At 37.6% G+C, this 144,179-nt stretch overlaps 1 protein-coding gene across 1 annotated transcript; it reads left to right on the top strand.

Moving 5' to 3' along the window:
* Positions 1 to 75,215: 75,215 nt before the first annotated feature.
* VIPR2 (vasoactive intestinal peptide receptor 2) lies at positions 75,216 to 133,666 on the top strand (the record flags this gene model as incomplete). Its single annotated transcript, XM_084306617.1, has 13 exons — positions 75,216 to 75,263; positions 78,100 to 78,202; positions 91,973 to 92,080; positions 95,630 to 95,727; positions 114,296 to 114,393; positions 118,807 to 118,948; positions 121,170 to 121,320; positions 122,279 to 122,339; positions 123,700 to 123,769; positions 129,049 to 129,140; positions 132,345 to 132,474; positions 132,556 to 132,597; positions 133,493 to 133,666. The coding sequence occupies 13 exons, from the start codon at positions 75,216 to 75,218 to the stop codon at positions 133,664 to 133,666; spliced, it is 1,317 nt and encodes a 438-aa protein (XP_084162743.1).
* Between the last annotated feature and the right edge of the window lie 10,513 nt (positions 133,667 to 144,179).

Raw genomic sequence — 144,179 nt, 5'->3', positions numbered from 1 at the left:
CATCTATCTTCTGACCTAGTGATTTAGGGCTCTATGGAAGAAGTGGGTTCAGATGTCCTGTCAGAGAAGTGTTCCTTCACCTCCCACCCTGCAGTATGGACACTCCTTCCCCACAGCTGAGTATTGCACGAGTCCAGCTGGGTTGGGGTTTTTACAGCAGGACTTCCAGATCAGACCTCAGGAGGGATCTGGGATATTTTCAAGGCTTTGTGATCAGCTAAACGCCTAATTGCTCAGCACTTGAGACATATTGTTCTGGGCATGGACAAAGCACATATGGGCTTTCTGGCCATGCAGGTTTTGGAAACTAGGGAATTTAGTTCCAAAAATTTCCTTGGTTATAACTAGGAAACTTAAGGGTTATGTTGTCTCAAAGAGGATGTAGCATCTGAACTGAGACATAGACGTATTCCGTTTTAGCAAGGGGACTGGTCCTTTATATAGACCTGTCTGAGAGGCTTCTGTATGGCATTTTAATTTAAATTGTGTGTAGGGCTTGCAAATAACAGTAAGTCCCTCCTGGAAATGCCCTGCCACACTGCCTCTGGCACAGGTGAAGTGAGCCACACCGTGAAATAATTTGGTTGAGCTGTATACACGGAGAGAAGCCAGGTCTTCTTCTCTTTCTCTCTCTTACCCTATTTTGCCTCTGCTCTCTCATTTTGTCATTCATGACTGATAAATCTGGCAGACAGGGAAGAAACTGAATTTTTGTTATTATCAGCTTGAAAGAATATAAACTTTCGCAATTCTCTTGTGTAAATGCTGTGCAGCTGTTTGACGGTCTGACTGTCAAGGACCAAAAAGATATTTTAAAGCTTGGACTTTTGCAAACAATGTACTTCTGATTGCTTTTCAGTCAGCTCAGAGGCAGACTGGTTGTGGAGATGGGCTGACTCTGCCATTCAGGCTGCTTTAAACAGAGAAGCAATGATCAGAGCAAAATGGAAGCCAGTGTTCAGTGAAAAACCCAAGTGCAAGGAGAGGATGCAGAAGCACCTCAAGGTTTACCTCCATGCTGTGGGATGCTAGAAAGCAAGTAGGACAATGGAGTAACACTTTTCAGAGTCTGTACTTTGGTAGTTTAGTCGTTCTATAGGGTTGGAGACTTCTAAATTCATATATAACAGATAAATGTTGTTGAAGCCTTTTTTATATAAAATATGGTGACACTGTGAAAAGAGATGAATGGGGAAGAAAATCAGGTACTCCAGTCTGGAATAGCAAGGGAGAGAAAAGTCACACCTCACTGGGATAAGAAGCACATCTTAAATAGGTTTATCAGGCTTTAATATGGAGTTAGAGGAACTTCAGGAAATGATCCTGGATGAAATTACCCAGATCCTTTTTCATCCTTCATGAATACGCTGGTAGGCTTTGCTACCCTTGTGTTTCCTAGCTGGTACTCCGGGGCTTTCCCTGTCCTAAGACTGAGCCAGGTAGGCAGCCCTTGCCTGATTCCCACCCAAACAATCTGAAGAGTCCAATTCATGTTTCCGCAAGGAACCTTTCTCTCAGATCATAGAGCAATTGTCTGCTTTCCCACTCGTACTGCTGATCTCAGCATCAGCTGAAGAGTTTTTGGAGTGCTAGAGAAAGTGCTGATAAGCAAATGGGGGCATGTTGATGTGAGTAGAGAGAATGACATTTGTTTTAAGAGGATATGATTTGTTTAAGTGGATTTACCTCTTGAGGTCATCTGTCAGATTTTAAAAATACCATTTGCAAATTCTTCAAATGATACTTTTAAAGCATAAATACTGTTGCACTGAGTTTATGACCACTGTGCTGGGAATTAAACAAGCCCTTTGATTTCCATCAGTTTGGCTGGCCTGATCTTTCTCTAAACCCTTTCCCTGACACAGAGAGAAATGCTGAAATTCTTACATTAAAAATTAAACAAAAATCCTATTATATTTTATTTATTTTGAATTGGAGGTGAGAGGATGGGGACTATTGCATATTACGGTTCATGCTTCCAGTGTCAGAAAAATTATGTCACTTTTCAGCAAAGCAGAATTCTTTGGCTTCAAAATGCCAGTTGTAATTAGACCTTTCCTTTTAAAAGAAATTCCCAGTGTGTGTGTAGGCAAGATCAGCTGCTTTCTTTGTGTGAATTCTCAGATTGCAGAGCCACTTTCCCTCTGTCTGATTTCCTTTGAAAAGGCCTATTTCTTTAGACTGAATTCATCCATTTCCATTGTAAATGTGGTACAAAACATAATTACTTTATAAGAGCTGGAAACTTGGAATGGCTATATTTAGAAGGCAGAAGCCTTAGGATCATTGTCAGCTTGTGAAAGGTTATGACTATGTTACTGTGATGTCAGACAAACACAAAGGAATATTGTCATGTACTTTAAAAAACAACTGTGAGTCTAATCCTGCATTACGGTAGCACTCGTGGGTCCCAAATTAAATCAGTAAAAGTGGCTTAATATTTTCCTCTTCATTTTCAAAAGTTAGAAAGATACTTAAAAGGTTTCTATCTATCAGTTCTCAGTTGTGGAGCATAATCTGATGCAGATGAGGTAAAAAGAGTTTTTTGTTTGTTGGTTTGAATTAGCAGGAATGGCAAGAAAAGATGATAGAAATAGCAGTGGGGACTCTTGAAAGAGAAGAAAGAAGAGAAATCAGAGGGTGGTCTGAGGGACTAGAGGCACAGGGGAAAACACAGGCACAGCAGTGAGAAGAAAATTGGGGATGCAGCCTGAGAGGTGGAATATAATTAGAGGCAAAGAATTAGGGACTTTCGTAAGCTGTCACAACAGATAGAAAAGCATTAAAATATTTGGAAAAGGGGGGAGAAAAATGTAAATCAAAATGGGAAGGAGGTAAATCAGAGGGGTAATGGGGGGATCCCGCAGAGAGCAAACAGTTTTGTCAGTGGAAGGGACCTGAGCCTGCTGGCAGAAAAGCTGCAAAGGTGAGAGCAGCTGCATGGGAGCCAGAATAAAAGGAGGAATGCTGGGAGCTGAATACAGAGCTGAGCGATGGCTGGCGTGGGCTTGGCAAGAAAAAATAATGTCAGACCTTTCAAACTTCCTTCTGCAGCTCTGTGAATGAGTGAGAAGCAGAAGATTCCCTGTCTGTGCCTGTAATAATGCTTTTGACAATGCTTTATAGAACATTTTCACAAGCATGCTTTGAAAATAAGTTTCTAAATAGAACTTCGATAGGCTGAGGTGTAAAACAGTCTGAGAATAAGTACTCTGCACTGATAATCAAGGGAGATGCTTCAGAGCCTGTCCTTGTTAGCTGTGGAAGGATGGAAAGCAAGAATACTAATTAAACATACAGAGGATGTGAAGCTGTGAGGAGCTACCAGGAGGTTATGTAATATGATCCGAATTATGGAAGAAGAAAGGAGAGAAAAAAACATCCTAGGAAAAAAAAAAGCCCCCAAATTAGGACACGTTTTAATGAGAATAAATCCTGGTGCACACATTTTAGGTAGGTATAATGAGCTACCATGCAGGAAAGACCAGATCTAGAGATCTAGAGATTCGGCCGGTTTTCTTCTCTCCTTTTCTTCAAATTGACTTTTACTCCTTGATTTTTCCCAGCACTGATTGAGCATGATGGTTTCACCATCCATTGATGTGACCTGATATCACTGTCTTCCCCTTACAGTACTAGAGGTAGAAGGTCTAAAAGTCAGTTTCAACCATTTTCTCTTGCAAAATTCACTTCCTCTGAAAAACAAGGCAATGAAAGAATCACTAGAAATCCCAGAAGCAAAGTCAGAATTGTGAAGCATCACTAAGCATACTCTTACGAACATGCATTTAATAGTCTAAGTTTTTTGGTAAATCAATCTGACAGCTTTACTCAGCAGTGCAGTTTTTCTGAAAAGTTGAGTTACAGTTTTTGAGTCTTTGTTTCTATGTAAAAGTTCAATTGTTCTAATGATCAGAAGATACCTCACCCTCTTTCACCTAACAGAGATTAGCAATGCCCCTCTAACACCTCTTCAAGTCCTGCTGATGTGGGTTGAAAAAATGTGTTTGCCTGGTGGCAGTTTAACTGAAATTCAGGTGTAAGGAACTCTCCAAGGACAAGATTTCTCTTTAGATGCTATCCTTCCGCAGAAAATCTCTGTGCCTAGAGGCCCTGAGAAGCACTGCAGATTCCTCCCAAGGCAGCTCAGTCCCCAGGATTTCTCATCTTGCTGCCAAGATAAGGTTTGACTGGGATTGAAAATGACCTCATGCCACTAACCTCATGCAGTCTTGACAAGGTTTTATATGCCAACCTGAATGGGGATCCAGGTGCCAGAGCCAGATCCCATCCTGATAGGTATTTGCATTGAAGAACAACAAAATCAAATCATTTTAAACCACCGAAAATCATAAAGTTCTGCACATAACAAACCCATGCACATGACATCCCTCTGCAGTGCTTTTGCCATCTCTAGAAATCATTTTTCTGAAATTTAATACCTAATCCTTTAAGCGTGAATCTTAATTATTGTACCCTATGCCCAGAGGACAATTGTCTCCAAAGTCCATCCACTGCCTGCTGCTTGTCTTTAACCTACAAGCTTTGCCTTGGGCTCCTGGGAAGTTTCTGAACATTTTCCTATAGGCCAATGAAGGGTGTAAGTAAATTAGTATTTCCCTGACAGTTGGTTATACCACCAAAAACAACAACAAAATCAATAAAATAAAATAAAATAAAATAAAATAAAATAAAATAAAATAAAATAAAATAAAATAAAATAAAATAAAAAGAAGAAACCAATAATTAAGTGGCTTGGGTTTTTATGCAAGCTTTTGGCATTTGTCTCTGGAAGAGACAGGAGAGTGTCTATGAACCACTACTCTTAGTTGATAGATATTATTAGCTCTTATGTATCCTTTTCTCCATGAATGGAACCAGGGAACAAAGATTGAAATACAAAACAAACAAACAAACAAACAAAACACAGGGAATAAAGCACTTGACACTGACAGGACACCTTCCTACTGACAGGTCTGCAAAACCACTGATCTGTGTTGTTTTTTTTTTCTTTTCTTTTTTTTTTTTTTTTTTTATCTTGAATGTTGACAGACAGGTCTAGTTATCTTTTAAATAAAACTTAAAAATAGATGTGTTAATGTATACACTCAGAAATGCAAATTTCATTAGGAAAATGGAAGTATGAATTCTTCAAATAATCTACTTATTTATTTGTAAAAACTTTTGCATGCTGTGTTCCCCTTAATGACTGCTAAAGAAGTTTTTTTTTGTTTGTTTGTTTTTTTTTAAGCAAAAACAGTAGGGGAAGGTGGATGAGCTCCCATATGTAGATTGCACATTCCTCATATGGGCAATTTACAGTTTACAAAGAAGAGTGCAAAAAGCACCACTGGGTACAGATGCATGTGTATTAAATCCAAATTCTATGTTAACAAAATGACTATTTAAAGCCCTTTATTTCTGCTGGGCTTTTACCAAGCAAAAAGCAGTTGACAACTGTGGACAAAAGCCCTGAGCGCTTTGTGTTTGTCTAACTGCCTCTTTAGTGGATGTATTAGGAAATCAGAAGCACAAGAAAAATTCAAGTTGCTTCAGGCTTTTGTGTTGAAAATTCTTTAACCAGAGACCTTATCCGACCTTCACAACACATGCATCTTTCATTAACCTGATAATAATACTGTCAGGTTTGTTTTAGGACAAAGAAACAATAAGAGGAAGGACTTAAGAGCAAGTAACTCATTAAGACTCATCCCTTATTAGACCCCTCATCTCCACAGGCAACATTTAACAGGTTCTGTAGTGACTCATCCCCAATATTTTCACAATTGTGAAGAGATATTCTCTGCTTAACTTTATTTTAGCATCTGTATAGATTACTTTTTTCTTCTGATTGTTCTTTATTTTCTCATAGTCCATTATCTTTATTAGTTAAACTTAAAATAATTGCTTTATTGATATCATATGTAGGGGTAAGTCAATAGTACCAACAGCTGAATTCCAGGTTACTGTTGAAGTCTGTAAGTGAAATGGATGTGATTGAAAAATCTGTAGTGAATAACCCCTTTCCTATTTATTCTTTGGGAATTCACTTGTCATTCATAACAGTCACAGATGGCTCTTGGACTAGAGTCAATGGTCTAAATAAGATGTGTTGGAAAGAAAAATTAATAGGTAAAAGAAAAGCACTTCACTAAACAAATTAATTGTGCATTAGCGATGAAATCTGTTTTTTTTTTTCAGCTCCTGCAGAAAAAAATAAGCCTCTTAATTTGGATGATGATCTCCAGGTTATGATGAACCAAGAATCTAGAAATGTTAGTTCATTTTTCCCCTGTATGAATGAGAGTTGGAGGAGTGAACAGATGCTGACCTCTACTCCTCCCTCCATTGTCAGGAGACATTTTTAACCAAATATCTTTAATGTTACAGGTGAGAGGTGGAAAGTTCATAGTCAGCCTTGAGAAAGACAAGTACTAAGACAATAGTAAATTACATATGATACTGGACTATGAATAATATTGTATGATACAGATGTTATGCACTACATATAAACTGAAAAGTTCTCTTGTTTGATCTAAAGAACTTACATTGTTTTTCATCATACAAATGAATGAATGTATGGAAAACAAGAGTTTTCCGTTATGAATGAATGGTTTTCCATACATTGTTCCAACCTATTTTTTTCCATAGGTAGGTGTGAACAAAAGCCTTATAATTAGTGGATTTTAAAGGGAAACCTTAAAGCTTTTAGAAAAACTACAAATCAAGAAGGGATGTTACTGCAGTTTTTGTCTTCTTCAGGTTCATTCCTGAGAATTTGCAGCTGTTGAGGTGTTTTGTCATTTGAGCTCTAGTTTTTACATGTGGATATTCCCTGCCTGAAAAGGCAGGGAAATGTGAGGATTATGTTCAGATCTGTGGAATGGTCCCAGTGTAAGAAAAAAAGTAAAAGAACTGGGGCTAGTCAGTATGGAAAAACATTTCTAAAAAAGCATATGAAATCAGGAAGGGCATGTAGATAAATAGGAAATTGGTTTTTAGTTGCATTAATGCCCCTTAATTCATGTACTATGAGATGACAGATTCAGCATGTACAAAGAAGTGCTGTGGATTTTTTTTTCTACATAATATGACTCTGTCACAAAGCTACAAATGCCTAAAGAGCAAAAATCAGTGAGACAAATGTCTCAAATGCAAGCCATGCCTTTTGATGGCACAGAAAAATCTGAGTCAACAAGTTCCAAAACTGCAACATGTTTTGAAGGCAGGAGAGCACAACACTAGAGCATGCACTTTATGCCTGCCCCTGTTCCCATAGTCATTCCTTGGCATGTGCTGTCAATAGCAATTGGCCTCAAGGTGCTGAGCTAGATGAGTCATGGAGGCATTATAGAATCATAGAATATCATAAGGATATCATGAGGATATCAAGTCCAACTCCTGGCACCACACAGGTCTAACCAAAAATTCTCATGTTCTTACTGTGTGCATTGTGTGACATATAATTTACATCTGCATCCTAAGATGTATGAATCCAGACTATAGATACCTTCTGTTCTGAAGTTGGTAAGGCATGTCTGGAGCATACACAGATTTCCAGAGAAAAACCTCAAATCTCAGCAAACTGTAGAGCCCAAAGAAGTGGAGTCTCTGCCCCATAAGGGTGACAGGCAGTTCCCTCTGTCCCCTTTCCTTTCTCCTTTCCTTTCAAGTTGATTTCAAGACTTTAGAAGGATCACAGAGACTGAAGAAGTAAACTATTTTCTGAGCCATTACTGGAGCTTTGCAGTAAATCACATTCTCCATGACAGAACTTTTAATGTCAGGATTTATTAACTTGGAGGTCTTTTACCTGACACACAGATCATCCAGTGTCAGGAGCTCTTGAAGAAGGTCATTAGTTGTAAATAATAAGTTATTTTATTGAGATGCCACAAAAACACCTCAGTTAAAGTATGTTTTAAGTTAATTAACATTTAAAATCTAAAATAGAATAAAGTATCCAGCTTCTCATGCAGGCCGTGTGGGAATGGCAACAAAGGCAGCTGTCTGAGCTCTGGACCAGAGGAAGAGAACATGAACATCCACAGCATTGCTCTGTACCATCCTGTGGCAATTTCCAAACCAGCACCGGCTGAGGCTGAGAAGAAAGGCATCCAGCATTCGCCTCTTGCAGTGTGACTGCCTTTCACATGGGGCCTTGAAAGGAACAGGAAGGCTGTGTTCCAAAGCAGAGCCCTTCCTACAAGGCAGATGGCTAGAGGGATCACATGCATTTGTATTGTCCCTGTTGGTTGCTTAGTTCTGTGCCTAGAGCAAGTTAGTTTCAAGGAAAAAAAAAAAAAAAAGAAAAAAATATAGAAAGAAAGTGACCTGGTGGTTACCTGTCTTGGGGCTTCTCTCAGCCTCCTGGCAGCTACCAGCTACTAGAGCATGTAGCACTATATTCTGTGATATAGTCCTGGTTATAATAGAGCTGTATTCTTCTTGAAAACCATTATTTACCATAATTTAAAACACAACTGAAAGTCCAACAAAAACATTTCTGTAGAATGAAGATAAACAAGCAATCTCCTTTTTCAAGGCTGCATCTTAAACTTTTTGTCCATCTATTTTCTCTTTAAACAGCTGCATGTGGCCTGAAGGAAACCCTGCTCATCTGGGGTGGCTGCACCTGTGGTGGAGAAAGCAAAGCACCTCCAGGACAAGCTGGGCTGGGGGCTGCAGTGCTGAAACCAAAGACTGCCTCTCTGCTTTGTGAGATGAGGGCAGAGAGCAGACAGAGAGTAGAGAGATGCTGCCAAATGGTGAGGAGCATCCCACATAGCCAAGGCAGTCTCCATCACCACCTCACAGCTCTTAGAGACAGCCTCGTTGGGGTGCTTTGGTGAGAAGCACGCTGGTGTAAATGAAGGACTACACATACTTCCTCAGCTAGTTTTTTAGAACCATCTTGTATCAGGATGTTGGTACCTGAGGGTGGGTCATCCCAAGCACGTGCAGAGATACCTTGGGGCTGGCTCCCTTTAATGCCATGCCTCTCCTGAGGCAGCAGCCCTGATGCAGCCCTCTCCTCCTGGAACCCCATCCAGATATCCTTGGTGTGGGGATGGACTCACAGGTGCTCCTGGGAGGGAAGAGGGGGCTGCTGCAGCTTTGCAGATGCCTCTTTGTTTTTTAGGATTAACAGAGTCGAAAAATAGTATAACAGATCATGAAAACCATTACAGGAATATTAATCTTTTTCCTCTCTATCACAGATGTAATCATGTAAAGTGCCATCTATCTAGATTAAATTAACCAAAAAAAAACCCCTGTGCTTTTAAAATGCAGCAATTTCCCCAGTTGCTATATCCTAAAATCAACTCCTTCAGATAGGGCGGGCACTTAACATTGGGAGCTGTGTTACCTCTCCTCACAGCAAACTCCTCCAAGTTCTGCTTTCTTCTAGGAGGGTTCCCAGCACAACAGATGATTTCTTCGTGTGCTTCACACAGGTTTGAATCATGGTAAAAACAGCAAAATGGTCAGATTACACTTACCAGGTGGTTTATAATGTATGTCTTTTGCTACTCTGTGGGATTGCATTTTGCTTTTTTTGTGCTCATAAGGGAAAGAGTGGAAAAGAAAAAGGGAAGTTGTGATTTCTCTGGAGGTTTTTGTCATTTTTTTTTCCCCCCCAAAAAATAAAGTTAATAGTGTTATCATTAGGTGGCATTTGGCAGGGGTACTGTACAAACCTTGTTTCAGAAGTTAGATGACTGAACAATTTACAGCATCCTTACCATGGGTCCAAGATGCTGAATTCCTCATGCAAGGTGCCACATTGGACAGCTCATGATTGCAGGGATTTCTTGGCAGCGCCTCTCAGAAATAACCCCTCTCATTCTTCCAGTCCCTCATCTCCTGCGACACAAATGCTCTTGGAAAGTAACTCCAGCAGCCTGCTACAGTTGTGATACAGCATTATGTATGGCGCTCTGGGTTTTGACAGCAGAAAAGATCTCCTTTAACAGAAACCAGACGTGCCAGTATCAGTCCACAGATGTAACACAAATATGATTATCTGAGGATTCCCACAGTACTGAAAAGTGACTGCTTCCCATGCTACCCCAGAAAAGACTTCCTTACTTTCCATGCTGACAAAATCCTGGAAACCAACGCCTACTCTGCTGAGATAAGCAATCAAATGAATTTGCTCTGATAATTAAGTTATACAGCAACTCCTAAGCATGATCTTGTGCCTAGTGTAAAATTTATGGGCTTGTTACATCTCTTGTAAACTCAAATATTCCATATAAAATATATGCTAATTTATACTTCTATTTATTAAAGTCATGCTCATCTTTTTAGATAATGAAAGTTTAAGACCAGCTATTTAATTTAGCCTTGGAGGAAGTTTTTTGTGGATCAGACAGGAATATTCAACCTCCTTGTAAAGGGTTTTCCATGTGGGTATTTGTATAATTTTACTGAAAAAGTACGTATTTTTCAGGATTCTCTAAACCAAAGGCGTGTGTGACTTAAGGAAGCATTTCTGACTGCAGTGGGGTTGTGACCACTTACCATGGCAAGGGGCTGGTCCTCAGTCCCCAGGCTGGAGTCAGAACCCTTGTGAAGATTCCAGCAGAGGCAGTTTAGTAATGGGGGGGGGTTGAGAATAATGTTGGGCATAGCTCCTATAGTTACAGCCTGCATCCTGATCTAAGGGACACTCCATTTTCTCTTTTTCAGGATGCATATTTTTGTGATGCTATCAGAACAGCGGATAAGCCACACCTCTTTTACCTGCTGGAAAACAACCCACAAGAAATAGATATCACCTCTATGCAAACTCGCACCAGGTTTTCTGTTGTAATTCTTAAAGGAAGCCAAATCTTCATTGCCAGACTTATTTCTGCATAGCTGACAAATGAAAATAGAATGCAAGGAAACCACAATCTGTATGATATCTGCTTTTTATCAACCTCTCTTCCCTTTAGCTCCTTTTCTGAATGGGAAACAGCAGAATGGAAATCAAATGTAAAAGAAAATACATAAATGCAACATGGGAAAAATATCTTTTACAAATATTTAGAATAGTGTTTATTTTATGGCTTCAATTCTTGGTAAAAATAGCCCCCAAAACTGAGTGCATGTGGAAAAAATGCAAACTGTGCTCTGTGTCTTCAAAATATAATTGTGTTAATGCCACATACAAAGTCAAAGCAGCACACTTTGATGGGAAAAAAAAAAAAAAAAAAAAGGATTTCCTGGTGGAAATAGAATGGGTAGCACAAGCCTAAAACAGAGTAAATGCTTTCAAGTCAGGTCCCATTTTCACACAGTCCTGATACCACAACAGGTTCAACAGTTGCCTATCATATTTGCCTACTGATACTGTTTTCACAATTGCAGATTGCTTGCCACTTCTGCAAACACCAGGTTAACGTATTTTGTGAAATCTGCCCTAGATGCTCCATCAAGGCCTCCATGAAGAGGCAAGCACCCACTTAGCTGGTTTCAGTCTCTCAGGACATGGGGGGATGCGCTGCACGTTCAGCCTCTGGCTGTAATGAGAGCAGTGGTTGTCTGTCACTCCGGTAGGAAATACCCTTTTTCTCTTTGGTTGACATAATTCTGAATGCACAAAGAAGTCCTCAGAAATGAAAAAAGCTATCTTCAAATCCATTTGCAAAATAAATACATCTGTGTATAGTGGGGAGGGGGTGCCCTCAGGAGGGTGGGCTCTCCCCAGCACATCCTGCTTGCTTGTCCTAAGATATGCAACAATTGACACACAAAACATTTTCAAAACATGCCACTGCTTACTGAAATATTGGTTATGTTCTGTTTAATCCTTTCAGCATTCTTTTTTTGGCCTTTCTTTTTTTCCTTTGCTGCCTTTCCATGGAAACATAACACAGCCTATTGTTTTGTTTAATTTTTGTCATTTGCTTTTCTTCTATTGACCTCCTCTAATATGTGTCTGATTCTATTTTTTTTCAGACAAGCTAATGATTCAGGAAGAGGAAAGACATTTTCAGGGCGGCTCGAATATAAATGATAAACTGTAAGTCACATTTGTTTGCACATGGATAGTATTTGTGGTTTCACACTGTTCCAAAGCAGGGGCTCTGCTTCCAAGATCTGGCTGGGTAGTTGGCCTGTTATTTATCAATGTCCCAAGCACATGATTTCTGGATGATTTACAGGGCCGTCATCACACTCTTACATGCAGGCCGAACTGATCCTGCTGCTTGTGAAATACTTAAAGTTGTTAGAAATAAATAAATAAGACTAGAAATTTTCATCAAATAAAACTGTTGTTAAATGCCTTTCAATGTTAGCCGTAAATTGTCTGTAATTAAAGCCCAGACTAATTTTCCCAGCCTTCCCATTCTACATGGTTTGCATGCAGCTGCAATCCCAACCTGTCCTCAAATCACAGTGAGGTGATTACTCCAATGATTGTCGACTTCTCAAAGTGAGAAAGGATCTGCAGAGATAATAACATCTTCCAAGGTGTATGGGACAGCTTAACTTCATTATTCCAATGGGATTAATCCAGACGGTAGCCTAAACTCCAAAATATTCCAGGAGCCTATTCCTCCTTTAGTTTAGAAACTAGGTTAGCAGAGCCCCAAGGTAGGGATGACACTACCAGGGAAGAGCTTTCTGTATCTCAGGAAGCATCTCCAGGGTTCTCCTCTTTGGTTTATGGAAGTGAATGGCCTAATTTGATGCTGTGCTTGGAAACAGAAATTGATCCTAAAAACCACAGAGCTGTCTGCCTTCTTACTTCACGTGCTTAAAAAATCCAAATTGCATCTCTGTAGTATGGTGGGGAAGTTATCTGTGGTCTATTTAGGAACATTTTATGATTAAAGGATAGGAAATGATTATTTTTACTTCGATCAGTTAAACCGCTCACATTGCACTGCGGTCACAAAGTCTGTGACCTGAGAAAGTTTGCCAAGTTCCATGACACATCTTTCAGTACAACCAAATCATATATAAACCAGTCTTGGGTTACTTTATTTTCCTTTTCTGAGCTGTGGGAAGCTAAAAGAGAATCTGTGAGTGTTATTATTACTGCTACATTTACTTATTTCATTCACTGAGCCTGGGCATCAGCCCTGTGTTAACAAGAGTCAATAAATATTCTTTAAATCCCTTGCCAGGGTTTCTAAGCTGTATTTACTGCTATATTTGCTGTTTATTTATGTGATTAATTTATATAGATATTTCAAAGAGGATTCAATCCTAGAATATGTGGAGAAGTACGTTCAAATATATTTGTTGGTAAAGATGAAGTGGAAACATGGTGGATTATTCAAAAGCAAATAAGCTGCTTTTCTACCAATTTCTTCATGGCTTTTATTGTCTGTAAGTAATGTAGGTGTTATCTGAAGGGAGCATGGTAAAGAAAAAAGGTCTAATTTTACTAAGAGGTGAACTGGCCAAGGTCAGCCATCTGCCCCTGCGTAGGGGGCTTTTGTCAAGCTGAAAATTGCTCCTTTTATCTATGTCTTTGAATATCTCATATGCAGTCATCAACACAAAACAGAGGAAAAAAAGCCTGTTTTTCTCAATGAAGACAATTCTTTTTGACTCTTGATTACATTTGAAACCTAGTTCTTTCAGTAAATTATTGAATCTAGTTTTTGATAAACAGAAAACTAAAACCAGTAATCTCCTCTTTCTTTACCTAAATATAGCAGTAGCTTAAAAAATGTAGGGAATGAAACTTCATTGTACTTCTTCTGTGATACATCCAGATGGAGTGCTATGTTGATTCAATTTTCAGAAGGACAAGACTCCTAACCAGACCTGCCGCATTTTTTTTTCCTTTCTTGCTCTGTTTTCCAGATGCTATATTCTACCCTGGCAGTATGGCCATTTCCTGTCAGACAAGCACAGCAAAAGGAGGAAAACAAATGCAAAATTTCCTATTGAATGATTCAATTCACCTGGAATAACATTTGAAATAACAAGAGCAGTCTTCCATTAACAAAGTCCTGTGCACACTATTTAAAATGTGTGCTGTGGAATTGCAGCCCTGTCTGCTTGGAAAGGTAAATGAAAACTTTCCAGAAAAAAAATGGTTATCCTGCCTAGAGGGCACTGAATTAAAAAAGAAAAAAGAAAAAAGGAAAAAGAAAAAAGGAAAAAGAAAAAAGAAAAAAAAAAGCTCATTAAAATACCCCAGGGACTTATAGCAGTCATATCTAATATCAAAAAGGACTAATTTACAAGTTATTTACCACAAAACAAACAAATGAACAAACAAAAACAGCAATTGTTTCAGTGCCCACTGTTACTGCATTATGCAGTGTCCTGTTTCCCAGGGTCCTGTCAGCTATGTCTAGAGGATGATAAACGTTGATTCTTTCGTAAAGTTGCATTGAATTCTGTGCTTTCCATTTGTTTGAAAATTTCTGAGAAAAAGAATAAATCAGATAAGTTCTGGTATTAAGCTCTTAAAAATAAATGTCCTGAATCAGGTCTCACTGAATATTCTGTTTCTGACTGAAACACTGATTCATGTTAAAAAAAATTGATCATTAAAGAGCACATTATTTGGTCAAATGCTACAAGGTCAAACTGTTATATGTGCTATTACTGCCTGTCTAAAAGGTAGCAAAGAAGGTGGATACGCATTCATTCCTTTTGGTGTTTTTTGTTTGTTTTATTGTTGTCTGTTTATTTTCCTGTAAATGGTCTCAAATAGTCATTTTCATAGGTTTAGTTCAGCCAATACTCCCATTGTAACCACTGCAATAACTGGTTTAATATGGGTATGTATAGGGGTGTGTGAGCAACCAAACATACTGAACCATACCTCTTGTATTCCCTACGATTTCCACTTTACTTTTTTAACATAAATAATGGCAAACATGTCCCATGAGGCCTAAAGAAGGGACTCAGCACAGCAAGCCAAATAATGACACATCTTTTTTTTTTTTTTTTTTTAATGAAAACTGGGCAGTGTTTTTCTGGCCATGAAGTCTGACTGAAATAGATGATATGTTTCTGGATTCACATATAATCTGCTACGACCGTGGGGTGCCAACTCGGGCTCTACTCAGAGGCTAATTACAAATGTGTTTGTAAAAAGAAACACCCCCATTAAATACAGGATGACTATAGATAAGAACAATTGAATGAATGAGGCACAACAAACCAAGACTTGCCACCTGCCTCATCTTATTGCTGTAGTTTGGTGTATTCTTATAGTTTTGGCATCTGCTTTTGCATGGTGGGAAGGTTTCCAGTGCTTGGATCTGGGACTGGGGACTTGAAAATCATCATTTAATCCAGGCCCAATTTTTTCTGGTTCCTTGCTTCAGTGATGGTATATCATGCAAAGGAGCTTAGGTGCAATTCAGGTGTCTATGAGTTCCTGAGAGGTCTACCAAGAAACCACCTAACTCTTGAGATTTTTTGGTTCCTGAAGGCATCCTCAAGTTTTGCCCAGTGGAGCCCTCACATGTAAAAGTGTTTTTGCCACTGGAGAGATAAATGGACTTGTAGGTCTTTCCTTGCTACATGTTGGTCTAATATTTATTCAATTGGCACATAACATCCAAGCACCAGAGGGCTTTTGTAGATAGCTCCCTAGCTGAAATTAATGTGAACTCAGTCCTGACCTGCAGGAATAAGCCATTAATGATTCAAAACAGAATTGGGGCTCAAGCTCAAATTCAAATCCCTTCAATCTCCTGGGCACTATTTTTTCCAAGGGGTTGCAGTGCTGATACACAAGAGAAGAAACAGTAATCACCAAGCAGCATTTCTGAAGGAGGTTAAAATTATCTAAGGTGTATTTTCTCTTCATAACTGATGTCCTCAGGTTACTGCTACGCTAGGAGGTTCTTCACAGTACCTCCATGTAGCCACTTAAGGACATTTCCCCAGCTAACCTGGCAGCTCAACTCAGTGTTGGGCTAATTTCTCTGGATTCAAACTGGTTCTCAGCATCCAGGGAACTTAATCAGATTTCAATACCTGTACATGAACAATTAGATCAACAAAAAGTATAACAAGATTATGGTATAGTAATTACACTATAAAAATTACATTTAATCTTAGCTTTTTTTTTTTTTTTTTTTTTTTTTTTCTGAGCTACTAGATTCACAAGGTTGTTTTCAATTTCAAATAATCATAATTGATTTCCCTCTTTGAAAATTATTGTTTGTCTTTTCTTATCAGAACCAAATTAACCTTTAAATTCTTTGACATTATGCACATTTTTACACCTCTTAAAGCACTGATATTCACATTATTACCCACACCCACTGAATATAATGCTAAATTTGAGAACGTGGAGTTTGTATTTGTGATTAAAAGACATCATCAACAACAACAACAACAACAAAAGGAGAAAAAACATCAAAACAACAACAACAATAAAAACACCAAACCTTTGTAGAATCCTAGAATCCTAGAATGGTTTAAGTTGGAAAGAACCTTTAAGCCCATCCAGTTCCAACCCCCTTGCCATGGGCAGGGACACCTCCCACTAGACCAAGATGCCCAAAGCCCCATTCAGCCTGGCCTTGGGCACTGCCAGGGGTGGGGCAGCCACAGCTCCTCTGGGCAGCCTGTGTCAGTGTACTGATAGTAAACTCTTTACTCATAGTAAAGAGTTTCTTAAAGCTAACCTAAACCTACTCTCTTTCAGTTTAAAGTCTTCGCTCCTTGTCCTATCACCACACCCCCCTGACACAGAGTCTCTCCCCAGCTTTTCCTGTAGGCCTCTTTAGGCCCTGTCAGGCCACTGTGAGGTCTCCCCAGAGCCTTCTCTTCTCCAGGTTGAACAACCCCAGCTCCCTCAGCCTGTCTTTGTAGGAGAAGCCTCCAGACACCTGACGATCCTCATGGACCTCCCTTGGACTTGCTCCAAGTGCATGTCCTTCTTGTGTTGGGATCCCCGGAGCTGAACACAGCACTCTAGGTTATCATTACTTACCTCCACTTAAGGGCTCAGAAAGGTTACTGTAAGGAAAAATCTAAACAAGTTAAATCTGAAAATGGCATACAATGTACTAGGGCAACTGTAAACCTACTCTACCATGAAAACATGTAATGGCCCTATTACCATGACAGGAGCATTTTATTATTCTTACTTTTTAGCTTATGTATTTCAGAAGAAGTGGATATTTCCTCTTTGTGAGTTTCCTTCCAGGCAAACATATGGTTATTTTAGTTCTATATTTTTCTGCCTTACATTTGTTGCCTTAATATGTTTCAGTTTCTTTTAAAATTAATTTTATTTAATTTCTTCTTTATAGCAGCCTTCATCTTACAACCACTTCAGTTTATCATCTCTGCTTCATTTGTAGAGGAGAACAGGACACCTCATTGTTTTGAATTCATCTTGTTTTCAAGAGTAAGTCTTGAGAAAAAGTGGAAATAACAAGGTTGAAAGCATCATTACACCTGTATGCATTGCAGAACTAAAGGAAAGATAAATAACTAAAGGAAAGAGAAATACTACTTGGTAATCAGACCTTTCCAAGTAGCACAGGTGGAGAAATAAAACAGATTTAGCAAGGCATAGAAATTTTGAAGTAGACAGAGGGAGGAGTGTTCTTGAGCACTCAGTCTAAGTCTTACTCTGTCTTTTTCCTTTTACTCTCTTACTAATCTTTTTTGATTAGTTGAACTAGCACTTGGAACAGTTGGAGCTAGCTAAGATTTATTTTTTTTTCCATCATTCAGTTCACCTTCAATTAGCTCATTTTACTATCCGTGTTCAGCTTTTGTTCACCACGGAAGTAGCACCTTAATGATTGTGTGTGAGGATCACTTTATATTCTTCAGAACCTGCTGCTGCCCAGAATTTGTAACACAAGAGGGAATTGAAACTCCAGCTCCCCCAGCTAAGGTTGGATGACAGCTTTTGCACAGATTTTACGAAATAACACTTAGAGTCTCTACTGTGTAACAAAGGCCATTTGTCCACTTAAGAAACGCTTTAAAAGCATCTGTCACTACCTTTGTTTTGCCTCAATGCACTATGTACTAAAAGCTTTATTTCCACAAGGGAAATTATTTTAGAAAATCCACCTGCAAAATGTCCTTATACCTCCAAGATAACTGGAGAATATTCACAGGAGCTTTTTGTTGTTATTAGATTTGGTTAATTAAGAATGCAATATAAAGCCAAGTAAAAATAATTAAATAAACAAGTGGGGTTTCCTTTCCTTCCCTTGTGCCGGACAGTCATAATAATACATAAATATCCTTTCCCTTGTTGCCTATTGTCTTACAACAAATCATTTATACTTTTAAAACTGTTCTGTAAATTGACAGTCTCTTATGCTCTGCAAGGGCAAGTTGTTTTCTGCTGGGAAAAAAATTAAGTATAAATAAATCAATTATGGCATAATATAGATGCTTCATGAGCATGTTGGTCAAAATCCTCATGTCTGATGGATATTTCTAGTAGAAAAATTCTCTGCAATCTGACATATTTGCTGAGCTGGAGGAGCTAATGTGGTCTACTAGAATGCACATGCTGGGACTGATGTTGTAGGCTCTGTACAGGAAAAAAAAAAAAAAAAAAAAAAAAGATCAGAAACATGGTTAAAGCCCTGAAAACTTGGAATCTAACCAAGAGGCAGCAGATCAATAAAATTCAGATAAGTACATGACAACAAGGGTTAGGATGGTGATTCCATAAAATTACCAAAATAACCAAAGGGCTGTTGAATCATAGTGGAAAAGGAAAGTTTAGGAAAGAGTTTGAAGATAAATTGGTAAGTTTTGCACATATTTGTAAGAGGCTGCTCTCAAACATAAGCTGCAGCTGGAAAGAAAGCACAAAGCTGCTATTTGAAAATCTGGCCAGGTACAGGCTAGCTACATCCTCTGAACAAGGAGGCAAATCAGAGAAAAAAAAAAAAGATGACTGCAAAGGTCCTCAAATGCCTTTCTTAGATATGATAGAGACAAGGAACTTCAGAGAGAGACAGAAAGAGACTAGTGGCATTGATAAACAGACTCGAAAAATTACCCTTGCAAAGGTGTTCTGGGTATATGTTCTGGGTATAAGACAAGGGACTTATTCAGGCACAAGAAAAGCATGTTGTATTCATGAGATAAGAACCTGATGACAATCACAGAATTATCACAGATTATCACAGAATCATAGAATGGCTTGGGTTGGAAGGGATCTCAAATATCATCTAGTTCCAATTACCCTGCCGTAGGCAGGGATGCCACCCACTAGGTCAGGTTTTTCAGGGCCTCATCTTACCTGGTCTTGAACACCTTCAGGGATGGGCATCCACAGCTTCTCTGGGCAACCTGTGCCAGTGCCTCACCACTCTCTGAGTGAAAAATTTACTCTTAAAATCTAGTCTAAATCTCCTCTCTTTGAGTTTAAAACAGATCCGCCTCATCCTGTCATTATCTGATTAAGCTAAGAGTTGCTCCCGATCTTTTTTATAAGTCCCCTTCAAGTACTGAAATATTAGCTGAGTGAATGAATCGGAAATGGTGTATTTAGAGATGGCAGACAGAAAGACACTGTAAGACTTAGACTGAGTGCTCAAGAACACGAAGGTAAGGCTATGGTCTTGTGTAACCAAATGCTTGATATGTCTGTCCACAAGAACAAGCAGAAAAATACTGGGGAGAATATTAGTTTTAAATTAGCTATGTTGAACCTAAGCATCTACAAAGTGTTAGAGATAGACTAGGATTTTAGTTTGGAAAAAAAGAGTAAATTTAATCTCACCTACATTTATATAGCTACAATGCAGATATTACCCTTTACAGTAAACAAAAACAAGAACATTTAGGATATCATTCAGGTGTCTTGTCTTAGAGATGCTTTTTAGCAGTAGGATGATGTGAATACTACAGGTCTTTGAATATTATTGGCTTGATTTTCAGACTACACAGAGAGCCTGCGTTTGTTGATTCAGAAATATCTACATTTATAGATATGAATCCCATCTATAGGGACAGAATACAGGTGTAGAAGTGAGGCATAGGAACAAGGGAAGAATTTATGTTTGTAGATGACATTTACTTAGATAAGATGTACACAGAAAATACAGCTGTAGGGAATCCCCAGAAGGGGATGGAAAAGGACAAGGATTCACAGAAGAACTTAACTGAATGAACAGTTAGAAAGGTAGGAGGGTTTATTTACTGAAGTCAGTAACTAGAGGACACAGGAAAGAGGACAAGATGTGGTGAGATGAGCATAAAGGGAAAAACATATCAGAATTTGTCAGCTTTCTCTTGGAATATATGAATGAGGATAAGGAAGCATAAGGAAGATTTGAGGAATGAGTCAAGTTTCTGAGCAAATTCTTTAGGTTTTCCAGAGCTCAGTCTCCATACCTGTAAAATGGGACCACAGCAAATACTGTATCCTGAATCATATTGCAGAGCATGGAGATACTCTTCCTGGAGGCGACAGACAACAGCAGCCAGAGCCATTCTGGGTCCTTAGCAGAACTTTCTAATTCGTTTTGCTTCTCATTGCCCTGCCCCAGCTGCTCTGTCACGATGAACCAATGTACTCTGTTTCCTCCAAGGCCACATTTTGTAGCGTGCGATGCTTCTTGATGAAGTATAATATGGCAAGGCAAAATTTGATTCATTCACTTTATGCCATAGTTCACATATGGTGCACATGAGCAATCATGTTTCCATGAAGGTTCTCCTCATTTTGTTTCTTTTCCATCCTTCCTGTCTTTCATGTCTTCTATCTCTGCCTTTAGGGCAACAGCCTAAAAAGGAAAAATTGCTTAACTGTTCACTGGATGGAGTTAAAAAAGCCTGAAAAGGATGAGCTGGATGATATTACAGATACACAAGGAATAAAACCGGTTAGGGCAAATTGTTGCCCATATATTACTATTCTGGAACGTAGACGTCACAAGCAATGAGGAAAGATTTTCCAGTAGGAAAAACTAAGCTACTGAGCTTGAAACAAGCAGCGCAGATTAGGAATCAGGATTCTCTTCTTTTCAGCATAATTGATATATTGAAATGAGGTTTTATAGCAATGACAGTTGCTGTTTCAAATGTGTATCCCACCATTCATTTCTGAATTTCCTGGGTGGGAGGCATTGATGGTTTTGTTCCATTTTTAACACACAGCACTAGTATTTAGTAACAGTGTCACTCTCACTGCAAGATGATAAAAACTTTCAGTTTCAGTCTGATCCAGGCACTTAAGCAAACAGTTCTTTCTGTATTATGGGAGGAATGAAAAATTCAGAGCAAAACTACAGGTATGCCTCAAATTTGTGAAATCTCAGACTTTAAGCAGAAGTCTGATGTTGGTTCTTCTCTGCTAAAAATAACATGCTGTTGGCTGTAAGCCTGCTTGGCAGGGGACCTTTGAGGGCCTTCAGTTTTGAAACTCTCTTCAGGTGTTGATCATCACCTTCTACCCTTTTGGCAAAAAATATGCAGGGAAATTGAAGTTTAGGCTAAAAAGATTCAAAGAATTTCAGTAAGTTTATTCATATATGCAGCTTCATTAAAACTTCAGAAAACAATTTAAAAGACTCCTTGTAACTTCAGGGGTTACATTTGCAGTGTATTTTAATTCCAACAAGGTTCATGAGTCTCTTAAAATAGAAATCCTTGTTTTCCTTCTTTAGTTCAACAGTGAAAGTTCTGGTTGGATTACGGCTGGTAACATAGGCACTGATAAGAGAGTTTTCAGGCAATGTTAAGACTCAGAGGTTTAGATTTTCTCCTAAAATGGACTAGTCAGGATACAAATACTTCCAAGCTTTTTGAAAATGTCAGTGAAAACAATAATATTTTTTGAAATTAAACCTGTTTCTGCCATGCTGGATACACATACCTCAAAGAATCACACAAATGCATGAGAACTACAGACTGACCTACATCAATTTGTGCTCTAAGATGAGGGCATAATTTGCTTTGAAAGCCAAAATGCATTTCTTTTCATACTCACAACTACTCATGCCATAAAGGAAGCTAATTTCAAAACATTTTCCTAATTATAAAGCAACATCACAATAGCACTTTCCTCCAGATTTTTTCTGTATTATATTATAAAACACTAGATTATTTATATTTCTACATAAAATATCCAAACACCTTTGAATCCAGGGGTGTGGAAATGGAATGCTAATATTTAGTACATCTAACTTTTTTTTTTCCCTAATACTTTATAGTTCATTTACATTAATGCACCTTTGTGAGATTATAAATAAACGATGTTATTACACACACATTGTTATTGTATGTACAATAATGTGTGGCATAGGAGGATAAAATACCACAATAAACTACACTTTGCTATAAATAAGATTCCTTTCTTTTGTGTAGCCTTTGCCTTCAGTCTTCTTTGGATTTTTGTGTAGGTTGGTTGCAGTGGTCCTGAGGTTTTTAACTGCTCTTTCAGTGCAGAAGTAGCAAGTTTGGGAGCAGAGCTGAACGTGCACTGTAGAGGGATAATATGGATAATAAAAACCAGTTCACTGGCTATTGTTTATCTCCTCTTTGCACTGCAATAAAAAGAAATCTGTCTGAATTAGTTGATTATAGAATGACTTTGATCTGTTGTTACTGTGCACCCATCAGAAATGAAAGGCAGTGGTAGGATTGCTGTATGCTGTGTACTTTCTTTAGAGACAGAGTAGCTTTAATGACATTGTGCAGGTTGTGGCTGCTGGAGTATTGCATGCAAATCTGCCCCCCTATGTACTGGCATCAAACCCTATGAGATTGATTCAGTGCATTTAAAGCTTCAGAGCTACTAGGAAAAACAAACCCCTTCTTCATGCAAGGTGGGTTTGGAGGAGCGTGTACTGAGCAGCATGCTCCTTGCCCACTTGCCTGCAGTAGAGAGATGGATGGGCCCCTGTCCTCCAGGAGACAGGGGCTTAATGCAGAGGCTGTGCATTGGGTAGCTCTGTGTCCTGATAACCGACTCACCTCCCAGATTTAATTTGAAATAGATTTTGTTTGCATCATTCAGTTCCTTAACTTATTTGATCTCAGGGGAATCAACTATTGATTCATATTTAAAATATCTCCAAGAAATGGATTATTGAGCAGCAGGGTAATAACTCAATAATATTCTCATTAAGATGGCAGTTTTAATTCACAAATATAAATTTTGTCTTCGGCCTAAGGTTCTATAGGTCAATTTGTGGGAGAACCTGGTCTTAGCACAGCCAGTCTGGTTTCATAACAACAACAATGAAAAAAGTTATTGCCAAATAAAATGTAACTTGAAAGCTCTGAGTATCTTATAAATAGTATAGATGGGTTTTGCATCTAAGAAAGATCATAATACTAGATATATTAAGTCTCTAGGTTCACTAATACCTGTGATTAGATGCAAATATCTACTTATAATTGGATCTAACTGGAAAGAGTGGAAAGAGTGTTTTTCCAGATGCACAACAGTTTAAATAATTCAAGGACAGAGGAAGATGCAGTTACGTGAATAATAGATAAATCAGCAGACTATGAGGAAAAGATCTAAAATAAAACTGACTATCTGGAAAACCCTGTTCAGTGACAGGGGAGACAATTTTGATGACTCAGAGGTTGCCTATCTTAAAAAATTAAGTGAAATAGCTGTTTAAGAAAATAGTGCTTTGTGGGTTTACATTGAAATAGCTATTCTGACTATTCCACCACATTTTCAAATATAAACAAGTCTTGACTCCTGAAGTATTTATACGTTTGGCTGCTGGTGCTTATTTTAAGTTGATGTTTGCAAAAGTTGGATGACTTCAATGATTAATAATAGTGTAAGAGTCTGGAAAACTATAGCCATCCCAAATATTTCTGTGTAGTACATTTACCTTATTAGCACTGTGCTCTCTGCAGTAAAGGTGTCAGTACAGGAGATCAGACAATAACAATACTCTTGTTATTAAGAAGGTAAAATAAAATAATTACTTTTTATGTTATAGACATTCCTAGCAAGAGTCTAGCTTAATCATGCATATTCACACCTACGAATAACGTTGCTGTTACGTACTAAGATACCTGATAATAGAGAAGAGGTTTGTGTGTTCTGTAACGTTGCTGGATACCAGCTTGGGGACCTACAGTGCTGGCCTACTGTTATTCTGCTACTCAATATGGTTGATATTGAAGGAAATGCTGGGAAATGTAGGTATGAATATGAGAAAAATGTGAGTGAAGGATTTTTTTGATTCTCCATCCAATAAAACTAAAGCTCAGTTCTTTGAACTATTATCCCAATTCTGCTGGAAGGAGCCATGTAAAATAAGGCTTACCTGCATAAAGGTTGCACTGGCAGGCAAAAGCCCAAAGTGTTTGGGTTGGAAAGGCCGGAAAATTTGGTCATACATTTTCATCAGTCTCGCCCAAACACACACTACTCACAGCAATTAGTATGGTGATTCATATTAGTTAGTCACTACTTTAGTGAATCAGTCCAAATTGTTCTCTCCTCTAAGTGTGTCTTGGAAAACTCCTTATTCTTTATGCAGTTTTGTAGGTATATTTATCCAGACATCATTCAGGTAGCCGAATACCGATTCTTGTGGGACATTACCAGCCAATTTCTCTCTCCTTAATGAATTATTTATAGTTTTCCATTGTCAATAGCTCACAAACCAGTTTCTGATTGGGCTAATTGTGCTGTTGTCTAAGCCAAATTGATTTAATTTTCTCCCTAGACTATCATATGCTAACTTATCGAATGCTTGTTTGAAATCCAAGTATATCCATGGCACTACCTCACTTTGGTTTTCTGCCTAAGAAACTATCAAGCTTGTCTGGCCAGCTTTATTTTTAGTGTTTCCATGTAGTTTTATTTCCATAACAAATGTCCCATCTATGGACTAGATAGTGAGTGTCACACAGGGCCTACAAGGGCTCTGGGACACCTTGTTATGTTACCAAGCTTTGCTTAGACGTTCACCCAGGCCATGAGAGGGGGTGTAAGGACTGCTCTCCTGAAAGTCCTCTGAAAGGGAAGGACAAAGAATAAAGAAAAAGCAGGGCTGGCTATGGTCCATACTCAAGCTAGCAAACCTAAATAGACAATAAATGATTCTATAGAAACAGGAACAGAAAACCATTCCCACTGCACAATGGGAAAGCAGCAAGAAAATTAGGATTGAGAATATCAGAGGCACACCAAACCGTTACAGGGTATGGTGGTTATGATACACTGCCAATTGCTGTGAATGAAGACATCATTCAAGACAGGATCTATTCCTCTTGTTTCCAAAATTCACAACACCAAACAATTTCAGCTGGCTGGCACACCAGAGGGGCGGGCAGCATTTGCATCCATCCAGACAAGCTTCCCACTCTGCACACTCACAGTCACTGATATAGATCCTGGTGGCACACCACTGCCAGCAGGAGCTGCAGGATCCCCTGGAGACTGGACACCACCCCTGGCAAGGCAGGTTGTATTAGCTCTGCTGTGGTCCAAGCCCACATGATGTGATGTTTACTTCAAGATAACCTGAAACTTCAACTGAACCAAGAATGAATGCTGAGGCTGGATGGCTTCAACTTGGTCTATCAAACAATTCAGGTTTCACTTGAGGTAAAGCAAAGGTTTCCTTCATGAAACGTTATGCTTTTGGAAAAAATAGTATATACACAGTGACTTTTGCTACTATGAGTGCACAATACAATAAACTGGCACTCTAAAGTAAGGGAGGGTTTTGTTATCAAATCAGTAGAAAGTAATTTAAAACTGTATTCCAGTACAATCCTGGGTTCCATATCTGACTAAGTCTTTCTGACAAAGCCTTTTAAATAGGAAACAAACACCACACGAATTATGTTCAAAGAATGCTTTGTGTATTGAAGAATGTTACAGTTGTCATAGATCATAGAATCGCAGAACGGTTTGGGTTGGAAAGGACTATAAAGATCATCTAATCCCACACCCCCGCAATGGGCAGGGACCCGTCCCACCAGCCCAGGCTTCCCATAGCCCCATCCAGCCTGGCCTTGGGCACTGCCAGGAATGGGGCATCCACAGCTTCTCTGGGCAGCCTGGGCCCGGACTTTACCACACGCATTGTAAAGAGTTTCTTCCTTAAGTCTAACCTAAACCTACCCTCTTTTAGTTTAATGCCATCACTCCTTATCCTATCACTACACCCCCTGACAAAGAGTCCCTCCTCAACTTTCCTGGCCCCCTTTACGTAGTGGAGGGCTGCCATCAGGTGAGGGTCTGTCTTACAAGAAAGGATCACTGGGCCTGTTCAGCCTGGAGAAGAGGAGGCTGAGGGGAGACCTCATCACAGTCTACAACTTCCTCGTAAGGGGGTGTCGAGAGGCAGGAGACCTTTTCTCCATTAACACCAGTGACAGGACCCGCGGGAACGGGGTTAAGCTGAGGCAGGGGAAATTTAGGCTTGACATCAGGAGGGGGTTCTTCACAGAGAGGGTGGTTGCACACTGGAACAGGCTCCCCAGGGAAGTGGTCACTGCACCAAGCCTGTCTGAATTTAAGAAGAGATTGGACTGTGCACTTAGGCACATGGTCTGAACTTTTGGGTAGACCTGTGCGGTGTCAAGAGTTGGACTTGATGATCCTTAAGGGTCCCTTCCAACTCAGGATATTCTATGATTCTATGATCTGAATAAATACAGGTGGTTAACTGCAGGAGACAGGTCCCAGTTGGGAATCCCAAGGTAGCTGTTGGGGATCACACTGTTGGGGAACAGCAAAAAGTTAACTGCTCCACATGAATTTCATGTGTTATGAAAGGGATCCTGAATTTTGAATTCCTCTAGAGTTGGGGTCCTTTCCAGCTTAATTCTCTTTCATTTTTTTTCCATAGCTGAATAGTGGATAAACAAACAAAATTGGTTATGTTACCTGCATGTTATAACTTGCCATATACTTCCACATTGTTGTTTGTACCACTCTACTTCATCATCTTTACATTTTAGAAGTCAATGTTTGTACTGAAAAAGATATGCTGTGATTATGTCTAAGCAGTAACATTTGAACGTTCTTACGTGACTACCAGTAGAATGCTTCAACCGGACAACTGTTTTCTGCTGCCTTCCAAGGATGTACTCTCTTAATGTTTCAGCTACCCCATAATTTTTTCCCATAGTTGTAATACTTGAGCAGAGACAAAGGTGAATCACAATTTTCAGACACAGAAACACCTGTGTGACACCTCAGACATTTATGTAAATGAAAATTTCAATGTGCAGAATTATCTAGCAGGAGTTAACATCTATGGTATGCTTACAAGAACTATTTCAAGTGAAGAGTAATCAAGCATGGTTTTGTAATCCTCCTCTAACTTAGCTTCTGTTTAACAAATTTGTACTGTCCAAGCTGTGCCTTTATATCTGTACTTTCTGTTATTAGCTCTTCTTGCTATGACTTCTACCTTTTATTATGTTTGAAAGCTACTTTTTTCAGACTGCTAGTGAGAAGCCATGGGTCAGACACATTTATATACAAAAGCACCACGTGTGGGATGGATAACGGCAATGAAATTAGCATGAAAATCGTTTAGTCTGAAAGAGTAAAATTACATCTATTGTGCTCTCAAGGAGACAATGCATGAAGTACTAAGGGAAGGGTTATAATCAGATACTTTGATTAGGCTTGTGAAGAGAAATACAAAATGCCTCTATTATGAGTACCCATTCTCACAGTCATAGGCAATTTTCATATTTAAGTTTTCAAACAAACAAACAAAACAAAATAACAACTCCTCCCCACCTTCCTCTTCTAGATTATGAGAACAAGTAGTACCAACTCAGGTCATGCTTTTTTTCCAATACTTGTAGTGAGCTAAGGAACATTTTGGCAGTAAATTTTGGCTTAGACTAAACATGCAAAATCTTGGTGCCTTTACTGGAATTCTTCAGTCTTTAAAGCAGATCTGGAAAGACTAAAAGGTAGAACATGAATGTAAATTTTTTTTCAGATATGCAATTCTATCTGTCTGTAGTCAAGCTGAGAATTTAGATATGTCAAATAAATTTATGCAATTATTTGGCTATCCATTCCTTTGCCCCTCCCCCCCCCCCCCCTTTTTTTTTTTTTATTTTGACATGAAAGACCTTTCTATTCCCAACCTGCCCTGAAGTACCACTGAGTTATTTCAAAAACAAAACCCCTTTTTCCGGAAAACTACTTTCCCTCAAAATGTATGAAGCTATCTCTTGGGTCCATTAAATCTCTTTCTGGGTGAAAGCTCAGCAACTAACTCAGGACAGACTCTGCATTTTTTCAACATGTCCAGAGGCTGACTACAACTTGAAGGTTCCAGTGAAAGTGACAGTACTCAATTCTGGAGCACTACTGGCTCTCTTCTGAACATTGCAGAACGTGGAAAACCATTGCTTTGCAAAGAAAAATCAAATTTACCTTGAAATTGAAAAGTTGGAGCTAAGCAGCCATGACCAAATTGGGAGTTATATTCTGAATTTTCTAGTTTTAAGACTCATTAGAAATGCTTATTACAAACGGATTGCATTTCCCTTCTAAATAATACTTTGGTGTCCGACTGCTAAATAAAAATCTGTGTAATTTCTCTGATAATCCACTCTTAAAATACCCCCTAGTTTGGAAAATTCAAGTCCTCCAGGTCTTGAATATCTTGAAGATAAAATGAGAAAATACAAGCTTTCTAGTAACTTCTAATATTGTATTTTTCATGCTTTTTTTTTATTATTATTTTTTTTATAAGTCAGAAAAATGAATTTTTCTTGTTTTGTGCTGTATAGAATAAAACCATTTGCCAGTTTATTGCAGGGCTGATTCAAACATAATCTATAATTAGGATTATTATTTTTTTTTAACTTTATTTCTTCTGTGAATAATACCCAGCTGATCCAGGCTTGCCAGGTAATTCAAATAAAAAGTAGTGCCCCTTGTTCTGCCATTTAGAAGAATGAAACTACCTAAGCGACTGTTAGGTATAATTGCATTGAACAGCTTGATTGCAAAGAATGTTAGTCCACTGCTTCCTGTTTTGTTAAACCTCATTGCTAGGGGCCTACAACCAGATTTACATGCTTAAAATATTGGGCGGACAGAAGATGAAATTTCAGCAGCCATGGCCTTGTCCTTCCTTTGTAGGACTCACGACTGGAAAAATCACATTGGGAATGTATAGATAATATTCTTACATACATTATGTTAAAACTAAAGCTTGCTTGGCTGAAATGTTTGATGTAAAGCTTGGTTTGGCTTAATATAGAACTAAACAAGGCTTCATCTTGATCTGACCTAAAAAAAATAATAATAATAAATCACTATCTTTTTTTCACAATCAGCTCTACTGGCAGTAGACAATTATGCTTTCTTTCACTTGCAAAAATGTGTATTTATAGTGTAGCAGATAACTGTGCACTGGATATATTCTTGGAAGCAAAGATAAAAAGTCCTCACTTTTCTGCACAAATAATCTGGTTTTGAAAAGCTTATTATGCAAAAATGATGTTAACAAGTATGCTGCAGTAACTTGCATCAGCAATATCATCGTAACTTATCAGGTAAACAGGAGTTTACAATGCCACTGACATCTTCATCTTTGTGGTTTTCAAAAGGTCCATTTTGACCTCAAAGTGTTTCTCTTGACTAAAACAACAACCTATCTTTGGGTTTTGAAAAGTCTTCAGAAAGTGAAGAAAATTTTCCTCTAAACCAAGACAGCCTTCTCAAGTTATGAGTCTGTTTTTTTTTTCTGTCCATTCACTATAAACAGATAATCTCCTTCAAATGTGGTTGATTGGACTGGAAAACAAAGTCTTTGCAGGCTCTGCAATTGTTAATTTCAACTGCCAGGGGAGCAAAAGAACTGAAAGGTTTGCTGCTTTGAGAGTTTTATTTCTTTTGAGGCTTCTTTACACAATAAACCATCACTAAATTTTCTTGCTGGCAGAAAAAAAAACATTTAAACTACAAAACGATTTTTTGTCCTATATTATACTGCAACAATCGGGAGCTAACTGTGCTTATATATGCTACTAAGCCCTCATTCATATGGACAGCATAGTATTCAAAACTATGAAATATTTTATAATAACATGGTTATGGCAATGGTTTTGTTTTTCTTTCTGACAGTGAAACTATTCTCTGCTTAAAAGCTTTAATTTCTTATGCAGGAGGGAATTTCTCCAGGGAAAATCAAACACATTAGTTAGAGGGAAGGAAAAACTTGTACTCATAAATTTTAATGTGTAATTTATTTGCTTGTTTCTGTGGATCAGTCGGAAGAAAAATGTGAAGGGCAAAAGCCAGTATGGTTTGATTAATGGTCAAAAAGGCATTTCAGGGATTAGGAATCTGGATGAATTTTTTAAAGGCATTTGGAGTTCTAGGAAGGCTTTTCTGAATGTTTTATCTTAAAACAATACTTTACCTTTGTAAATTGCATAATTATCATTCTTACCATACGGTGAACATAACTGAATTTAAGAGGCCTCATTCCAGTTTTACTTTCTCTCGTTTAACTCTATTCAATCCATGGCAATATATGCTTATCATGTACTGGAGTAGATGAAAACTGGTCACTTAGAGATAAGAAAAACAAAAACATGTGCTACTAACCCCTAGTTCATATCAACAATATAGTACTAAAAAAAAGTTATAAAATATTTGAAAATAACATGGTTATGGGAATGGTACTTCTGCCATCTACCTCTGTTTATAACAACTAGCTAGGTCTCTAGCTAGAAGGAAAATAAGATTTACCTCTAAATTCAAACTAAAGCATATGTTTTAATATAGAATTGGAAACATTGGTTATTCCTGTGAAGTAGAGATTAATGTTTATTTTGCAGGCTTAAGCACAACTTGACAGTGAGGATATGCAGTAAGGCTCTACTGGAAACTAAACCCTGATTGCTAGTACACCAGGCATGTCACCTCTTACCGGCACACACTCCTGTTTACAAAAGTTATATTTTTAAAATTGTTAAAGATAAGTAAAAATGTACTTTCAAGGACATTGAGAGAATAATTAAAGAAATATTTAATGTCTTACTGTGTCTCATTCCATTCCTATAATAGCATCTAAGTCTAAATCTGTGTGAAACTTTTTGAGGACTTGAAAAAGTAAAATAAAATAAAAAGAAACAAAGAAATAAAAAGCAAGAAAAAGTAAATCTGAACTAAACAAAAAATAAAGGCAAGAAATTTTCCAGTTTTCAAATAAACTTCGACCTCATCTTGTTTAGATAAGCCTACAGCAAACTGGCTAATGAGGAACTTCAAACCCAGTGGCTGGGAAAACAACCAGAAATAAATGTACAAATATAGCATGAATTTCCAAAACAGAATGATGCATAGATGTCTGAATTGTTTCTGGTAGAGAGGCCCATGAATTATATCTGTTTCCTCGTGAAGATATTCATAAAGTAAATTTGGACTTCTCCCAACAGAACTATCAGGTACCATATACATATAGAAAAAAATGGACATGAATATCTGGATATCCAGATTATTGGAACTAAATATAACAAGCTATATGTGATAAGAAAGGAGATAAAATAAAGGAAAAAAATCCCCAAAAGTAAAACAGCACTGACCACAATGGACCAAGAATAGTGCCATTTATTGCAGCAATTTCAAACTGATTTGAGGTGCAGAAAGTCTTGACTTATCACAAGATATCATCTTGAAGCCTTTCCTCTATGACAGTATCATAAATTCTAGAAAAAAATACCGTCTAAATACAGGAGTAATCCCCTCATGTATGTAAATGAGAATATACAGACCTTTATCAACAGAACTAGCCAAAATAACCATTCATTTCTCAAAAACGTTTTCAAGAACTTCAACAAAACCACAACTCTTCGATGTGAAGCAAAATCAATAAAAAACACATAAATAGAAGCAGTACAGAAAAAGCCAAGAGGATTTACATGAGTTATAAGGAAATTGATACAACTGTTGGAAGAGGTGGTAGTAAATAACAAGATTTGCTATATTCATCTATACTATTCTAATTTATAATGGCTAAATAAATTATGAAGCTCAAACTGTGAAAAGATCAACAAGAGAATTAATAAACCAAATATGCTATGAAAACATTTTTAAGAGAATAAAGACAGAGCTTATCAAGAACAGGGTAGATTTTAACCTGTTTTCAAACACATTTTCAGCCATAGAAGACAAATCAAAGATTCATCAAATAGGAGTGAATATTTAAAATGCACACTACAGATTTTAATATCAGAGACATTCTCTCAACGTGGTGTTTAGCATTGAATTTGTAAGATTTGGAGATGAAGTCAAGACAGATAAAATGTGAACAGAATAGTCTGACAGCAGAACATTGCTTGTGTTTTGCTAATGATACAGCTCTTTTATAAGACAATCAGCTAGCAGACAAACAAAACAGAAGTTTTAATCATTAAAAAAAAAAAAAAGAAAAAATGATGGTCTAATAAGCAGTCATAAAAAAGCAATACTGAGCATACTGAGCACCCAATATTTTCTAATTTTGGCTTTCCATTAGAGGGCAATGAATATTAAGAGAACTTGCTTTCATGTACCTTATTTGTAACACGCAGATGCAAAGAATAATCAGATAACCATGATATTATGAATTGGGAAGTCAGATGCATTATTCATTAAATCAAATGAAATTTTGTCTCTGCAAATTTAGGAACTCGAGATCGCACTAATCTTTGTTTCAAATATATTATTTCAACATTTATGTATGATTGACTCCACAAATTTAAAAGTAAATGCCTCAGGAAAATAGTAAATACTGAACATAAATGAATTTACAACAGAAGTGTAGACTTATCCAAAAGCACTAATTTCAGTATGTGCTAAGAATTAGGCAATGGACATATTATAACAAGTGTATCAATACCTGACAGAAAATATGGAAAAGAGCAGAGCAATTTGTGGTACAGCAATGTGCAGGGGAAACTTACAGAATATCAAGGGGACGAAGAAATGGGAATAGAAAATCTCTTTATTTATAGCTCTCATCTGATTGTATGGGAGAATCCAGATTGAGACAAACCACTGACAATTTTGACACTCAGATCTTTGCACTGTTTTTGTTACATTTCATGCCACAGGGAAAACTAATTTCTGAAAGAAACTATTACTTCTCAAATAATCACTCATTATAGCTTTGAAGTTGTTGTTGTTTTTCATGAATATAGTTTCCTTTCACTTTTCTATCAGAAATACTGACCTTGGGTATTTCAAACCTGCATTTATAAAGCTGATGATGCTGGCAGAATGAATCACACATGCTTACATTTCCAATTTCATTCATATGTCTTTTGAATTGTGTCTTTTTTACACATCATATCCTGAATTTAGACCTTGGAAAATTGAATTGCTGGTTGAATTATAGTGCTAAGTAGCACTTCAGAATGCCCACAGAAAGTTCTTAGCCTCTTCTATTGGCAATATGCAGTACTGATTTTTGAAAGTCATTAGGATTAGATTATCCTTCTGAAGAAATATTTTTTGAAATGAAGAGCTCATTCTTCCTCCCTTCTACCTGCAGATATTCATATGCAACCCAGAAGACTTGCTTTTGTTGCCAATCACTAGTGTCCAAGCCCCACAGTCACACTCAGCTAGTGGGTGGAAATCAGTTAGGGTATGCAGATGCCATGGCAGAATTGGCCTTGCAGGTAACCGACTGGACAGGGTAATTTCTAGGCACAGATAAAGTTCTGTAAAAACGCCATGGGCCCACAACTTACTTCTGCCCTAAAGCCCTGAAAAAAAATATACAGTCATTGCTGCATTGACCATTGGGTATGTGGCAGGAGGTAGGGGTTCTGGTAACCCCTTCTCCTTTCCCCAGAAGCAGTAGTAACCTTTCTGTTACTGGCAGGAAGCTCTCCATTGCTGTGTTTTATCAATCCCTTGGTCTAACTTGGATTATCTCATGCTTTCTTCCCTTTCTTTTTCAGCAGAAATGGCCAGATCTGAGAGTCCCTCAGTTTTGGAGCAGGAGAATGAAAATGAAGTGGTGTCTACACTCTGGAGAGGCTCTGATCTGGTACTACAGACTGAAAGTATGTCTGTACGTATAGTGTGGATGAGCTGAAGACCTGGGTTTCATCAGTATGGGTTTCGTCAGTATGGGTTTCGCCAGCCACATTAAAAGCCTGCTGGAGTATGCCCTTTTAAAATGATTTCCAGCCTGGAGAAAGTTTATGTCCAGACAGGTCAGAGAAGTAACAGAAGAGCTTCAGAAAGTTCCATCCATCTACAAGAACATAGCACCCAGGATAATTTTCTCCATAATTTCCAGGTACTGAGACTGGACTAACAGGTCTGTAGTTTCCTGGGTCTTGGTTTTGTACACTTCTTGTAGATCAACAGGCTAGCTTCCAGGCAGCAGGAATCTCCACAGATTCCCACGATCTTTGGTAAATTGTTGAAAGGGGTTCATATAACATCCACTAATTCCTTCAGTACTCTGGGGTTAGCCCCATCAGGCCCCATGGATTTATGAACATTCATCTGATAAAATTGGCCTGTTACAATTTTGGTGACCACAAATAGAAAATCACTTCTCCTCCATGGTCATGGTCCTCCAAATCAGAGGAATGGGCAACCCAAGATCTATCATTGATATTAAAAGTTGAGGCAAAAAAAGGCATTATATGCCACTGTTTTTTCCTCATCCCTACTTGTTTGGTGACCATCTTCATCAAGTATCACTCTAATATTTTCCTTAGATCTCCTCTTGCTGTTGACATGCTTTAAAAAGCCTTTGTTGTTGTTGTTGTTGTTTGTCTGATACCACAATGGCTACCATCAACTCAAGGTGAGCTTTGGCTTTTCTTGTTTTCTCCCTACAAATGTGAACTGCAGCTCTGTGATCTCATTGTGACCTGACCTTGCTTCCAGAGATCATATGTCTTTTTTTTCTGCCCAAGTTTCAATAGGAGTTCCCTGTTCAGCCAAGCTGGTCCTCTGCCCTGCTTGCTTTTGCAGGAATAAATCCAAGGTGGTATCACTGCCTCTGCTGCAGTCACTCAAACATTATATGTGAATAACCCCTGAGCCTAGAGCTGAGACAGAATCACTTGAACACACCGACTGGCATGCCAAAGAGCTTGTTTCCACTTTATTTCAGGGGTTTTGTGTCTTTACATTACTGTTATCAGCCCTAAGTGCATCAGTTCTTGCTCTGCTAATGAAGAAAGTAGTCTAGTGTTTTACTTTGTGCTGGAAAAGTCTATGGAATAACTATAAAGATATACCCTGCTCCAAGGCTAAGTTCCTTCTGAATGTAATTAGTCTTGAAAAATGTGGAAATTCCTGTGGTTTTAGACCATAAATATGTCAGGATACATCCCTTATTTCACTTTGTTCCATGTGGCTTGAATATGAATGGATTGTTTTTTGATTCTTCCTTTTTCCAATCTGGAAAGACATGATATTAATTTATTTATTTATTTGACTGAAAATTCATTTTCACATTCTTGATATTTCAGTGTTTATGATTGAGGTCATCATAAAGGGCACCTTTGAGATGTTTTTCTTTCATCCTAATAGCTTTTATTTATTTATTTTAATTTTGCTGTGAAAACATTCCTTTTAGTTGAGTGGATTCCATTATTTCTATTGTCTTTTCTGTTAGGCTTCTTTAAAGTGAAGTGAGGGAGAAGGAATTGAAAAGAAGAAATGGAACACAATTCAGCTGGAAAAAAAATATTTACAACAGTATTGTTGAGCTACCATGACTGTATCTACCATATTTCTATCATAATGTGTTTATAATTTCCTGAATGGCCTGTGCAGTTCTCACAAAGATTGTGGCCTATGTCACTTATGGTCCTTAGAGATAAACAAGTCAATCTTTTTCCCTCAACTGCAACCTTTTCTTTCATGTATTATTTTAGATATTAGAGATTAGGAAAAGGAGAAAGGAAATAGCTTGTTTCAGATATATTACTTTGAAGAACAAATCTGGATCTAAGTTACAATTCCAGAAAAGAAAATCTTACATCAGAGCACATATTCTAGATCTGTATGAGGTAATTAAAATAAGAATAAGGTCTTCCATTTATTTTTTTTAATGAGATTATTTCATCCAAAGTAAGATTCTTATTTAAAATGAGAATATCTCATCCAAAACTTTGTTACATGCTCCAGAACTGAACGTTCACAGAAGATTAGAAACAAATTTGTGTTCACATTGCTTTGAAAATCAAATCATGTAGATTTGGGCCATTTCTTATGACCATCATATGGAACTTCCCTTTTTTTAGCAAAAAATCTGCAAAAGGACTGTCTTAAAAATTAACATCCTTGCTTTTCAGAAAACAAATAATCTATTACATTGATCACATAGATTAAAATATTTTTAATTACAGACTTGAGTTCATAGGGTCAAAAGAGTCTAGAAAACATTCTGCTCTACTAAGAAAAACTATGAGGTCCTAGTCAAGAAAGCAAACCTGCTGGTAGGACCTCATTGACATTTAGATGTTTTTTGCTTGTACAGAATCAACTTTTGCAGGAACTGGGCCTTGATAAGTATATGATGGCGTTCAAGATAGCTCTCACATCTCAGCAGATAAATAGTACGTTCAGGACCAAAAAATAAACAATAAAATTCAGTACACTAAATATCTGTCTCTGAGAGTGCCGAGTAGATGTGCTCTAAGCATATTCCCATATCAATCTTATACTTCAGCGGGGAGACTAGCCCATCTCTTGTGTGTAATATGACTTTGACAATAATAGAGGAGACTAAACAATAACAAAAGAAAAGGGGAAGTAATTTTTTTCAGAGGTGCCAACTCTGGAGCCAGCATGGAGCATTTCTCATGATGAATCGGTTAGCTGGGCACAAACAAGCAACTAAACAAGCTAAAGTTAGTAATAGGCAGCCACAGGCTGAAAGCTTGCCCAGTTTCTGAAGAGTGGGAAGATGAAAGACAGCAGAAACTTTATTCATGCTCTGTGTGTTTGTGTTTCCCTCAGAGTGGGTTGTGAAGAGTGTTAAGAGGAAGAAATCTATTCATACATCCTATATTGTCTGCAATCTTCTAGTCATTCTGTTTACAGTCTGGACAGTTGGCCACAGTCAAGAGCTGTAGCGGTTTCTTTTGTCTCCTGTGTGTCCCAGAACTCTGACTTTCTGCATTTGCATCAACATGCCAAGTTCTGTGATCTTCTTGTAAACCTTCTTCAAACAAAATTTTTGTTATGCAACTCAAAGCATAGCACCCAAATGTTGTTTACTTGCTGGAAGTGCAAGAAAACTCTGTGCATGTTCTCTTCAGTTTATATCATGGTAATTCAGAATAAAATTCAGCCCATGTTTTTGGTACTTCTTGTGCTTATTTTTTCGTGCTTTTGGCGAGGTACATCATATTTTGTTTAGATAATGCAGTCTTGGTAACAGAAGATGTTGCTTCATCTCTTTGCTGTTAAAAGTTGGTGGTGTATGGGGATTTGAATATTGCTGGATTTACTATGAAGCATTACTGGATTTGTAGAGAACTGGCTACATTGCTTCTCTAATAATGATTGCCAAGAGTTTTAACATCCTCTTCAAAAGTATTGAAATTTCACTGTAGTGGTTCCTCCCTAAGAGCAAAGGTCTGAGTTATATCATTTCTTGCCTGGTCAGAGATTTTGTGAGTCCTGAGGCACAGAGCCCCATGTGCTGGAAAAAAACAGCCCAAGGGGAGTGTAACAACACCAGATGTCCATGGTCTTTATACTCACAGGATAGGAAAGAAAAAAAAAATTGAGAATTTTCTTCAATCTTTCTTCCTTATACACAGGACATAAGTAGCAGTATAGCTGTGGTTGGGTGCATGGACATCCGAGTTATTTGTATTAATGTCATTGCTGCAGTTTGTGAATCCCTTTGCTTTTTTTTTTTCTTTTGCAGATGGGAAGTGTGCTCCCCTAAACATAACTTAATGAGAAGATGAAAATCTTCTTTCCCATGCAACACAGTCAGTATGAGATAGAGAATCCAGTCCTGTTCTCACTGCAGAACTACTTAGATTTACATTAGCATTGTCACTGGAAAAGATTTTGGAGTGGTTAGAGAATCCCTGATTTTTTAGTCAAATTTTAGTCAAATATAGATCCAGATATGCCTAACACATCATATTTTCTTTATTTTCCACTGTCAGAAATGGAATTTTGCTTCATTTACTTGTATGTCTGCTCCTTCTTGCTGTGTTTCTCATTTGGGGTAACATTCCCATATGGAAAAAAAATCTGTTTTTATCCAAAGTACCTAGATTTATGTATAGGCTTTTTTTTTTTTTTATGTATATATATTTAAAAATAGGAGAATAGCACACACAAATCCTCTGACTGCACTATAAATGGGAATTGTCCACAAGTAATGTCAGAACCTCCATCCTTTACTGGATGCGGGGGGGAAACTTAGTTACAAGAGATGAGGAAAAGGCGGAGGTACTCAATGCCTTCTTTGCCTCAGTCTTTAGCGGCAATACCGGTTGTTCTCTGGATACCCAGTACCCTGAGCTGGTGGAAGGGGATGGGGAGCAGGATGTGGCCCTCACTATCCACGAAGAACTGGTTGGTGACCTGCTACGGCACTTGGATGTGCACAAATCGATGGGACCGGATGGGATCCACCCAAGGGTACTGAGAGAACTGGCAGAGGAGCTGGCCAAGCCACTATCCATCATTTATCAGCAGTCCTGGCTATCGGGGGAGGTCCCAGTTGACTGGCGGCTAGCAAACGTGACGCCCATCTACAAGAAGGGCCGGAGGGCAGACCCAGGAAACTACAGGCCTGTCAGTTTGACCTCAGTACAAGGGAAGCTCATGGAGCAGATCCTCTTGAGAGTCATCATGTGGCACTTGCAGGGCAAGCAGGCGATCAGGCCCAGTCAGCATGGGTTTATGAAAGGCAGATCCTGCTTGACGAACCTGATCTCCTTCTATGACAAAGTGACGTGCTGGGTGGACGAGGGAAAGGCTGTGGATGTGGTCTACCTTGACTTCAGCAAGGCTTTTGACACTGTCTCCCACAGCATTCTCCTCAAGAAACTGGCTGCTCTTGGCTTGGACTGGCGCACGCTTCGTTGGGTTAGAAACTGGCTGGATAGCCGGGCCCAAAGAGTCGTGGTGAATGGAGTCAAGTCCAGTTGGAGGCCAGTCACTAGTGGCGTTCCCCATGGCTCGGTGCTGGGGCCGGTCCTCTTTAATATCTTCATCGATGATCTGGACGAGGGCATTGAGTGCACCCTCAGTAAGTTTGCAGATGACACCATGCTATGCGCATGTGTCGATCTGCTAGAGGGTAGGAAGGCTCTGCAGGAGGATCTGGATAGGCTGCACCGATGGGCTGAGGTCAACTGCATGAAGTTCAACAAGGCCATGTTCTGGGTCCTGCACCTGGGGCGCAATAACCCCAAGCAGAGCTACAGGCTGGGAGATGAATGGTTGGAGAGCTGCCAGGCAGAGAAGGACCTGGGAGTGATGGTGGATAGTCGGCTGAATATGAGCCAGCAGTGTGCTCAGGTGGCCAAAAAGGCCAACAGCATCCTGGCTTGCATAAGAAACAGTGTGACCAGCAGGGCTAGGGAGGTGATCGTCCCCCTGTACTTGGCTCTGGTGAGGTTGCACCTCGAGTACTGTGTTCAGTTTTGGGGCCCTCGCTACAAGAAGGACATCGAGGTGCTTGAGCGGGTGCAGAGAAGGGCAACGAAGCTGGTGAGGGGCCTGGAGAACAAGTGCTACGAGGAGCGGCTGAGGGAGCTGGGCTTGTTCAGCCTGGAGAAAAGGAGGCCCAGGGGCGACCTTATTGCTTTTTACAGATACCTTAAAGGAGGCTGTAGTGAGGTGGGGGTTGGTCTGTTCTCCCACGTGCCTGGCGACAGGACGAGGGGGAATGGGCTTAAGTTGCGCCAGGGGAGTTTTAGGTTAGATGTTAGGAAGAACTTCTTTACCGAAAGGGTTGTTAGACACTGGAACAGGCTGCCCAGGGAAGTGGTGGAGTCACCATCCCTGGAAGTCTTTAAAAGACATTTAGATGTAGAGCTTAGGGATATTTGTTTTAGTGGGGACTGTTAGCGTTAGGTCAGAGGTTGGACTCGATGATCTTGAGGTCTCTTCCAACCTAGAAATTCTGTGATTCTGTGATTCTGTAACCACAACCTAGATAGCAACTGCATAGACCACTGGTGTTCATAGTATAGTTTTGTGCAACTAAACTAAAATTTCTGCATGAAATCATTATTTTCATTATCTCTGTAAGTGACGCAACTTATTTCTTTCTTCATATTAAAATATTTTTGTTACACAAAAATTTGAGTCCTCAGATTGAAGATTCTTCTCAGAAAGAATAGGTTAAATCTTTGTAATCCGGCAGTATAGGTATTTCTTTTTAAATCCATCAAAATATTACCCAGAATGTGTGAAGTATTTTTAAAATAAGCAGTGTAAAATTACATTAATTTAGTAATCACCATTTGAAATGTATGTAGCACATCTAAACACCATCTACCAATAATGATGAAACAAAAACAAGTCCTGAAGAGGACTTCTCTCACTTAAATATCCCAGACAGCTGGAATGAATTGCTTCTTCCCAAGTCCCTGTTACTATAAACTGCTGGTAGAAGGGGACCAATAGCTCTGTTCTGATACTTCCTTCTTAGGTGAAGTGACTCCAATTTAAGAATAATAAATTCAAAGAAATATTGGAGGAAAAAACAACAACATAAGCAAAAAACAACAACAACAGAAAACAGAAGTTCTGTAACTCATGGCATTTGTGTGCCTTCCCACAAGTAAAATTATGCTTTGGATAATAAATGTGCCTATAAATATCAGGTAGTTATGGGAATTTTTAAAGTTTGTATGCTGCTGGAAGGGTAAACAGAGACTGCCAGTGCTAACAGGATGGTCCTCTTCCCCTTAAAAAATAAAAAAATAAATTAGTCTATTCACACACGAAACATTGTAGAGGACAACATTTAAGAATTAAATAAAATAGAAATTGGATCAAAGTGATATGCTTAACACATTGGGTAGATTTTAGTAGTGAACAAAAACTGTAGCCCACCAGACCCTGTGAAATCCTGAATGCTCTACATTGAAGTTCCTTCTCACCATATAGCAAAATATAACAACCTTAAAAGGAAATTAAATTTTTACCTCAGTTTCAAATGGCTATTTTTTTTACCCAACTGGCCTGTTGGAATTATTTCTTCACAGCTTCCAGGATAAGTTAACTTTCAGAAACTTAAGCTTACATCTAAAGATTTAAGAACTTAAGAGTTATATGCTTTATCTGATCTGGTGATGTTAGATGCTTCAAACTGCTAAAGCCTTGCCCTGAACGTGGACCACTACACCTACCCTTGCTCTGCACCCGAGGTTACCCAGCTCTTGTCATACTCATCAGACACCTCTAGCAAACTAAAAGCAAAATCTGAGGCTACATGAGAAACACAGCCCACCTTGCAGTACTTTTCTCTGAGCTGGACAAAGGGTCCACTATGTTCCCAAGTTCTATGGTCTGTAACCATCCATTGAAGAGGAATGTGTTGTTTTCTCTTTTTTGGCCTGAGTAAAACATTTTTTCCTCTCTAAACATAGGTATGATTTCCCTATTTTTACACTATTGTACTTAAGAGCACAGAGTCCTAAGTGAGAAAAGGAAATTAATGTATGTCTTAAGCTTAACAGCTCTGCACCCATCTCTTCAGAGAACTCCAGTCAGCATGGCTTTAGAGTTCCAGTCAGCATGGCTTTATGAAAGGCAGGTCATGCCTGACGAACCTGATCTCCTTCTATGACAGAGTGACGCACTGGGTGGATGAGGGAAAGGCTGTGGATGTGGTCTACCTTGACTTCAGCAAGGCTTTTGACACCGTCTCCCACAGCATTCTCCTCAAGAAACTGGCTGCTCTTGGCTTGGACTGGCGCACGCTTCGCTGGGTTAGAAACTGGCTGGATAGCCGGGCCCAAAGAGTCGTGGTGAATGGAGCCAAGTCCAGTTGGAGGCCAGTCACTAGTGGCGTCCCCCAGGGCTCGGTGCTGGGGCCGGTCCTCTTTAATATCTTCATCGATGATCTGGACGAGGGCATTGAGTGCACCCTCAGTAAGTTCGCAGATGACACCAAGTTAGGTGCGTGTGTCGATCTGCTCGAGGGTAGGAAAGCTCTGCAGGAGGATCTGGATAGGCTGCACCGATGGGCTGAGGTCAACTGCATGAAGTTCAACAAAGCCAAGTGCCGGGTCCTGCACCTGGGGCGCAATAACCCCAAGCAGAGCTACAGACTGGGAGAGGAATGGTTGGAGAGCTGCCAGGCAGAGAAGGACCTGGGAGTGATGGTGGATAGTCGGCTGAATATGAGCCAGCAGTGTGCTCAGGTGGCCAAGAAGGCCAACGGCATCCTGGCTTGTATCAGGAACAGCGTGACCAGCAGGGCTAGGGAGGTGATCGTCCCCCTGTACTCAGCTCTGGTGAGGCCGCACCTCGAGTACTGTGTTCAGTTTTGGGGCCCTCGCTACAAGAAGGACATCGAGGTGCTTGAGCGGGTGCAGAGAAGGGCGACAAAGCTGGTGAGGGGCCTGGAGAACAAGTCCTACGAGGAGCGGCTGAGGGAGCTGGGCTTGTTCAGCCTGGAGAAGAGGAGGCTCAGGGGTGACCTTATCGCTCTTCTTAGGTACCTCAAGGGAGGCTGTAGCGAGGTGGGGGTTGGCCTGTTCTCCCACGTGCCTGGTGACAGGACGAGGGGGAATGGGCTTAAGTTGAGCCAGGGGAGTTTTAGGTTAGATGTTAGGAAGAATTTCTTCACTGAAAGGGTTGTTAGACATTGGAACAGGCTGCCCAGGGAAGTGGTGGAGTCACCATCCCTGGAAGTCTTCAAAAGACGTTTAGATGTAGAGCTTAGGGATATGGTTTAGTGGAGGGCTGTTAGCGTTAGGTTGGAGGTTGGACTCGATGACCTTGAGGTCTCTTCCAACCTAGAAATTCTGTGATTCTGTGATTCTGTGAACTCCCTCAGCACAAAGCTTCGAATTGTTCTGGAGATGGGCTGTGCTCAAAACTGTTCCAGTTGAACCTATTCCAACATGCAGAAAACAGGATGCAAGGAAATAACATACTTTTATTTGACCAAAATGACCTGGAAAAAATGGCAGACTATGGGATCAAGGTGACATTGTCAAAATGGGTCACTGTAGCAAGGACATTTACATTTCACCTGTTTGGTACAGTTTAATCATATAATCAGTTAAGTTTGAACCAGGACAGTGTTGTGATGGCATTTAAAAGCTTGTGAAAAGAAGACAAAAAAGAATACTTGCCTGTAGTTTTTGTTCTGGCTGACATCTCTGGGACTGGGTCATCGAAAGGCCCCAAGGTCTCTCCCAAGGGATTGCTTTCAGGGAAGGAAAAGCTGAGTATGGAGTATGGTCTGCTGGAGAAACCTCTATGCTACATGTGAAGGGATGGACAGTCAATATAGGGTACAAAAACCAGGAGAGAGAACAGAGGTGAGAGATAGCAAAAGATGCAGGGAGCAAATACATTCAGAAATGTATTGCAGAAATTGTAATTGTAACAAGGCTTTCCCAGGGACCAAGGGAGATTTTGAAGTGTTTGCTGCTATCCAGTAGCAACTAAAACTTTCCAGACTCAGTAAAAGCTTGAAGGAAAAAAACTGTACTGCAGGTATAGGAGGGAAAACTGGTTTCAATACATTTTTATTACCATTTTATACTGTCTTCCAAATCAGAATTCTAACCATTTAATGTCACCTTGTTTTAGTTTGCATTCTAATAAAAGTTTATATTTGTCTGTAAAACTCCCTCAATTATTATTAGCATAGTCATAGTTCTCAGGACCAAGGACTCGCAGTTCTACCTCCAAAACCTGAAGAACTTGGAATGCAACCAAATCAACCATTACTACATATTTTGTTATGAGAAGACTGAGAAAATACCATCAGATGTCAAGGAATTTCCTCAACAATTACTTAACTATTAGAAATGAATAGGAACAATTCTTATCACTCTACGAATTTGTCTAGTCTAGTGTGACTTAGAAATCCTTATGCCAAGTCATCTTTTCTCTTTGTTTAACAGAAAACATCTTCATTGTCACAGAGACCAGCAAAGATAAATAGCATTTTCACTCACCTTCTTCGGTGAACATGAAGCTTATCCAGGGATCAGGGGAAATATTAAAAGAAGTCTATTGTCTCAGTGTTTGCTATGTGTAATTGGCAGCTAAATGAGGGAAACTGGAGTAATCTGACACTCTGCTCAAGGCATATATTCAAGAGGATTGCTCCTCTCCAAGAAGGATTACACAAACACACACACATACATTTTTTCCATTCACATTCTTTGGTTCATAAGATGATGAGGGTAGGGCTGTCATACGACATCTAAGTTACTGAGGGCAAGCACTAGGTTCAGTGAGATGATTTCTTTTTGTCTTCTCTCAGATCCATGACATGTATGTGCAATACCAAGGGCATGGCTCTAAATTTTCACTTACACAAAATCAATCTGCATACCTGCAGCCAAGAAACATCATCTCTGCAGCATGAATGCATCTCCAATTGCTGGTGTCCAGTGTTTAACTCTTACAGAATAAGAGTATAGTCTTCATTGACAGCTTAATAAAAAATAGAAAAAATAGTGCTAAAAATAGTGTTTTTTAATAGAAATATATATATATTCTGGAATATTATGAGATATTATGAAATAGATATTTGAATGGAGAAATATTGTTTTACTCCTGCACTATCTGCAGAAACTTCCCTAAGGTAGGGATGAGTCCTGTTCTTGTAGCATTGCAAGAAAAAGAATATCCCTTATGCCAAGGAAAAGGTGGGATAAATGTTGCCAACAATGAAAATCTAGGGTATCCTTTTTTTGATGGCAAATTAGTAAACTGAGCTCCTGTGCACAAAAAGTAGGAGGATGCCAGACTTCACCTGTTTTTCAAAATCCTGGAGTTGGAGATGAGTTTTCTTCTCAGTCTTTGACTTGTTTTGCACTCACAGTGACTACAGATGTGACTACTACCCTGAAAGTGGTAGTAGTCCTCTGGCTATATCAGGCTTCATTAAAGTTAAATCCAATTTCTAACTGGAGTATAACTGATGTATTTAAATATGACTCACTACATTTGGGCAGAATTAACATGGAAATCAGCTTATTTGCATTTTCCAGACTACATGAAAGTCAGTAGACAAAAACGCTATTTCCACATAGATTCTTAAGCTAAATGAACATTTTAGTCAGCATCTTCATTAATATAGTATTCAAAATGTTATTTCTTAGACTGTCTTCCAGTTATTACACAATATTCTGATTTCATTTATATGTGTAGTGACACAAATTCTGTTAATGTCAGTTGTAGTTCACTCATTACAATTATCGTATAATACTCTTCTTATATTCAACACAAAGAAGTGGAGGAACTATTAATTTTTCTAAAATAATTAAATTGCTGTTAAAATATAATAAAGATAAGAAAATTAAACAAATTCTCTTATGAGCCTTACTGAAAATTAAACTCAAAAAAATAAATGACTACTAACATCTGTGTTTTTTCTGTTGTTGTTGTTTGTTTTTTAAAATAAACTTATTTTAAAAATAAAGCATTTTGCTGGTGCCATGACAATTTTGTACATCTGTCACATTAGGAGTAACTCCAAGCACTTAAAGAAATGAATAATTAAGGATATAATAATTTTTATGCCACCCATATAATTGTCACTTTGTAACACAACGCTGCATAAAACAATAGACTTGGAATAGATTCTTCTGCTGCGGAAATATCAGTGCTGACTTCCATCTCAAGGCTACCTTTGCCTCCCATCAACCCTTCTCCTGAGCCTAAAATCAATAGATTTCACACTAAAACTAATGGGAAAACTCTTAGTGATTCTAAAATGGCTCAAAAATAAAGATCTCTTCATAGACAAAAGACGGGATCTAGCCTGTAATTTGTATCCATTCCTTTTAGAAGCTTGAAGTAGCAATTTTAAGTCTTGATTAAAAGCAAAGCAAACTAAAAATCTAGTGGGCTAGTTCAAAATGTTATTGCAGTTTAAAAAAAAAAATAAATATGAAAGTAGATAAAATAATTCTCAAGAAGCACTTAAGAACCAGCATGGTCAATACATCCCAAAAGCTTCTACTGCTCATTTGTTTTAACGTTTTGCCAAACTGCTTTGGTAAAACTGTGCTTTAGGAGAAAATTTAAAGGTTAACCCAAGACTAAGCCACAGACACTTTGCTATATTCAAGCCTATTGGAGGATTGAAGAATATCTGTTTTGTAGAAAAGAACCTGAAAAAAAAATTCTTCAAAATATATTCTGCCTCCTTCCCCTACCCCAATTTTCAAAAAAAAAAAAAGATTAGTTTTCATTGTTGAAGACCAACTTTGTATCTTTTGGCATGACCAAAGGGATGGTTACATCTTGCAGATAACATCTCTGAGAGCTGCCAAACCTTGTAAGGACAGAAAATCCAATGACTGGGAGCATTATTTGTTTGACTGACTTTGAAGAACTCAATGATCCGTGAGCAGACAGAGACAAAAGATTCATTTGCAAGGTAGAGCCGTGGGTATGTGGGGCTTTTCTGAGTACTTCGCTTCAGGCCCAGCTAGCCCAGCACATACAGCTGAGAATCTGCAGCCTATTTTCCAGCTTCTAAATAGGGAGAGACTTGGGACCTGATCCAAATCTCAGTGAAGTCAATCGGCATCTTTCCACTGATTCCAATGGACTTTGAACTGGGCTCTTTGTTCTGAACATTGCTAGTAAGCAAAGCTCTGAGAACATATTATGAGTGTTTGCTTTACTGAGCCTCTTTAGGGAAAAAAAACTCATTTGTAAGATGTAGCTATGCGCATGTGAGTGTGTGGTTGTGTATATAAATTATATAGAAACAGGAAAATAGCATTTTCATAAGCAAACTGCTTTCCTTAAATGACTCCCTCCTGTCCAGCTATTTTTGACTGAAAGTGCTATAAACAGAGCAGGACAGATATTTGTGTCATTCAGACACGAATTTCTCTTGGGCCAGTGTGAGATCAAACAGAATTAAGTCTCCTCTTGAGTGAGACATGGGAGATGTCTTGGTCTCACCACATGTGCACGCAGCCTAAGCTTTCCTTGACTCTGTTATTTCTGTTGCCATCCTTTCACATCTATTTGACATCACCCTTATTGGCCTTGCATTCCCTCCCCACTTCCAAATGGCCTGTGGGTCCTTGTCCTTCCTCCCTCTCCTCCACTACTGCACCCAAATCCCACCCATCCTTCATAAAATACTGCCTATATCCTGAATAAACTGTCTCTGTTACCCCAGGGCAAACCTTAATGATTTGGAAGAGGAAAAAAAAATCCAATGAGAATTTGCTGTTAATTCTCAATTAATTTCCATTGAATCTGACCATGACTCTGTTTTAGCTATATCTGCAGTAGAAGAACTTTGTAAATGCAGGCTTAACCTTGGACACACTGACTACTCTTCCTTTCACTGTGACGCCCCCTTGATTCTCTTCTTGTCTAATCAATTTTTGCTCAACTATGCAAAGGGACAGTTTGAGGATTTTGCACCAACTTTGCTCAGAAAATCATTTTACTATGCCATAAAAAAGGAAGAGAAACACAAGCAATGTGTGATGAGAACAGGTCCCCAGATCTGCTGCTGCGCAAGCAGTGCTAGCCTGCTCGTGTTTGGCGTGGTGGGACACACTTAGCTGGTGGGCAGCTACAATGTTAGCTGCAAATAGGCAAGTTCTGAGTTGTAATTTAAAAAGAGAAGATTTTGTTTCAGCATGAGTTTTAGCTGTAGAAAATCATGCAGTGCTCTCCATCAAGCTGTTTCCCATTCTATCCTGACATTTTGGCTTGCTAAACTGTTTTTCTTTCGGGCCTGGACAGAGCAGTGATGAATGACACAGGGCCTCATTTATTAAAACCTTGTCCTTGACACTCTAGCATTACACAAGTGACTAAAAAGAGAGGGCAGAGCTACAGAGTGCTGTCATACTGTTTGTGGTCCATTCTGTTCTTCTTGATAATCAGTTGTAGATACATGACTGAGTGTGATAGGTATGACTACATTGCAGACTGATTCTCAGTATTAGAAGCCTTTGTTAAGGTCTTCCATATCAGAATTAACTCAAGCAAGAGTACCACAACTCTACTGATTAGGCAGCCACTCACCTGCTCAAAACTTAGGAGCAAAAGCTCATTTTTGTACTAGATTCAGGGATTTAGGGTTTATTTTCAGGTTGCGGTAGAGGAGAGGTGGAAGTGGGCTGGACTCTCCTTATAACCATGTCAGTCATTTCTGTAATATAAATTTTGTTTGTTCTTTAAAGCCACCTCACAGAAAAAGCTCTTTATTGACAACATTATCTGAGAGAAACCTGGATCCAGCTAAAGGCAATGGGAGTTTTTCCATTAAAGTTATTGTGACCAGTGTTGCACCTCAAGGATTGTAGATGTCTTACAACACTGTTGGATCTGTTCTTGCTATATCTGATCAGCCTTTTCCTGCTAGGGAAAATATAGGAGCTAAAGCACTGACCTGTAGTGAATCCTCTTCAGTACCAGTGTCCTTTCAGCTTTCAAGCAAGACATGAAATACAAAAAAGATCTAATTTCTCACCTTCTGGACAACCTCTTAGCCCTGTCTGAAAAGTCATGGTATAGAAGCTTGAAGACTTTAGACTTTTTTTTTTTTTTTTTTTTTTTTTTTTTTTTCTTCACAGGTAGCTTTGCTTATTGCCTGAAAAACAATTTTCAGTTGTTGAATGAAACCACAGCATGGACACTCTCAATGGTGACTTTGAGACTTCTGTTTTGGGGCAAGAATTTTGTTACATTAAGGCTCACAGGAATATTCAACACTGATTCTTAGCAGGTGACTAAATAATAAGCATAAGTCCAATGTGTTGTCTCTGGTGGCTCTAGAAATGCATGCAGTGCACACGAGTTAGGCACCTATCATATCAGGACTGAGAACCACAAAAAATTCTGAATAGTTCTCAAAACTATTCAAATCCCTTTTATCTGCTAAATTGGGTTGGACAGTCTTGTGAGAACTGTTATTTTTTATGATTTTTTTTTAGTCCTTTCTGCTTCTCTATAAGCTGTAAATAGCCTGAGAAAAGGCTTTCTCATAGTATTTCAGTTATTCCCATTCTAGTCCCAAGAGACCTGGGCCAGTGTGAAAACAAAAATGGAAAATAATTTTTAAAATTGCCTAAAATCTTGAAGTTGAAAGAGAGGCTCATGATGAATGGGTTGAGGAAAGAGGACTCAAGTAGATGGTGAAGCCAGTAATTTGATCTGAGATGAGTTCCTAAACATAGGAAATTAGCGTGACTGTTGACAAGACCATAAAAATGCAAGAACAGCTCTGCTCAGACCAAAGACTTGTCTAGCCTGGTATCTGACCAGCAGCAGATGCCAAGTTAAGAGTACAAGAACAACACAAGCACATATTCGTACTTCCCTAGGGCTGCTTCCAGTGGCTCATGTTTTACGGCTTTCTCAAACTGGTGATGGCACCCCAGTGCTGAGCACTGATTGTTCAGGAGATTGTTTGTGCAGTCCCTTCCCATGGGGTGCAGGGAGACTACAATTGCTACATATCTTCTTTCTACCTCGAAATTCACCACCCACCGACCAACAGCTTTCCTGCTTTTCAGCAAGCAACGCCTGCTGGTCTTGGCTGGTCTTTCCACGTACATCAGACCATTCACAGGGCACGAGCATCTTATCAGCAAAGTACTGAGTGGAAGTTTGCCTTACACCCAGGTAGGAAACAATTTCAAAACTACTGATGGGAGGGAGGGAAGGGTGGATGGAAAAATGGGAGATCAACCTCCCTCCTGTTGACTGCTACTGTTAACTACAGCTAATTTCTCCCTGTATTCAGGTCCCATCTCATGTGAACAAAAGCAGAGTAGAGCTCCGTCTCCCAGGAGACAGGCACCAACACAGAAAGAGGCAGCTTCTGCAATCCAGAGGCAGGTTTACCTGTCAGGAAAGTATTTAGTCAGGCACATGTGTGTGTTTCCCATGAACACACTGTCCCCCTCAGTGTCTGTCAGCACAGATCCCAGGGTGAGGAAACATCACCCGAGGACAGCAGTGCATCCATGCCCAGGGCTGAGGGCCACATGCTAAGTGGAAAATGGCAGAGAGCATCATGTTAATAACAAATCCCAATGTCACAAGAAGCAATTACAGTCTTTTAAATCAGGATTAAGCTTCATAAGGCAGAGAGGAAGGGAGGAGACCACTTGATCTCGATCCATTTTTTTATTATTGAAACATGTTTACGACCATGTAATATATCTGCATATTCTAAAAGGTTCTGCTACCACTAAAACAGAAATCACAGAATGTCCTGTCATTTAAAAGGAGGCAACATTTAACTCACTAGGGTCAGAAGTGTACTTTCTACTCTGATAGGTCAAGTGGTCCCCTTGCAAATAATGATATGGGAAAGGGCTCCGTTAGTTTTAGCATTAAAGTGGATGAAAGAGAATATATAGCCATAAGAGGTACTACTTCTGACTTTGCATAGCTGACTGAAGAAGGTAAGGCCAGCAGTATTAAGAAACTGAATAAACCCCATGGCATTTATAAAATCCTGCTCAGCAACACAGCAGGGTGTAGGAATATTCTCCTTACAGACAAATTGTCCTTCCTTTAATGGCTAGGCAGCTGGCCAGCAGGGATTACTAACCTCATTAATATCTCATGTTTAGTTCTAGCTTATAAATAGAGCTGCAATTATGCATGTACATGGTCTATGCAACTAAGTGTTCTTATCATTGTTTCCCTCCTGTCCTCTTCTCCAGTCTCTCCATTTATTTTATTTGTTTATCGTGTCTGAATTTAGACTGTAAGCTCTACAGGTCAGAAACATTTGTTTGTACAGTTAGCGTGATAAGATGATCCTGTTCTGACTGGAGCTGTTGTAATGTGAATATAATACAAATGCTGCTAGTTTGTTAATGTTGTTAATTTGTATGACAAAATCCTTTTACAGATATTTTTCCAGCAAAGGAATAAGTATTCTGTTTAGCATTATCTGGATTAGAGCACTGGAGACTCAGGCCAGAAGCTACAGCACACTCTCTTTTTTCCTCTTACATTAATACAATAAAAGTTATTAATAACTTTTAATAATATATAGCAATTGCATATTAAGTAATAATTTCCATTACCAACTTTTCTCTGAATTTGATCTGCAATTGCAGATGATTGGGGTTGTTCAAAAGCACACTTCCTAATGAGTAAATGACTTGCAGAAAGAAATAATCCAATGCTAACAGTAGCTACAGATGAACATAATTCTCCCTGTTTAGAGACTGTTGTTGGACTCTTCATCATTTTATGTTGTAGATGAAATATTATGATGACTGTGCTGCAGAAAAGTAGTTACACAAACATCTTGTAGCTGTGAATTTATAACAGGAAAAAATTTACACTGGTCGGTAAAGCTCAGCTGCACTGATTTCCATTATAGTACCATAATGCAACCCTGAGATTTTGCAGAAATTTCTTGATATATTCCATATTAATATTTCACAGCATCTGAAAATGTCTTTTCTTTTTTTCTTCTTACAAAATGGTATTCAAGACATAGTCTGCAATTCCTGAAGCAGCAACCAACAACCTCTACCAGCCAGTAATCCAGCAAATCAGTTTTGTTTTTTTTTTGAAAGACGGATTACTACAGCCTGATGTTGTGAAAATTAGTCTTGCAACAAACCCATCTCATGTTACTTGATGATAGCTATTTAGTTCTCCTTTTGCCAGCTTGTCTTTTTCCTACACCCCTTCTTTTGATTTCAGACAGGCTGTGTGAGTGAAATTTTGGGTCCAGCTAACACATGTCTTCATATTAAACTTCACTTAGGAAAAAAAAAAGAAAGAAAACACATCAGCTGTGTAAATACAAATAGCTTGGCCTATTCATGAACTCCAGAAAGTGTTTTAAAATTATTTTGTATCACAGAATCACACAGAATCACAGAATTGTCTAGGTTGGAAGAGACCTCAAGATCATCGAGTCCAACCTCTGACCTAACACTAACAAGTCCTCCACTAAACCATATTGCTAAGTTCAACATATCCTTTCATATAAGTCAGCAGTTCACTTAAAACTTGAGTCCATCACTTCAGCTCTCCTCTCTGGTATTAATGAGCCAGTGATGAAGACTGGAGGCTTAGCTGGCCACATGGATGTGAAAAGCAGTCAGCATGGGAAGTGCCCATTTGTGATTGACACTACGTGCATGTAGTCCTGCTCCTCTGCATCCTCCTTCTCTTCCATCCCTGACTGCACAGTCACTCCAGGGCTCAGGACTATGACAGGCAGTGAGAGAAAGCACTTGAAATCCTGTTGGTTTGCACCTGGAGCTGAAAAAGGAGCATAGCTGGAGGTATGTGCCTGGCAAACTGAGTTCACTGCCACAGCACAGATTTGATGACAATGGTTTGAATCCCAGAAAATATCAACTACAGATTAAACCCGAAAAGAGTGAAAACAAAAGAGAGCTCTGTGTGCAAGACCCCTGAAACAGCAAAATGCCTGCTTTCTTGAAGGCCTTAAGGATGTTGGTTTTCCAGAATCAATATGGAAAACCCTATTTTGCTCCTTTTTATAGCTGCCATCTAGTCTGGGTTCACTACCACAATCTTCAAAAGCCACTGACCTCGTTCTATCATTTAATTAATAAATTTATGCATAACTTTAAAGCTCATAATATCTAGACTGCAATATTTTTGTGTTATTTTATTCTTTTTAAACAAGGTGCTTACTGTTTCCAGTTCTCTGCAACTCACTAATATCAAATGAAACAAGAGTACCTGCAAAGTAAATAAAGCAACTATTGTTTTGTAATACTCTCAGGACAGTACCAGCACTTTCCATGGTCTGCAATTATTAGCTGTTTAATAAAAAGTCCAAATATACTGCAAGTTTGCTTGTTAAAAGCCGACCAATGTCATGATGACAAGGCTAACGTGGCATTAATAAAAAAATAAAAAATAAAAGCCCACAACTATATATTATTCCAGAAGAGATTAATGCAGTCAGAATTGACCAATGTTGACTAGCATTTTCCATTTAATACTCTGTCTGAGGTTCCCTGCAACATTTTGCTTATAATAATTTCAGATTAAAACAGTCCTCTGCTGAGAAGTTAGGGAACTCCTGTGGTTTGGAGGATTGTCCTGGCTTCATTCCTAAGTAAATCTTCCAAAATTTGAGCACATTGCAAAGTTCTGAAAAATCATTCAGCAGAAGAAGCTTGCAAGTATTTCATAGCTAGGTAACTCTCCTGAGATTTTATTTGTACTCAGAATACTGCAATCCGCCTGCACAGCTTGAGCTCTTCTTTCTTTGCAATTGCTCTTTTCTCTTGATGGTGCTGAAACCATTAAGAAAGTTTCACTGCTCTGTCAATATGCCTGCTATAGGGATGAAAAAGTAATGGCACGGGAGCAGGGGACAGAGGGTCTGTATGAGAGAGGAAACTGGAGAAATAGAGGAAAAATTGTTCAGGGCATAATATAAATGTGATTCATTGTTAGCAAAAACTGGAATCCTGAATCCTGAATATATGCCAGAAGAGCATGCTGAAACCCATGACAAACACTTATCAGCAGGATATCTCCCTATGGCATATGCAAGGATGTTATTTTCCCTTTGTGGCAACTTGCAATGACATCCAAAATTAATCTAAGTAATGTAATGGTTGAAAAAATAAGCTTTTAAAAGAAGAAATACAACAAGATGTGCATAGGTGTCACGTGCATAAGTGTTATGGTGAGGTCCAGGAGATCTACATCTTGGTGATCTTCCACATCACTAGTCTGGGAGCACCCATGCACCTGTGGTGGCTGTAGAGCATAGTGGACACAGAGGAGAGGTCAAGAATATCTGTCTTTTGGTCTGGTTACATCCTGTTTATAACTCTGTCCACAAAGTTCCCTTCCCCTTATCTTTTTAAATCAATATTATCACGGATAGTTCTGTCTTGGGACTTCCCAGGCTCATCATGCTAAAGAGGGAAAGATCCTCTTATTATACAACATTTATGTTGGTTTCTTCTCAATTTGACTGCTTACGTTCTGATAAGACAAGGTCTACAGATCATTCAGGGATTATTTGTTATATTTATCACAGGAACATTTTGGCCAAAAGGTCCTCCCAGACCTTTCTTATTCCACCTGTGAAGCCAGAGCCCTGTGAACTGAACAAGGACAATCAAGGAAGGGCTTATGCTTTTGTAACAAACTACTTGCTGAGGGTGCCAGCTGTAAAACGGCTGCTGTACACTGGAGGTGTGGGTCTGCCGACACCTATTTGCTATTTTTCTCCTTGATAGTGGGTTGTCTTGTCTTTCTCTGTCCAGTTCAGTTTCATGTGAGGAAACAAGCCATTGTTTTGAGCTGAAGGCTGAACTACAAGCAAAAGGAAGCTTGAGCTAGGACTGAGGAGATCTGTCCTAGATAGTATAGCAAAGGTTTATCTCCCAGATATACACCCCATATACATAAAAAGCTCATGGAGAGTTGTCTGACTGCTGTCACCAGGGCGGCATGCAAGGTGCTGATGTGTTTTGTTGTCTTTAGCCTGGCATAGAGGCATCCTGCAGGAGGTGGCATCCAGTACCTAGAAGATGACAGCCATCAGTCATGCTGGTAGTCTTGGCCTGATGACATTGTGTGTGAGAGGAGTTTTTGCCATGCTTTCTTTCAAAAGAGCTGAGACTCTAGTTGTGGACAGGCACTTGGAAGTAGAAGGGAAAATAAGTATCACAGAGGCTGAAGTTCAGCCAGGCTTCCCTCTCTCTTTGCTATAAAAGACTGGATGATCACGCCAAACTCAAAGTTGATTTCACTGGCACTGCTTGGAGCACTGTCACCAAAGTGTCTTAAAATTGCAATATGTAGGCTGCTAGGAAGTATTGAAAGAAGTCCTAAGCAATTAGACCCCAAGCATTTCAGCCTGGAACACGAAATTAGGTAGTTAGCTTTTGGCCTTCATCTCTAGGTTCCTACAAAGGGCTAATAATAATTCCTCTCACCTCAGCTGGGTGCTATGAAAATTAATCCATTACATTTGTGAAGTATCCAAATACTCTGAGTGCACAGAACAGCTGTTGAGAAAATTGACAAATCTCTGTTCTGAGGAGGGTTTGGATAGCACGAATTAAGTAAGATCTCTAAGGTCACATACTGAATAAAAATAAAAGGAAATGTTATATATCTATGCACTGAATGAGGCAGAGATCTGGGGAAAAATATAATCACATAATAACAGTCCGAATTGCAGTACACACACCAAAAGGCCAAAAATAAGTTACAGACAAACTCAAGTCTTCCATTTAGAAAGTTCTGAATGCTTGCCTTTACCACTGTGGTGCATCCATCTTCCTCCCTTCCTCCCTTCCTCCCTTCCTCCCTTTCTCCCTTCTTCCCTTCCTCCCTCCCTTCCTCCCTCCCTTCCTCCCTTCCTCCCTTCCTCCCTTCCTCCCTTCCTTTCTCCCATTTCTTTCCCTTTTTCATTCTCTTTTAGAATATCATTTTTGAATGCAATACATTTTCTGTCACCATGAAAGTGACTTTTAGAGAGAAAATACTTCCAGGCATCTCAAATTCACTGGATTTTTCCCAGCCTTTTAGAGCCTGATAGCATCCAGATCTTGTATAGCATTCAAAGACAGCTAATTAAAAAATCAGTATCTTCAGATGTTTCTGCTCTAATGCACCGAGCATGTGACTCTCATCCTTAATGTGTGCTGAGATCCAGCAGAACTTGGATCAAGGACTCAGAGAACAATAAACCAAAGTGACAGTTAAAGTTTTTTGGTTTATGTTTGTAAGAGGAATAAAATTCCTAAACCAACAAGAGATTTTGGGTAAGTGATCCATACAGCTACATTTACTGGCTTAGAGAATGTTTTAAAATTATAGTTGCAAATCATTGCACAGCACTGATGGGCAGGGTGAGGAAAGACTTAGATAACACTGAGGTACGGGATGAAAACCAAGCTTGTAGGTTCTCTGCCCTGCAGCAACACAAAGAATGTCTCATCCCTCATCTCAGGGACCTGAGCAACAAAAACACTGCCTGCCCTTAGTGTTAACAGGTATATACACAGTGTGTACTTGGCTTGTGATCTTGGACAAGTCATTTCTTTTTGCCCGCAGTTCTTGAAAGTACATGTTTGAGCAGCACCTAACAGCATGGAGCCCAGGGCTAGAGCTGTCCCTGAAGGTGCCACAGTAACACAACTCCTTATTAACACTCGGGCTGTGCTGAATCTTTACAAATGTTTGGCAGCATTTGCAAAACACTAGTTATGCTTCCTACATATTGAAGGCTTCCATGTGTTTTAAAGTCATAGCAGAGGAAGAACCACACACTGAAGGAGCTGGTGGGAGCTTAGCAGTTCTGCAAATCTGATTGCTTTTATTTCAATGATTACAAGCTCACCTTGTACTGTCTTCTTCCTACATATTTTTGTGAGCACTTTGTGAGAAAATTAATGTTGGCACAATAACTAAAAATCAGGTTAATATGTTATAAAAACAGAATGGAATATTATTACTGTGCAGTCTGACCTCCCGTATAGGCAACTAAAATTCTCTGACTGATTCCTTTACCAAGTCTCAGCTCAGCTACAGCAGTTATTTCAGGAAGAAAAAAAATCTCATCAGTTCAACATCTGTCTTTGTTTAAGGATATCTACCCTATTGCTAAATGAGCTACTTAGTAGATGGCTATTAGTATAGGTCAGAAAATACTTTTTCCAGCAACAAAGGAATTTGAGAGTGGGGGTAGTATCCAATTTGGAAAAGCCAGCAAAAAGTTATCAAGGAAATGCATTTCAAGTAAATTTAACTTTCTTTTTTTTTTTTTTTTTTTTTTTTTTTTCTGTAAGCACCTGGTTGAATTACAATGTCCTCACTCAACTCACAGAAAAAAAATAAATGCGAATTGCAACAAAAATCCAGTTTCAGGCTGGTAATTTGATGATTATACCAAAGGTAAAATATTTTTTATGTGAACATTTATATTCAAAATTTTGTGAAAAACAGAAGCATGGTGAAAAAAAAATAAAAATATAGCATATAACTATCCAAGGTAGATGCTCAAAATAAAGTTGAAGGCGTATATTCTTAGAGCAGTATAAATCAATTGTCTCATTCTAAAAAGGTGGTATCTGGAAAAATATTTTTGGTCTATTTAATTTTTCTTTTTTTTTTTTTTTTTTTTGCAGTGGACTTTTGTATGCAGTAAAGTATACTGAGGACAGAGATTTTTGCATTCAAGTATGAACCCCAAAAATTCATGCCACCTTATTTACCACAGAAAGATACTAAGTTCCCAGAAATTTTATGAAAGTGAAAGCTGGATCAAACAAGGAAAAGCTCTATCAAACCATCAGTCCCCACATAGGAGAAGAATGCAATCATACTTCAGGCCTTGCTACAAAGAGGACAGAAATGTTAGAAATGTTTTAACCATGGGAAAAGTGTCAGTGGGAACCTTACCTTATTAGGCACTGATGAATTCGCTCCTCCCTCAAGATTTTTCTTCCATGGGAGTTCCCTGCACTCATGCTCTCACTTAAAGCTAAACACAAATCCTTAAAAAATAAAATAAATAAAATAAAATAAAATAAAATAAAATAAAATAAAATAAAATAAAATAAAATAAAATAAAATAAAATAAAATAAAATAAAATAAAATAAAATTAAAAACTATATCCCTTTTATTCTAATATGGGAAGTCTATAAAGTCTGCCTAGAAAAATGAGTAGAATAGTGACATTCCTCAGATCAGAAGTGACACCTCAAGGACTAAAGCAGTGAAATCTGAGTTATTCAGAATAGAAAGGACTTGCTCTCATGCTAACTACAATGTTTTGGGTTTTCATGCCTCTTTATTATTCCCTATTTTACTTCCAAAACTGACTAACCCTTTTAAATTTGTTTGGCATCCCATTTAAAAAAGAAGGTATTAAGAACTTACATTAAACACCTCTAATTCCGCAAAATATGATCCAACAAAATAAGGTAAGGGTTGATATTTATGGGGGTTTCTAAAGTAACAGGAAAAGAAAGACAGACGAACAAAATCACCCATTAGCCTTCTATTGAAATACCTATTTTTACAAATGGCAGATAACAGATCTATATCAGCAGTGCGATGACAAAGGGCTCACAGCCTTAGGAAACCATATACATGTATATATATATATACATGTATATATATATATACATATATATACATTATATATATTATAATATATATAATATATATACATATTATACATATACATATATATATTATACATATAATATATACATATATATTATAATATATATAATATATATATATATACATGTATATATAAAATAAATATATATATTTTTTTTTTTTCCAGACTGACTTTAAATGAGAGGGCTTCAAATTTTCAGACAAGTATCTCCAAATAAACCTATTCATCTTAAATCTTAGTATGCACATTCATGAGAGATGATAAATTTTCTTACTTTAATGTCTGAGACCCAGCTGACATACAATTTACAGGCTATAACCAAACAGATGTTTTTCTCCATGGTCAGTAAATGAAAAAATATTATAAAGAAAAGTGTATACAAATGTTACCCTAAAATGAAAATATCAAAGTAATGCTCTAAGAATTGGAACTATGAAAACAATTTTATTATTATTTTGAGGCCAATTGATGTGAAACTGAAAGCACCTTAACCAAAATTATGTTGACACAGTATTGCAAAAAATTTATGCCATCTTCTTAACCTACTAGTTTTAATTCCCCTTGTTTTCCTATGTTTATGCATCTTGGGACAGCGCATTTGGGAAAGCGGTGAAGAATACTTTACAAGCTGGAGTGGGAAGTGGAGAACATCTTATGCACCAAGTTCGTAAGTTCATTCCCTTGTGTGTCTATGTATATGCAATGAAGTAAAGAAATAAAAGGCTGGACTTGAGAAATACTATGGTCTCATTTTGGAAGATGCTAAAAAAAAGTTTACTTTTTGCTTGATTAGCAACTGGAGAAGACAAAAAAGAGAAGAATTGACTATTTCCTGCCCTAGTGGTTGGAATTACAGTAATTATGTTTGGTCATATTTTCCTCAGTATTTTGAGCATATGCCACAATTTAGTCTCAAGGAAATTTCAAGACCATCTCTTCATTTTATTCAGCCTTGGAGACTGAAGTCTTAAGGCTCTGGAGAGTGGAATTCACCCCCTGGCCTACAGACTGACCTCATGAAAGCTGCATCATCTCCCAGTGACTTTTAACATGGGAAATGACAAATGCTCACTCCCTAAAAATACACTTTTTCTGAGAGTTGGGCTTAAACCCTGTCAGGTAAAGAAAGACTGTGCTAGCCTGCAAGCTAACTTGATACTTTAATTGCAAGGCTCTGGAGCTAAACGATAATTGTTCTTCTTGGTGGACTTTATGAAGGTGGCTATGTCCAAGGGAGGTCCAAGAGATGAAACCTCACAATGTGCTGGTCTGAGCCACAGAGCCCCATTGCATGGGATGGGGAGACAGGGAAGCCTTTGCTCACAGATCTGTCTTCAGTGTTTTTCATAGGTTGGTTTGGGCTGCCCCCACTCACAGTGTTTGTGGTTGCATTTCTGAGATGCGAAAAAATCCCACATTCACTTTACAGGCTCTGGGGATAAGAGGCTATTAATACATAATAATACTGATTAATGGATAGAGACAGGTCATGCACAAGTCTCTGAGAAACTACCAGACAGATGTTTGTAACTGGGAACAAAGAACTCATGAGGCAAGGTTTGACTCAGAATGAGTAGGAACAGCTACAAGAAGAAAGAACCTTATAGAGGTCTGTAAATAGTATGAAAGCTTGGATTTGATATAATAGAAGACGTTGCATTGGAGGTATTTAGAAATTAGAATGACTTGATCAAAACTTTTGGCATGGCAGCAAAGACCTGTGCTAACACTCAGGAATGTATTTAATTTTCTTTGACCTGATACATAATTATATATTTTTAAATCTGGGGGAGAAATTCTCCATCTTCTGTTTGTAGATGGAACTGGTTTATAGCTGTTTATCTGATTTGTTTATAATTCAGTAGGAAGGATTTGGAAATTAGATTTATCTTTCAGAGAAAGTTATTATAGAGGAATGAAGCAGTTTGGAACAGAAATAATAAACAAGGATATGTATTCATCTCAGCAATACTGACCTTGCAGGAAATTAATTTTTATTTCTGTTTCTGGGTAATTCCAGAGAAAACTTTGCTAAATAATACACAGTTTGTTACTGAAGTACATTTTAAAAGTATAAATATTTGGAGCTAACTAAACAGTTTGACCATTTGTATTAGGACCGAGTCCAGCTTTGTGGTGTTAAGGCTGCTTCACCTTGTAGCACCTTTTTAGGATGGAGTCCCAAAGCATAGCCAAAGTATAGAAACACTGTCAAAAGCTTTTGCAAACCACAGTCTTCCAGGAACATGAACACGAGCTGGAAATATACCAATTCTTCTCATCTAGCAGCCTGCTAGTACCAGGATTGAGCCCAGAGTTTTCAGAAGCACATTTTTCTTTTGTCCACTAGCAATTGGGGTTGAGACTTACAGCACTCTTCCTTTTTAAAACATTTGTTTTAGCCATTCCTTGGACAATATTTTTTTAAACTTACCCCTGCAAGTTTGTTTTTAATTTAAATAATAAATAAAATAAAATAAAATAACCTGTGGGAGAAATCTGGATAGTCTTTGGAGAGAATCCAATCAAAGCTAGCCATACTATCATAGAGAATATTTAAAAAAAAAAAAAAAAAGAAATAACGTCTTTTCATATATCTTAAGATGACCCTGACATACAGTGCTTCTATAGGAACAGTTAGCACCTTACTCATATTTACCTAACAAGATTCAAATAAATAGCTCTTCCTGTGTGCACACAAACTTTTCTAAAACACCCCGTACCCCACTTTTCTGCATTAGCCATACCAGCTCAAACTTGTGTGCAATGTTAAGGTCTGTGAAGAAGTATCCCAAGTTCCCACACCAATATGGAAGTGATTGGCTCATTCTGTCAAGTTACTTATTAATCACTGTAGGAAGCTACATGTTCCCAAGTAACTCGTTTGGTCTTGCTAAACCAGTAACTTCCCAGTTATTAGTAGAGTAACAACAAGCTCTCTAAGGATGACATTCACAGACTGTTCTAAATCACCGTTGACATTCATTTGAGGATAGCTCTCCTTTGGGAGACAACTTTTATGGATATGTTTACATAGACACTCATGTTCTTAAGCCAGAGGCTTTTCAGTCCTACCAGTACCTGTAAAAGATGTTCCTCTTTTGAATGTCCTACACCTGAGCTGGGAGGAAACCTAAGCGTGCTTCTGATTGCAGCATTACGCATCAGAGACTCATGGAAATTTATTACTTTTTCCCTTTGTAGCTTTGCAAAACAGTATATTGGTTTCCCCTTCAAGAGTCATATTGCTTTTTTTTTTTTTTTTTCTTTATGTTCCACTTGTTTTTTGTTCCATGATTTTGCAATGTTCAGCCTGTGTAAGGGGTTGTGTTAAAGGGAAATTCCGTGTGATTATTTTGCTTAGGAGAACATGATATAGTATATAAATACCACATTCATGCTGCCGAGAACTAATAAAAGCATCTTGGAAGATCTTTCGGTTCTGCTTCTTGACAGAGGTGAGCCATGCTGCAGACACTAACTGATTGCTAATGCAAATTTTGTTTTGGGAGCAGTGAGTTATTGTGGTCATTACCGATATGTTACAAGTCTTTGGAGCTCCTGTTCTGAAATATTACGTTAAACTTCAAGCATAAGACTCCTAGACTTTTTGAGGTATATTTTACCTGATTAATTTATGGAATAAGTGGTGTAAGAATCAATTTATTTGCCAAATAAAATATCAACTAAAATGGATCTTTCTCTGCTTGCTAGGTTGGGAACACAGTGTACCCTGGGTTTGGCTAATACATATTGCTAGTTGCTGTTTCTGCCCTTTAAAAAATATTTTGAGGTCAATATGATTGCAGCTTTCAATTTCTTACAATTATGTGGACACCAGAAATTCATTAAAAAATAAAATAAAATGGCAAATATCATTAAAATATGAATAATTTTGATTGTCAACACAAAAAAAATGTGCACTTCAAACTAGTAAGCAAGGTGATTATTAATGGGCACACACTTACACAACATGTGAAAATCCAAAGAGAAAATTAAAACTAAAAAAAAAAAAAAAAAAAAAAATAAAAAAAATAAAAGGTTGAGTTCTGATGCTGGCTGCCCTTCTGTTCTTTGTTTCTTTATCTTTTTTCAGTTTCTTCTTACATATTTTGGGTAGAGCTGTAGAGGAGTTAAAAATACAGGGATTAATTCCATCACTTGTTCAGCTCCCAGGAAATCACAGCTAATCTCAGATCCTGCACAGCTGCAGGTTACCAAGGAGGATTCTGGAGAAGGAATTTTGTCCTTCTCTTACTGTTTCCTACTTGCCAAAGAACTACTTGCTAAAGATACATTTGCTTATTCAAACTGCTAGAAAACGAAATCTAATGCCAATAGGACTTCCATACTAATCCAACACCCTGTCCTGAACAGTGGCAAACAGCAGGGAATGTAAGGAAGAATGTCAGAACAGGACAAAGACAGTTGGTATTTCGTAAGTATTCCCTCAGAATCAAGTGATTTGTGTTTCCTAATCCGGAGGAAACATCTTTGTATTTAACCTTCTGTGGGTTGTTCTTCTATTATTTCTTTTTAATGTTTAATCTGTATAAACATTTACCAACCCTAACATCATCTTTAAGGGTCCATTCATTGTCTATGTACTGTGTGGGGAAAAAAAAATAAATCTCCCTTGCTTGTCTATAGCTTGATAGTTTAATTTCATGCCCCCTAGTCTTTGTATTGAGAGAGAGTACCAGCAATCTTTCAGTATTTGTCTTCATGCCACCTATTTTTCTCCCTTGGAATATTGTTTAAAATTTGTGCCATATTAACTTACTGCTAATCTTCCACATCAAAGAAGGTTTAAGTGAGAAATTGCATGCTATTGTTAGCAGCTCAGTTCTTTCACTTGCAAATTTCTTTAGGATCCTTTGGGGATAATGTCAGCCCTGGCAGTTATGGTTCTTTTTATGTATTTGTTCCATAACTTCTACCAAATTTTTACTGAATCATTGCTTACAAGCAAGGCTCTGCTAAGGGCTCTCTAGACTCATCTGGTGAGATCACAGGTGTAAAAAATCTATTCAATTTTTCTTTTATAGCTTATCTTTTTAAAAATGTTGATGTACTTTGATCCTCTATTTGTTATACTGATGCTCTGGCAGGCTTGCTGCTTCTGAAGTGTTTGGAAAAGATTTTAACTATTAGTGTTGATACAATTTTCTGAGTGACAGAGAAGAACCAGAGAACACCAACACTTTAGGAAGCAACAGGCAAATACCTGTGAATTGTCCCAAAGGAATTAGAGAGGGCTGTTCTAAAAAGGTGATGGGGCCAACAGACCAGGTGAAGTTCTTCTACACCAATCCAGGCACTTTGGGAAACAGTGGGAGGAGCTGGAAACCACCACAGTTGGAAACTATGACTTAATTGCTATCACAGAAATGTGGTGGGATGAAACACATGCTGGAATACTGCAATCACAAGCAACAAGTTTTTCAAAAAAGACAGGCAGTGAAGGAGGGGCAGGGATTTTGCCCTCTATTTTATAAGCTGGATAGATTGTGAAGAGCTGCCTCTGAGAAACAGACACAAACAGGTCCAGAGCTTGTGGGTAAAAATTAAGGATCAAACCAATAAAGGATAGTGGTTGGGGTCTACTACAGGCCACCTGATCAAGGGGAGCCTGTTGACAAGGCCTTCTGGCGTCAGCTACAAGAAGCATCACACTCACACTCTCATTGTGATGGGGTATTTCAACCACCTGGATGTCTGCTGAGAAAGCCACATAGCAAACTGTAGGCCAGGTTGGACAGGGCGTTGGTCAACCTACTCTAGTCAGTGGCATCCCTGCCCATGGCAGGGAGGTTGGAACTAGATGATCTTTAAGGTCCCTTCCAACCCAAGCCATTCTATGATGCCATGACTCTGATTCATTTGGAAGTTCATCTTCAGTTCTATTCTGCTTTTTCAAGTGCAATCTGTCGATCTTATTGGTTTTCCTCATTTGGGCACAGTTTCAGCTTTTGGAAGGTTCTTTTTTTTTTTTCCTTCTAATAACCTCCCCAACTCTTCTGTACAGCCATACCAGATTTCTTTTTGTCTTTCTATAATTGAACACTTGCCCTATATAGAGTCTTTATATATTTTCCTTGTTGCTTGCCACAGTTTTGCCCTTTGACCACCCCTTTTATTGAGCTTTCTCCCCTGTATGTAATTCTTATTGTTTAAAACAAGAATAACAAGAGTGGCATTTTTGATTATGTAGCTCCTGTGACAATTCAAAATGACACCAACATCTAGGACTTTCCCAGAGTCATCACTAATCTTTTAACTCATGAGGCTCAAGGGCAACACACTCCATAGAAACTGTATGTCTGTTGAGAATACTAAAAATCTTTTCATACTTTATCAGTCCACGAACATTTAATGCAACTCATCATTCTATGACCAATCATCTATTTCTTCAACTTTGTGTTAACTCCTTGAATTTGATTTTTCCCTAATGCATCCTTTCTGCAGTGTCATATCTGCATCTTTTTTTTCCCAACAACATTAACATAATCAATACACTCAGACCTTGGCAGAATGGCAAACCCTTCATATCCAAGAGTAGCTACAGAAAAGTAGAACATACAATTCATTTTCAGAAACACTTTTTTTTTTTTTTTTTTTTTCTCTCTCCAGAAATAACAGAAAGGAACTTGAAACTAAGGGTTTCAAATTTAATTAGGTAAGTGACCTCTATGAGCAATATATTCAAAATGAAGTAGTATTAAAGTGATTGTGGCTACTGTGGTCAAATTGTAGCTGCTGGGTATTTTGAAATCCAGATATTCACCATATATTGCATTCCCCTGGTAAGTTAGCATCATGGCTTGACAAGTTGAAGTTGGTTAATGACCTTAACAAGCTGCCAAGGAAAACAAGAATGAAATTACTACCATATGCTATCTAGTGTTCAGTTAGAACAAGGTGGATAGAGAGCAGTGCAGAAAGGCCGGAAGACAGAACAATAAACAGTGAGAACACTAGTAGATGATACTTTGAATTTGAGCCCTGTAATTCATCGTCATATTGCAACCAAAATGCAAGTCAATGACACAGGACGATGAATAGCAGTTAAGGCACAGAACTGTACCAAAGACTTACAGGATGTGAAAGCTGGGAGCTCTTTCACTAACACAAAAGAGGTAAATAAATAACATCAACATGTAAGCTTAACATTGCATGAAAGCTGGTGTTAGCATTTGATCTTACAGTCTTTCATGTCTTCCTGTGCTGCTGTGGACTGAGATACTTCTAGTGAGTAGATGCAGTTATTTCAAGCACAATGTAATTTGGAGCTCATTTACTTTAAAGCAGTCCATGCAATCAAAGCTTTGCGATGAAAGCTGTTTTTCAAATAAAAAATATCAACATTAAGGGTTTCTTACTAGTTGGCATATGCAAATGCATTAGGAAAAAGGGGAAAAATGTGGAATGACTAGGAAGGGAATGCATGCACTGTGTATGTGCTTGCTCTGCTCTGTTTGGACAGAACTTTAGCATCATAATCCAGCCTTAAAAAAAAAAAAAACAACAAACAAACAAACAAAAAACAAACAAACAAAAAAACCCCACACATTTGAAAATCTCCCCAATTTTTTATAATCGTCATCTAGGACATTCTGAGCTTGTTCCTTTGTTTTGGTTTCTTGTCTCAACTGCTTTGTGCCCTGTGTCATCTCTAACAATTGTGGAAGGAATATGTTAAATACCGTCAAATTTGGAAAAACAGCTCATTACATCCACTCCAGTCATTTTGCTAAAACGTAAATCACCACATAAGGTGCAAAGCAATAAAGACTGAGCTCCATTGTACTTCCATAGCCTGACCTTAATATTAAGTCCTGAGACTGGTGAGTCAGTTTCTGTCTGGTATTTTGACATTTGCCTCTCACTAATCATGCTGCACAATTCCATTAAAAACAGTATATATTAAAGCAGAAAAATTGCATCTCTTAGGATTAATTTCTAAGTTTCCAACCCATTGTGATTGGGGAAAAACTGAACTGACATTTCAGTTCTGGAGATTCGGTCAGATAATTGCTGACATATATAGTTAATGCATATCATTGCTCAGTATAGAAGATGTCCCACACTACAGCAGTCAAAAGATACTTTTAAAAGGAAGAGAGTGTTTGCCATTATTTCTCTGATGATCATAAAGCCACTCAACTCAAAAAGAGCAGGGTGGTTTATAGAATTTTTAGGTTTGAGCAGAATTTACATGGTTCCATAGCCAAGTGCTTGGTTTTGCTCCCAGATGAAGTCGATGGGATTGCTGCCATTGATCTCAAGGTAAACAGGATTGGGCCTCAAATGTGGGGCTAAAGGGAGCAGGATGAGGCTTGGTTTGTCCTGAGGGTTTGATGATTCCAGTCTGAGCTTCCTCAATACCCATTGCAGCTACCCAATCCCAAGGACATTCAGAGTCAGAGCAAGAGATTTTGAAGTTAGATTCTCAGGTTTTCATTGGCATTTGGTGAAGAAAGATTCAGGGAATATGGGGCAAGATTCAGCTCATGTACGTACATTTCTCAAGCAAAATGTAAGCATCTAGGGCTTACACACACTTCATTAAATTTACTGAAACCATATTTTATGTAATATCCACATTTTGTGTAATACTTCTGTAATAAATGCATTTTCCCAAGAAGTGAAAAATGTGTGTGTCCGGGGCCGTGTAAACCTAGACACAACAACTAGATGTCCAGTCCACCAGGCTCTGCTGAGTGATGTCCTCCACATGTCCTGAAGCTGGGCCATTATGCAGCCACAAATGTGTCCAGGAAAAGACCAGACAAAAAGGGTTGCCATTGCCTGGGTGTCAGGAAGTCCTGGTCCCTGTTTCTGTTTTCTTAAACTAGTGCTGTAATAAAATCAGGACTATCAGTGAGCACATATTTGAGGGGGTGGCTGTTATTTTCTATCCATCTGTTTTTAACAACTTTAAAACCAGTTAGCCTGTCTCAGCCTGAGAGAAAGTATCAAAGATGTAATTTTCATGGAAACAGATGACCAAATAGGAAAGAGGCTTATCTGTCACCACCACTAAGTGACAGAGAATAGCACAATCTCAACGCTTCTCCAGCCACAATCTTCTCAGTCACAACAATAGCCTTGATTCAAGTTGGACCAAGTTGGACATGGAAACGAAGTCTTCAGCAAACCTTACACTGCTACACCACAACAGTTCATATCTACTTCCTCCTACTTTAAGGTTATTTTCTGTTTTTCAGTATGTTTTTTTATTATTATTTTTTATTTTTTTATTTTTTTTAGGAATGAATTCTGTTCAAGTAGGCCTTTGTTCTTCACAAAGCCTTCTAGATCCTGAATGGACAAAGGCACGCAATCTCTACAGAATGACAGAGCACACATCTGCTCCTAATATTTCATTTTGTGGACAGATCCCTGCTTACCTGAATGCCTATCTTTCTTCACCCACTAACACTGGCAGCCTGTGTCACAACTACCCTGACTCTTCCTGCTTTTTAGATGCTTACTGTTTAACTTGGACACCTGAAGTGGGTGGTATTGATTTTGTCTGTAGAACATTCCTGAGGATTACAAGGGTTTGCTTTGTCAACATATATTTCTCTCATCCTCATATTACATGGGAAAATTTCTCATATGACCTTCATTAATCCATTCCTGATTAGAATGTCATTCAACTCATACTGCTCTGGACTATTAGGCTGTGCTTACTACCATATGCTATTGAATTTTTCTCTTAATGGAGAAATTAATTTTAGACTTTTTAAAAGTTTGGTTACACTAAAGATGAAATTTCTCCTTTTATATCTCCTGGGTAGACTTGAGCTAAGCAATAGAAATCACAAACCATATTGATGATGACACTGAAATCTCATATCTCTTCTTTCTAAAATTCTTGCTTTTTGTACTAGGCTGATGGTTAGTTGAAGTTTTTGACAGAATGGTGTTCTGAATTCCTAAAGCATGATGAGCTTCAGTCTTCTTCCTGGAGTAAGAGAAAAAAAAAAAATAAAATCATGTCCTAAACAACGTTCTTTCTCTATTCTAAAGATACAAAAAAAAACCAAACAAGAATCAAGACAACCTCAAACTGTAACTTACTCTAACTGAATATTCACTACATAGTTGTATGGTTCTATTCCAAGATTTTAAAGTCATGCAAAATAGCACTCAGTCTTTTACCTATACCAGTGTTATTTCTTCCCTTCTTTACCAAGATTAAGGGTGGCCTGGATTTTTCATTCTTTTTCTATCATCCTTTAGTACATTTTCCCCCTTGCTGGAGAAGAGCCCAGTATAAGGTTCCTGTTACAAATACACCCAGATTACCAAAAAATGAAAATCCAGATCCAACTCTTGTCAACTGACCTTAAATTTGCTTTGTTTTGAAGGTGTCACAGAACAAAATTCCTCAGAAGGTAGAGGTTGGTACACTTCTTTTCCTCTCTAGCAAAATTTATGCTGCTTTTGAAAAACTCCAAATGGAAAAATTTATCCCAATGCTTAATATTTGTATTTCTGCCCAAAATAGTCATCATATTTTTTATTTGTGATGGAAAATAGAAATTTTCCACAAAGGCAGACGCTTTATATAGAAAACCAAATTGTCTCTGCAAAAAGCCAAAGAATCCAGCAGTCAATTTTCTATAGAACAGCAATATTGATGGAAACATTTGGAGAGGGTTTGCTTACCACAGAATAGCACAGGGGCTTGGGAAAGACCTCTAGAAAAGCTTGATCTACTGATGCACAGAGTTTACGAAGTCCTTTTCACTGGCTGATCAAGTTCTACCCTACAAACCGATTTCTTTCTTTGCCATTGCTGTTAAAATATTTGTACTGAACAGCTACCTGGATATAAATCCCTACGTTTACTCTCACCTAGGTTAATCCACCTGCTTTTCTGCCATATTTTCTTTAGCCTATATAATTCATTTTCTTTCCTTTTATCTCAGTTTATATTTTAGCAGTTTACTGAACCAAGCTTTCTCTAGAATTCTTGTCTTAATTTCTTTGCTCTGCACATGCTGAATTCATCTGCCTTGACCATGGATTGCTAAAACTATACACAACACTCTTGACGAGATATGAACAATCCTTTGTGTGTCACCTAGCTTCATTACTTTTCTAACTCTACAGCAATTATCACTCCTCTATGTCCTAAGATCACATTTATTTTTCACAGCCATGTCACACTAATATTTGCCACACACTGACTTGTACACACACAAATTCCTGCTACTGCACTTTAGCTTATAGAGGAAACACTTGTTCATTGTTCTTTAGCACATGACCTTCCATTCTGCTCTATTAAATTTCCAACTTTTTTTGTAGTACTTCATTTTCAGGTGTTCCAGTTCCATAAGATACCCAGATCCTGCTTTCTATTGACATCTTGAATCACTAGAGATTTTTTTTTTTTGTCAGAATGAAAATCATTACTGAAATTAACAAAATAGGACCCCAGCCTGATCTCTGAGGAAATTCACTGCTATTTCTTTTTATCCACCTGTTTACGTATCTGCATTATTTGCCAGGTTCATTTTACCCCATTTTGGCCAAATAACAAATTTTAAAGCTCCATCATTTCAGTTTTAACTAGCTATTTGTATGACACTGTATCAAATGATTCACTGACAGCTATTGAGACTAAGTCTGATGCATTTTCTTTCCATAGATTATATGTCTTAGTAAAGTATGTGATTCTGTTTTTCATTTGTCTTCCCTCCTGTACTTACTCTTCTTTACAGTTCTATAGCCATGTTTGCCATTTTATCAGTTCTTTTTTCCTGCAGTTTTTGAGGTTTTTTTAGGTTTGTCTGTAGGGCTTGCTGGCATTAAAACAACCCTAAAACCAAGAGGGGCAATTTTCTTTTCATTGTATTAGTATATAAAATACTTGTAATTTTCACTAATATAAATACTTAATTACTTCATGTCCAACAGAGGGCTCAAAAATCATTGATCAAACCTGAAACTTTGTAGTAAATCACAGCTGACATGGCATTAGCCAAGAATTTTCTAGCCATATATATATGTCATATAATCAAATTGTTTATATTTAATTCATAAATTTAAAATATCAGATTCTGTTTTCTCTGTCCATGTTAATGAACAGAATATGCATTAATTTAATGCATTCAATAGGTATTTATGAAAGGACCAGCCTATAAGGGAAATAGGAAAATCTGAATACTCTGGTCACAAAATTGGAAAATCTTCTGAAGAGACCTTCTCTCGCTCTTTTGAAATCACAGAAGACTTGAGAGTCTTGCAAATTCTAGGGAGAGAGGATGAAATTGCATACTTTACACTAACTATTATAGATTACACTCTAAGTCTTCCGTGAACAGTGTCCCTGTCTTCAGACTGAAGACTTCATTGTTACAGACATCTTAATTAAACCAATTTAAAGTATATGAGTTCTTAACGTAGCAAAAAGAAAAGGCTTTTTTTTTTTCTTTAATATATATATATATATATATAAAATTTCTCTGTCTTTAGGAATATATTTTTAGTAGCCAAGATACTTGCAAATTATAGCAAGATTACTCCGAAGACTTCTTTATATCATTATTTTGCTGGTTAGTTATTTGCACTGTTTGGGTGTATTTGGCATGTATTGGTAATGACAGTTGGTAAACTGTCATTTTGCAGGCCATTGATAAAATGAAAAATCAGTTCATGGAGGTATTTGAACATTACTACTAACAGGCACAATAACAACTATAGCCTCAAGCTCTCTTCATGCATAGAAACAGAAGGGCACTGTTGGTGATATTGAACTGGAAGACAATGAAAAAGCTGAAATTACACTTAAGCCTTTCTTTAGAAAACTTCCTCTCTATATCACGCTGCTTCTTTGTCTAAGAAACAAGAGTAGAGTTCAAGAGATTAGGTAGACAGAAGATGACCAGTAATGACAGCAAAAGTTCAAAATAGCTAGGATGACTTTTTGAACATGAACATCTGCTGGAAGTGTAGATGAAACCCACTGATTAATGTTTCTTCTGTTCATTCAGAGAATTTGTACATCACATTCACCTCTGAATGCAACTGAATGCATTTGGTACTGATGGGTCATCTGAAGCAACACTGATGCTTCTCATAAGATGGCTTTTTAGCCAACAGTCTCCTGGAGCCTGGCAAGGTTTGAATTCCCACTCGCACAAGCTGGACAAAAATCGCTTGCCCCACTCAGGCATACATACATAGAAAAGGCACTTTTTCTATTGTGCTTTGATCTGATCATTGAACCAGGCTCAATAATATCATACATTAACAGTTCAAGAAAAATTACCAAGGTTAAAAATTGGGGGAACTTTCATTTTCTTCAATACGACAGATCCAAACAGCATGTACATTAAAGGCAGAAGCAAAACTCCCCTTTTTCATGGAAACCCTCTCTAAAGTCTATTTCTATTGCTGATGAAATTTTCCTGTAAACATCTGGATTGCAGAAAAACAAACAAACAAACAAACAACAAAAAAAAAGGCAAGATAACTGTAGAGTGAATCTTTGGGAGATTAGGAATATCTCATGAAGGCTTAGTGTGAAGAGCACTCCTTTTGCACTTTGACTTAGTACTGTGTTCTGCACAAAGTGAAAGAAAAAGATCTCTTTGAGGTCTAGAAAGGACTGGAAACATGTAAAATAACTTGAGCAGCTAAAGAGATAACCAGCTCTGAAAGTGGTATGTTATCTAAGACAGCTTGTACACATGCCTTCTAAGTTTTTCATGCTGCTTGGGTATTTCTGGCAACTGTGTGTTATGAATTCAGTAAACAATGATTGTTAGATGATTGAAGAAAATAAAAACTTTTAAACAATGGAAGCAACGGTTTTTAGTCTTTATACACATGACAAGAGCATGATTTGTGGATAGAATGGAAACTGTCAAAACATCTTGAACTCCACAAACAACATAAATAAAGATTCAGCTCAATGGGGCTGATGTCATTGCTTCAATATGGAAAGCTGTCAGCTTCTCCATGTGCCTGACAAAAATCAGCTACTTGTTGCCTACACCATGTATTAGAGGTTTCTGAAGAGACAGCTGGCCAGGCAGAACAGAAAGTACTTGTCATGGATAACTACTGACATGGACCTTTCCTATGATGTTATACTTTTCCAACATCTGGAACTGGAGCAAACCTTTTGGCTCCTCCAAGTGTTAGGGGAGCACAGAGCTTGCAGGAACTTGGCATTGCTTGTCAATGGGTCTGTTACCTGATGCTGAACTTTCCATTATCACTTCACTGCCCCCTCTGTAACACCTGTGCCCTGCTGATTCCAAGGAATAAACATTTCAGTCAAACTTCTCCACAACCTCTTTTGTAAATTCTCTCCCCTTTTTTTGGAACTCATACTTTTCCTCCATGTCTGTGCAGTCTGTGCCTAGAGGATACCTCCACAACCTCCACAGAATATCTCTTTATTCTTTCCTCCAAATTCACTTGGACATTCTTAGAAATGATATCAAATCTACACAAACTATCTAAATTTATATGCCCCCTTGCTTCCTTCATAATGCTCTCCAGTCTTTGTTGCATAAGTGTATCAGACTAATTTTTATATATCTCCATATATCAAGTTTAAGTTTCTTTTTGTTCTTTATTTTTTCCTTCAACAACTGGCACTGAATGGTGCTACATTTAAGTAAAAAGAATTCTAACCATATTTTCTGGGCTTCATCTGTGAATGATTTGTATTCTCTTCAGGAAAAAAAAAAAGGCACTCATCTGTATCTAAACAAAATCTTAGTATTTGATGCATCTCTTTCATCTGTTGTCTCTTTCATGTCAAAGAGTCATCATTAGGAATAGTGACAGAAGTAATAACCATCATTATGGTTGTTGTTGTTGATGGTTGGGAAATATCTGATAATTTTTCTTTTTGTCCAAAAACGCTGATTCTTTGAAAACAAAACATGACAAAAATCTGACTCCGGAAAACCTTCTGACAGAATGTATATAAGTTCCAAAAATTCTTTGCTAGTTCTGGGACATGGGGACTGCCTTATACCCAAGATATGAGTTTCTGTCATTCAACAAAAGGAGTAATGATGACAGTTCCCAAGACTGTTTCTACACAGAACGTTAACACTAATTTGTTAATTGGTTTCCCAGGCTACTCGGCTTCAGCAGCCTAATGAATCATTTGCTCAAAGAATCAAACACTGGGATTTGGTGTCTGGCATCCCTTGTGTCCTCAGCTGCTGGGGGAGTCCAGCTGGTGGACAGTCTGCCTGATAGCTCCTCTACACAGGGACTGCCGTTGGGTTTACTGCTGTACGTGAAGTATCTGAAGAGCCCTGACACATAGAAATTTCAGAGTGACTGCATTTAATGACTGCTTTCTTAGCCATTCATCACAAAGTTCAAGAAATAACTTCTAAAGAAAGAGGTAGTAAGGATTTTCCAAAACCTTGAAATTATAAGACATCAGATTCCTGTAACAGGGAAAAAAATGGAGAAATTGTTTTGAGATTGCTATTTTGGAAAGCCCTATAGCTCTTAAGAAAGTGCTAAGAGCATCCCCAGTCAGCATGTGTCAGCAACCAGGAGCCCAAAGGGGAACCCTGGACACCGGTCTCAGGAATTGAGGGGATGCAACGTGCAATTCTTCATTTCCAAGAGGTTTGACCTGAGAGTCTGAGAGTTAGCGGCATACCCGGGTTCTCCTCCGACCCAGCTGTTTTAGGAGTAGGTGCAATCTGACATATCAGTTCATCTGTCTCATACAGAACAAAGTAAATCTGAAGGGGTACAATTTTCTGCTATAATGAAAATATTTTCATTACTTGATCTTATGCCATCCTAGAAGAAGTTTTTATTTCTACATTAATATGTCCCTCTGCTCTCAGCATGCAGGTCATAACACTGCTCATTACAGTTTGTAGTGTTTCTTTTTAATGATATCGCAGAGGTTATAATCAGATCTTTGTTCTTAAAATATGAAGGGAATTTTCTCAAATACATTAAAAAAATATTAAAATTCTCTTCAGCTTTGTCTCAGGAGTGTCTTTGGCTTTTCTTATAGCTGATTATTTTGGGTGGCATAAGACTATTTAGAAGTCTTATGTTGCCTACTCAGTCCCTTTCAATATACACCACTGAAATTACAGCACATGTGAGACAGCAGAAAGATAAATCTAATTTATTCTCATTCTCAGCTAAAAGCCAGCGCATGAACTCTGCTTTTTCTGTGACAATAGACAGGGATTAACACGATTCTCACTTCATTATATATTGTAAATGCCTTGTGAGGCAAAAGCAAGATCTACACCCAGTACAAACCGCCCGGCAATCTTACAAAGTTGCCTTAAAACATTGTGCCTCGAAAAAAAAACCAGCTAGGTGGCACGAAAGGTTTTGTAATACAGTTGCTGATCTGCCCAGGGGTCTCTTGTCCGACCCCACCCCACCGTGTAGGTTTGTGTGTGCGGGTCTGCTCCGGGGGCACCGCGCCTGATCGCCTCGGTGCTTTGACAGGCAGCAGGGACCCCAAAATCCCAAAGCTGGCACCGGTGCCCCGGCACACCGTCGGGACGGGCACCCGGGACCCTCAAAAAGAAGCCTGAGGGGGCTTCTCGGGCTCCTGGAGGCTGGCAGCGAGGGGCGAGCGCTGCTCACAGCCCCACGGCGGCGCGGCAGCACCTGAGGGGCGGCGGGGGCGACCTGCACCTCATGGGGGGAGCGGCGGCGAGGGGGAGGAGGAGAAAAGGCAGCGGCGGAGAGGGGCTGAGGAGAGAAGCGTGAGGGAAGCGAGCCGGGGCGTAGAGGAGGAGCTGAGAAGAGACGGGCAGGGACTCGGCGGGGCCGGGAGCTGACGGCCGCCGGAGCGGGCGGCGGCGGGGGCAGGTGCGGGAGCTGCCTTCAGCCGCAGGGCGGCGGCCGCCCGCGGGGCGGGGGGCTCGGCTCGGCGGCCCCGGGCAGCGGCGGCCCCCGGGCCCTATGGTGCCGCGGCGGGACCCGGCTCCTGCTCGCCGCCTTCCGAGGGGGCAAGCGGAGCCCAACGGCGCTTGGCTGGCATGAGGAACCTGCCGATCCTCCTCCTCCTCTGCTGGAGCCTGGGACGGGTAAGTCACCCTGCGGCGGGAGAGCAACGCTCGCCCCTCGCTCCGCACCTCCAGCCCTGCCCCGCTCCTGTCCCGGAGCCGCCCGTGGCGGTTCCCTCGCAGTTTCCCCCCGTTCCCCCGAGGGGGCTCCGAGGCAGCCGTAGCAGGTGCGAGAGACCTTGGCTGGGCAAACTGTCTCCGGGCGGGAGATACGCGACTTGTCCCGCTGTAACTGCAGAACGGCGAGTGTCCCCCACTTCTCAACAGGGATTTGGGGCTCCTCAGCCCTGCCGGCACCCCGGCAGGTGGCGGTGCCGGGGGGACCCCGCGCCCCCAGCCGCTCCTCAAGGGCCGGGACGGCTCCGCCCCGGCCGAGCGGGGCTGAGGGGAGCGGGCGGCGGCGGCTGGGGCTTGTTCCCGGGGGTTGGGGCTTGTTCCCGGTTATTGAGGCTTGTTCCCGGGGGCTGTGGGTTGTTCACGGTTGTTTTTGTTATTTCGGCTGTCCCTGAAAACTGTTTCACCGAGAGTTTGCACAGACACAGCAGAGCATTGCCGTGGTACGGTCTGGAGGGTCATTAGCAATTGTAATACGTGCACGGTTAATTCCTCTGTGATATTAACATAAAAAAAAGCATTCAGAATATTGAAATAGTTTCTTTTAAGGTATCTTCCTTCCACATCTGTATATTTTTAAGTGTTTCTTCAGTTGTAAGAAACGTCAGTTTCTTTCAGTCTTTAAAAGTACAATGTTTCCAAAAACATGACCTCAAATAATAAAAATCTACCCTCTGAATCTAACCGCTTTGTTACTGTAAATTTAAAATCTGAGACCATTTCCAACAAGAGTTGGGAAAACATGCTGAAGGTAAATGTAAACTACTTGTCAAACGAAATGTTTTTGCCGACCGATTGCTATTCTGGGTGCCTTAAAGGTTGTTCAGCCACTAAGAATGCTGAGAGTCTCTTCAGCTGGATTTCCAAGTCCCTGTGTACCTTTATAATACACACTACAGTGCACACAGGTCAGTAATCACTACTTACAAAGAATAACCTACACTTGGTAAAGCAGAAGGAAAGACAGATACGCGTATCTGGCCGGCCCTGAAGGGTGGTGAGTGCCCTCAAAATTCACTTTGGGGTTCTTGATGTGTTTTGGGACACCATCAGTGCCACACAGTCTTGAGCCCTAAATCTTTTTAGCTGGGTGAAGTACATCTGAAGAAAACTGGGCTGTGTACTGGAACAAAGTATGTTACAGTTTGGCATGCATCCCGTGTTTGAAAAGTAATGTTGCCTTACCTTAGGGTACTACCAAATTTATGTTCTTGAAGTAATCTTCAATATTAGATCACCAGTAGTGATCTAATACTTACTAAGTACTTATTTTGTAAATTTCATTCAGGGCAGTAGCTGCTTTGATTTACTCCTCATTTATTTAACATTTCCATTAACTGGAATCCACCCTTCCAACACCCATTAATTCTCATACTTTTTGATGAGTAAGAGGCCTACAGTCAGCTAGTGAGTGCTTGCAATTGACAAAATTACATTTTTTTTTTAATTTTACAAAATCTGTTATGTGGAAGGAAAATGCAGTAAAAGTCATTATGTTTACATTTATTCTAATATTTTAGAAATAATTTTATTTCTATCTGGAAAGCACATAATGCATAACAATATGCTGTTATTTTCAGTTTAACTTTGAACTTTCTATGGTAACGGCTAGGAATCCTAATTTAAGTTAAGGATTTGTAAAAATTCCTTTAAAAAAAATACCTGTCCAGAAAGCTTATAATTTAAGTAGTCAAAATATGGGGAGTGGAAGTAAGGTTCTGTTTTCATAGATGATGAAATGACAAACTTTGAGGAGAAGAGACAGATTTCTGGAGTTTCTGTAGCATCTCCTGCTGTTATCTTACGGTTAAGCTATGCTATGCTTATGGTTATCATGGTGTATTTTTAAAAGCTGTGCAACTGGCTTGCCCACAGGGAGCCTGTGGAATAACCAGGCTGTCAGTCCTAACTCCGAATTCCAGGTTCCCAATCACAGCTTCGTTAAGTATTGCAATTTTGAAAAATAGTGTCTGAAGAACCAGAGACTATTAGCAGATCCTGCTATTAAATGTCTCCCAGAAAAAATAAGAGACTTTTCTTTGTAACTTAAAGCGTGAGAATGACTGAAGAACAGCATATTCATGTTTTATTTCATTATGATCTCTGTGAATCCCACTGATATCAGTACAGCTTCCTAGTGTCTTGTTTCTCTCCCCATCTATATCCCTGTCTCTTCCCATGGACATAAGTAAATGGGGGCAGGGCCGTAAGTGAGTTAAGGCAATATTGTGTTCATTTAAATTTTTTATTTTTTTTTTTTCTCCTGTGTAGGACTTGCTTGAATCAAATAATCATGTTCTGAGGCCTTCATGATATAAAATATACATGGTGGAAAAGGGATGAAAATCAAAATTTACCATGTCAAAGATAATGCAGTTTGATTTGTTTTTATGTTCTGTGTTTACTTTGTTGCTTCAGTTTAACTCATTGTTTTCTTGGAGGAAGAAAGTATTGGCAAATGCACTACAAAGTTAAATATTTTCTTGTAAATGAAAGTTAGCCTTAGAATGCTGCAGGCAGGAATTAGTGTATGCTCTAGTGCATTATTTTAACCTTTTGTTTTGAAAAGTCAGTGCGTGAGAAGCTAAAATGGGCACCGTTTGTGTGCATAAAATGTTGAGCACATACTTAGGCAAAAATAGTATCAGTTTAACTTGTGGATTTTGTTATTGGTAGTTGGATCCTTTATAAAGCATTTTAATTCATGTCTCAAGACTCTGGCCCATTTGTTAATTTGACACAGGTGAATGGTGTCCATCCAGAATGCAGATTTCAGTTGGAGATTCACAAGGAGGAAACAAGGTGCATGGAACTTCTAAAGAATGCCAAACCAGTGGACTACAAAGGTAAGAAAAGACGAGCTGTAATGTTGAGACAACTGAGTACTGAGGTTTTTTTCCCTTTACCTTCTTTGCTAGCTCAATTGCAGTTGTCATATTTCTTTGTATTGTGCTTATAATTTCTATGTATTTTAAAATGCATTTAAAAAAAAAAAAAAAGCTTTAAAAAGCTTTTTGCCTTAAAATTACAGCCACAGCAAACATGTGGTGAGAGGTGTGCTGGGCTAGGCATGCTAGATGGGAGAAAATTTGCACTGATGTTTTAGGCTGTTGCTGCTACTATTTTTCACAGGCAGAGAAGCTGCAGAGTGGTGATGATAGGACCAGCAGAAAGAGCAAATCTGAGAAAAGTTGAAAGCCTTGGATCCAAGTGTCTCACTCCAAGTGTCTTACTGGTTGAAAGTAAAATACTTGTGGCAGGAATGATCACTGAGCAATGTTTTAGACATGAGATCAGATTCACCTGCATAAGGCCACAGTCATGCAAAGGAAAAATTGCACACTAGTGTTACATTCAGAAAATGAATTTACTCTGTTACTGTAGCATTTTTATCTTCTGTCTAGACAGAAAGAAATATACAGATGCAGATATAGCTGACAGGAATTTGACAGAGGAAAAAAAAAAAGAAGAGGAGAATGTATGTATATATATATGTATTATTTTTTTTTAATTTTATTTTAAATTTTCCTAGATTTCCCTGCTACAGTTTCATGTGAGTACAATATAATCTTATCAAAAACAAACAAACAGAGAAGTATGACAGTTTTCTTTTAAGCTGGTGCTGTGGATAAAGCCATTTGTTCAGCAAGCAAAATGTAAAGGTGACAGATAAATCCAGCCAGAAAATGAAAAGCAAATCTGTAACATTAATGTAGGATGCCAGGAACTTGGTTAAGTTGGGCTTTTTAGGAAAGTTGGAATCTGTATTTATTACATTTGTGTATTAGTGTTTTTATTTGTTTGTTTGTTTTGTTTTAACTGCCAAATGTACTAATGTTTTGTAATTAGTTATATTTTGTAAGCCATATGCCAGAACTTGTGAGCAGACAGCAGTCTCTATGTCCCTCCCAGTGAAAAGGTAAAAGTGCTTCTTGGAGTGCTTCATTTGTATACATTACTTGCCCAACACTCCTCTGGTAACATGTAGAATATTGAAGGAAAGGTGGATTCTCAGTGAGATGTACAAAAAATGGAAGGAAAATTTAGACCTAAGGGCACATTTTGGGATTCAGAAGAAAATTTTGATTCTTACAGAGTAATGTCACATCTGAAACTAATCACTAACTTTCTGTTGTCAAATGTTTTTCAAGTGGTTGGAAGGATTTCACTTCAAATTAGTTGAAATGTCTCATTGGTGTCCTGAATTTTGCTGTTGTAGTGCCGTTACATATCATCTCAGATTGGTTCCTTGCAAGACTGCAAGTGCAGTATTTTTTCCTTGGCTGAATTAAGTGATATGTAGTATATTTGCTTTTCCATAATCTATCCATTTTGAATAGTCTCTGAAGATGATTGTGATACCTCAAGGACCTGTCATCTGCAGTGCCCTTTGAGCATAAACACAAGTCCCAAATCATAATCCCTTCTCCACCTCTTTTCTTGATTTGAATTTGTAAATCCCTCAGTGCACATTCTAATAACAATCTGTATACAATGATTAAAAGGATCATCATCGGTTTGTATTTTACTATCATTTCTCATTTTGATTAATCCAGATCAGTAATTAGAAAAATTATAATAACAGTGATTCTCTTCCAAGCAAATTCTTAATGGAATAATTTATTTACATTTAGATTTTTTTATTTATATGAGTGATAAGAGAGATGTCTGTTACATAGATAATACCAGTGTGAAGCCATATGGAGAAATAATTACTAGCCTAGCTTAATGAATTAAATTATGAATTAGTAAATTCGCTATTAGCTATTACCAGGTTTTGAAAGTGAAGTTTTCTTCAAGATGCATTTTTGTGATCCAGATGCTGGGCTGCTCTAAGGATATCCTTGTCATGCATGCCAGTTTTATTTTGGGTTTCCTTGGTGAAGAGGTTTTCTGGCAATATTTCCTTCAAAGCCTCTTCTCACTGGAAGAGTGGGGTTTCCTGAAGACAAAATGGTGTGTAAGAACTTTATAACCTGGAAGTAGACGGTATCTTTGATGCTGTTGATTTAGCCGTGTGGGTAGAGATAAAAGAGCAGTGGAAGAATTTATGAATTTAACTGAATGCCTGACTGAAACAAATGGAATATTCCATTTTGTAGGAGACTGTAATAAAGCCTGTATGGTAATAAACTTTATGTTTAATGTTACAGGAGAATTTATCCTATGCTTCATGTTATAGATACCTTTACCAACAACCTGTCCAGAAGAGCCTGTGTTAAAAATATTTTTACTAAAATATTAATGTGTCCTTATTTTCCAAATAAAATCTCTGAATTCATACTAAGATATAAGGAGTATTTTGAACAGAGACATGCAGATTTTCACAGCAATACTCTGGCTGCTAATAAAGAAGAGTTACTAATGAAAATTGGCAAGCTGGAACTAGCACAAGCTCTAGCTGCATACCTAAAACTTGTATTGCTCTTGAAACATAATTCATTACAATAAATCCACAAAACCCACTTCACTTTTTCCTGAACAGGAAAGACAGTTATACAACCCTTGTCACACTTTTCTGACTTCAGTATATGATACCTGCCTCACAAAAGTTACAGTGAAATCCAAGATCCTGTCTAGAATTTGGAAATGCAGGTTCACTGAAGGCATTATCAAAATCAGTGGGAATTTTTCCATTAACTTCTTGAGAACCCATGAAGCCTTCACATCTGTGTAACATGCTCCAGAATTTGACTGTCATACGCAGTTAATGAGTTTTGGATGGTTCATAGGACTAGGACAGGCAGTTTGTCCCTTTGGCCTAAATAGCAACTACATGTGGAATACTGTATGTGTACTAATACTTCGCATCTATGTGCTAGGAATACATAAAAGAAAGATTTAATGATGACTGTGGTTTTTTTTTTTTTTTTTTTTTTTTTTTTTTTTTTTTTAATGCCATAAAACGTTATAGTCATCATGAGCTGCTTTATAAAGTGCTGAAGAGTTACTTCACTGCATAATTTCCGTAGTGTGCCTAAAATGATTGGTGATGAAGTCCATGGAGGACCTGCTTGTTTCATGGTTTAATAAAGCAATAGTGGGTTTTGCAAGGAAACACTGTATAAATACTCTGTAAACATCCTCTGAACAATGTTAAGGATATATTAAAAGCACATGACTTTCTCATTTGCACCCTTTGGGGGAATTTCAGGCATTAGCCTTACTTCCGTAGTGGAGAGTATTACACTCCATTTAAGGAAAAAGACACTCTCCAAGGATCCATGGCAGTGCCTTCGTTTGTGTAGTGATCGTGATCTTAGCAAATCTAGTTGTTTATTTTATGTAGACAGCATTAGCTTCCATCCACATTTGTTTTCTCCTTCTATAATTTGACATGAAAGGTATGGATGCACCTGAGCTTGAAGCCTAAGAGACCTCTGGCTGTTGCTGTCCTGCTTTTGAAGGGCAGAATAATTCCATTCTAAGTTGCCCGTAACTTATGGGCTTTGAGGTTCATATGAGAAAACACTATTTCATATTTTACATTCTACCCATGACTTATGTTCTCACATACACACACAAAAAAAGATCTCAATACAAATGATTACAAATGCACAAAAATACTTTGCCAGTTTCTGTCTTTGCTCAGTATTTATAATTTTACCTTTATAGAACAATTGATTAATTTCTGTTCACCTTTAAATGAAAAGTGAAATCTTATAATCAACAATGTTGAAACTCAGTTATTAGGCTTTATGAAAGGGTTTTACAATAAAAAGTTCTAAAATGATTTCAGTATGAACAAATGAAGTCAATTAAAAAAATATATAAAGCATTTTGGCTTGAGTGGCTACACAGTTAAATAAATCTTTTCATTTCTTTCTTTCCAAAATGTTTTTTTGTGAGACCCATATGCCAGACAATGTATTTATTTTTACATATGACATCTTAACTTTGGGGAAAGGATGTAGATGGAAAGAAAAATGTCTTTGGAAAGAATTTCATAAACCTTTCAAAGAGCAGCTTCTTAATGCCCCTAGTAATGGGAAATTAAAATGGACAGGACTACCAAAATGATATGTTCACTTATTCATACATTTAACGCAAGAGGAAGCAATGTTACTTTATAATCTAATCTCCTGAATTACACTGCCAGAATTTCCCTCAGTGATTGCAGCACCAAATTTCTCTGAAGGCTGTTCACAATAATGGGATTCAAATATTGGTTGAAAAATTCGTTTGTCTAACAAATCTCTGCCGTTAAGGTTATTTCTACAGTTAGGTGCCTATCGTGTATTCCAAACCCACACATACACACACATACATACGTCTGAAGGACTAACTGTGAGTGTAAGTATACCAGCCTGAAGATCACTTTCTCCTCCACATCAGCAAATAAGAGATGTACACAAAGCTGTATGAGGTCTTTCTTCTGCTGCATGAAAAGGAACCTCCTCAAGGTTCCCTCTTTCTTAATCCTCCCAATCTCATCAAGGTCTTTAATCAGTTAATGTTTTTTTTTTTTTTTTTTTTTGCAGCTGTTCTCTCTGTAAGATGAGTCAATAGTTTAAACTGCAGCACTGCTTAGAGTTATCTGAGGTGGCATTAAAAGTGGAGTTTAAAGATAGAGGGACCAAGGAACTTCCTTTCACACAGCACCAGTAAGCTCTTGTCAGGACAACTTTTATGAGCTGTGTTGCTGCTTTTCTAGCTGTGGAAAAGGCATGCTGCTAAATTTTGGTTCATGCCTTTTTTTTTTTTTCTTTTTCAAATATTTAAGAAGCTGAGGGGACTGTTTTCAATGTTTGGTTATTTGTGGCTTCCTTTAATTGGAGTGTTAATGAAACCACATAAAACGCTGTCAATGTCTGGGCTTTGGTGTAAGATCTTAATTATCTGAGAACAGAAGACAGAGTGAGCTGACTAGTCTTTTAAGGAGCTGGGCCATAGGTGAGAAAGCACTTTGAATGAAATGAGGTATGGGAAGTGTAGTTGCCTATGGAAAACTAATCAACGTGAAAAAAATGGTGAAGACCAAGAAAATGTCCTGGTCAGCCTCATTTCAAATCTCACATCATGAAGCTACTAAGAGCGATATTCTACAATTTTGAAGGTCTAAAATTTCTATGCCTCCAAAAGGTGAGTAGAAATTAATCAGTGTATATTAACAAACGGCATTTGGAACCCTGAAGAAATTAATTATACAACCATAAAATAATTTATTATAGCTTTTGGAAGATTCTGAAAGAAACACCAGACACACATAGTTTTTAATTTGAGTCTTGATAGAGACAGCTTTGATCATGACAGTCTACTCTCCATGACATCCAAAGTTCACATGCCATGAAGAAACAGTCCTGAATGCACTTTAAAAAAATGCCAAATAATAAAGAAAATAGCACACGAGAGAGAAGTAATCCAAGCAGAAATGTATAGTAACTGCACCTTACACAGACTTTTAATATTTTGTGAATTCTGTATGAAAAGGGGACTGATATTTAATGATATTTTCTTAAGAATGGACAGCATGTCTGAATTGGGGCAAGACAAAGGTGAACATAGCTCTTACAGCTTTGCCTATACATGTGAGTATTTTTCTAGTATAAGACAATATTCATACAAAAACATATGCTGTTGTCTCCAAGAAACATTTTAAGTAATTAGACAGCAAGATTTATTTGGTAGAAAATTTGAATGGAAATGTATTTTCTTTTTCAGAGCTTTTTTTTTTTTTTTTTTTTTTTCAAATGTTTAGCTCAAAATTTCTGTATTTCATTACAGTACTCTAATAAGTAAATTACCTTAAAACTAAAATTGACTTACATACTTTTGATATTCTGGTGCGAAACTGTTCTTCAGAAAGGAGCTATGGTATTTCTGAAATTTCTTAATTTAGTGAAAGCCAGTAATCCCCCAGAAACCTCAGTAGCAGCATTTTTGCCATTCCTAGTAATAGGACTGGCTTTTAAAAATCTATAAACAGAAAACATTTTAGTTGGATATGAAATAAAGCCTATTGTATTTTTCATTTTGTTTGACTAGTTAAATCTGGTGTATACTGTATAACGTCCATAAATTCTACTTGCTGTGTGTGAGTCATTTTAGTTGGTCAATAATTAAAAAATGTTTATATTCATGTTTCCTCAGTGTTTGTGCCTGATCAGAGGCTGTATACATTCTGCATGGTTTCACAACAGTGCTATAGTTCAGCATAGGCATTATGGGGCTACTTCTGGACAGTTTTGCAGCTCGTGTCCTCATGTACACAGGAGCACAGGCCACCAGCTCCTGGGGCCTGTCCCACCCACAGCCAGGGAGCAGAGCAGGCTGGGGCCATTGGGCACCTCCTTGGGGACATCAGCCGTTGGGTGAGGGTCAGGATCAAGCCTTTTACAGAGAATCAGGGTTGGACACAGCCACAGGATGGCTGGGCAGGACCATTGGGGTGGATCAGAGCCCAGGCCAAGGCAGGCACAGGCATTGGTGAGGAAGCTGAAGACAGACCATAGCGCAGCTGAAGGTGAGCCCAAAACTGAGGTTAGATGGGAAGGGGGAGCAGGGCAGTCCCCAGGTGATGCTGGTCAGGGACATTAAGGCCTATTGGAGTGTTCAGGGTCTGGACAAACAGATGCAAATAACTTCAGCAAAGTAGCTCGGAGCAGTGGTGCTTTTGTACCTTGTCTTCTGATTATTACCACTTTAAGCAGTTCTGCTGTGTTTTCTTTGCTTCTAATTTGCTAACTCATTTTTTCTTGAGCTCCTCCTTTTCCTTTCTTTCTTATTATTTGTGTGAAATTGCAGGAAAAAAAGTCTGTAGTCTCTATATATTCATAATGTTTCAGTCTTGCAGTTTCTATATGTTCATAAATTCTCATGCAGCCTAAATTGCATGCTGCAGTGTTCAGACCTACAGTCTAGAAAAGATTGCCCGTAAGAGGTGAGTTTGCTTTTGCTTTGTCAAGTTAAGTACAAAAATCAAAATGTTTCCTGTTTGAAAAATAAACCATAGACTACCTGACAACTTCCTGGCAAATTTTCTTTCATTTTTTTTTTCATGTATCATACACGCTTAGTTTAAAAAAATGGCAAACTTCTCCTTGAATTGGCAATTTTTAAATACAAATGCAAAGTGCCACCTAGTGGTCAATATCTGGGTAAGGTGTGTATATAAACAAAACTTTCCGGTATAAACCCACTGTTACATATTTTTACAAGTGAAGAAGCAGACATAGGTAAGCAAACTTGTAGCTCGCAGACTGGATTTCAGCAGGGTGATGAATGCAGTGGCAATACATAAGCTGAAAAAGAAAAGAGAAATAAAATGATGCTTATAGTCTGTTACATTTCCTTTCACTATGAATTATCTGCAAATACATCACAAGCACTAAAGACCAAACATTCAAATAAGTAATCTCTTTTCAACTAACTAAGAATATCATCTGGAGGAACAGGAGGGAGCATCAGAGTAGTGACACAGTAGCCAAGCTTATGAGCGAGTCATTGAGCAAAGATTTTCTGGGAAGATGGATTGTTTGCTTGGATAGAGAGTGACTGAGAGTGACTCACCAGGGAAGTAACTGATGGACATGAAGAGGATGAAAAGAGTTTATGTGTAGGGTGCAGAAGAGTTCTTCTAGGCGTCACAGAAATAGGGATGAAGAACCCCCCCCTTTTTTTTTTTTTTTCCTTTGCTAGCCTTATTAATAGGTAAAGTAGGAGGTAAAGAGAATGGCAGTAGAGATACTCAGAAAAGTTAGGGAGCCAAGGCAGAGCAGCAAGCTGAGTTGATTTTTCTTTGTGTAAATATCAAGGTGAAAGTACAAAAACATTCAAGGCTTGAGAATTTATTACAGCTGTATACAAACACAGAGGCTAAATCCATGAATGAGCATATTTTTTTTTTTTTTTTAAATGAACATAAATATAATTTTGGATACTTAGAATAAAATAAACATTTTTGGTTAAATGTGTTAAATATAGAAAATTGCAGGGACTATATGAAATAAACATTGGAACATTTTACTTTTTGACATTTTCTAATAAGCTTTTAAAAATATTACTGCAATTATTGATAGAATACTTATTATAACTAAGGCATAAAACCTTACTTAAAGATATTCATTTAAATGTTTTGTATAAGAATTACTTAATATCCTTTGGAGGCAGTAGGAATCAGGTTTATGTATGTGGGAGATAGGTGAAACTTCCAGAGAATGAGCGTACTGAATGATTTTCTGAAGTGTGGAAGTGATGAATAACAGTCCAGAAATCCTAACACTGACTGAATAAATGTCTTGACAGAGTAGTAGAGAGTGAGTATAGAAAGAAATCAATCAAGCTAGATATTCTATGTACAGAGACACATTAAACCTAGCCCTTATCTCGCCTTCATTTTCCAACAGTATAGATATTTGCAGCGCTTTAGGGAGCTCTACAGCCACTGGGGAAAACCAGTCAATTGTAGGGAGTGATCAACCTGGCCTATTTTCATGTGTCTTAGAATGGGGTGAATTGTGTTTTGTCACCCTCTGACAATGTTCTATGTTTTTGTGTTAACTGTAAAAGGAGACCATGGTGGCAAAAGAGCAGTATCTGCTTAAAGTCTTGTGAATCCCACCTAGGTCTCCAGGTGTGACACATCTTGAATTTCCAAGATCAGTGGGAAACTAATTGCTATTTTTAATTGTGCATGGTTAAGCTTATGCTATACAGTAGATGGATGTTGTTGGGGTGGAAGAGACAAACTCATGCAAGTGTATGAACTTGTTAATCGTATCCCACCTCTGCAGAACAGGTACATTTTGCTAAGAGAAGAAAATGATATATGACTGCAATCTTGTCAAAACTATGTAGTAATAGGAGGGGGAAATGAGGAAAAGTGTAAGCTGAGAGACCAGAAAAGTGCATATTGTTTAGCAGTTGTACTTTCAGCAGTCTCTGTCAGCACAGAGTTCAGTAACACCAGAATTTCAGCTTTCATCCATAGACCAGTTTTCAGAAACACACTGTAGTCATTGAGTAAATATAAATGCCTCCAGGACATTTCAGCAGTTTTCTCAGATTTCCTGTACAATAATAAATAAGCCAGTAAATATGCATAAATCGAGACCTAATGTTCTTGGAATTCTGATGACGGCCACTCAGGTTTCACTTTCATGATTGCTGATGAATTTGAATGTAGGGTGTTTTTTTTGTTGTTGTTTGTTTGTTTGTTTGTTTTTGTTTTGTTTTGTTTTGTTTTCAGAAATACATCTTTTGTGTTATTTCATCTATTTGATTTAAGGAGTATGAAAGTGTCATTCTTTTCTCTGGGGTATATACCTGTAAAGTCCTGAACTTTATACTGGGGAAAAACTGGGGTAAAAAGTATATTCCCTGGAAATTGTTTGTGACTTGTAATATTTTGAACATCAAAAACTTGTATATCATTTTACTTCCTTCAAGGTAGCTTCAAGATCTGTTGCAAATTTTATTGATGATTTTGGTTGGAGTAGGACTTGGACTTCCATATTTCTATATGATATTTTATGTAAGTGAGCTTGAATAAGAATTGGGGTGCAGGGCAGGTACTAATGGAGCTCTGAAGTCCACATTGTTCAGCTGCCTTTTTAGCAAAGCCTTAATCCAGTCCATTTAGTTGCATGGCATCAATTTGTAAAGGCTTCTGAACAGTTTGCAGGTTGCTGTATCAAATTCACCATCTTACAGAGTATGTGTTAAATAGAAAAGAAAATTTGTGAAAGTCATCAGCTTTTATGGCCAGCATGAACACTTCATGACTCATCTCAGCTCTCACTTGTTACTGAAAATGGGGATGAACTAAAAAGGTCTGAAGTCGCACAAGACGCTAATTATTCTTGTGTACTCCAGGATTTGTTTATGCTGGCTCAAGCAGTGCATCCATCCAAGCCAAACGAGTTTCATTTTGCCACTATAGTTCTGAGTGCTGGCAGATGAAGAAAATAGTTTCTTTGTCTTTCTGATTACTTCTATGTGATGTTGTCGACGTTATTTCTGGCTTAAAATCAATTGGAAAGGAAGCATGACCTGAATTGGCTAGGGTTAGCATTCTTTTACTTTGCATAAGCCCTGGTGTTACATCATAGAGAGTATGACTTAATTTTAAACTCAGAAAGCACCTAAGCATGTTTAAGTCCCATTGACTTCAATGAGTATCAAGATGACTTGCTCAGATTTAAAGTTCGTATTTTAAATTACGTACAGATGGCCAAGTCAGCATGGCCTCAGAGCCATGTGTTAGTGTACTACTAACACTAAAAAAAAAAAAAAAAAAAAAAAAAAAAAAAAAAAAAAAAAAAAGCCTACATGTGCCAGAGGGAGTGTAAGGTAAAACTCATGAGCCAATTCTTAATGAAATGTGTGAATGAACTGTAGGGGCAGATACACTAAAAAGCACACATGCTTTTTGCTTATGAAGAGAAAAAGAAGGTGATTATGGAGTTCAAAGAATCAGGTTGCACTGTCAGTCAGTTGTTAAAAACGCTCATTCAAGAGGTAAGAGTGAGTGAGTGAGTTGTCCACAGGAACAGGAACTTCTCAGCAGACTTTGGAATACAGATGGAATACTCTTACAGTTCCTAGTCCTAAGTCTTTACCCTAAGGTAAGGTTAAAAGAAGTCAGATATATTGGTCTAGGAGTCCAGAGTTACTAAAGGAACCAAAGCAATTAGTCCATTTTGAAGAAACTGGAAAACTTAACAAACCAAGGTTAGACACAAAGAATTAAACAGACAAGGGATCAGTTAGAACAAATGCAAATACTTAGGGTCTAGATTCTGCAACTGAATTAATAACTTCAGAATCTCTTGGGAAGAAATAAACATTTTTAGGATTAAATTGCTATAAACTCTATTAGGTATCTGTTTTAGAAATATATAAATTTAAACATGGGTCAGCAGTGCACCCTTAGGAAGATGAGGTTTACTTGTATACAGTGCTGCATTAGCAACCTGGTAGATCAAGGGAAGCAACTATTTGGCAGTTTTGAGGCTACATCTGGGCTCCATTTCTGGCGTCCTGTGTACAGGAAAGACATAAATTGGTTCAGCAGAGGGCACACAGATGACACTGAAATATGTGGCATATGAGGACTGACTGAAAGCTGTCAGTTTGGAGAAGAGTTATCTAATTGCTGTCTTCATCTATGTAATGGGCTTATAGGGAAGATGGAACCAGGTCCTTCTTGGAGGTGCACAGAAAAAAAGAAAAAGAAAAAGAAAAGAAAGGAAAAGAAAAGAAAAGAAGAAAAGAAAAGAAAAGAAAAGAAAAGAAAAGAAAAGAAAAGAAAAGAAAAGAAAAGAAAAGAAAAGAAAAGAAAAGAAAAGAAAAGAAAAGAAAAGAAAGGAAAAGAAAGGAAAAGAAAGGAAAAGAAAGGAAAAGAAGAGAAAAGAAAAGAAAAGAAAAGAAAAGAAAAGAAAAGAAAAGAAAAGAAAAGAAAAGAAAAGAAAAGAAAAGAAAAGAAAAGAAAAGAAAAGAAAAGAAAAGAAAAGAAACCCAAACATCAATGAAAACAATCTGTAGCAAGGGAAATCCTAGTTAGATGCATGGCAAAATTCTTCACAGAGTAGTCAAACACTGGGCTGGGTTACCCAGACAGGTTGTGGTATCTCCATCTTTGGAGATTTTTGACACTTAACTGGAAACACCACTGACTAATCTGATACAAGTTTAAAGTTGACCCAGTTTCATATTGACCTTGACTAAAGGTCAATTATTCCGTGATTCAATGAGTTATACCTTAGGTTCCACTAATTATATTCACTGAATGCAATGTCTGCATTTAGTGAAGTAAATCTGAATGTTCAATGTGCTGACAAATGGAAAAACTGCTTTTGTGTACGGGCCCAAAAGTCCAGGTGGCAGTATAAGTCATAGTATTTGGTTAATAAGTTGAGAATAATCATATGGAAATTTGTGTCCTGAAATTCTTGTTCAGTAACTTTCCACACCTTGAAAAGGAGGTGTGATATTGAGCCGGGAGCCTCAAGTGGTTTTGTTCACCAGCTATAAGTAATGTGGGAAGAACAGTGCAAAAGTGTCAGTTGTGTGAAACACGGCCAGTGGGAACTGCATGACTGTGGAAGGCCTTTCTCAAATATTGAGATGCCTTTTGACAACCACAGCCTAATTTAGTAGAGCATACTATTAATCTTCTACTACTACTTCTTCTTTTAATAATGAAGAATGAGGATAACCCAAACTCCTTTTTTTCTAAGCTGTGAAGAGTTTTCTTGATCTTTTAACTGTAAGGAAGAAGCAAAGTTTAGTGGACCTGCCCAAGCGATGTTTACTCACAGATTGACTTAGAAAATAACCCCATCTCCTGGAGCTCACTTCATAAATATTCATGCATAATACGCAGAGACACAGAAGGACCTGGCCTAAGCAATTGTCATTGCTTGGATCTTCTGGTCTTACTAACATGGGTATATGGGATGTTGAGAAAAGTTTTGCTATTTCTGAGGTTGCATCAGAACAAGGATTCCTCCTGTTGTCTAACAAGGATGAGGATTGTTTCTTGACCTCTTTCCACCTCCTATAATTAACAGAAGCCTCCTATCAGGACAGTTTTCCCAATCTAATAAAACATAAAATAAAGTCATGGAGAGGAAGAGGTGGAGAGAGTGAAAGAGCGTGTACTTCCATGAAGAAAACAGTGGGCATGTCTGGCCAGTTGAATATACTTCAGGACCAGACCTACTCTAAGGACAGTAGATGAATCTGTATGCTCAGCTCCATATACTACTGGAGGACATCCTGGCTGCTCGGTGCCATCCTGCAGCCTACTGCATAAGCAAAAACGCGTAGTAAAGCTGCCTACAAGTAGTCTGTAGCAGTGAGGCAATACAGAAGATGGCAGGTGGCATAACTGAGAAACACTTCTTCCCCCTCCTCTTACCTGCCCATCAGCTGCCACTAACAACACTTAGTCAATAATGCTATTCGACTATGACAAGTATTTGTGCATTATAAAAGAGAGAAATAGCATCTTCTTTATTACAAATTGCATAAAAGGTGACAGTGGCAGGATGTAGGGGAGGACCTAACTTAGAAAGGAAACTTACCTGTGTTTCTGGACCCTCAGCTGAAATAAATATACAAAAGCATTCTTTGATTCTGTGTTACTTAGTTTTGGAGAGATGATTTTGTGAGTCCATACACATTGTTCCAAGAATTCTCCAGTAATGATGTAGTCATGATGTCTGTGTTGCTGAGTTCAACAAATTACTTAAATATTTCTTTGTGATTATCAGTTTGTCTGTTAATGCAAATTAAAAAGTTCATTAAACAGTGATTAAGAGAGTCTCAAAACTTTGGATTGCCTGTAAACTATATTAATACTCAGAAGTTGCTTGTTACATTTTTTTATTGTATCTTAGCATTATGCCATCAAAATGACATAGTTTTGATGAGACATTTTGCAAACAAGTATATTAACTGACTTAAAAGAAGCTGGTTAATCAACCGACTTATGATTCCCTTAAAAATTTCATAGAAAATATTATCTTTGCCTATTTCTTTAAATAGTCTAAACTTTCTTGATCTACTTATCCAAAGCTTCTACCAAGTCTTACCTATTTACAGGATATATACAGTAGGGTGGTTAGAACCAAACTGAGCTTTCATGTCTGTTATTAATGTTTTTGTTACAGGATGTGTTGGAGTTTGGGATAACATCACTTGTTGGCGTCCTGCAAAGATTGGAGAGACTGTCACTGTCCCTTGCCCAAAAGTATTTAGTTTTTTTTCTGGAAAACCAGGTATTTCATTTTAAGGTTTATTTTTGCTGTGCTCTTTAGTATTTGATAAAATAATATGTTTTAAATGTTTACTTGCAATCGGTTTTATTTTTGTAAAGAGCTGTTCATGATACATTGTGAAAAGACCAATTTGTCTTTGTGGTCCATATGGTATTCTCTGAGGTGCTAAACATACGTTCTGATACTGCTCATCCAGGCTGAAGACATCGTTTGCTTTTTCTGACCTGTTTATGTTAATTGTTAATGCAGCCAAGCCTGGCAGACCTCTTTAACAGTTGCCAATGGGTCACATATAGGTTGTTCCTTTTGTGCTTTTTATATTCCTTATATACTGCTTTTTAGTGAAACTTGAAAGGAGCTTCCCAATTGTCTCATCAGATTGCTGAGACCTGTTTTAAGTCCACTGTCTTCTGCACAATCTTGTTGATATATCATGTGATATTACAGTTTAATTTTGCACTTTGCCTTGTCAGTGGGGTTTTAAAAATAGATCATGGAATCTTAGCTTTTCACATATGTATCTCAAAATGCAGCAGAAAAATTCTTATCCTTGTTGCCCAGGTGAGAAATCTTTGTCATGAGGAACTACGCAAAACTTATCACAGTGATTTAATTATGATTAATCTTCTAAATCTGTCTGTGGAGCCCTTTTCTAAAAATAAAACTTTGTGCAAAAATACTATCTCGGGATATGAGTAAAATACCTTTATTCTGAAAACTGCTGATTAAGTCTTTTTCCAGTAAAAAGCAGACAAATAAAGCAATTTACAGATGAGCAAAGGTTTTCATTCCTGGAGCTGGTGAATCTTGATTAGTTTATCACGGATAGTCTAAACAGTTTATAAAGGAGCGAGTATGTATAATCTTGACAAAATCTTGTGAAATCTATAAAAGCGTTCAAATTACTCAGTAGAAAATACTGTGTTGGCATAAGACAAGGCAAACTAATAAATATCAAACATTCTTAATGTGAATTAAATCACACTACTTCTCTTTGCCAAAAGCTAGAACATGCTTACTCTCTATGTAAAGTTTAGACTTTTGATATTTAACAACTCTTAGTATCTTGTATTACAATAACATTTTCTTTTTCTTATCTAAACTCTTCACAATGTTTTAAACTCTATCTCACTTGGGCATCAGGACAAAAAGGTCATTTCCTTTTTATCATTTGCCATAATTTGTCTTATACACAGCTTTTTTTTCATAGCCACCTGTTTACTGCTCGCTTGTGGAACTAATAGGGTGATTTTTTTAGAGGTGCCTGTTCAATTAAGAGGTCTTTTAAAATCTTGTAATTCTGTAATTTCAGAGAAGGAAGACAGCAAACATCTTGCATGGGTGATTCAATTATGGCCTAATTAAGTATCTCAGCACCTTTATAATTTGTTTATGTTCCACAATATATTGTTTATTTAATTTGTATACAGAACATTGCAACTTAACTTGAATCTTATGACAGGAAATTATCAAAATATCTATAAATGAGAAATCTAAATCTTTTTATTTATCTAGACTACTGAGATGTATTTTTTTTTCCTGGGAGGAAATTTAAATTCTTCTACAAAAAATATCTGGAGTACTTTATTATTCACAGAATTCTTCCAAGTTACGTGTAGACTTTTTTAATACCATCATTTCTTTAAATGATTTCTTATTTTAAACTGGGAATTTTAAAAAAATAGTTGTCATCTCATCTTCACAGCTCTTGGAGAACTGGCTCTTAATTTCTTTTGTGATGATCAGAACTATAGTTTAAGCATACCACGCAATTCTCTACTGAACATTTAATGACTTCACCTTAAATGACTGTTTGCTATAAAAGCAGTCATATTATTCTATAGTGCTTCTGTATTACATACCAATGTACATATATGAATATCAGGTAGTTATTCAGTGAAGTTTCATATTAAAATGTATGTGTCAAGTAACATCATAGGTTTTAAGTTTGGTTGTTATCTGAAATATTAATTGCATAGAAAGATGGTACAGAAATACCCAATGCCTTCCATAGAACTTGGCCTAACTGTTTAAGTTAGATGGCCTTAAAATACTTACAGAAGAAAATACTATAGCATATTGCATACATAGTCTTTTTCTTGCAAAAATAGCTTTGACATAATTTGTAGTTCTGTTAACATGTTCCTCTGCCTGATCAGAGAATCTTCATGTACTTTTAAAATGAAAACTCTTCAGAATGTATAAATAGGTTACATTTTCTTTAAAAAATGTAATGTCTATGCCAAACTGCAGAAGTGGTTCTGTAGTTTGAGAAGATACTGTGGGTTGAGGTCAAGGTCTAGTTACAAGCTAGAGAGATTTTGTAGCTTGTTGGTCAACCCTTTGGTAGGATATTTACAACTTTCAGCTGAAGACTTTATACAAAGAAGAAATTCCAGTAACCAATGAGCAAGATAAAAATCACAAAGGTTTTAGTTTGGAGTGTATATAAACACATTTAGTTATTTTTGGACAAAGCTGATCTGTGACACGTAAAATTGTTCCTGGCTGATGGAAAACAGACTTCTCCATATCAGTTAAAGACCAGTAGTAACCTCCAAACCATAGCAATATGTTGTTATAAATTCAAGCATCATAGATATAAAAATTTCTCTAGGAAAGGTGAAGGGAAGTAGCTCAAGATTTAACATTGTAAGGATGTTATAATAATTTTAATGACTGTCCTTTACTTTGACATCAGACTCTTCAGTTTTCTATTTAAGCTGTTCCGTACTATATACACATTAGTACATATTTGTTAGAGTAAGGAGTAGTATCATGGGTTGTCCCAATTTCATTTGAGTGACTTTACAGGGGAAAAGAGTCAACTTCTCAGTTCCAATCAAAAGCTTAGTTTGAAATAAACTGTTCAAAATTACTTTCTAACTATACTTACACATTTCCTGTACCTTCCATAACTACATTGTTTCAATGTTTGGTTCAAAGGATGAGATTCAAGATATGTATTTATTTCATTGTTCTTCAATGTATCACCAAATTTGGCATTTAGAATGCATTACCAACCCTACCAAAATTTGCTGTAGCAGTAATTTTTCACCTTAATATTTAAGAGCTTTAATAACTCATAAGTTCATTTGTTACTGCCTTCTCAAGAAAGCTTAAATAGGAGTTCAGAACAATTATCACTTAAATTTCTTTTCTATCAGATTACCTTATCTACAAATTAGCCCTTCTATAGAGTGAGCTGAAAGCCTTCATTCAGTATACTTTAGACAAAATAAATTTCAGAGTTTTGCAGATGTCATAGAAATAGCTATTATACCAGAGCAGAAGCCTGCAATCACAGCTTGGAATTGCTTTTGTTTTTCTTCAGTGCAAAGGCAACTCAGAACAACATTAAAAGCCAAAGTAAAATTAATGAAGAGTACATGAGAGGAAATGGCTGAGTATGCAGGGGAGCTAGGAAATAGAGCATGTTAGCTCTATTCTGTTATTTACAGAAGATGGCAATGTTAGATTGATTAACAGTTCATCAATGAGCAGACTTTTGAGTCCTCCTGATTTAAACTCTCAAATTTTGCTTTACAGGAAATATTAGCAAAAATTGTACGAGTAATGGATGGTCAGATATTTTTCCTGACATCTTCAGTACTTGTGGATATAATGACTATGAGGATGAGTATAAGGTAGGAAAAACATTCTTTCTATTCATTTAGATGCTGGTGTTCAAAAGAAACATGGTCTGCTTCCAAATAACTCACATTTTGCTCTATCAGAATTAATGGAATTCTGTAGATGTTTTTGGTAACATCAATTGCTATATGCTTGGATTTCAAAGACAAAGACAAAAACAGAAATGTGGAACTCATTGACCTCTTGAAACTCAAGACTATAAACAGGTGTTAATTTCAGTAACACCTTTGTCTGTAACACCATGGGTCTGTATTTCTGATACTGCAGTGTTACTGGGCTTGTGAACAGTGTATATAAAGTAATAATCTGTTGATAATATATGTACCACTTGATCACTTGTGTGTGTTTAAGTTATCAGATTTACATTGGACTTCAAATTGCATTACTGAATAGAAATGGTTCAAAAAGCTATTGAGATATCTTAAATATAGCAAAAATGGAAACCTTAATTTGTTCAATTTGTAAAACTATTCCTTGTTTTCTGTTGTTGAGGGTAGTGCTTTTTCCATGACATCTTACCTACTTTCTATCAGTTTGTCTGCTGAGACTAGCAGTGCAAGATTTTGTTTACAGGCATGAGCTCACAGTGTCAGTAGAACTTTTGTTATCATGAACAGATGAAGTCATCTCATGAATACTTTGCTGGTTGTTTTTTCCTGAATTGTAGTATGTGTGGAACAACTCTAGCAGACCTCTTCCAGCTGTTTTACAGAGGTGTGCTGGTTTCTAGCTAAGATATGCAATTTTTGTCATCTCTTTCTGTATTTAAAAGCCCTTCCAGCACTATAGTTGAAAACAGGTAATAAAGAAAATAGAATATGTTGCTTTACTGTCCTTTCTGTAGACACATTCCAAAGCATCAGTGTCATCTGATTGCTCATAACACACACGTAACTGCTAAAACTGCTGTTTTAAAACACTATAATCATCTGAAACATTGTCATATGGTGGCAAAATTGGTCAAGACATAAAAAAATTAAATTAACAAACGATATTATTTCAAGTAGTAAGATTTACTTAATTAGCAGAAGAAGGAAGTAGTATGAATTGAAAAACAGTTTTTGTTTTACGTATTTGTTGGTAATTTGAAGTAGTAATTTGAAATGCAAGTACTGAAAATTTGAATGAAAATTGAAATGCAAGTAATTTGAAATGACTGTACTTGCAAGAATTAACCTAGAGAAACTGGAAATAGGAAGTAGTAGTGACATTTGAATAAGCCTGATAAAGAGCAAATAATAAACCAACAAGGAAGAAAAAAAGAAGAAATATGGAAAGCAGGTACAGAAAAAAAAAACATTAGCAACAGCACAATGGACAGAATATCCTAGACATCTACCATAGATACTATATGACACGAGCGCATAGCATGTTGCAGGGATGGAAAGTGGAAAATGCATTTCAAGCAACATGGCCTGAGGGTCTTTGTCCTCTTTTTTCACCTACCAGTGTCATTGCTCTGAGAATATTCTTTGCCTGACTATCATAAGCTGGTTATTTTGGTGAGACATGGCAATAACTCTTTTTCAACCTCAATTTGACAAGTCAAAAATAAATATTTATACAATGGTGCTGGCTTGCCACAGGGCAGGTTGTTCCTGTGCAAATACTATATTTTAATGCAAATACGCAACTGTCATAGGGCTGTTTGGTTGGCTTTGGTAGCTAAAGAAAGGATGAAATTATCAGAATATAATCTGAAAAGGGAAACAGGAAAGCATATGTTTAAATCCATCTCTTTGTGGGAGGAAATATAAATAATGATAGTATCTTTCAGTAGATTTCAGAGATTTCAGGAGGCATTCAAATGCCAACTGTTAACACAGAAAGGAGATATTTTCTTCTATTTGAATCTTAGAGCTCAGTGGTAGCACCTCAAAACAAAATGTTTTTCCTCAACATTAGTCATCGTATTTCATTTGCATTTGACCTAGAACTTCAACAAAAAGAGTTAAAAATTAAATCCTAAGTCTTCAGGTACAAAATACTTTGGACACAAAAATTTCATGTGACAATATGCTTTGCAGGCAATGTATGAGGTTACTCTCAGAGTTACAGTAACTAAGGCCATAATATTTTAGGAAAGGTGACAAAATACTTTTCTTATTGTTTTATTTAATTATTGTATTTAATTGTCTTAAATTTTCTTTTGTATGCTTTCTCTGAAGAAAATGTTTGGAGAGGAGATAGAAACTCTCTTTGCAGGTTGCTGCCTGTAACTTCACTGCTGAATGAATTTCCATTAGATATCCAATTAAGTATTTATTCTGGTCTTTTACATATTTTAACTATTTATTCTCTATTTTTATGGTCTTTTAGGATACGGACTTATATCTCTAACTTCAAAATATATATGTATATTTCTATAAATATGTGTATTATGTGTATAAATATGTGTAAATATAAGTATGTATATTTCCATACATATTTTATATTTATTTAAATATATGTGCATGTATGCACACACACATGTATATGTATCTCCAGATATGCACCTGTTTCAAGCAATTTTGAATATTATGGAAGAGGTTGAGAGAAAGACATTGGCGAACAAATACTGGAGAGGTGATTAATTCATAGGTACCAAATTTTTAGACTGAAAGTGCACAGAAATAAGAAAGTTTAAATAAGATACTGAAAGCAGGTCACCCATTATTTCTCTGCCAAGGTCACCGATACTGTTCAGGGTATGAAAAATATCACTGTTTCCACAGTTTTCATTGATTTTACTCAGAGTTAAAGCATTCAATTTTTATTCCATGTCAAATGGTATTTTAGCAGATTCTATAAAAAGAAAATATTTGCATAATATTTTGAAATTAACAATAAGTTGCTGATGCAGAATCCTTAAATAGAATGTTTTATTTGATATTAGATCTTAGTTTAGTAGTCTTCAGTGCTTGTCTGTATTTATAGACTACTTTGGCAAGTGTGACTGAACAATTGTTGTCATCACATAAGACTGTGTATTTAAACCTTTATTATATACTTCCAATCTCGTTCCTATAAGAAAATTAAATGCTGCTAACCTTCAAGATCATGTTTTAGCTTCATCCCAGTCATTCGAATAAGTATCTTCTTTTTTTCCTTGTGTATTTCTGTTGAGCTCGTGGCACCACAATGGCAAAATGAGTGAATTGATTTGACCATGCTAGAAAAATATGTCAAGGTGTGTTAACCCAACCTAAGTCTTGTTGCAACCTTTTTTTTTCATGTGAACATATTTTGACATCTTTTATCTAGACTCATGAGTATTAGCTGTCCTCATAGGGTATTAGACTCTCTGCATTACTAACACAAGGCAAGATGCATGGTGAATGTAAAGGACTGAAATATGTACGCTTTATTTAAAGTACCGAGTGGGTCAGTCAATACAGTTTATCTAATTTTAGTCTAAATTGGCCCAAGGTTTATTAAATCACACACCATACAATAAATATAAGTCACAGGCTATGTGATTTGAATACTTGGGTCATATGAAGAGAAAGATCCTCAGTGCTATTACACATGAGGATACTGTTGCTGCTTGTGTATAAGTGGAAGCATTGTTGCTGAAAGAAATATCCTCCTGTTTGGCAAGTTGCCTGAAGCAACCACTCTTAGGCTGCTGTCATAATATCCTAGGTGTGTTCCTCGAGGTACACAACCCAAGACAGTTGGAGTCATGGCAGCGAGGTCAGGTTTGTCTGACTTGGACAAACTCTGTCTTGAATTTCTGTAGCTACCTTTAGAAAACAGATCAATTACTACTATCCATGAAGTGCATCATTGCCCTAGATCATTTGTCCCAAATCTAAATTGAATGCTTCCCTTTCAAGAAAATGTAATGCAGGTTGCTGTCTACCAATGCTGTTTTGTGTGCTTGTGAGTCATGCTATTGTTATTTACATTACATTCCGCAGTTTTCATTACTTTTTCATAAGATGCAATTAAGAGATCAGTATACCTTAAAATAAATACAAAATCTTCTTCTACTGGCTTCAAGTGAGAAGGACCGGGCTTGAATATAATCTGATATTCTCTTCTGTGGGAGTGCAGTGGAAATTTAATTTATTAATTGCAGATTGCCCACAGACTCTGCGAAATGTCTGTACATACTGAGAATGTTCACATTCACCGGTACACATATACTGGTATATATTTACACAGGAAAGTAATGAGGTTTTTGTGTTGTTAAAATTGTCATCTCTCCTTTATTATTTGAACTTTGAATAAGATGATATTCTTATTAAACAGCTAAAATTAATCTCTATTTTTAATAGGTACTTTAAGCATTGCTGGTCTCTTCTTTTCTTGGATGATATTTAGGCTTAAAGTGAACTGAAGGAGAACCATGTTGAAAAAGGGATATCATTAATTTGTTATATAAAGATGGTTAAATACTGAGGAATACAAATTTTATTAGATATATTTTTAGTAAATTCTGTTCCATGCCATGTCAACTAAAAATGTGTGCCTAATAATAAATAAGCAAATTGTGCATAACATATCATCCATTTCTTTATTTCAGTATATATTTTTACTCTCATATTAAGTGCTACAAGTGTTTAGAAATGGCTACTGTGTTGTTGAAGTTAATTTTACAAAAGGAAGGAACTTTTCTTTTTTTTTGTAATATTCATATTTACATTTGCTGGTTTCAGTATTTCTAATGCACTGAACTAATTTATGAGGCCCAAATAATTTTATATTGATTGTGCAGTTTAAGGTTTTCTGATACATTCTTCCAATATCAACATTTGAATATTGTGGAATGTACTCTGACACCTATATTATAAAAACGTGAGAGCTCATATTTTAATATAATTGCAAAAATCACATTTGTGAATACTAGACTGTTACGTACAGTATTACAGGAATACACTGGACCCCAGAATAAATAAAATAGCATCATCTGTGATTATAATGATCATACTTCAGTAGTGATATTTTAGTAGTTATATATATTAGTAGTTATATTTTTTTGATGAAATAAATAGGGAGGTTTGTGTTCATCTTTTATGTCAATGGTAATATCTGGTCAATAGTGAAACTCCTTTGGACAAAGAATCCACTCCTATACCTCACTTCTTTCGACACGTTTTTAGCACAGAATTACCCTCTCACCCCTAGAGGTCCTTCCAAACCAAGGCTGACGTGGAAAGATCCCCTGGGTAACTGTAACCTTTACTAGGAACTTTCTGCACTGTCTGTTCTATAAGCAAAGAGTATTTCTGTCTCCTAAACTTAATAAAAATAACATGAAACTAACTTTGAAGGATGCATTAGCAGAAAAAGTTGTCCATTTTTTGTCCAAAAGTAAACAAAACAAGAGTGCGTAAGAACAAATCTTACCAAAAATGTATGGCAAGTTACACAAATTACACAAATTTATAATAAAACAAGTTATTTTTGTGTGTAGTGTTTTCATATACTTGTAAAATCTATTAAAATTAGTTAGCCACAAAAAAAAAAAAAAAAAAAAAAGTCTAAACTTCTTAGTATTAGGTCTTTATTGTCTAGAAAATAGTTAGTCATAATGTAAATGTTTCCATACAATTGTGAAAATCATAAGCTACTGGTTTTTGTAGTGCCTAACCACCAACTGAGTTGGTTTACTGGTTGTAATTTGAGTATTTTCCTCAAAACACAAAAAGTAAATTGTTGAATTTCAGTTTTGGAATCAGTATTGCTCAAATAACCATGTGAATATTTTGCAAGGCCACTTATTCTTAATCACATTACAAAAATGCCATTTTTGTTACACATGCAGAAATTTTCATGTCATTTCAATTTCATAATTGTCATTTCAATTCCGTGCTTTAATTTTTAATTGTCATTTCAATGCGTGCTTTGAATCAGTTTATGATTTGAATGGAGTTACAAATTCTGAAGGGGGGTTGATATTTTCTCTTTGTTAATATCTTTCAAAAATATATATATAATTTAGTTTTAAATTCTGGTTTGGTCAGTCTATACTCATTTTACTCATTTTACTTCTGTCAGTCTAATTTTTTTAATTAAGCCTAGAGGTTAAGCTGAAGTTTAACTATGGCAGACTATGTTTGACACAAAATAGTGAATAAGGAATAAAATATGCCCAGATTACATGAAAGAGATTAATTTTCCCTTGTTATCAGATTTTGTATTATTTTGTCTATTTGTTTTGGAGTAATACAATATGAAGAGTCTGTTTCTAAATTGTACAATGTAAAATATAGAGTAGTGACAAATATTTGATAGTTATATCTAGGTCAGGATTTTTCTAAAGTAATTTATTTTTCTGTATTTTGACTGCCATGACACAATGTGGGTTTTCATCTTTTTTTTTTTTTTTAATATTTATTAAATACATAATTTCAGAACATCATTTCCTTTTTTCCTTTTTTTCTGAGTCTGTAAGAGTTACATAGGTCTTACAGGCATAGTAAGATATTTTGTTTACTCTCATACAGAAAATTTAAGGAGTAGGATTACATCCATTCTCATATTGAACCTGGTAAAGTAATGCTAATCAGCTAAATATTTTACTTGTTTCTGCAAATCTTAACACACAAATTCAAATAATTATAAATTTTGAAATAACAGATTCAAGATCTATTTGCATTAACTTAGCTTTGTAATAGTTTGAGAAGCAAGGCTATCTTTTGATCAGTAGAAAATCATATAATACTTGACCAGTAAAATGACCTGAAAGAAGGAATGTGCTCATTCACCACATTTTCAAGTGTAGAATAGATTTACCTAAAAATCTGTGCATTGTGTGCACAATGTGTATGATAAAATCATTTCTATTGTGTAATTGTTCTTTATTTGCTTGTACTTAGTTTGAACAAAATGGCCATGGTCAGTGTTATGGTAATGTGAAAGTACTCTTGGCTGATTAGCTGTCTGCTCCTTCAATGTTGACTTATACCTCCATGTAGCTATTTCGTATTTGTTCATTTGGCAGGTGGATGGCCAGCAGATAGATTCAGTCCTACTGGCACTGAAAGCTAAACTAAAAGTACACAGGATTCTTGTTTTAGTTTTAGTCAGACTCTTTGTTGTAGGGGTCATGTGTGTGTACAGAAAGCCAGAAACGTTATTTTAAATAATGTATGTTTTTTTCTTCTGCAGGAAGACATCCTCTTCCTACTGGGTAGAAGTGACAGGAGTCATTTTACATCCAAGCTGCCTGACAGTTACTGTCAAGCTGAGTATGTAGCTAGAGGTTAAATTAGAGGCACTATTACATCAGTGTGGCTGGATATCTGATGTTTTGTTAGAAAGTTCATGTGGGGTTTCATCCTTTCTTCATTTAATAATTCTGAACTCAGATACAAGTAAGATAAGTCCAATTTCAAAAGATTTGGTCAAAGGATTTTCTCTGAAATATATTCAGATTTTTCAAGACAGTACAAAAGTAACTTCTATCAGAGAAATTCTGATAGAAGAATGAAACAAGTCCAGCTTTGTCTTTGGGCATGTTTCAATCAACCAAACACTATTTAGATGGGATAGAAGGAAAAAATCCTTTACCACGAGAGTGGTGAAACACAGGAACAGGCTGCCCAGAGAAGTTGTGGATGAACCATCGTGGGAAGTGTTCAAAGTCAGGTTGGACTGGGTGTTGAGAAACCTGTTCTAGTGAAAGCTATCTGTGCCCATGGAAGGGGAGTTGGACTTGGTGATTTTTAAGGTCCCCTCCAACCATTCTAAGACTCTTTGATTCTACGATTCAAACCAGAACTACTTTCTTTACACCAAATTAAAAACCCTCTCTTATTATAGTCTAATGGCTGAAAAATATTTAAAGTAACATTTTCAGTTCTGTATTCTCAAAACCTGTCATGTAAGTTTGTTCATAGACTGCAAAGACTTTTGTAAGTTTATGCAGCTGAATGCAATTTATATACATACATGTACATCCACAGTTAGTGTTATTATACAATAATCCAGCTCCCAGCTTGAATTATGGGGTTTTACAATGTCTTCAAAATCTGACAAGATGAAGGACCTTTCAATTTTCAAATCCTATGAATACAGTGAATATAACTGATATAGTTCCATCTGCTTCAATAGGTGACTTGTAGTGTATAAATGGAGGGTGTGAGGAGAATGTTAATGTAATGGCTCAGATGTTTCTTACTATAGAATCACCCAACAAATTTCATAGAATCATTTACTTTGGAAAAGACCTCTAAGATCATCCAGTCCAGCTGTTAACCTAGCACTGCCAAGTCTACCACTGAACCATGTCCCTAAGCACCAGATATACACGTCTTTTGAATACCTCCAGGGATTGTGTCTCAACTGGGCAACCTGTCCCAGTGGCTCACAACTCTTTCAGTGCAGAATATTTCCTCGTATCCAATCTAAACCTCCCTTGGCACAACTCAAGGCCATTTCTTCTTGTCCTATCACTTGTTCCCTGGGAGAAGAGTCCAATCCCACCCCACTACAACCTCCTTTGAGGTAGCTATAGAGGGCAATAAGGTCTCCTCTGAGCCTCCTTTGTCTAGGCTAAACAACTCCAGTTCCCTCATCTGCCCCTTGTAAGACTTATTCTCTAGACCCTTCGTTAGCTTCCTTGCCTTTCTTTGGACACGCTCCAGCACCTCGATGTCCTTTGTGTAATGAGGGGCCCAAAACTGAGCAGAGTATTCACAGTGTGGCCTCACCAGAGCTGAGTACAGGGGGACAAACTCTTCCTGAGTGATGCTGCTGGCCACACCATTTCTGATACAAGCTAGTATGCTGTTGGTCTTCTTGGCCACCTGAGCACACTGCTGGCTATTGACCAATACCCCCAGGTTCTTCGATGCAGCTTTCCAGACACTCTGTCCCATTCTGCAGCGTTGCATGGGGTTGTTGTGCCCCAAGTACAGGATCCAGCACTTAGCCTTGTTGAACCTCATACAGTTGGCCTTGGCCCATTGATCCTTTTGTACAGGCTTCTTGCCCTCAAGTAGATCAGCACTCCCATGTAACTTGGTTTCATCTGCAAACCTATCCCTATCTTCCAGTTCAGAGGGCTGAGTTGTTCAGAGAACAACTGGTCTTACTACTAAAGTCTGAGGCAAAGAAGGCATTAAGTAGCTCAGCCTTTTCCTCATCTCTCATCACTGTGTTTCCCCCCACATCCAATAATTGATTGAGATTCTCCTTAGTCCTCCTTTTCTCATTTATGTATTTATAAAAATGTGTTTTTTTTATTGTCCTTAGCAGCAGAAGTCAGATTGAGTTTAAGCTTGGGCTTTGGTGCTTCTAATTTTCTCCCTGCACAGCCTGATGACCTCTTTGTAGTCCTCCTGAGTAGTCCTCTCCTTCTTCCACATTTCATAAATATTTTTTTTTCTTCCCAAGCTCTAGCCAAAGATCTCTGTTCAGCCAGGCTGTTCTTCCCTTCTGGCTCACCTTTCAGCACATGGGGACAGCGTGCTCCTGTGCTGTTAGGAGTTCATCCTTTAAGAGTGTCCAGCTTTCCTGGACTCCTCTGCCCTTCAGGAGTGCCTCCCAAGGTATTCTCCTTCCCCCCTCCCAATTTTCCAAGAAATTTCTAAGGACTGAGATCACCTCGGTAACAAGTTGATAATAGCTGAGCCAGGAGAGAACTGGAGTAAAGGACATGGGAATCCCGTTTTTCCTTCAGGGGTTTTCTTGACCATTCACCATTTTCTTTAGCAGATTATTTACTACTGATTTTGGAAATTCACTATATAAACAACAGTAATGTCAGAAATGCTGTTAGACAAATTTGTGTTGAATTCTGAGACAGCCTGTAAATCCGTTTAAACTGCTCTCATTCTCTTTCAGTGTTCGTGAACAATCTTGATAGGAATATCCTTCATTTTTTTCTTACTATATTATTGCTATTGCCCATTCATTTAATGCCTTTGCAAAATTGCAGCAGCCAGAGTTGGGTAACGTGGCAACATGATAGATCATAGTCTGGACCAGCCAGCTGAAAGCAGACCTGAAAGGAACAATTTGTCCATTTAACCAAGACCACCCAGGGGTTATGAATTAGATATCAACTCTCCAGGAAATTATGGAAATATTACTATGGACAGCTCAGTCAAGAACTCCATACAGTGGAGTTTACTTCATTGGTAAAAACAGCAGATAGTATTTTATTCCTAAGGTATGGAGGCCATGAGGCAAAAAATACCTTTCAATGACATTATTCTCTCACTATCTACCTATTTAAGTTTAGATTCACAGCTCAGGAAATAGAGGGCACAAGTCAGAAAGGCAAGTTATATGGTGAGTTAATAAGAGGCAACATAGCTCTAAGACATTGATTGTAAGATAAAAAATGTGTTAGAGAAGGGATTTTAACTTTTGTTGAAGTTTTTATCAAAACTTTTATTTGCACAAATGTAACATAGGAATGCTATTAAGAAGGAACCAATTTGAAATGGACATCCTGTTTGTTTGTTTTTTTTTTTTTTTACATGCTCTAAAATCATTCTGCAGTATTGTCTTCTGCAAGATGCATTTTAAGAGAAAAGGACAGGATATGTTGAACAAAAATAACATCTGAAGATTATAATATCTAGAATTGGGATGTGTTCATGTTCTCTGTGTGAAGAACTTTGCTCATTGTAGATCTGTTGCTAATGACAAGTCCTTTCACCGATGTCTTACTCTGAATAAATGTAAATAGTAACAGAAGAAAGGAATTAAAAAGATGGAGTCTCAAACTCTGGCTATGCTTTCATCAGTTAAACTTTGGTTTTGAACTAAGTTGAATTGAAGAACATTGTCTGATTAAATCAGGTTTACTTGAACTACCTTAGCATCTAACTGATTTATAAAATATACATAATAGATGTGCATACACAGCTTTATATACATATTAAAGTTCTTATATATTGTAAGAATGGTGCAACAGAATATAAAAACCCATAATTTTTATATATTTCTATTTCAAAAGATTGTTTATTTAAAGCACACCTTAATCAGTAGCTACTAACACCTGATCTGTAGGTAAATTTCATTTTAAAAAATGTCTCCTCTCTTACTTCTCTGTAATATCTCTGTACCAAACACTACTGTTTTCTCTTTCATTATTTTTCAGTAACTTTGAGACACATGCTCATTGTGTTACATGCTGGTATTGCTATAGGATTGTGTGTAGTTACCAACAATAATAATATTGGTAACATAAGGACACATCACAAAACTGATATTTCTGAATAGTAAACAAAAAAAAATACACACTTTTATGTGACTAAGATTTAAAACTGACAAACTTTGTCTGACTACATCGTACAATGTACACACCTGCATTTATTCCACACAGCCCGTGCCTGTCAAAATAGACCAAGTCTTTGGAGCCTGGATGCAAATCATCTCCTCCTAATTTCTTTCAATCATCATGAGCACAGTGAAGAACATGAATCATAGCATAGAAGAGTTTGTTCTCCTCCACTGACTCCCTGTCTCTCAGGAAAGAGAATGACTAGTTCTGTTGAGCTGCCTACCCTTTAGAAGGATTAGATATCATCATTATATGGATTAAGCTAAAGGAGACCTACATTATTCATTTCACCTAGCCACTGGTAGTTACTTTAAATTTTTTTAAAGAATATATTAGGGTTGTTGCTTTCATGATATTATTACTGAGAAAACGTATGTGAAATTCTGTGGGAGTTGAACCTCAGTTGCAAAAACTTCCAAACAGAAGAAAAACAAATGCTAAACTTCAAATGTTTGCCTTTAAAACAAGATAGGGAAAAAAATAAAAAATATATCTATATGTATATAAAGGAAAAAAAATCTTAAATAAAGAGCCAAAGTTGTGTAATACTTTTACTGCCTGATGGAAGGCCAACAAAGTCAGTGGAGAAACTCCTGAGATAGTCATATTGACTAAATGTAGACACCTATCATCTGCATCTGCTCTAGTCTTTCTAGGTTCCCTTTGTACTTAATGAAGAAGTAGGTGTTTTTACTTCACTATCCCTCTAAATTATTTTAGATGTCTCTTGTAGGACAAGATGAATAACACTGCTGCTTCTATTCCCAGGTTATAATGAGAAAATTGGTACCTAGTTCAGATGAACTAACCTTTGCAAAATTCAGCAGCTTAAGTGCATCTGTTGCATTCAACAGATGTAACAGTAACAGATGCATTAGTGCATCTGTTATTTCACTGTACTATCCAGCACTTTATTCTAACTTATTTTGAGGAAGTAAACAGAAACTGTACATTCCTGGGCATGGAAAATATTTACAGGGAAGTGAAATTGCTTTTCCTAAGATCGATTTTATAGGGATCTCCAAAAAATTATGCCATAAAAAAAAAATCTTATATGAATAAAGCAGATAAATGTCAGTGCTTTTACTCAGTGTAATGGAATCCCTTGTGATTCCAAGAACAGGGAAAGGAAAAGATATATTGAGTTCAAGTTGTTCTTGACATGGAGTAATTCAGAACATATAAGCAGAATTGAGGGTTTCCCATGGGAACAGTGGTCTGCCTACAATTTCCCAATAATGAGTTCTGGTCCAGAATCATTCCTATAAACTTCTTGGTGCATGCCATCTAAGGAGTGGAGTGACCTTGTGTCATTCCTGTCTGTAAATCAGTTGATTCTGTGTTCTTTATTTATGTAAGTATACAAGGTTCTGTGTCTAGGGTGGCAATGAAGGGAAGAAATGAATGTAGGAGCAGTGCAAGTCATTCTGAAGTGAAGATGGGCAAAGATATGGAAAAAGTGAGCAAAGGCACTGCAGACTAAACATAGATATAAACGTGATATACTTGGCACCAAACAATTTACATATTTCCCAAGCAAATACTTCCAAGCCAAGACAAAAATTAAGGAGAATATACTATCTCTCTCTAGATCTGGTATGCTTAGGCCTTTTAAAATATTATTAACATCATAAAAATGCAATACACAGATGAGAATTAGATGATAACACAAGTGGTGTCTGTTTTGCAAGCAATGGGCTTGTTGAATAGCAAATATCAGGTCTTGTGCTGGAACAAGTTTCTTGTGTCTTTCAGTCTTGTCCATATCTGCACAGTCAACCACATTGAATTCTTTCCAGTCATTTACATAAGCTTACTTACCATGTATTTTAAAAACTGGAAGGCTGAAATCCAACTTGCAAATCAGAATTCCTAAAGTTTGATATTTATTTGAGATGTAGCTGACTAATCACTAGTGTGTGGAAACAGGGCTTAATGTGTTTGCCTAAACATCTAGCATCATTTTATACACCACTTACATTCCAGCAAAGAGGCCCTTTGTCATATCTACCATGCAGATGTCTTAGATGCCATGGGGCATTTCAAGCGGTACTAGTTGACTACATTTAGGCAAGTACGTACTTAATTACATTAGTGGGATTGTGCTGAGCAAAAGGTAATGTCTACTTAAGAATGAACTGAATGTCTCTCTTGGCTGCATTTTTTTTTCAGGTCTTGTTTCTGTAATCAGTATCTCTGGCTGCAGAAGGAGAGCTAGTATGTGTGTTGCTATGAAAGTCAGAAAAGCTGGGTAAACATGATGACAACATTAAATATTGCAAGTGGGACTGTGGCAGATGAGACTAGATCTCCATCCTGTCTCACTTGGTAATAAATTATCATTCATGATTACTGACAAAGCTGTTCTTATCTCATGTACTGATCTGAAATCAGCTAGTGCTAGATCTGGCATGCTAGTTTCAGAGTAAATAATTTTGGCATTTTATTTATTCTGACCAGCAAAAATGTAATTTAATAATGGTTTTCTTATTGCTTAGATATTTCTTAGCTAGAAGGTTGTTATTCTCTATTTGTTTTTCCTTTATGAATTTGAAAGGAGACTGAATATCAATGAACTGTGGTATTCTGAACTGGTCAGTAAAATGCATACTTCTGACTAAATATGATTTAAGACATTAAACATTAAGGTGCTGATATAGCTTACCAGAATTTTCTTACATCATTCTGTGTGATAGTAAGACATGTAGTATGCTTGTGTCTGTGTCTGTTATGCAGCCTGGATTAGTCACTCAGAACAATAAAGATGTGTACCCATAGAACAGTCTTTGAAATCCACTCCCTGTAGATGTGATAATCCTTTGTGTCAATTAATAGTAAAAGATGTTATGACTGATTTTTGAGAAATTAATGTTATATTCAGTGTCAAGCAAAAGCCAAATACTTGAGTAATGGGTTCTCAAAAAAAGTGAAACATTCAAGAATAGCTACATCCTACTATTGAAAGGAAATGCATAAGCTGAAATTACTTCTTAGAGTTGCTGGACTATTTGATCACTCAAGTAAACGTTGGATAAGTAGTCATTAGCAACAGAATTATATAAACAAAATTGCTAGTATCTTTATTGCAAGTACATGTATTTAATTAATTTAAATATTCTTATGGTTTCTTACATCAAAATAGCAATGAAAAGTGCATGCTGTGTACCTAGGCTTTAGTAAAGCTTTTGACAGTTCCTCACATCATTCTCCCAGAGTAACTGGCTGCTCATGGCTTGGACAGGCGTATATTTTGCTGGGTAAAGAACTTTGGCCAGGTTCAAAGAGTGAATGGAGTTAAATCTAGTTGCAGACCCTTCACAAATGGTGTGCCCCAAGGCTCAGTATTAGGCCCAGTTCTCTCCAAGGCATCCTATCCAGAGGGATCTGGATAGGATGGATTGATGGGACGAGGCCAACTGTATGAGGTTCAACAAGACATCGAGGTGCTGGAGCATGTCTAAAGCAGGACAACGATGCTTATGAAGGGTCTAGAGAGCAAGTCTTACAAGGGGCAGATGAGGGAACTGGGGTCATTCATTAGCCTAGAGAAAAGGAGGCTCAGGAGAGACCTTATTGTTCTCTACAACTACCTCAGAGGAGGTTGTAGTGGGGTGGGGTTGGTCTCTTCTCCCAGGGAACAAGTGATAGGACAAGAAGAAATGGCCTTGAGTTGTGCCAAGGGAGGTTTAGATTGGATATGAGGAAATATTCTGCACTGAAAGAGTTGTGAGCCACTGGGACAGGTTGCCCAGTTGAGACACAATCCCTGGAGGTATTCAAAAGACGTGTATATCTGGTGCTTAGGGACATGGTTCAGTGGTAGACTTGGCAGTGCTAGGTTAACAGCTGGACTGTTAGAGGTCTTTGCCAACCTAAATTATTCTAGGATTCTATATATTTGCAGAGTTGTTCACAGAATCTGCAGAAAAGGGGTTCAAGGCCTAATATAAATATCAGCAATGAGAAAGTCAACACAAGAGTTTTTGAATCAAGTAAGGAGGTAAAGGAAGGTTCTAGACAGAGAGAACTAATCTTAAGTCTGGACAACAGAGACCATGGTACTTAGAGAGGTATACATTTGAGTCACCTGAGTCATCTGTTTAACAGCAAATGCATGAGCTGGCACATGTCAAACTCACAAACTTATCTTGGAGTTATTTCTACTGCTTAGCCAGGCAGACCTAAGACTGTCTTTGGAGCAGTTCTTAAAACCAATTCACAGAACTACTCCACTACTGTGCAGCAGAAAGGGACCTTACGGCTTTTTTAAGATTTTCTAGCACAGTGAAAAACCTGAATGAGAGGGAAGAAGACATTTTCACTGGGCCAGGACACAATTTACATCAGAAGTCCTGGATTATTTGATTACCTTTTGAAGACTGCAAATACCATTTACAGGAAGACAATGCTTGTTTGTTTTAAAGCTACTTGGTTAAGCATTGGTTAAGCTACTTGGTAGTTCCCAGTACAAGAAGAGAGCATTTTAAAGTTGTCACTGTGTCCACTCTTACCAGATTTTTCATGCATGCCTTTAGCACACCTGGAGAGACCCTGACTCTACTATTACAGCACTCCTGTTTAGCTGAACATCATTGTTAGTAAAAGGGTCTCTCTGCTTTTTTTTTTTTTTTTTTTCCCTGAGAAAGAGAACAATCAAAATTTCCAGTCAGTATTTAAACAACACAGATTTATTGTCATTGCAACTTCTTTTGCAAATGACATTTATCTCCCTCAAGTTTACAATATTTACATAGTGGACGTTAAGTTTTGATTTAGAGACCCTTCTGATTTCTGTTTGTACATTCTGTAGAAATGTGTTTTAATGAGGCCTCCAAATGCCAACAAGATGATAACAAATAGAACATATTGTGGTTCTGCTGTGCATTGTTTCCAAACTTCACAGACTACATTTGCAACTCCTGATCTGCACAAGATCAGCATTTTCATTTTTTTCCCAGAATACTGATGACGGGGATATAAGGCTGCCAAAATAAGTAATTTATTGGAACATCCTTTCTTTGTGATTATGCAGAGCAGGTCAGGTTGAATAGGTGAAATAGGGTGCCCAATGTATTTGTAACATTCCTGCTGCTACATCCTGCATGATCTGTAGTAGTTGCTGCTGAGAAACTATTACATTATTACCATCAAATTGCCTGGAGATTGTCTGTTGTTCCTTTTGCTATGACAAAAGTCAAATTAAAGAAGCACAGCAGTGCTCATGAGTAGTTGTCTCTAGGCATAGTTTTTAGAGCTGTCCAAAAATGAGCCAAATTGGAGAATATAATACTGCCATTTTAGCAGGGAATTGAAGGGCAGTTCAGAACTGATTTTGTGTGAAATCATGTTGATTTTGGAAACAAACAAACAAACAAAAAAAAAAAACAGACACACAAATTTAGAATTATCCTAGCGAACTACCTTAGAAATAAGTTCAAGAAACACTGAAGTCCTATTTAGCAAACATGGGATTCATGTCGAGAGAAAGGAACTTTGTCAGGCATCCAAGTGCGAGCTGGTAGTCTGTGAGTAGCTACACTAGAATTAGTCATTGTGGGGCTTCTCAGTAGAAATATATCCAGTGAAGTCCATATTGACTGCTTATATAGTTAAAGTAAGAGCTTCATAGAAGGCTTTATAGAGACACTACACCATCTTAAATGTTAATGTTTGCAGTATTGACACCTAATGTTAGGTGAAATTGAGCCTATATTTTATGCCTGCGGAGTCCATAGGAAGTCAGTGGGGCTCTCCAAGTATGCTGCAGACTTGTTATAGGATCAAGTCCTAGACAGAGCAATAAAATAATACTTTATCTTTTACTATTTTAACCAGTCAGGGACCCTATCCCCCTGTTCCCCTCTCCTCCTCCCCCCCCCCCCCCCCCCCCCCCCTTTTTATAGCAATATTTATTGTTCAGGATTTTAACTGAAAAACTTTATTATGGTCATTCTAGTTACACTGGAATCTTCAGTAAGTCTCTATTTGTATTTGTATTTACTGTGCAGTAAATGAATATTACGTGAAGCATACAAAGCGTTATAATGTCAGGACTGCTGTCAAAAAGGTCATTATCTTACTTCTCTAATTTAAAAAAGAGATTTTTGTTTTCTCTGATACCTTGCGTACCACTTCTAGCTCCTAACAAGCGTGACAGTTGCAATGAACAGTCTTCAGAACTACTGCAGTTAATCTGTTTTCCTTGTTTTTGCCCTTTAACCACAACTTGTCGTTCCAAGTTTCTTAATTTCATTTAACACATTTCATTTAGTCTTGTTCACGATCTGTATAATATTTGTTAAATGAATGTCCAGCTAATTTCAGCATGAGTCGAAGTTGCTGAAGTTGCCTCTTCACTCGGTCTTTTAAATTTTATAAAAATAAATATATTAAGTGATTTACTTTTACTTTTGCTAACTCAGTTTATTTAAAGGTATTTCTTTCTCGCTGCTTTTTACAGGCATTGCTTTAGAAGCTGGATGTTATAACTGTGTGCAATAAATATTGAAATTCTGTCTGTTTTACACAGCACATTCTACACTGCTATTAAAAACAATTTCAGAATAATAAAGAACTCAACAGTTTTAATATTTTATTTAGCTTCAGTTGAAAACAATCTCAGTCTAATGACTTCATTGTAGGCACAAATGAAGAAGCTGCTTAATTCTGAGGTATTTAGCATTATTTGATGTTGTCATTCAGAATGGGATTTAATATAGTATGTAACTGGCAAATTTACACATAACTTCAGTTAATCAACAGACTGTGTGCTTCAGTCTGCTTTTCCTCAGTTGAAAAAATTCCTTTCCAAGTTATAGCAAAGAACTTAACTAAATAAGGAAAGGGTTGTTTGGGTGACAAGTATTTGAACATATGGATTACAAAATTAATGGGATTTAGACATGTCTTTAAAATTAAGCTCCTGTATAAATGCATTACTAAGCACACTGGAGCAGAAGGACAGAGAGATTGTCTTTTTGGAGATGATACATTCCTTCAAACTGTGGCTCATTCTTCATTTCAATTGTTTATGGAAGTTTTAAAATCTCATACTTTCTTTGACCTCACTGACATGGAATAATCAGCTGAAATTGCACCAGTTTGTGCATCTGAGTTCCTGACGCTGAATTTTCTGCAGATGTCAATTGGCTTGTTGTGCTGGATTGCAAAAATATGATGGAATAATGTAAGACATTCTCATCACATTCTGTAGAGCAAAGAATGAAAACAATGCTATTTATTTAGTCTCCAGGTGTATTTAATGGAAAATTATATAATTTCAGTCAATTCTGCATGTCAGTAAGTACTTTCTGCATATATATATTTCTGTGCAGGTCAACTTCTATGTAAGGGTGAAGGCAATTTATACCCTTGGACACAGCGTATCTCTGATTGCTCTTACAACAGGAAGTATAATTCTTTGCCTTTTCAGGTATGTATTTTTCATGAGCAAATATGAACAATGGTAAGGCAGTTTTAATTGTTGTTTGATAACTGATTGCTCTGATTTTTAGAAAATGCATAATTTTTACATTTTTTCTCAAACAGCTGACAGTAATGTGATGCTAACGTGATTTTTGCTAGTGTATTAATCATTTTAAAAATGTCAAAGCACTTAAAAAATGTACAGACATCACAGCCTATGTAAAAAAAGAATGGTCATTTAGGAGTGGACTTATAAAGTATTTTTTCTTTGATTTTAAAAATTTATACCACAAATTGGTCTTGAAAATTAGGAGGATGCTAGTCTTAACACCAGACAAGTGGGCAGCCATCCTTTTCAGAAGCTTCTGAGTTGTCTCCAGGGGTACTGTAACTGAAGGTAATCATTAATTTGTCCAAGAGAAGTTGCAAGGGTGTGGGTGATTGTGCTGAAGGATAGTGTTGAGTGTACAATGTTTTCTTTAGACAGTGTTGGGAAAGGCAGTTGCTTGTATTGTTTTTGCCTTATTTCTGGGAGTTTTCTGAGATGAAAAGGAATCCCCAAGTGGCAAAATAAAGAGCAAAATCTTATTACTGATATCATAGCTGTTCTCACTTTCTCTACCTTCGTGCCTCTATGTTTCACTTCTGTCTAATAGAATAACTTTTATATTCTCCATTATTAACCTCATACAACTTTTCAGTTCCACTCTGCACTAAGAACAAGCAAATACATCTCTCAGATTAGCAGGAAAAAAAAGTGAATGTAATTTGTAGATGGCTGCATGTTTGTTTGACAGAGCCTCAGTCCTCCAATAAACTGTTCCTATGCCATGTTCTGTAAATCTTTCAAACTAACATAAAATTTTCTCAATATTTAAATATTCAGAGATGATTACGAGCGGATACATGACCTATGATTATCTTTTGGAATATCTTAAAAAAAAAAAAAAAAAAAAGTCATTCATAGTTATCTTTGGTTTCTACTACCAAACACTACAGGCAAATCATGCATTTTCAAAACTGCTAAAACCTAATAACACATTGAAGACATTATATTATAGGCATATGAATGTTGTCCATCTCTAGAAGTCAGTTGTAACAAATAGATCAAGAATTTCACAGGTTCACTCATGTCTGCAACTTCACAATTTAAATATCCAAGCTGAGATCTCCCAATCTCTCTGTTGGGTCAGTGGAAAGACAGAGTTTTTTCAGGGCTTCATAAGGTCTTCTAAGTCTCACCCTGAAGCTGTCTGTTTCTTTTGATTACCTACATGGAATCTAGGGGTATTAGACTCCTAATCCATCTAGACTCCTAGATAATTAGGAACCCAAATAAACTGTAAAAATACCCCTGTTTTGGTTTCCCAAGCAAGTAGCAGAGGGACAGTTCTTGTGTAAGACTGCAGCTAAAGCAATTGTAAAGTAACAATGAGAGAAATGAATGCAATGGGCTATGCATGTATGCCTGTGCACATCTCTGACACATTTTAGGACATCCCATACATTTTCTTTTTTTTTTCTAGGGACAGAGACTGGAAAATTTGGATGTTTCTCTAAGGTTTAACTTTTTATTACTCAGCTATTTACACCTCCTACCCAAAAAGCATACTTTACCCTGACAGCTCCCAGGGTTCTTTATAGACAACGTCAATATTGAGTTTGTTAAGATTGTTCACTCACTGCTGAGATATATTCACCTCTGAATGTAACCTGCAAACTTTCACCTTGCTATGTTTAAAAAGCAGACCAAAGAACAACTTCTCTAAGTGAAACTATCTAAAGGAGATTTGGTAGTTAAGTAGTGAGTTAAAAAGTTGTTAAAGCAGTAAAGTTGTAAAAATCCTGACTTCTTGCAGCAGGATTAGGTTTTGAACTCTGGATATTACCAAACCCAGAGATAATTAAAATTGTGCATTGCTGGATTTGTATATGTGTGCTTCAAATTATACTGCATGTAATCCCAAATATGTGCAGTATTATTTTGTGAAAGAACATGGAGTGTTGTGGAATTTAATTTAATTGTAGGCTGTGTGTTCATGACAAAGAAGTGGAAATTCTTTTTTAGGTATTACTGCTTTACTTCTGCACTCCACTATAAATTGTTATGTGTTGTCTGGCAAAGCAGATTCAGCCTTAGGGCTTTGCAGTTTAGAGCATCAGCTTAAAGTACCAGCTATTTTAAACACATGAAAGGCAGAACTGTTAGGTATTGAAAAGTGTTTGTGTGTTTTGTTTTTTTTTTTTTTTTTTTGTTTGTTTGTTTGTTTGTTTGTTTTTGTGGAAGTTTCCATGCGGTTGTAATATCCTGTTTTACATTTATTCGAAAGATGGTTGCCACTTTACTAGATTTTAATTTTTATAGAAATGGTATATAGGCTCCCATTATTAATATAAAGGACAGGTTTAGAAGCATTGTAAAAGAAAAGGATCTTATCTCTGGCTGATCTTCTAATCTCAGAACAAAGACATACAATCTGAATGTCTCAGAATACCTTGCTTGACTAAACTGGCAGCATTTTTCAAGTTACCACAGTGTCACTCCCCACATAATCCTCTATGTACTTACTATGATTAAAGCTAATGGTAAATTTTCTGGCACAATACTTTTCTCTTGGAGGTTGCCAATTTGTCAGGCACACTCTCATTTCTATAAATATTTTATGAACATCAAAAGTAATAATTTTGATTTAGTCAAGGGAAGTGCCTTTACCATTCTTAGAATGCATGTTTCTTTATTTTGAATGTCTGAATTTTAACATGGCATAAAGTTTTAGAAAAGTGGAAACAAAACAATTGATTTGAAAAGAAGTATTTTTCAGATATTTTAAAACATTGGTTTGTTTCAACTCAGAGTGAAAACAAGTTGTAGAATAGCATATTTCTGCCTAACACTGAAATTCTGGTTACCTTAATATACTTTCTTCAGGGTAACTCCTGTATAGTAAAACCTTACCAAAAGCGTGTCAGTTTTTCTAATATGTGTTTATTAGCAAGGAGAAAAATATCAATCTCAATCATTTTTATAAGCTGTGCTCCCGTGCATTAACTGTCAGCATTCCTCACATGACATTTTTCTATCATAACTTAGCCTTATCACAGGAAAAGAGGATAGCACCTTTTGTTTCACTGCTAAAAAAAACAGCATTTTTTTGTTATTCTGAATCATAACACCTAACCCTAATTAAAGAGACTTTCTTGCCCACCGCCTCCAAAATGTTGACAGCCTTTTATAGATCTAACATTTATAATTTCCTCTACTGAAAGGGATGAAGAACTAATAATCTAAGTTAGTCACTCATGAAAAGTACTTTCTCCCACTCGCATCTTGCACATATCTCTGAGTCCTATAGGAACATGTGATACAGTCCAGAGTAATAGTGGTATTTCAGTTTTTCTCAGAACCATTTTCAGCAAAGGATACATACAGCCACAGAAATCACTGATTTTTTAACAACTGATATAAATTTAGCCTGGTATTATGTCGTTTGCCAAACCGTAGGCTAGCAAGATGGATCTATTATTTATTTCCCAATGCTCACTGTAACTGTGCTTACTTTAGTTACTTCAGAATGCATTATTCAGTGTTCTGTAAAAATCAAAACCTGAAGACTGCTTGGAAGCTGACATCACACACCACAGTGACTAGCAATAGCATCCTATTGCATCTTCATTCTTTCATTGTTCGTACTTGCTAAAATGCCCTGGCTTCATTACTGATGTAGTTCAAGGTTCTGGTTTTGACCAAAAAAAAAAAAAAAAATCTTAGCAGGAGTGTGTCTTAAGTGAAATGCCCTTGGCTTCTAACTCACTCCTCCTGAGCATCCATTCACTTACTTGGAAGGTTTAATTTGTCGTTTGTTTGTAAGGCTTTTGCATGGCTGCTGGACTAAAGAAGCAAAGCTTTATGTCTCACTGGACAGGAAGGATAGGCCATCTAATGCTTTGCATGTATTTTTAATTGTTCTGCATAGACTCACACAGTAGGATAAAAAAAGCATTATATAGTGAAATAAAGGAGTTTAAAAAAGTAAAAAATGAAACCAGAAGAAAATAGAAGGGAGCACTTCTGAAATGTTTCCAGGCTAGTCAATGTTTCATTTGCAAGAAAACGAGTGCACACAAAGAAGGATATGATAACCTATGTTTACTGTCAACTTATGTTAAAACACCACTGTGATCTTTTGGTCTGTGATACTGAAAAGGTGGAAGAGAAACTTTATTTGTATATTTTGGACAGCACATAATGATGATGGTGATGATAAAAGAAAACAACAAGGCAGTACTGACAATATGACAGAGAAAGAAAGGGTAGGCTCTTAAGGTTCCTATATACTAAGAAACAACCAGAGAGTAATACAAACCTGTTCAAGAGCCTTTCTGTCTTGAAATCTAAAATGCCTGTTTTTTAATTTCTTAGGAAACTTCACTGTACTCGGAACTACATCCATCTGAACCTGTTCCTCTCCTTCATTCTAAGAGCAATCTCTGTTTTAGTCAAGGATGATATTCTCTATTCCAGCTCCAACACTACTCCCTGTGCAGAGGATCAAACCTCATGGGTAATAAACCTTATTCACTACCTGGTATAATACTGTTGTGTCACTAAATTTTCCTCCTGGGTCCTTGTAAATATTCAGAAATACTGAGTTGTCTGTGTAGACAGTTCTGCGGAGAATATAATGACCAATCAAGAGGTCTATTAGAAGTAACCAGAGAAGAAGTAAGAAGTTACTGTTGGTTTGCACGTACATGTATGGACAGCAGGTCAATCTGCCAAAAAAAAGTCACAACCTGCTATAGCTGAGAATAAATATAACCACTGCATTAATCCTGGGAGATTTTAAGATTAAGAGTGCCATCAGATGGGAAGGGTAAAAGGCAGCTTGTCTGGAAGTGTTCCTGCAGCTATATCAGGCATCCAGCAACTGGGCAAATGAATTTGCCCAGTTTTGTGGACTGTTGAATAATGTCTACTGCATTATATGTGGGGTGATCTGACACCAGATGGGCAAGGCTGTTTTGTCTTGTGTTGGCAGGATCCTACCTTCCTTACATAACAGCATGCAGGAGTGACCCCTTTCATCATGGTTGTGATGTTCCACAGTTCTGCTGCACACAAAGATGCTTGAAAGTGCACACTTCAAAATGCAGGGTAACTAGATCTGAATAACACAGAACCATAATTTTGGCTGACTCTTCAATGAGAGATAGACTGTTCAGCATCTAGAAATGTGCATGATACAGGATTAACTGCAGGAGGAAGGGAAAATATTTTAACACAGGGTTCTGGTATGTAAGTCAAGTATATAATACAGGAGAGTATGTGTGGTAAATCTGTAGTGGAATTTTGAAGAGATTTACAAAAAATTTAGACATTCACTGCCAATCTGTTTGCAAGCAGCCATAAACATCGAAACAAAGTTTAACTTCCATTTTAAAATACTTAATGTTCTCCGTGTTATATTTTCTGGCCCAATACTGGTCTGCAATGGATATTCCTTCCATGCATACAAAGTCTGGAGCTAAAGTTACTTTTACCAAACAAGATGACCGAACTAAGCTGTTTCTCTGGGTTTCTGTCTTTCTCACTGGGCAACTTATCTCAGGAGAGCTTTCTCAAGACATACCTGTCTCTATAAGCTGTAGAAGGGGCAAGTAGGTGTCTAGCTTACACCAGAAGCCTTACTTTTAGGCAGCTAACATTGGATGAGATGAATTCAAGACTTTGGACTCCTCTTTAGTTGTCTGAATATGGACATATATACAGGCACATAGTGTTACTGGGGATGCAGTGAGTTATCCAAGACACCACACGGGGCTGATGGATACAAAGATGTCTCTGGGAGACCCATGCCATTGTGGACCAGTAGCTGAAGGCTGGGGTACCTGAGAGCATTTCACTTAACAGACACCTGTTTAGACAGTGGAATCAATCACTAAAGGAGCATGTTACTTAGGTATTTGATGTACCTGGAATTTTAACAGAAACAGTGCAGGTATGATGGGTATTTAAAGTGGGGAAAAGAATAAAGCAGGCAGAAAATAGAAGAAAATAAAAGTTTTATTTAGTCCATTTTGTTTAGTCTGTTATATTCACCATATCATCACATTTCTCAGCTCAGTCTCAGCAGGAGCATTTTTATGTTCAATTCACACATCCCAGATTCCTGCTGGGAAGTGCCAAAGTAGCAGCAGCCAGCACTGTGGAACATCAGCAGAGCAGAAATCTGAAAATTAATTCTGAAGAACAGCACAGAGACTATTAAGTATGGTGGGACTTCATTTTATGATACATGCTTATGTGTCTTGTTAATTAAGAAACACTAAAGCATTTTATAAAGAAAATTTTTTAAAGTCCATTCAGATTTTTTTTTCTAAGTCTGCTTAGAGGATTCAGCATATGAAATTATTCTTTGCACTGTTTCCAGTTTAGCCTTTAAAAACTAATAAAGCAATTGCTTTGTTAATTTTTACTGTTAGGAAGACAGATGAAATTTTAATGTATTTATTAGCCACCTAGTGGACAATCACTTAATCTAATAGCCATTTATTAACTAACTATTGAAAATGTGTGCTTTTTTTTTCCTTAGAATTCAATTTCTTTTTATATATATACTGTAACACTTAAAATGTCTCAATTTGCTTGACTGAGGGAAAATAATTTCTACTGAACCTGGGACTAGCTTTACATGGAGAGTTAAGATGTGTAGGATATATTAATAACAGAATTATACAGCATCTTTCCTGCAAAAAATCTTACTCCCTGTTTTCACATTTCAGGTGGGCTGCAAGGCTATTTTGGTATTTTTTCAGTATGGCGTTATGGCAAACTTTTACTGGCTATTAGTTGAAGGACTTTACCTCCACATCCTCCTTGTGCTAATATTCTCCCCCAACAGACACTTCACAGTCTATCTGCTGATTGGTTGGGGTAAGAACTTAAGCATCTTCCAATTATATATATATTTAATGTGAGTATTAGTCAAATTCAGTATTTCATACCAAGCATTCATGCAGTTTCTGTTGGATGACTTTGGCCTGTGGGCATGAGCTCTTGGGTACATTAGTTCTTCTCTTGAGCTCCAGTGTAGGTACAGCCACTGCGGCATGGAGGAGAGTGGGCACAAAACCTCCATGCTCATCCCTCTAGTTTCTGCAGACCTGTAAATGCTAGCTTGCTTCTTGGCTGGCTCCGACCTCTGCCAATCTGCACTCCCTGACAACACTCATGGGTTGTTCAGGGATGGGATGGTGTGGGACTACCACCACAAAACATTATGATTCAGGCTGTCCTAATTTAGCAGGGGGGAGAGGAAGTTTAGTTGCACAGCACCAGGCTACTTGCCTTTTACAAAAGCACAATAATATTTTCCATCTGTTTCTAAATACATGTTCCATTCACTTACAGAAAGTGCAATGATATATATATGGAGCAGTTTAAAGCTTCCAGTAATAAGTGGTCATAAAACATTAGGTATTGCTTGGAAATGAGAATAAACCAGTGTGGGAATGGTTCCTTATGAAATGATTTACTCTTTGGTTTTATATTGTAGTCCTTGCAAATACATTGGGAATGTCTAATTTGTATCTATATCCTTATAGATCACTTGGACAGCTTGAAAGAAATCTAAGATACATGCTTTGTGTATTAGTGGTTATAGCTACATTTTTATAAGAAATATGCTCACTTCCCCACAGTATTTGAAACACATCGTTTACATCATATAGCTCATCAGATGGGCCTCTCCCTCCATTCACTAAACTGTTTTCTGTATGCTGCATATTTGGGAAATAGATGCTTACTAGCAAAATGGACTTACTTTCTTATGATCGTTCTCTAAACCTCTTTTTTTCTTTTTTCTTTTTTCTTTTTTTTTTTTTTTCTTTAGGAATTCCTACCATATTCATTATTACATGGACAGTGACACGGATTATTTTAGAGGACACTGGGTAAGTATGTCAAGGAGGGAAAGCTTACAGCCTCCATCAAGACTAGCCCATGCTAATCTTGCCTTGGATGTGTTGTTGTTCATCCTAAATTAGTTTGCTGTTCTGAAGGAGACAAACACAGAACTTAAAATTTCAGAAATGACAGTAAAGGGACAGGTGTTTAGGAGCTCTTTGACATGCAGCCTATACTTCCTGTTTATTTGGAAATGCTAAGGGCGGGAGTGGGCAGAGACAGGTTATTACTAATGTTACCCCTTGAAACCCACATGTAGAACTATCTGCCTTGGAGGTCAAACTACTTAAAATAGCAGTGGGGGTCCTTGAGTTCAGTGCTGTCATACAGTGTTGTAAGTTGCTGGGCATCCTAATTTGCTAACTAGCAATGCAAAAGATTGAAATCTAGTTTTTTTTTTGGTATATCTAAAATATATTCCCAGAAAAGAAGCAATGTAATGTAAAGGTGTATGTAATGTAATGTAATTGTAAAGCAATGTAACGTAAGGTGCATGTATTCAGGTAAAACTGTCACTAACTAGAGCTAAGCCTGGCTCTTGGCATGTGAAGGCGAGCTGAGATAAGAGTTTTGTAGGAAGATCAGACTTCTTTCTGCTAGCCCCAAGGAATGGGAGAGCTTTCTTAGTTAGTGGGGCAAATGGTTTTCATACTCACGTTTTTTTCGATTTGTCTTATATTTTTCAATTGTTTTTTTTTTATACTGAAAAATCATGTCCTAAATAATTTCTAAGTTTTCCTTGCAAGACCATGTAGACTGTAGGCTAACTCCTTTCTCCTTCATTGTTACTATCATAGTTAGAGGAACTCTGAAGGGTATTGCTGTTGCTTCTAATTAGTCTTTTAGAATATTTATTCTCAGAGTACTCAGACCAAAATTGTTGAGCTGACAATTAAAATTAAATTTTCATTTTTTCAGACGAAGTTTCAGGTTCAGTCTCATATTTTCCTAAACCAGTTTCAGCCATCCACAACCTAAATATCCCACGAGGAAATTATGTCATTTAAATTGTATCTGTCAGTTGCTTTAGATCTTCCTGTTACCTAGAGGCTATTGTTAAGTGCTTACTGTAGAAGTATCCTGACTCAAAGTGAAACTAAGCTTACTTTCCCTAAAGGCCGATGATCTCCATAATTTCTAATGGTGCGTGGTGTTTCAGCTGATTTGAATATGCATATTGAAAACAGGGAAACAAAAAGTAAACACAGAAAAAAAAATACCAAATTCTAGGCTAGAACATTTTTTAGTGCTCTTTGATTTGTATATACCAAATACTTCTCTTCATAGGTCATGCTTGCCAGATGTTATTAGTGTCAACACCATTCTCCCTCTTTTTTTTTTTTGTAGTTGCTGGGATACAAATGAGCATGGTGGTCCCTGGTGGGTTATACGAATACCAATTTTAATTTCTATTATAGTAAGTAAACTTTGAAGCATGAATTATATATCAGTTCAGCATTGTGCAGTGCATATAGCCATTATTCTTTACTGCTAGTTACAGACAGGCCAGAATTCTGTTTTAATGAAAAGAAATTGCACTGTAGGAGACATGTTAAACAGATGCCAGGGCCATTAAAATTTGTTGCCTTCAAAATTTATCTGCCTCCTATTAAATGCTTTTATTTGTATGTTGTTCTTTCTTTAACATCCCTTCTGTTTATGAGCCTGGGGGAAGCAAAAATCTAATTACACTTTTCAATGAAATGCAGATTTGATTTTGCTTGTAAATAGATAGCCCTGCAACTAAGAATCTGATATTATTGCAGCCATAAAAAAATATAGCTGTATATATCTTTCTTTAATTGGTAGTCTACTGAAATACATAATGAACATGAAATATTTGCAAAAGAATACTATCTGAGAATGTTTCATGGAGCTTTTCAGATGTGGAGCTCATTAGAATTACTGGAGTAGCATAACAAAATTCCTGTTCATTGTGATGATTGTGTGATTAAATTTGGGCATAATAATCTATTGTTTATGTCCATTTCTGAAAATAGTCACAGTGCAAATTAATTCATTTCAGATACACATGCTTTGTTTTTAACATTTCAGTCAGAAAGTTAAGGTGTTATTAGATTATACAAGATTTCAAGAGTCCAAACTAGTCCAGCCTTTACACTTGGGCTTTCCTTTCAGTCTGGTTCTTTTGAAATAATTTTGGGAGAACTTCCTAGCATTTTCATCAGAGTGAATTCTACAGTCTTTAAACAGAAACAGAGTACATATATGTGTGAAATGACATGAGGTAAGGACTCCTAGAAAAGACGTTTTATTATACAGGTAATAGGTGTGCAACAGAATTACAGCATGAAAAAGATATGTGTACCTCAGAGGAGCTGGAGGATGGGGTATGGTGCAGAGAAAAGAAAATATACTCAAAGATGAAAGCAAAACAAACCACCTAGTGTTTACAGAAAGATAAAAGCCTGTTCTCTGGAGGTTCTATTTAAACAGCTATCTGGTAGACAGATGAGACTTCATGTGCCAGAAAGCAGCGCATTTCCAAAGAAATCCTAGACCAAGAGACATAAGTTATCCAAGTCTTCATTGGCAGACTTGAACTCCAGCTGGATCTTAGCATAGACTAGTAAACGCATCAGGCATTAAGAAAATGGAGTACTAACTGGTCAGTCAGCAAAAGTCCAGTGTATCATAAAACATGGACCCTAATCACGGAGGTGAAGGAACAGCCTTGCTCTATTTTTATACTGATTCTATTACTGCTATCATACAATGGGATTGTATGCAGAATGCATACAACATGCAGAAACATTTTGCAAATGACCTTTCCTGGTTTGCCAGATGCACATGTTTAGAATCTGCTGTTGCCTTCCAGAGATGTCTTTTGCCTTAAGTGGCATGTTTTAGGGATGAGAGCAGCTAAAGATGGCCAAGTGATTCGGCAACATTATGTACTATGTGAAACCACTTAGTTCTCTGATTAGATGAGTCTCCAGAAGATTTGATCATTTTCACATTTTGCTTTTAGGAAGTTAAGCTGTGAAAGGAGAATTCAGAAGTACAGGGAGTTATATAAAGCAGTGATACTCACCCTTTCCTGCTGGATAAGTAACATACCTTGTTGGAGCATCAACCTGCAGACATCACATTTGTTGTGGCATCTAGGATGCCTTGCAAGTTTACTGCTGTACTGCTGTGCAGAGTGCATTCATAGAGTAAAAGTAGCTAGTGAAATGTCATGTAAAATTAGTAATTGATGAATGAAAATACTGCATGCATGGGAAAATTGTATTCATTATACGTAAGTGTTTTCAGTTACAGAATCACAGAATTGAAGGGGTTGGAAGGGACCTCGAAAGATCGCCGGGTCCAAATCCCCTTTAAGAAAAAATAAAATATGAAGATAAAAGTATTTGAATCGGTGCTGCCTCCCATTCAAAAATTAAAATAGATTATTGCAAGTTCTTTGAATAGGAGTTGTGAAAGTCATGACATTTCTGAATGAAAGTATGATGTGCCAATGTCATGCTCACACAGAACCTTCAGTCTGTTCTTGAGAATGTAGAAGGATTGGAAAACTTAGAATAGTGAAAAGAATGATGAGTAACAAATGGTTTCATTATTAGGAAGGACAAAGACTCGTAATTAGTCAATTAGGTGGGCAAAGCAGGATTCTGAGAGAAGCTGGATTTCAGGAAAATAAAGGAGAGTAGAACACAGGAGTTGAAAACCATTACAGATTGTCTTGTGTAATGGCATGGAAGAAAAACACAGAGAATGGGTGATACCAAAAATCTTTAAGATAGGAAGAAGGGTAAAGAAAAAACAGTAGAACAGAGCCTTTTTGTGAAGATAATGCCATGAATATACTTTTGAAAGAAGGAGGAAATCAAATAGGGAGCAGTAGGTTAACTGCATTTGATTTACCTGGAAGTTCACTTCGTCTTCATGCCATATTCACTCTTTTCCATTGACTTCTCTGTTACCTCCAAGCATTTTCACTGGTTAGAAGACTGTATTATCTATGCTGTTATCACCCAACAATAAATAGTTTGGTGAGAGCGAGTTCTGAAGTCACTTCTCAAAGTGGGAATGGCTTCAGTTAATGCAGTGTGTCAGAAGCCTTCCCTGGCATCTCATTCTGACAATATTGGCTTGAGAAAAGTTAGCTGGCAGGTTTCCATGCATCATGCTGTACACATTTCAAAGTTGTTTAATTGGAGATGACTATTCCAGACAGTTAATTTGGAGTACCACCCATTTGGCAAATGCTTCCACAGCTGCCTTCTCCATACTTCTACTACAATAAACTGCTTTCATTTGAGAAAGAGTGGTGTTCAGGTGGAAACAGTACTTACATTACTTCAAAGTATCTGAAAAATGTTCATCTCACATTGCAGCTAGTGTGATAGACTAAATATCAAGAGCAATATGAAGATAGTTTAAATGATGCATGCTCAGGCCATGTGTTTAGACTCAAAAACTCGGAAGTCAGCAAGTAAAAAAGAGTATCAGCAGCATCTTGGTGTTATTCCAACAAAGAGGCATCATTTGTCATCACTCTTGCAGTTTCTCTGCATTCACATTATTTTCTTTTTATACTGTTCTTAGATACTCATTTAACAATATACATATTATACTCTATTTAAAGATGTCATGCTCAGAGGATCTTCACAAAATCACAGAATGGCTGAGGTTGGAAGGGACCTCTGGAAGTCCACTGGTCCAACCCCCTGCTCAAGCAGGGCCACCCAAAGCTGCTTGCCCATGTCCAGGTGGCTTTTGAAGATCTTCTCTCTGGGAAACTTGTGTCAGTGCTTGGTTACCCTCAGTAAAAACAAGTTAAAACGTTTTCTGATACCAGGGTGGAACCTCCTGTGTTTCAGTTTGTACCCACTGTCTCTTGTCTTGTCGTTTTACAGGGCTGAAAAGCTGCAATACTAAAAGTGAAACTTTAGGGCGCTGCTTGTTTCATATTTCATTGAAACATATTATTCTAGATCAGATGTATATTTCAAAGGATTTTAACAAATGATTTATTCAATGATAATCTTACATAAATTAAATTGCTGCACTGCAGTAAGGCAGTGGCAGTTGCAACTTTTAAATCCCAATACCCAGTGTCCTCTGGCTGGATTTACAAGGTCATTAGTGTCAAGGAGTCTTACAAACTCCAAACAAGAACGCATGTTTTTCATTAATCCAAAACTGTGTTTACAGAGAGAAAGAGACATGTTTGAAAACAGATGTAAAGGTAGTACATGAATGACAGTCAAGAATGTGAGTCACCTGTGTCTAGTTTGGCAGCTGATGTGATGCCTCAGAATCCAAAAGAATAACAGTTGTACTAGGATGACTATTGCAGTAGAAAACAGGGAGACCTGTCAAGAATAATAAGATATTCTGCTTCTGTGCAAATGCAGAGTAAAGATTTTTTTTTTCTATTTTCTCCTATTTTGTGGCTAACATATATACAATGAAGTGGAAGCTCTCTCCTTGTTCACAAATAATAGCTCCAGTGCAAGTACCATACTAAATGTATCTCCATTGATCTGTACACTATGCTGTGATATGTAATTATGTAGATAAAATCACCAAGAATACTGGCTGCTACCTATTACTTTTATAGGAGACTTTTTTAATCAAGTACAACTTGAAATTTGTCTACCTCCTGAATAAGGTGTGTTTACTTCATTAAAGGCCTTCATTAAAGGCCTATATTTTCTAACGTCTTCTTTTTTATTTTTCTTTTTCAAAAATACTGAAGTTTCCCAGCTTTTTATTTAATCCCTGTCAGTTTCTGTCACTTCACATTACCTGTCATTTCAAACAAAGTATAAAGTACAGGGGGGTATGCAGTTGTTACTATCACAGTTCATTTATTAACATCACAAATTGTACTGGGTATTTCAGAGAAGACACAAAAAGTCCTTCAACTTGAAAACATGGTGAACACAAGATGCAAGACGCCAACAAAGATACTATGGGAATGAGATTTAGGATCTACTGAATTTTTATCTTGAATGTTCTAGACTGATCAGGACTTGATCATAATGTTTATAATGAAATGCCTCCATTCTCCTTCTATGAAAGAAGACAATACTACTGTTGCGTCTCAGAGAAATGTTATGAAACTAAAATCTTCAACAGCAAGGATTCAGTTCCTTCATTCATCAGTGATCATCAGTACCCAAGGCAGACAGATATGTGAAAAGTCCTCTTCATGCTTGATGGGAGTGGGCAGATCACTTATGCAACGAACTTCTCTTCCCCTAATCCAGTCAGAAAATAATAAAAGTTAAGATGAGAAGCAAGAGAGGGTCAAAACTATATGGGACTCGTGTTGTCCTTTGGGCTTCCAGTTGTGAATCCACATGAAAATTTAGGGCAATGCTTGATGGCACCAGATCACATCCCACATCCCATCCTGACAAGAAATCTGTTTTGAGACCAACTGAGATTTTGGAAGAAGGTCATTGCTGACAACTAGGGCTTTGAAAGGCTTTAGCCAGCCAGACTGGAACTGGTAGCCATGTAGAGGTGCACTGGACGTAACAAAGCTAGTGAGGCAGAAAACAGACAATAGGTTTGACAGTGTAGAGCTTAACATGTTCTGGCAGGAGATATAAAACACTCGCTGCTGAGTTGATTAGTCTGACTTGATAAGCATTTCTTTGTGCTGCGTATGGAATGGAGAAGTCAGAAATCACTGTTCTATTTGTTTTTTTGCAGTTGAATTTTATACTTTTCATCAGTATTATAAGAATCTTACTGCAGAAGTTAAGATCTCCAGATGTTGGAGGAAATGACCAGTCACAGTACAAGTGAGTCATATTTTTAGAAATTACATACAGAACCAAAATAATCTTGGTAAGATTTACTGTGCTGAAACCTGTTAGCAGCCATTGCTATGATACTATAACTACATTTAATTCAGGAGTAACTACTTTTAAATGTGGTTTAATAAAAATCTTAACATTATGTTGAAGTAGAGTTTAACTTTTTTTCAAATACCAAATTCAGTAAAAAAAAAAAAAGCAATTTCATAACGGCCAAGAAACTACTCTTGAATTTGAGTCTAATTCCATGAATAATATGCTTATGCAAGAAATATGAGGAGTACTATCTTTCATTTTATGTATATCTATTATATTTCAAGATCAAAAAAAGTTTTTGGAAGATCAAAATTTATTGCTTCAATCTACTTTAAAACATATATATATATATATATTTTTTTTTTCCATTTCCAAAATACACTTTAATACTTACATGCATTTTAAGAGCTGGAAGGAAGTTATGTTGCTCTCAGAAATAAAAGAAAAAGAAATAGCATCTTTGATTTAAAATAGTATCTTTGTTTTTTCAGAGTTAAAAAACAAAACAAAACAACAACAACAACAACAAAAACTTTCTGATTTAGATCAACATAATTTCTGTTTAGGCTTTCTTTTTTTGTGTTCTGATTTCATCATTTAATCCTAACATCTGTTATTTCCACAGCTTTAGAATCACAGAATTTTGGGGGGTAGTTTAAATACGTTGCTAAAATTGGATTTGTTCTTTGTTATATTACCATATCAGCTATTATTATTTATTACAGTAGCTGGTAAATACTGTAACCTGTAATCAAGATTCTGTTTTACTAGGTCTTATTTGAAAGCCCAAATGTAGACTCCGAATTGGCACTTTTTGACACTAATATGATGTTTCAGTGACAAAAAGTAAGATGATCGCTGAAAATTCAAAACCATACAAGTATCATTTGGAAATGGGCTCCTGGATAATACCTCTTTTCTTTAATTAAAAAATACTGAATTCCTGAATTTGCTGTTCTAAAACAGCAAAGATCATAGTGTGCTACAGTAAAGGATAACTTTAAAGCCAAGAGGACATTTTGTGTTTTACAATGTGTGACACATTTAAATGTAAAAAGAATTTTGATGCATCAAGAAGATGCTACTAGATAGGCAGAAGGCTGTGCTTCACAGACCTACACAGTTCCTTTTTTGTGTGTGTTTGTTGATTGAATTAATTGAACATCTGGGAGAGTTAAATCAACCTAAAGGAAATTATGCAGTCACCACAGCATTATTTAACACAATGACATATATACATATATACATACAGGCAGGAAATCTACTCAAGTTTACTTTTTGTGACACAAAATTTTTTTTGTTTCCCTGTGGTATTAACATATTTTATGAAAATGAGGCATTTTCTAGCTATCATTATCATTGTGTCCCATTATTTTTGACAGTTTACTGTAGTGCTTGTAATAGCAACCTTGTCCTTCATTGTTAGGTCTGTGAATTCTTTGCTTTTAGCAATTGATTGCCTGATTAAGTTTGGATTGGATGGTCTTTAGCAGATACCCATGGGAACAGTAGATTAACCTCCTCAAGAAATAGTGCTTCTACAGATCAAATCAAAGGTCTAGGAGGCTCATTTTTCAAAATGCAAATGCACTTTCTAAAATATAGAGAAGAATAAGGCTATTTTTGCCTGGTTCTTTCCTTCACTAAAATGTAAATGAAGTATACAGGAAGTTATATCACCTAGACAAAAATTATTTAAACAAGAATGAATCAGAAGTGAAAGATGAGTTTAAAACAAATACTACTCGTTTCAAGTTTTTCTTCCCTTCCTGTGTCCCATTTGCTTGTACCTGGTTCTGTCCTTTTCATTGCTTATTTTACTTTTGCAGTGGGATGGGTTAAGTTGAAATAAAATCACTTTTCCTCTTCACTTGGGAAAACAGGAAAATTGCTGACATCATCATCTTCAGTTGTAAATGAATTTCTTCTGCCACAGAAACCCTGTTGGTCCCACTTACTGGTATCTCCTTTAAGTGTGAGGGTTTTACTATTCTTGAGAAACTTTGCTGTCAGAACTGATTATTTCCACATAAACAGATGCACTCTGGGACACTTTATGCAAAGGAAGTAAATAAATAAATAAATAAATAAAACTGCTTGTGACACTGTGACTTTTTTCTATTAAAATAGGTGAAATCACAGCAGCTTCCTTTATTTGTTGAATCTGGTTATATTCATCAAAACAGTGACGAATTCTGGGACTCAACATTACAATTTCTTGAATTTCATCCGATACCAGACATCCATAATCATGCGTGACTGGTCATGTATAATCTATAAAACTGATGTTATTAGAGTGAATTGAGTGACAGATAAGGGATAATTAGCAATTCAGCATCTCAGTGGATTCACAGGCAGTTTGTCAAAACTGCCCAGTTTAATAATTTAAAGTTCTTAACTTCAGTAGTATCTCGTGTTAAATTGTATTACAGAATTGATGACATTACAATGATTCATGGGTATATGCTTCATACCATCAGTATAGTTATGAGGTTTTAGGAATTGGGGATAAATCTGAAATTTCTGATGGAAATTTCACAGCTGAGATTATTCTGGATTGCATCTTTGAGGTATTGTTTCCATATTGTGCATATGAAATGTACAGGCAAACCTTACAGTTGCAAATGTAAAGGAAATGAAAATATTAATTTCAAATAACCCTTTATGCCAAGTAGAAAATGTCCCAAAAGGCCTAATCACAGCTCATGATGCTTTGTCAAACATGGTCCTAAGGAACAGAATCATAGAATCATAGAGTCACAGAATGGTTTGGGTTGGAAGGGACCTTAAAGACCATCTAAATCCAACCCCAGCGGCTGTCCAGAGGTCAACAGAAAAAGGGTCTTTCGGTTTAGAAAGGCCTTGCAGCTTTTTACCAGCTTTTGGAAGACTGCAAGATCTGTAAGATCAAATACAGCATGGAACTGCACACATTAATTTATAATGTTACTGTGTGGCTAATCTCATAGCAAGCTTGAAAGGAAAAAAAATCAGTAAATGACACTTACTCATAAGTGTCATTTTGTTTATAAAACTGAAGTTATATGAGGTTTATCGAAACAACATTGCATCAGCTTCTTATGTTAGTAAAATAACAATTTATCACTAAACTCGTTTTATTTATTTATTTATTTTTCTGTTTTATTTACCCAGGAGACTTGCAAAATCCACATTGTTGCTTATTCCATTATTTGGAGTTCACTACACAGTGTTTGCTCTGTTTCCTGAACGCACTTCCAGCACTTACAAAATAATCTTTGAGTTGTGTTTGGGATCTTTTCAGGTAAATTTTAAGGTTTTTATTCAAGATTTATTGACTTAGGTTAATACTGCATACTAACTAATGAATATTGTCTGTTTCCAGGGATTGATTGTTGCAGTCCTGTATTGTTTTTTGAACAGTGAGGTAAGTCTCACCTTTCCTACTGAGGATATAAGCTATTTTTTTCAATAAATGTATAAGTGTCCCAATAATTACAGTCTATGTAACATGAAGCTGATTTAGCAGATGTTTGCATTCCTGTTTATAGAATATACATTTCTGTGCAATGGGAGAAATTAGCGTGTTTGGGTGGAGACTTAAGAGCCATTTGAAATCTAATTCCTTGCAAATTGAGGTATTAGTAAGGGCATCTTTATTTGGTGTGAACTAATTCTAGCCTTTGTACAAGTAATGTGTATTGTGCAAGTGAGGTGCAACAAGACTAGAAAATCATCCAAAACCAGAAATATCTTTTAGTAGGTATTTAGGGGTAATTTGAGAGAATCTAACTCCAGCACAGCAGCAGGTTTTCAGATGTGCTCGGCATGTAGCAGCTTTTCTCATCTTGACTAAGGAAGATGGAAGGAATTCCTGTTGATTCCTTCCTTGTTCCAGCCACTTTTTAAGGTACAATATATATTAAACAGCATTCAGTGTATGACAGGAGAAATCTGTCTGAAAAAGACACTTGCTTGCACAGGGAATTGACATACAGGTCTCCTGAGCGCTAGTTTGGTCTTTGGTATTCATGAGATGCCTCATTTGGGCCTAATAACTTGATTTGGTTTTAAGTACAAGTGATTAATAACTAGCTAGTATTTTAATAAAAGCCACTGTGGCAGCACAAGTGATGCAAATCTGATTTTGAAAGTGGCCCTGGGGCTTCTCACAGACAGTGTAGGCACAGCCTTCTCAATTTTGAAAACCTGTTTAGAAGCTGTTCCCAGAGCTCACCATCTGATAGCCAATAAATGTGGAAAAGTTCCTCACATAGAAAGGATGTTTTCAGCCCATCTTGTGCATTGACTTTTTAACACAGGTACAAGGAGAGCTGAAAAGAAAATGGCGGAGTTTGTGCTGGAAGCAGACAGCAGGCAGAGATTACAGACTCCACAGCTCTTCAATTTCTCGAAATGGATCAGAAAGTGTTTCTCAGCTCCACCGGAATTCAAGGGCTCAGTCATTTGTGCAGACAGAGACCACCATGATCTAAGTCAACTATGTCCCCCCAAACATGCAAAAACTGTGGGTTATATCATTTGTTATATGCAGCTTGATGAGGTATTTTCTAAAATGTAAAATTTAGTGCTTTGCTTTTCTACATGTTGGTATTTGGGAAATTGGTTTGTGCAGCCAACCAGGTAATAACAGAAACACCTGCCCCATGCATGCTTCCTGCTTTTTTTTTTTTTTTTTTTTTTTTTACAACTTTCACATTAATTCTGATGTTCTCTTGCCATTTACTAGCCATAACTATACAAAAACTCATTTGCTGTAATGGTCCCTTTTCCCCCCAACCAGTCTATGAGACAGATGTGTGGGATCCCATTCAATGCAGACTACTTTGGTACATGTTGAAAAGGTTATGATGGGAAGCAGGAAAATTTCTTACATTATATTTATACTTGAGGTAGCATTTATTTCCTTAAGGACCAGGAAATTCCTTCCTAATTATGGAAAACAAAAGAAAAATGTAAGGCTATAATTAACTACACTGGGACTTTAATGTGCTAATCTAGGAAATCATTAACATCATACAGAAAGGAAAAAAAAAAAAAAAAAGCAGTGCTTCTTGGCTAATTGTATGAATTTCAAAGATGATGTTCCACAGAGTTTGAGTCCCTTCTGAAAGTGGCTGGTTTTTATGTCTTGGTGCAGAAAGTAGGACTACCTTTACAGTCCTTCCACATAGAAATGGCTACTGTAATAGTTTTGATCAAAACATCAGCATTTGCCAATAGTGCTGTTGTAATCACCAGTTGTACTCTTCTGTTTAAAATCAAAGAGATTTGTGTTGATCTTTTATTAAACAATTTTCTGAAGAGGTGCTTTATTGCTAGAGCAGTCTGGCATAGGATAAATAGCCTTGGATCACATTACCCATTGAAAGTATCATTTTTATATAGTTTCATTGAAGTATATCTCTAGAACTACATACTCGGCAGCTAAAACAAGGAATATTGTAATAAAGATATAACTCCCATTTAAGGAATAATACAAGTTTTTTAAGCTTAATACTATTCTTTATCTATCTAAGCTGATTCAGTCCTGCCCATGACTCCAGCAAAAATAAATAAATAAATAATCAAAATCCATAAAAAATATTATAAAGGGCATAAATAGAAGGAATTCTCAACAACACCAAGCCTCTTATGTTGCCACTTTCTAAAAGAAGGTGTAGAACTGATAAGTTCTTAGAAATACACATGGAACATTTGCAGTCTTAAAAGAAATAAACCCAGTGATGTTTACTTCTCATGTCACGCTTCACCATGTCCACTCTAAGTAACAAGTGGGAATAATGTACATTTGCATGAGTACCTCTGATTGATAAAAGCAATTCCACTGATATTTCAGATAATAGATCATAGGGAGCCAGCAGAATCCAAGGTCAATAATATTGCCAGGGAAGGGGAAGAATGACAGCAAGAGTATGTCTTGGCAGTCATACACGTACACTCCTGAACATACTAACAAGACTGAGAATATTGTTGGCAGCCATTAAAATGTCTGTACACCTCTTGCTATGATTTAATTTAGCTATTTATCTGTCAAACACAATTTATTTTTGATGGGGTTACCCTGGAGTGATACATTGTTATGTCAGATCAAAGAGAGTAAATGCTCCATGACTGTCCCATGGGCTGCACTCATGAGTGTTGCATGACACCAACCTCCATGTAATAGGTATTGTCTGGTATTCTAGGTATATCTAGGTATTGTTAAACAATAATCAGTAGATGAGTCGTTACTTTGCCAAATTTGACTTTAAAGAAGTTAGCAATTACCTTCAGTTACTCAGAGTGTTATAGACTGTCACTTGGTGAGATATGAAATCTCGGAGTGAAGTAGGCTGCCTAATGGCAATCCTACAGAGTCAAAAGATCCCCTTCACCTGTATTCAAACCACATATATTCATATTCCCAAAGGCTTTAGTCTCAGAAACAGCTACTAACCTTTAGGCTTTCTTCCTGGATCTCTGAAGAACTTTATCAACAAACTCCGCAAGTATATGAAGACACGTTTGATCTCTGGGGACTGCTCTTGTACCTCAAACTACACACTTCAGGCTTCTTTGACTGAAGTATCATTGGGACTGCTTAGCTCCCTGAGATTTGAAATGCACATTGTACTTTTTTTTTTTTTTCCTGGAATTCCTAGAGTGGACAGGTGCACCAGCCTGACAAGCATTCAAACACACTTATCATTACGTTCAAAGGAGGTTCTTTGAGTTGACACAGAGAGAGAAAAACATTATAGATATAGGGACTTAAAGCATCAGTTCCATCAGTCTATTCTGCAAGATGCATCACCAATGATATGTATTTAGAATTCGTTGTATCCTAGAGAGAACTATCTCTATAAAAGCCCAGAAGGTGCTGTGCTTACTTCACTTTACTTCCAGAAAATTCTGATCTTCAAATAACCTTATGCAAAGTTTCAGCATCAACCCCATCATTATGGGATCTGCTTGACTTCCGGCTGCCTTTTCACACACAGGTACACAGTATATTAAAATGTATGCACAAACTGAAAACCAGTTGATGAATCTAGTACTTGATCGGTGTTTTGCATCTTTACAATGCAAAGAAACAAGATAGATTCTCATGGCTTCATTTTGCATTTGATGTTGCACAAAACTGGAGTTAAATGGTCCTGCTTTGTGCTGTGGTACTCTGAGGGTCAAAAGGAAAACATCATTCAGCCCTCTGTCATCCCTAAACATAATTCTTAGGCAGGCATGTGCTTTGCTCACATGGCCTTGTCACTTAGTTCTCCTGCTCATCGTTATTCCTTTACTACCTTTCTCCCTTTGGTTGAAGGGTCCAAACTGAGTCATAAAGTCTTCAGAGCAGGAAAACTATTTGTTTGTTTGTTTGTGCCCATTAAAAAGCCATTGACAGGCTTTGAATGGTGGCACCATTCATTCTAAGTGATTTGTATCAGCATTATCTGCTGATGATCCATGAGGAACAGTGACAGATTACTCTTCAGTTGCTAACTGTGACCAAAATCCAAATATACAGAGAGTTGACCTAAATTTTCCTTTTCAGAATCGCCGATTTCATCTAGGTGCTTGATAAACTCAGGTGAGATTCATCTGTCCTGGTTTAGGTATCTAAAAGGTAGATATCTTTTTCTGAGCTAAAGACTCTTTTTTTAAGTGCCTTCAGTAGTCTTCATAGAGAAATAGGCACTAGTTGTAAATGCTTCATCCTTTGTTCAGTTGCCCAAGCATGTAAAGTAAACCACCTTTTTCTCTGTACTTACTATACAATGAGAATAGAATAGAATAGAATAGAATAGAATAGAATAGAATAGAATAGAATAGAATAGAATAGAATAGAATAGAATAGAATAGAATAGAATTTATATTTCTCACTTCACATCTACAGTTAGGTTAAACAGAGCTCTCCAGAAGAGGCCATTCAGTTACATTGATAGTAGATGATACCTAAATACTGACTTTTAGGTTAAATAACTTGGTTGGTCAAAGTTATCTTTCAAAAATGTGATTCTAAAGTTCAAGCAATGGAGGATCCCTCAGTTCATTTGGTGGGATGTCCCTGTGGTTGACTGCCTTACATGATAAAACCAATGGCCTTCTGTCTTGTTTTGATTTGCCTGGTTTAAACTTTCAGTTGTTTCCTGTATTATGTTAGGTGTTTGGCTTTTTGTCTTTTGTAGAGGGGTCATACACCAAAACAAAGTGCTCTTGAATACCAGAAATTTTCTTTAAGTGAAGTCTTTTGAATCATTGCTGAAATCAAGTCTTAATTCCCCAAGAAACTAAACATGTAAAATCTCTAAAACCCTGACTGCAAGGCATTTTCTCATTTTTTTCCTGTTTCTCTTCTGTGCCCCATTCAATTTGTAATGGTTTCAGCCACAAGAAGGTGGAAGTATTCCAGTATATCCCTTCAGGAGTGCACACACCATTGACCACATTTCTCGCTCCCACTTGCAGTTCACCTGGTCATATCATTACAATCTGTGCATAGTCATTTCAGCTGCTGACCAGGAACTGGTTAATGGTATAAAGTGAAAACATTACTGGCCTTTTTTTTTTTTTTTTTTTTTTTTTTTTTTTTTTTTCCTGTATATAGTAATAACTTGTTTAAAATATGTTGACCTTGGAGTCTGGCTTAGGTGCAGTAATGTGCTTTGCAAAATAACCTTAGGATTGTGGAAAGCATCCTTTTTGCCATTGAGAGCTGTGATGGCTTTCATGACATTTTGAGTTAGACATATTTAAGTAAGTACTCCATGCACACCATTCTGGAGTTCACATGAGCCCAACAGATTGCACCCGACCAGGGTGGTGATGAGTGCTGCACATAGCCAGCTGAGGAACTGCTCAGTTTAAGCGTATGTTGGAACTGTACTTTAGTGGCAGTAACTTACTGGTGGCAAAAGGTGACAAAACACTTTACAAAAATCGTTCTAGAGTCAAGTCAGAGGCAGCCTGCCCATCTGAGCATTGACTCCACATCCTGATACACCCCAAGACCGGCTTCCCTCTGCCTTTAACATGATGAAGGGGAAAGCAAGAATCAGAGCCTCAGCAAACTGGAGAATGTCTGACTGCTTATGAAATAAGGCATTGCTAAGTGCACAGGTCTCACACTCCAAGTGTTCGGAATGAGATGAGTCATTGCCATTATTTGTCTCCTATTTTTGTGAGTCCTAAAAAACTTCTCCTGTTGACTTTCAATTTGTCCATTTTAGCAGTGATCGTGAGTAAAGTCCAAACTCACTTTCCACAGGTTTTGTTCAGACATCTTTAAAAAAAAATAAGCATTAAATATGCCTGATTAAAAAATACAACTGGCAAGTAACCTGCAGAGAAGGCTTCTGTGTAAGTAAGGGTTATTGCCTGAGCAATTGCTGTCTGCGATACAGGAAGACCTTTTACTAATGAAGTACCTTCACACTACCATGAGTGCCTATATAAGCTGTGGGCTGTCAGTACGACCCTGACATAACCAAATAGCAGAATTTAGTACACAGTGCTCTTCTGTCGATTAAAAAAAATAATAATAAAAAAATAAAAAAAGTATTGAAAGTATTGAATAAAAAAAGTATTGAATTAATGATGATAATAATAAATTCTGATGTGTTACAGGATTACATCAACACAACATTTAAAAGAGCATTTTTTTATATGGTTTAACCATTCTGTGTTGAACCTGGTTCTGCCCAACGATAACAGCATGTAGTTAAATCTAAGTTGGTAACATTTCCATTGTCCGCTAAACCAGTGACTGAAATGTCCCAAACTCCTTTATTTCCTGTACACTGTAGTAAATTTCTTATAACCTGCAGCTTTTTTTCTCCTGGAGCATCAATATGAGCATTGTTTTGAAATTCTCTCTTGTTGTCTTCATAACTTTTTATCTGTCAAGTTCAGTAAAAATTAAAGATGATGTAAATGAATGTGATTATTTTTTACAAATTGTACAGACTATGATGTTGTATAGATTAATGTGTGTAAATAGATTTCCTTTTCATACTGTAATTCACCATACATTTCCTCTGATTTTGCTTTTTTGTTCTTTTTTGTTTTCGGTTTTTAATGTCACATACCTAACCTTTTCTGTGATGTTGTATATAAAGCTGTGAACAAATAAGCGTTTACATCTTTATGCTATCAGTGATAATAGTAGTTAATAACACATAATGGACTGAAGAGGAATCAGAGAATAAAAATTTTAAAGGTTTTGCACAGAACTTCTTTTATTTCTTTCAAGGCATATAATGATGCAGTTTTCTCCCTGATTCAGAGGGTCAGGGCCATACTGAAATTTGTGCGTTTAAAAAAAAAATCAGTCCCTACCCAAGATACACTACTGAAGAATACATAGGTTCATGAAACATGGGTGTGCTTACATGGATGTCAGAATGTCATATGCATACAGCATAGGTGAATGTCAACACCTGGATGGCTGGCAGCTATTCTTACCCTACTCCATCTTGCTTAAATGCATTGTCCAGATATCACAGAATCACAGAATTTCTAGGTTGGAAGAGACCTCAAGATCATCGAGTCCAACCTCTGACGTAACACTAACAGTCCCCACTAAAACAAGTATCCCTAAGCTCTACATCTAAACGTCTTTTAAAGACTTCCAGGGATGGTGACTCCACCACTTCCCTGGGCAGCCTGTTCCAGTGTCTAACAATCCTCTCAGTAAAGAAGTTCTTCCTAACATCTTGTCCTGGTTTCAGTTAGAAAAGAATTAATTTTCTTCCTAGTAGCTGGTGGAATGCTGTGTTTTGGCTTAGGATGAGAAGAGTGCTGATAACACCCCGATGTTTTAATTGTTGCAGAGCAGTGCTTATACCAAGCCAAGGACACCTCAGACTTTTGCTCTGTCCTGCCAACAGGCAGGCTGAGGGTGCAGTAAGAGCTGGGAGGGGACAGACCCAGGACAGGTGACCCGAACTAGCCAAAGGGGTATTCCATACCATCTGACGTCATGCTAAACAATATATAGGGGTGGCTAGCCGGGGGGAGGGGGCCGGACTGCTCGGGGTTAAGCTGGGCATCGGTCAGCGGGTGGTGAGCAATTGCATTGTGCATCACTTGTTTGTACATATTATTAGTAGTAGTACTATTATCATCATTGTATTATTATTATTATTATTATTATTTTCCTGTCTTATTAAACTGTCTTTATCTCAACTCACGGGCTTCACTTTCCATTTCTCTCCCCCGTCCCAGAGAGGGAGGGGGGAGGGTGAGCGAACGGCTGCGTGGTGTTTAGCTGCCAGCCGGGTTAAACCACGACACATCTAACCTAAAACTCCCCTGGCACAACTTAAGCCCATTCCCCCTCATCCTGTCACCACGCACGTGGGAGAACAAACCAACCCCCACCTCGCTACAGCCTCCCTTGAGGTACCTATAAAGAGCGATAAGGTCGTCCCTGAGCCTCCTTTTCTCCAGGCTGAACAAGCCCAGCTCCCTCAGCCGCTCCTCGTAGCACTTGTTCTCCAGGCCCCTCACCAGCTTTGTCGCCCTTCTCTGCACCCGCTCAAGCACCTCGATGTCCTTCTTGTAGCAAGGGGCCCAAAACTGAACACAGTACTCGAGGTGCGGCCTCACCAGAGCCGAGTACAGGGGGATGATCACCTCCCTAGCCCTGCTGGTCACACTGTTTCTTATGCAAGCCAGGATGCTGTTGGCCTTCTTGGCCACCTGAGCACACTGCTGGCTCATATTCAGCCGACAAATATCTTTCAGAAGTACGGCATAATGGGCCTAAAACAAAAATAAAGCTATGGAATTTCTTCTATAGGAATGCTATGTATCATGTATTTCTTCCCTAGAAGACACGTATCCATATATCTACAATGTGTATTTTTTGGAAACTAGATGTGCTCAGAAACCAGGTTTTCACAGCTGAAAATGGTGTTCTGCCCTTGGCAGCCAAGGGATCCTCAGCAATATGTTTGAAACTGAATTTTATTGCATGGTAAATGAAATGCCAAGGCAGCTCCTGCCATGGGAATGAGATGCATAGAAGGGGTTCACAGGAGCAAGGCTCACAGTGGTGTGGGCCAGGAAGGGAGGTGAGCACAGACCGAAAAAGCTGTGCCATGGGAGAAGCAAGGTGCCCCACAGGACAGTGCATCCCCCAGGGCAGCGATGCCCAGCAGGGACAGACAATGGAGAGCTGGTTTGCTGTCCCTGATGGATCAGGGAGTCTGGCTCCTTCTATGTGTATCTATAGGCATCACAGAAGTTATGTCACCAGTAGGGGTCTTCCAACACTTTGAGAGAGCTAAGATCTCCCCTATCCCAGCTCATGCGTGTGCCTTTGTGTGCTGAGTGTCAGTCTGAACCTTTTTACATTCAATTACATGGCTGCAAAGTACTTCAGTGCCCTTGCTCACATGTCCTCTCTCCCCAGCTGCTAAATCAGGTGGCCCCAGAGCCATATAACCTTGACATCTACAGGTGAGCTGCTTTTAGGGCTGATGAGCCTGGATGGGCAGGAGAGCCAGGGTGCTGGTGAGCAGAGGCGGCCAGCAACAAGACATCATTTTCCTACCAGTGTAGGCAAGCTTTCCATGGCAGGCCAGAGTCCTGTCAGATACAAAACCTGAAAGTTTTTACACTTTTGATGTTGTCAGACCCCCATAGCTAGAGAAATGGATGTCCCCAGAAAATAATTATTCTCCCTTATTCTCCCTTTTTTCTATATCACTATATCAGGGAGAGAATAAGGGAGACTTCACTCAAGAAGCAGCTCCAAGAATCAAGCACTTCTGTTACAACTTCTACGTGCTCATGAAAGGCAGTACTAGCTGCAGGAGTCCTTACCAGTTTTGTAACCAACCACTGCCTTGCAGGCAGGCTTGGATAAAGCACAAAGCTCCCACTTTCATCTGATTGTACCAAGCAGCTTCTAACTGGGGCTTTTGAAAAGCTAGAGGAGGTCAGTGCCTGGGATGGTGAAGCAGTAAGAAAGTCTGGCTGCCTTTCTCTCCTCTCCATCAAGCAGCTGAACCTCAGAACCACAGCAGACAACCCCAGGAGCCCTGACGGCCTGTGCTCAGGAAAAGCAGTGTTCTATCCCCAAAGCTGCAGGTTTCTGTACAAGGGTAGGGCCCATGTATTACCTCCCTACAACACTGCGCTCCAAGTGGAGGCTGAGGGGAACTTCCTGGCAGAGGAGAGGTCATCCCGGTGTCCAAGGGGGAATGAAATAAAATGGTTCCTAATAATTAAGTTCTATTATGCATTTTAACACCCTCATCTTCCACTACTAATGTAGGCTGGGATGTGTAGTGAGCTAGCTGACATGCAATTTAGGTTGAACAATCATCTCAAATAATAATAGGGAAGTATATATTGTACCAAACTGGCTATAGATTTTTCACACAGGCAAAATAAATATTTTTCTAGAGATATCCTAGAGAATATAATCAATGCCCTGGGTTATTCAATTTAATATGAATATGAGATTTGGAAAACAAAATTGTAATGAAGAGCCAAGCTCTATGTTGAAGTCCTTCTGCATTTCTGAGCTGGTGTCTTTGTAATTGAGACTGCTTTTCAACTGAAGCCTGCTGAGCTGTGAAATTCTCTGTTCATAAAGGCTTTATTTAGCAATAGCCCCCAGCCACTGCTTATCCCTGGTTTCCTGCTTACATTCTACACCTGCTCTTAATTAGTGCCTTGGGCTTTGGCTGCCTGTCTCTGTGGGATATGAAAAATACTTCACAAATAATGAAGGAATCAATAATCAAGTTTATAACAATATAATTAATAATGGATTGTGAATACGGGGTATATTTTGTTATGTAGAGCTGTATTCATGAGAAGCAATTTGAAAATTAAAATATAATCTAAGTATTATAGAAAATGGTGCTGTAGAGAGTGATTGTGTCTTAGCCAGGTGATGAATTAGACATTTTAATCATTCCTGCAGATTCTAGCTTCTGTTATTCAGGTAAGTATCCAAACCATATGGCCTCTGTTAAAAAACACTTAACTTGACCTTATTACTCAACAATAAAAACATGAAGAAACATACTCTTTTCCTCAAAAACACAACATCTTTAAAGAATCATTTTCATGATTTTGCCTGTAAAGACCATAACATCCTGTTTCTTGAATAGGGACAACAATTTATCAACTTAGATGCTTGAACATACCCTTTTGAGTTGTAACATATGGAATTAATATTGGTAAAACAAGTTCAAAACGATCCTTTAAAAGCCCAACATGTACCTTGTTCAGTCTGTAGCTCTGGTTACTTGTCCTGATGCCCCTAGTATGAGCTGATTCTAGCTTGGAAGACACAGACAGTAGTGACTTTTTATCATGTCGGTCTAATTTGTTTCTATCTAATTTTAAATATCTCAGTTAAGCATTCTATTTATAAATCTAAATTTTTGCTGAATACAAAGCCAAAAATCCCGTGGTCCTGCCTCTGGGATAGCACATGTCTTGCCCCAAGGCAGGGCTGCATGAAGGACCTGCCTGATGCCTGCAGTGAGGAGAGTCCTGTCCCCATGATGTGTTCAGCAAACTCTGGCACTGCTGCTGCCCCTCAGACACACATTTCACTTTCTTTGGCAGTCTGACAGGGCTGTGCTATAGATATGTTGAGGTTTTCCAATTCTTCCAGCTGTGTGTAAAGTCTGAGTTTTAATTTAAACTGAATGATCGCTAGTTTTATTGTCATACTCCCATGACATCCAGTTATGTACTTTACAACCCTCTCTAGCTTCACTGCAGTGAAATATTGAATTTACAGTAATGCTTTGAAACAACCCAGTGAGAAGGGGGAGGGGTTTATTTAGAATGATTAACACTGAATTGTTCTTGGATGCACAAATGCAGGAAGATCTTTTGGTTTGTTTTTGGTTCTGCTACCTATGCAAATTTCCCTAGAAAGTTAGCTGTTGACTGGCATCCCATAACCTGGGCTTGGAAATTAGAAAAGTATTTGCAATCGCCAGAAGACAGGCTTTGGAAAAGCATAGTGGC

The sequence above is a fragment of the Netta rufina genome, assembly GCF_964035555.1.
Source record: "Netta rufina genome assembly, chromosome: 2".
Lineage (NCBI taxonomy): Eukaryota > Metazoa > Chordata > Aves > Anseriformes > Anatidae > Netta > Netta rufina.
This window is presented reverse-complemented; position numbering and strand designations above follow the sequence as displayed.